The 138,056-nt window shown below is 49.4% G+C and overlaps 2 protein-coding genes across 2 annotated transcripts; both read right to left on the bottom strand.

Moving 5' to 3' along the window:
- Positions 1–17,041: 17,041 nt before the first annotated feature.
- On the bottom strand, positions 17,042–115,153 carry LOC130123491 (glypican-1-like). The gene is made up of 10 exons (XM_056292665.1): positions 114,180–115,153; positions 59,415–59,573; positions 36,491–36,718; positions 34,600–34,763; positions 26,850–27,015; positions 26,508–26,638; positions 22,723–22,851; positions 21,650–21,783; positions 20,696–20,871; positions 17,042–19,930 (listed from the first exon to the last, which is right to left on the bottom strand). Exons 1-10 carry the CDS (start codon positions 114,361–114,363, stop codon positions 19,725–19,727), a joined length of 1,677 nt encoding a protein of 558 aa, XP_056148640.1. The 5' UTR covers positions 114,364–115,153; the 3' UTR covers positions 17,042–19,724.
- Positions 64,306–65,058, bottom strand: LOC130123846 (14-3-3 protein gamma-2-like). The gene has a single exon (XM_056293154.1). It carries the CDS (start codon positions 65,056–65,058, stop codon positions 64,306–64,308), a length of 753 nt encoding a protein of 250 aa, XP_056149129.1.
- Positions 115,154–138,056: the final 22,903 nt, after the last annotated feature.

Consider the following 138,056-nt stretch of genomic DNA (forward strand, 5'->3'; position numbering starts at 1 on the left):
TCATTGCTGGGTTTATTGTATAAGGAAGCTTTCTGTTTTGTGAAAGTGGTTGGTGGGCTGAGATGTCCAGTACAGGTTCAGAGAGGCATTAGACAGGGATGTCCTATCTGTGGCCAGTTATACACTTTAGCTATTTAGCCTCTTCTGAATAGTTTAAGATCCAAACTATCAGGATTTATGCCACCAGGGTTGCCTCAACACCCCTCGCTGGTGGTGTAAGCGTATGCTGATGACATTACTGTGTTTGTCAGAAACCATAGATGTGGAGTTCCTAGGTAGTAGTTCAGATATGTATGAAAGGGCATCTTCAGTAAAAGTGAACTGGGAAAAAAATGAAGCTCTGCAGGTTGGTCAGCGGGCAGACAAGGACAGGCCAAAGTTACCAGGAAACCTCAGATGGGGAAGGCGGGGCATGGAAATTTGGGGTATTTTTCTGGGAACAGAGGAGTTTCAGAGGAAGAACTGAGAGGCTGCTATTGAGAGAGTGTGTGCTAGACTGTCTAAATGGAAATAGCTGCTACCTCAGCTTTCCTATCGGGGAAGGGTCCTGATCATTGATAACTGGGTTGCTTCAACCCTTTGGCACAAACTGATAGTCTTACCTCCACCAAGGGGCCTGATTGAAGGAATTCAGAGGGCAATTGTGGATTTCTTTTGGTCAGGGCAGCACTGGCTGAGATCGGCAATACTGCACCTGCCGGTACAGGAGGGAGGACAGGGCCTGGTAGACATCAAATCACAGCCTTCAGACTGCAGACAGCTCAGAGACTGCTTTACAGCTTTGGCCTGCCGTGGAAAGATACAGTCTGTTTGCTGCTAAGGAGGGCTGGACGCCTAGGCTATGACAAACACTTGTTCCTGCTTCAGCCCCAGTCCATCGATTTAACTGGTCTGACACCTTTTTACCAGTCTGTCTTACAGGCGTGGCAGGTTTTAATGTTCCGTCAGGAAGCTTGTGATGACACCAGGGATGTGGCTCTTTGAGGAGCCCTTGTTTGGAAACAGTTTCATCATCTCTCAGGTTTTATCTTCTGTTAGCCTGAGATCCAGACTGAGAAAGGCTGGCTGTGTTAAGATGAGTCATCTCATGAAGACATCCATAACCCATCTAGCTGAACTGCTCAACATCAGGTCCAACAGACTGCTGCTCAGGCTGGTGGAGGAGGTCTGTGCTTCCCTGCCAGAAGCCCTCAGAGCATTTGCTGAAGATTATACCCTATCTGACCAATGGGATGATGAGTACGAGTATGTCTTTCCTTCCCTGGCTGTTTCTCCTGCTGTGTGACAGTGACAAGATAAGGAGGACATCCTGCTGTCTCTAAAGACCCTAGAGTTGGGAGACTTTGAGACTCTAGGGGGGGGGGGGAAACAGCCTATTATATCAGTGTGAAGGTTTCAAATTTACATTCCCTGGCAGGGGTGAAGGTGTCAACCTGGCAAAGGGGATGGCTGTCCTTTCTGCTCACAGACAGAAACAATATACCATCTGTTTATCCAGTGTTCCAGACTGGTCAGACTAATTCAGCCTACTACAGGCATGGTTTCAGGGCTTAGGAGGAAGAGCCCTTTTGTCTTTTTATCTATGGTCCACACTACTCTACAAAGAAAAAAACTGTACACACATTAATTAAGTTTATTTCAGGACTGGCCAAATTAGCTATTTGGAAAACAAGGAAAATCCGTGTGAGGGGCGAAGGGGGGGGGGCGTGTGAGGGGCGAAGGGTCAGAAGACGTGGTTTTGATGCTGACTGGGCTGCTGGCAGCTCGGCTCAGAGTAGAGTTTGGTTTTTTACAGACTGACAAAACAGACAGAAGTTTTTGTGAACACTTGGGGCACTCAGGACGTGGAGGGTTCAGTCAGAGAGAATTCTTTGGTTCTGAATATGAGGGGTTTTTTTTTTTTGCGGTGTCTTTAAATGGATTTGTTTTGTTGTCATTTTTGATAATGAAAGACTGACTGTTTGAATCGATCTTGGTTCAACGATGGAAGGGGAACTCTTTGTGCATGTTAATCTAAAGTAGCGACTACGTGTGATGATGTCGTTATTCATTGTTAAAGTTTGTTTTCTTGTTAAATAAAGAGCTGTTGTAAATTAAAATTCTCTCTCGCTCTCTCCGTCTCTCTTGTTCTGTCTCTTTTTCTTTGTTCATATTGCTAAACAGGTGTCAAGTGTTTTTGTTAAAGAATTTTTTTTTAGATTTGTTAAATTTCTTGTTGTTATGTTATGTTACGTTAAATAAAGACTGGTTTGGCTGGACTGCAACACTAACAGTAGCAGATAATGAACTGTTAAAACGCTTTGGGAAGGTGAGGAGTTTCCAGATGAAGAAGACCCACTTCCAGATTTTGAACTGTTACCACAGTTAAGACTCTTTTTCTGGTTTATTGTTGGATGTCAAACAAACAGGGGAGACACTTAGATCTATGCACACACTATGAAGGGAAAAGTGATCTACAGATGTTGTGTGAATAAAAACAGGTCGAAGGGTAAAACAGATAAGGTTTGTGGGGGGGGGGGGGGGGACTTGGCATCAGCACCATGTCTGTGAAGCCAGCTTGGAGAGTCGTCTATAAACCGCCTTTAAACAAGCGAACGGGTGACCTACAGAGGAGAACCACAACATGGAGCCGTTGCTGTGAATTATTCTATCTCTGTAATTAATCACATTATTTCTAATGAATGCCCTTTTTTGTTTTTGGATTTTTTCCCCCTTTTTCTCCCCACTTGTACTTGGCCAATTACCCCACTCTTCCGAGCCGTCCCGGTCGCTGCTCCACCCCCTCCGCCCATCCGTGGAGGGCTGCAGACTACCACACGCCTCCTCCGATACATGTGGAGTCGCCAGCCGCTTCTTTTCACCTGACAGTGAGTTTCGCCAGGGGGACGTAGCACGTGGGAGGATCACGCTATCCCCTCCCAGCCCCCCCCCCCCAACAGGCGCCCTGACTGACCAGAGGAGGCGCTAGTGCAGCGACCAGGACACATACCCACATTCAGCTTCCCACCCGCAGACACAGCCAATTGTGCATGCAGGGATGCCCGACCAAGCCGGAGGCAACACGGGGATTCGAACCGCCGATCCCCGTGTTGGTAGGCAACGGAATAGACCGCTACGCCACCCCATGGTTGTGTTTGTACATCAGTGGCGTTATAATGATGCCATTTATGCAGTGATGGATGATGAATTAAGGTTTAGCAACGATTTTAGATAATGTTATTTCTGTGTTATGAACAGCCTGTTCTTATGACTCGTCTCAAAGCTGCTGTGAATTTCCATCCATCCATCATCCAAGCCGCTTATCCCAACCGGGGTCGTGGATGCTTAAAGTTGTTTTTTTTTTTTTAAGTCCCTCTCTCTCTCTCTCTCATTAGTGGCTTTGGTCACTCAGGTTTTTCTCCATGGGGTGGGTCCTAACGCGGGGGGGGGGGGGGGTGGGCCGCCCTTTCTGTAAAACAGCTGAAACGGTTATTCATGTTTTTGCTGAATGTGATGGTGTGGTGCGATGTGGGGCTCTACATCTGGGGCTGAGGTACTCACATGGGGGACAGGGCAAAGGTGTGTAGCGGTGAACTTTTGTTTGGCCAGGCTGAGGGTGCCACATGGCTCACCAGGAGGGAGGGGGTAAGGGGGACCGGTGTGTGGATCTATTCAGGGCACTTGGCACTGCACGCCTGAGACAGCATATGAGCATTACAGCTGGGTGAATAGTACCGTGGGCGATGAACATGTCTGGTGGGGTGGGGTGGGGTGGAGGGGCTTGACTGGGTGTTTGTAACGGTTGGTGTGATCTATATGTATGTAACCATATGTAGAACTGACAGCGTGTGGGGATGGTGGTGAGGGTCCGATGGCGGTGGTGTGTGTGTGTGTTGGTTTGGCGGCTGAGGTGTAGGTTGTATATTAGGTTTTCATCCATCCATCCATCCATTATCCAAACCGCTCATCCGAATTCGGGTTGCAGGACGCTGGAGCCTATCCCAGCAGCCACTGGGCTATTAGGTTCTTAAGTATGTAAACAGTTTGTGTCGTTTTATACGGTGACCTCATTAAAGAACATCGAAAGTCTCTCTCTCTCGCTCTCTCTTTCTCCGGCTATATTACCCCCAAATCTCACCCCGACCCAAAGCCATCACCCCTATTCCCTCTGGTCCGACCTTTTCCCATCTCCTTATCCAATCAGAAAGACCCCATTACCGCACAGTTTCCCTGTCAATGATTTCTCATTTAGACAACACTCCCCGGATCCTCTGCTTGTTGAGGGCTTGATGGATGACCCGTCAAACAGGGGTGTGTGCATGTGTGTGTTACTGTGACTTCCTGTGTGTGTGTGTGTGGAGAGCTTAACTGACCCCCCCCCCCCCGGGACACACAAAACTTGTGGAATGTTAATTTTAGGTGGGCGTAAATAGTCCACTATCCTGCCTTGGTAAAATATTAAGAGGAATTTCCCAGGAGTTAATTATCACAGCACTCGGTGGCCTTTGGAGGTGGCCACAAAGGAGACAAAAAGGAAACAACGGCAACAAGAGCATTTTGATTTAAACAAGGTTTTAAGACGAGCAAGTAGTCTGCTATTTCAATCACACCGCCATCTTTGTGATTCTAAACTTAGAATCTAGTTTAAACATTGCAATAAGACAGTTGGGGAAAATGCCGGAGCAATGCTTGCTGTTTGCGTTTCCATGGTGACGCAAACGACTACTCGGGGCCAGGCAGGAAAATAGTTAGTTTAAATATTTATTCGATGCTTTTTGAGAATAAAGTCAGAATCACAATATCAACGTTGATACTACAGTGGCCGGAGAGGGTGGTTTTCGGCAGGGAACGCCTGCTGCCTGCCGATATCGATCGCCCCCTAGAGGCCAGGAGGACCAGCACCGGGGAACGCCTGCTACCCACCGCCGCTGATCGCATCCTAGCGAAAAAGACAAGGACGACACTGCTCCATCCTCAGAGTGACAGGCTGGTGGAGCAGTTCAGCTGCACCCTGGCCACCCAGCTTATCATCCTCACCAGCCAACACCAGCAGGACAAGGACCGCCACCTGAGGCTGGTCCTGTGGTCCTGCCCAACTGCTGTCCAGGAGTCCAGCCAGTACACACCTGCTGCCCTCATGTTTGGGCAGGAGCTCTGGACACCGGTGGACTTGATGTTCGGGGCCCCGCCTGAGCCTGAGATTGCCAGGGGAAAAGAAATGGACTACCTCCAGAGACTGAGGGATCGCCTGCAGGTGGTTCACGGCTACACCAGCTGGGCCCAGGCCAAGTCCGGAGTGTGGCTGAAGAGGGCCTATGACACATGTTGTCTTGGGCAGGCCTTTGTGCGAGGGGACAAGGTATGGGTGTATTGTCCCTTTCGCAAGAAGGGGATTTCCCCCAAGCTTCGCAGCACCTGGCAGGGGCCCAGTGAGGTCATGGGCCGGCTGTCTGAGGTGGTGTACTGGGTGCGCTTGCCCGGCCAGGGGCGCATGGTGGCGCTGCACCAGAACAGACTCTCCCCATACTGCCCTGTTGTTGAGGCTGGGGGGCGACAGTAGCACCCCATGCGCTGATCAGTGTGCCTCTCCCCCGGTTGTGCTTCCTGTGAGCCCCAGGTGGCTTTTTCGCTAGCTATGGCACCCTGGACATTTGAGAGACTATGTATTGGGTGATGGGGTCATCGAGGACAACTGACCCCTCTGGTGGGGGCTATGTAGTGACCGGAGAGGGCGGTCACTCTGACTGTCGGCAGTCCTGCACTGGGGGAGTGCAAGGGATTCTGGGACTGTTAACGTTCATGTTCAAATGATTGTTTTAGTGATGTTGTGTTCACATTTCAGTTATTGTGGTTGGGTTGTTTGTTTGGGGGTTCGACTCGGACTAAGTAGATGACCATTATATAGTGACCTCGGGGTCACTATAAAATGGCCCACTATAAAATATCCAATATGTTATTTGGATAATTAAGTCAACATTTTGTTCAAAAGTTGTTTTTTTTTCCAATGCTACAGTATCAGCAGTAGCTCAGTCACGCAGGCTCAAAACTTCGCTGAAATGTGGAAATGATGTCATAACGCTGAGGGTGCTTTCAGAAATTGCCTTTGAAAATGTCAAAATGTAAGAAATTGGGAGGTTTTATGGAGACTACCTTGTATGGGGTGCCGTTTGTAAACATGAATGGGAACATTTTCACAGCAGCGCCCCATACACTACTGGACAGTTGTTTTAAGCTTAGCTAGCTTAAAATCTTCAATAGCTGTGAGGGAAACTCAGACACAACTGTACTACTCAATAGCCGGAGACAATGCAGATATATAACGAACCCGTCTACCTGCGGTTAGCGTTACGCTACCGACCTTTCCTTAACTCACAGAGATAGCTCAGACCGAGTTCACAAAACATTTGTAAACTGTAATCCTTCCAGGAGACCTGGAGATCAGCCGGCTGTTCCCGCCCATCGTGGCACACCAAGAGGAACTGGGCAGGCGGCCAAAGAGAGAAAGGACCTCCAGCACCTCCGTCTGTATCTTGTGTCACTGTCAAGTAAAAGCTATCACGGTATAAAATGGGATATGGAAATGCGTTATCCCCCCCCCCCCAGGATTTATCTCCCTCGAGATCTCGCGCGCTAAAACAAGGTTGATTTATCTCCGAGGTGATCTGAAGAATGTCGGCCTGCGTAGGGTGACCAGAGACAAACGGTCCACACGCAGGGCAAACAATAACATATTGTTTTAAGACAATGTTGGACAGAACAACAATGGCCGTTATTTCTGGGTTACCAACGCAAAAAGGTGTTAAACTGTGATGCTAAAACGTTAATTAGGCATGTTGTAGCGAGAGCGGTCTGTCTGCCTTGTTTATTTATTGTTTTTTTTTTTTGGACAAACGGTGTTAATTAACGAACTCTGCCATATAAGAAAGTGGATACTTCTGAGCCGAGCGATTGCCGGATGATAATCGAAAGTGATGATGTTTTCAACGGAGGAACATGTACTTTCTTCATCTTCCTTCAGAACGCAGGATGTCCTGTCAATATGTGGGACACGGGACAAAAGGTTAAAACTGCCGCGCAGTAGTAAGTACAACGCCAGGTTATCCTACACATACAGGATATCCCATAACAATGGCAGTATGTTCTTAACACTTTAATCACCAGCATGTTTAGTTTAGGGAGGGGAGGCTGGCCCAGCTGAACCCCCCCCCCCCCCATGACTCCTGGCCCACGTCCTCTGACGTATGGTGGAAATGTGCGCATGTCCGTCCATGCGCAGGCGCATATTGCAAATATACGAGTCTGTCACAAATTGAGAATTCAAAAAATGGTCCATAGTACCCCGGAGATCCTATGTGTAGTTTGTGTGTTTGCTTGTGCGTTTTTTAAATAATGGTCATGATCTATGACCACAGCACATCCACTCTCCACCAACAGTCCAGGCTTCTGTGCTCAAGGATGAAGGTATTAAAAACTGGTACATAGCAAGTATTTTAGGGCAATTTACTGGGCAACGTCTGAATGTGCTTTGTGGCTGTTGAATGAAACTCTCTAAATTTTAGATATACTATATATATATATATATATATATATATATATATATATATATATATATATAAACATCTGATATCATTAGCCCTAAGAAACAAAGCACAACCAACAAGCAAACAGGAAAAAAAAAACACTCAACAAAGAAAATATAATCCAATCTTCATTAATGTGCAAAATAACTTAATCAGGGGAGGCAAAAATAGTGCAATATTCACAATGTAGGATTTTTAGTCTCTAGTCCAGCAGTTTACTTCAGGACTAATGGTTTGGCTAACTGGCTCACACGCTTCTTTTCTCTTACCAGATGGACAGCAGGGCAAGTTCTGCAGACTGGCCACTCTCCAGAGCTCCAACCCCTCACAGCTCAAGTCCAGGAGCACCAAGACAGCTGAAAAGGTCAGGGGTCAATATGGATTGCTCCAAGTCACAGAAAACTGGTGAAGTCCCCTGTGTAGCTTAAATGTCAGATGCATCTTTCATTCAGTATTGTCAAGGATCATACCAAGCTGCCATCGTCACATGAGAAGTGTGTCAGTCCCAGCGCAGCTGAATTTGAACCGGGTGTGGTTATGACAGTGTAGAACGGACACCTGACTGAAGTGTCTCTTTGATTGTTTAAGCTTTTTCCCCCCCTATATATAACCAGCACGATGAGGGTATGCCCAGGTTTTTAAGAGCTTTACCAGTTCCAAGGACTCACACGTATGTTGCTGCAGCACAGCACCTCCCATGCTACTGTAGTCAGCCACGTAATGAGGGCACAGCGCCATCTAGCCAAAAAGGCACGTCACTGCAGTGTGACGTGGGCTGCAGAGAGGATTGGTGTTGGGTTTGAGAGCTAAATAAATGCAGTTTTATGTCCTACAACAACTCACTGAGGACAGAATGATGGTGGAAGTAAAAGGCCTGACACCGTGGAAACCCACTTGATGTAATGGTTACAAGGGTGTATTGGTTAAATTCACGAAGAAACAGCTTTCTTGGCCAAAACACGGAGACTGCTCACGTTCAACTTGTAAAACTTGTCACAAATATGGTGTGGCAGCTGGTGTAGGCAACTCTCTAGAGCTGTTAGCCCACTCACAATCCAGCTATCATAAAAACTTGAGAATTTATTGGACTGGACTGAAACTAAAGAGTGCATGAAACACAATTTCCTTTTGTTATCCAAACACGCTGACCTACTTTATAAGGGTTTTGTCTTGCAGCCCAGGTTACAGAGCCATGTTCCAGGACACCGTGTCATTATCTACCACGGAAGACATGGTCACAGAGTGTGTTGGTTTTGGTGCCTGTACAACTCCAAGGCCGGGCTATTAACCCTTTAACGACCCCTAACTCGGCAGGCTAAACAAAGCTATCGTAGATGTACGAAACCGAGAGTAATCCACTGAACCTTGATCACACGTCACAATTACCTGTTTGATGGCATCTGCAACACGTGACCCACGATCCATCCACCGCGCGCACCCCGCTCTCGGGGATGCCGGAGCCCATCCCAGCGGCCATTGGGCGGCAGGCGGGGAGACAGCTGACTTCCGACATTGGGGATCAGCTTCTTGAGATAACGCCTTGTCAACTAACTTTTTTTGTGTGTGTGTGCTAATGATAAACGGACCAATGGTGAATCTTTACCAGTTCTGTCCAAAAAAACGCCGGCCCGGACCCTCTACCGCCGTTTCCCAGAGTCCTCTGCCACTTTTCGGAATGGCGTCGTCGTCGCCGAACTCTGCTCCACTGCCATCTACTGGACTGGAGGTCAAATCACACCATATGGCAAAAGGCCGCGTTGTTTTTCCTCTTCTCCTTTTCCTTCCTCTTGCTCTTCTGTTACACTCTCCATTACTTTGTGACTTTTCCCTCGTCCCTGCCTCCCCCAGGTATCCGCTCATTACCCGGTACACGTAAAGCACGGGATTTAGAGTGTCTAGAGCCTGAAAAAGTCAGCTGAATTGGCAACCAGAGGGAATGACGGAGAAACAAAACATGGTAGGGCCAGTGTAATCCCTCATTTGAGTTTTCCCATCACAGCTTTAGACACATGGCTGTTCTAACCAGAGTGTGTGTGTGTGTGTGTGTGTGTGTGTGTGTGGTGTGTGTTGGTGCATCTGCTAGGGTCAAATCTGTCTCTGTTGGACAATATGTTCTGCAGTCCTTGCAGTGATGAGTCTTCCAAAAGCCAGACAGCCAGTGATCTAATAAAACCCGTTAGAAAACATAAATGCACGCACACGCACACGCACACACACACACACGTACACACAGTTCCAAATTTTGCCAGGTTTGTGTTGTCGTTCATCTCCCGTGTTTCCATCATATCGTCAGAGTTATGTAGTTGAGGATGGGTGCCAGGTCAGCGTGAGGAGCCGTCAGTCCCAAAGAATGAGCTGTCTGGATGCTGCAGCCTTGCCGCGGTCACAGAAGGTCACATCAGCTCTTTTGATGACAGCTAAAATCACGATCCACCGTCCATGCAGCAAATGTGGGACAAGATTAGAAACTAACCAAGGTGCATTTCCCCCCCCCCCCCCCGTTTATTTCCCCAACTGCAAAAGCTCCCACACCTGCAAGCAGCAAAGCCCATAGTGTGAGCACACTGTCCACTGGGTTCTCACGTTATTGATTATAATGACGACGGTATTGCTGTTTTTGTTACTAATGTTGACGATGCTGATGGTTGTGGTGTGTCTAGACTAAACACCATGGGATCAGGCAGCATCATGGAAGTCAGGGTCCGTGTTCACAGGGGGTACTCACAAACCGTCCAGGGAGGTTAGACGATGTCCCGTTCTCCGTTATCTTTTTCTCTCTTTTCTCATTCTCTGTGTTTGACACCTCCTATGATTATTCGTCCGTGCCTCTACTTTTCCAGTCCTCGGTGACACACCTTCCTATAGAATTCAAGCCAAGCGTATTTGACTTGTACGGCGACCGTCCCCTGGCAAACTACTACGGGCAGCTCCTCGACATCACATTGCCCGGGAGCTCTGGCCCTGAGGACAGATCATCAACACATTAACTCCATATCCTTTTTACTGTCGGACAGATCGAAGCATGTCGACAGCAGAACTTTGAATATTAAAGTCACTGAGGTTTTATGGTAACACCTTTCATTACAATGCACTTTTTTAGAAAGAAGAAGAAGAAGAAGAAGAAGAAGAAGAAGAAGAAAGCCACTTTGTCATTGTACAGGTTGCAATGAATGTGTTTTCTGCATGTAACCCATCCTATTGTATAGGAGCAGTGGGCAGCTGCAGCGCCCGGGGACCAACTCCAGGTCTTCTTTCCATTGCCTTGCTCAGGGGCACAGGCAGGAGTATTAACCCCTAACATGCATGTCTTTTTGATGGTGGGAGGACACCGGAGCACCACGCAGACACGGGGAGAGCATGCAGACTCCACACAGAAAGGACCTGGGACGGCCTGGGGTTCGAACCCGGGACCTTCTTGCCACGAGGCAACAGTGCTAACCACTGGGCCACCGTGCCATGCTGCACTTTCTTAACACAGTAGTGATCTTCATTACGCTGTTTTTCTGCGTATTCACTTGGGAAAGCCTGAGAAGTTACTGCATAATGTGACGGCAGTTAAGTGTAAGTCGATACACCAACACAAGGCTCTTGCACTGTCAAGAAAACAGGGTTTAAGAAATAATTGATTGTTGAATATCAAAAGTTAAATCTAATTCAATGTGTTTTTTTTAATTTTGTTGCGGTTGCAAACATTACATTGCAAGTATGACAACGCTAACATTAGTTTGGCAGCTCTCGTACGTTTCGTTAGGAGACTTCATCATGAGATCCACGATCTGAGAGAGCTGCGCGCTCGTAACACTAAGCGGTCTTTGTGTGCTTGCTCGGTCCCTCCTTGACAAGAGTTGTGTGTTTTTTTTGTCATGCCTCGGTGACGTAAACTGAACTCTTGAGCGAAGCACATGAGCGCTCTGCAGCCCCCGCGGAGGGACCCGGGGGCCACAGCGGAGCCAGGAACAACACGCGAGTCCACAGAGAAAACTGAACGAGTCGAAGAATCGGGTCCAGACACAAGACAAAAAAAATGCATGCTTTGCATATATGTACACAACCCGACACGCGTCCTCCCCACAGAACCAGACCAGCTGTCCACGGCAGTTTCTAAGATTAACATTTCCTTTGTTGCGAGGTGGATGCAGAATTTACAGGATTCCAGGAGTTCAACGAGAGGTACGTGCCACAGTTGTTGTGTGTCATCTCCAGGTTGGTTCAGAAGTCTGGGTTTGGTACAGTTCTATAACATATAGTATGTTGGTTATCAAAATGGATGTAGTCGGCCCTCTCGCCTGTGGGAAAAGGAGATTTTTTTATTTTTATTTTCTTTACATCTGATCCAAGCCAATACTGTGCCTGGAAACAGGAAGTGTCAGAAACCTAATGTGACTTGTATTACTGCTACAGACTGGATTCTGGATCTGGATTCTTACTACCGTATAGCCACTATATTTAGGACGTGTCCTCAGAAGTCGGTTGCTATGTACAATTAGAAGAGGTGACCAGGTCCCGCAAGACATCCATCTGTGTACTTGAAGCAGCTCTGTTTGGTCAGGCCTCAACATCTCTGCCCTCACACGTCCCCACCCCCCTTCAATTTAAAGAAACCTTATCCGGCCCCGGCTGCGTTCAATTTAGACTCGTGGCGCTGTAATGAAGAGCTGTCGCCACTAGATGGCGGACTGTACATCTCTACCGTCTGAAACCGACCGGTTCTGTTGGGAATTGCCTGCAGTCAGGGCCCCCTCTCGTAGCCTGACATCTGACAATTACATGTTCTGTTGGCCTTGATCTTTGGAATATAACCACTCATGTATAGTAATGTAACAACTCTTAAGTCAGCTTGATCTGAGAGGGAGAGCGAGGGAGAGGGGGAGAGAGAGAGAGAGAGAGAGAGAGAGGGTTCAGTTGCAGAACAGATCAAAAGGAATAAGGCTGAGATGCAGAGAGAATAAATGTAATAAGCCAAAAGGCGGCAGGGCACACGGTACGTATGCAGGCATGTATGTGGGGAGATTCGGCTGCAGAGAAGACCGTCTCTCCGTGTCTCCGTGTCTCCAACTCGAACCTCCAGCCTTCACGCCGCAGTTCAAAGTTGCATTTCTTCTTGTTTTATCCAACCCCCCTCGCCGGGGTGATGCGAGGGCTCGCTTAAGTCCTCGCAAACCTGTGCTCAGAGCAGATAAAACAATAAAACCCCTCGAGTGTTCTCGTTTAGTGGGCCTGGAGGAACATTTGGCCACGTTTCCCACGGCACCTCCTTCTTATGGGGCGAAACGGGGGTACCGTCCCTTGCTCATTTGTCATGCGTAGTGTATGTTGTGTGTACTGATTTTTCAACATTGATTATTGCGTTATTCAAACTCGACCAAAGTTGTTGCTCTCATACAGCCGTCTGCTGCCCTTCCCCGGTTTCGTAGGCCGCTACGACGGATACGCAGTCCTGGAAGCGTGTCAGGAGACCCCGGGAGCCAAGTCAGTTCGGCGTTGTTGAGATTTTTTTACATTTTTTTTATTGAACTGCAGTTTTGCTCTGCTGAGACGAGACGTCGGTCGGTAGGGCCGGTCAAAGCAACCTGCCCCGGGAGGAGAGAACGTGTCACGGCCAAGGGTAGATGGAGAGATAAGGAGGCCGCAAATCTCTGCAGGTATTGTGAAGTTGATCTGTTTACACCACACAACAAGCACTGCCAGGTCTGTTAAGTGTCTCCAGCCACCTCCTGCACACGTCCGCCGCCCGTGTTGTGGCATCAAACAGTGTCTGGTGTAATGAGTAAGGTCGACCTCGAAGGACGAGCCAAAAAGTCGGCCCAGGCTTGGTGCGGCGGTGAGAACGTGAACTCGGGTTTTCCTTGCTCGGACACGCCGTGACAGAAATGCTCACGGCGCAGGCCGACCCGCCCCCGGTGCCGGGCTAACAGTGGCCTTTCCTCGTGGCATTTCTTCCCCCCCATACAGATTTACAACCCGGGAAATGACGCCGCGCCGCTGCCTCCCAATTAAACTGTGTGCACATCCCCAACCGAGCGCTTTGCACGGTGACCGGGCCGCGTGTCGGGATAACGGGGGCAATCGTTTGCCGTGTGGCGCCGGAGGTTTGCGGGTTTTCCCCGCCGACCCTTCGCCGCACAGCTTCGCCTCGCCAGTTCGCCTCTTATCTTGGGTCGCAGGCGTGCAGTAATTTCCCCCGTTGTGCCGACCGACTGGAAGGAAGGAACACCTGCACTCCGCGGCGAACGGCCGCCATGTCTGATGTCGGTCACGGCGTGCTCCTCTGTTTGGACCGCAGTCAAATTCAGCCCGCTGAAACCCTCCTGGTGCGGAGGATCTCCTCAGCGTCTGCATGGGACACAGCACTCGGGGGGGGGGGTCCCTCCTGGGGGGGGGTCCCTCCTGGGGTCCCTCCTGAGCGCTGAGTCCTGACAGAAGCTGTCACATCTGACCTCACCGCTGCAGTGTTTTTGCCCTTTTCGGGGTGCCAGCGTGGCCCAGCGAGGCTCAGCGTGGCCCAGCGAGGCTCAGCGTGGCCCGGCGAGGCTCAGCGTGGCCCGGCGTGGCCCGGCGTGGCCCAGCGAGGCCCGGCGTGGCCCGGCGTGGCCCAGCGAGGCTCGGCGTGGCCCAGCGTGGCCCAGAGTGGCCCAGCGAGGCCCAGCGAGGCCCAGCGTGGCCCAGCGAGGCCTAGCGAGGCCCAGCGTGGCCCAGCGAGGCCTAGCGAGGCCCAGCGTGGCCCAGCGAGGCCCAGCGTGGTCCAGCGAGGCCCAGCGTGGTCCAGCGAGGCCCAGCGTGGCCCAGCGAGGCCCAGAGTGACCCAGCGTGGCCCAGAGTGGCCCAGCGAGGCCCAGCGTGGCCCAGCGAGGCCCAGCGAGGCCCAGAGTGACCCAGCGTGGCCCAGCGAGGCCCAGAGTGGCCCAGCGTGGCCCAGCGAGGCCCAGCGTGGTCCAGCGAGGCCCAGCAAGGCCCAGCGTGGCCCAGAGTGGCTCAGCGAGGCCCAGCGTGGTCCAGCGAGGCCCAGCGAGGCCCAGAGTGACCCAGCGTGGCCCAGCGTGGCCCAGAGTGGCCCGGCGAGGCCCAGCGTGGCCCGGTGAGGCCCGGCGTGGCCCGGTGAGGCCCAGCGTGGCCCGGTGAGGCCCAGCGTGGCCCAGAGTGGCCCGGTGAGGCCCAGCGTGGCCCGGTGAGGCCCAGCGTGGCCCAGAGTGGCCCAGCGAGGCCCGGCGTGGCCCGGCGAGGCCCAGCGTGGCCCGGTGAGGCCCAGCGTGGCCCAGCGTGGCCCAGCGAGGCCCGGCGTGGCCCGGCGAGGCCCAGCGTGGCCCGGTGAGGCCCGGCGTGGCCCGGCGTGGCCCAGCGTGGCCCAGCGTGTGCGTTCTGGGGAAGCATCTTGCCCAGGCGGCGTGCTCGGCGTGAAGCACACTAGCACTTGTGAGGTACACGAGAGACAATAAAGAGGGTTGTTGACATCCGCTCAGTCCTGTCAGGACCCTCCCCGTGTACGTACCGAGGGACGGACGGCGGGGCCGCGTCTCGAACGGCGCCCCCCCCCTCCCGCCTCCTTTTTTTTGGTTTTCACACTCTCACACGACCCGATGAAACAAACTGGACACCAAACAGTCTTGAAAATCTTACAACGTTTATAACTGACACAAGATTCCAGGAACAACAGTAAAATGACACATTTGTGTTTTCAACTTCTGTCCGGCATCGGCCTTTTACCATGAACACAGACCCTCCATCGGCTCCCACTCACAACCGGGGGGGGGGGGGGGGGGGGGGACAACAGAACAGGAGACTCCACTGGTGTTTGTTTTTTTACTCCCTGCAGGATGAAAGTCGTCTGTAACGCCGATCCGGGAATCTTTTGGTCTTCCCTACTTTATCGTGTGACGGTGGGATTGGGAAGCGCACACCGATTCCTCTGCCAGTGCCTCGGAGCAGCTCTCCTACCCTGCTCCTCCGTTTCACGTGGGGGGGGGGGCACCAGTGGTACTCGGGGGGTGGGGTGGGGGGTCACCATGCTCGAACAGGAGCCGTCTCGCTGGCCTGCACATTAACACGCATACACACATCCCCCCCCCCCCCGAAGCGGGGAGTTTCTGGAAGCCTCCGACCCGCCTCGCGTTATCTTTGTGCGGACAACGCCATTTAACCGGCCTCGTGAAAGTGCAGACTTGGAAAAAACAAAAAAAATTTAAAAAAAATAGGGTAAACTAAATGAGCTCAAAAGGTGAAGGAGGGATTAAACGGGGAACAGGGAAGGAGCTGTGGGGAGGGGCGGCGGGGGGGGGGGAGGGGGAGGGGGGAGGGTTACTGTGCAAAATCTCTGGGGCGGAGGAGGACAGTGTGAGGCGCAGCAGCCGTTGTGGAAGTTGTGTGTTTTAACGTCTCAGGTTGTCTATGAACTGGAATGTCGCCGTGACCTGCTGGGGTTCTGTACCGAGTCTCGTCTCGTTACTTCACGTTCCCACGATTCAACTGTTCTGCAGAGTCTGCACACAGAAAACAAACCCCGCCCCCCCCCACTCATTCTGCTGTTCTGTTAAGTTTTCACCTTGGATTTAATATCACTTATATCCTCTTTCTTTCTTCCTCTCCTCCTTCTTTCTGCGCTCTGAACCAGGGTGCAACAGGAAGTCTGTTCATGACTCACAAATACACACACACACACACACACACATCACGCTCTTAAAAGCATCTCTAAAATAATAAAAAAAATCAAAAGATAATCCGACAGGCACCAACACACTGTGACAGTAAAGCCGCTGCTCAGAATTAGTTTGTTATCTACTGCGACGGCCCCACAGCTCCCTACACGGGTCTACGGTCACATCGCCCTGCACGGGGCGTCGCTGCATGGACCGACATTAACGGACGTGTTGCGGACCCCCCCCCCCCCCCAGCATCCCCGTGTTAGAAACGTAAGGCCCGGCCACCTGCCCCCCCCCCCCCCCCCCCTCCCCACAACTGCCCCGTTCAACCACGACACAGACGCTCTCGAGACTCACTGGTGGTGGTGGTGACGTTTTAATCGTCCAGAGAGAAGGTGTACTTCCTCAGGTCTCCGCCATCGCTACGGGTCGGGCAGCACCGAGACGGCCGGCAGACAGTTCAATGTGACACCATTTCAATACTGTCTGCAGCACTTTCGCTCCACACAGGCTCCGTGTTTCACTCTCGCTCGTGCACGTGGACACACACCACTCTCTCACACACGCGCACAATTACAGTCCCATCCTCCTACACGCAGCATGTTGAAGATATGAGAGTCTTCCTTGATTTCGGGCGGGTGCAGGGTTCCTCGCGGCGAGCTCCTCGGCAGCCAAGCCGCCGCCGCCGCGCCGCCACATTCCCGGGAAGGTGGATGCGTAATGAAGCACTGTCACGCCGCCTCCCTCTCACGGAAAAGGAAGCGGAACACTTTGAAGGTCATCGCAACTGATGAGCAGAGAGGGGAGGGGGGGTCTGTGTGTGTGTGTGTGTGTGTGTGTGGACGGGGGAGGGGGGGCGGCACTGACGAGAAACCAAAAAATAAAACAAAATAAAAAAGATGGAGCGGGGCGTCTACCGCAGCCGGTTTAACGAGAATATGCGAGAAAGTAAAAGGATTCGAAGATATCCTGCACAGCAATCCGTGTGTCTGGTACAAAATTCTGATTCCTGTGGTTTATATATATATATATATATATATATATATATTTTCCTGTAAAACAACAGAGGAAGTTAAAAGCGTGTACACAGTCTGTAGTAGAAGAAGTGGTTATATAGTACAAGGCAGTGCTCTCCATGGTGTGGTCTATACCGTTTGCTGCGACTGGACAAAAATATATACCGATGCTGATGGCGAACATGATTCTAATCTTAGGAACACTGAGCCCTTAGCATGGCTAAGGAAATGGTACACCCATGATGGATATTATAATCATAACATTTGCTTTGCTGCACACACAAAATGCATAGGCAAAAAAAACAAAAACAAAAAAAAAAACCCGGGCACAACAGCTCTCTGTTTCTTCTCCTCTGGGGCAGGACGTTTCACTTCTCTCACACATTCCCATTGTCCTAAATGGAATTCCTTTGCTGTGGGGGGGGAGAGGAGGAGGAGGAGGAGGAGGAGGAGGGGGGGGGTCTACAACCACACCCACGTTCCCAATGCAGTGCTCTATAGCGGGGAAGGTGCTGTCGACTGAGACCTCCGCCTGGCCTAGCGTGTGTTTTGCTTACACAAGACTCCCCACCTGACTCCAGGCCCGGAGAGAACAAACAAGCTCCGCGGGGGTTTGGAGGAGTAATGTGGGGATCGGAAGGGGTTGTAGGGGGGCGGATGGGGCAGTCGAAGGGTCACGTTACTCCCACAGTAGAGGACCGTGTCGGTGTGAATCTGACCACGGCTACATACTACAGCTAACGACGGGATCAGACTACGCAATACTTTTGTCTTTCGCGACGGTGACCGTGTCAGGTTAGGCGATCGTAGCGCCATAAATTCTCGACGCGCCTTGGCCGGGAGACTGGCAGGCCATGTGGCAAAGCATGACCCCCCGACCGATCATCGGCGTACGCTAGCTTGCGCGAGGTCAAAGGTCGTCGGGGAGGAGGGTCAAGAAGTTGTCAGTCGCGGCTACAGGAACGCCATGTGTGATGCTGGCGGTATTGCGTTGCGAAAACGTATGCTTATTCATGCAGCCCCCCCCCCAAATCAACTGGGTAGCATCCAGACGCAACACGTAGCACGGGTTTCACCTCCAACCATTTAATTTCTGCAGTTCTTTCTTCTACCTGGGACAGAATGGGCTGTGCTGATCGCATCAAATGGTCCAACTGTATATCTGGAAACTAACCAACCACATGCTACCGTAGCCGCGACAGCGTCCCAAGAAGCAGGGCCTAGCTAGCGCTACTGGGGAACGATAACCTGGCGTCGCGTACTACTGCAGCTACTCGCTGAAGTGCCTCCGCGAAGTTCAGTTAATTTAAGTTTCCTTTATTAATCCCCTCGGGGGAATCCATTTACTGCAAATGAACCCATCCTAGCTGTGATCTGTGTAGCTAGGAGAGTACTAACCCTAACTTGCATGTCTTTTTGACGGTGGGGGAAACCGGAGCACCCGGGGGGAAACCCACCACAGACACGGGGAGAACATGCAAACCCTACACAGAGCACGACTTGGGATGACCCCCCCCCCCCCCCCCAAGGCTGGACAACCCCGGGGTTCAAACCAGGACCTTTTTGCTGTGAGGCGACAGCGCTAACCACTGGGCTACAAGGGGTAATGACGCCCGTTTGTCAGTCCCGACATTCTAATTCGGGCCTGACAACTGGACATTTGTCAGCGATGACAAAACCCGTGTCGCAATCTGGCTGAATTCGCGTAGTCTGATCCCGGCATTACGAGACGAAATGGCAGAAAGTGCAGGCGCAGAGCATTCTCATCCAGCCTGCGAGTGTGCACTTCATTGTGTGATACTGTGATTGTGTGTGCGTGCATGTATGTGTGTGTGTGTGGTGTGAGTGAGTGATAATGTTATGGGTATAATGCGTTAAGAAGGTTTGGAGGGTCTTGCCCGAAGTCATGCTATCCAGTTTATCCTCCTTTAAAATGCAGAAATAGTTTATTTCATTTGAGTTTGTGGTTTGTGTACTTTCTCTATAAATGTTGAGGAGTGGTGAAACCACCCTGGGGGTCTATTTGCCTTAGTTATTATCAATAAATAATCCTACCGAACAGAAATGCTATTTCAAAGGAGTGGAACAACAAATGTCTGGCTGAGAGCTACTGCAAAGCCCCCCTTCCCCCCCCCCGCCCTTGGTGTCAACACCAACCCATACTGCTCGCTCGATACTCTTACATGTCTTAGTTACACATATGATCTCAGAGAACCCAAACACCAGAAACAAAACCTTAGAAGATGCGCAAAGACCAGCTCTAATGGTGTCATAACGTAGCACAAATTAAAAGACGAGCAGAATCAAAACAGCTATGAATATCTGTCACTCCATTTTGTTCTAATCCGAGACCAAAAGGAAGTCCATCCAAGTATATGTTGTGTTTTTTTTTTCCTTATATTTGTTTAGTTTTGGCAAAGTAATTAACACCAAACCTCTTGTCCTGCCCTTTTCAGCCACACCCCCCCCACCCCCATGTCCCAAACTCAGTCCCGATTGGTGAACGCTCCTGTCAATTATCGCAGGAGCAGCAAAGTGAGCAATGAAAGCAAGGAGAGGGTAACGCGGGGGAGGTTCTCGTTGGCCACGCCTCTCACCACCTTCTTGTTGTCCGGGAGGTTGGCGTAGAGTTTGGGTCGCTCTGTGACGGGGATGGGGTGGGGACCCCTGGTACAGATTTCATCAGCGCACATGCCACTTCCTGAACCGCTTACATCATCACCTGTACGCATTCAGAGACACGGGGGTGGGGGTGGGGGGGGGCGAGAGTCAGTTGATGAAGAAAAGCAAGACTGAGTCGATTTACATTGGTGATAAAACTGATATCAGTGATACTTTATCATGCAAAAAAAAAACAACAAAAGCCCTCATACAATTGTGCATGCCCCCTGTACATCTGCTTTAAATGTAGGCAACATGTTCGGCTCACTGATACGGTGTTATATAAATCTTCATAAGCCTGACCTTGTTGCCAGCAGCCAGCACCTGCAGTATCAACTATAACTACAGCGGTGAGCATAGGTGATAGGCCAGGTGCTAGCTCTAGAAAGAAGGATTAGGTTTTCACTGAAAGCACTCACACAATGAGACTTACGTAACGTGGTGCAAATCTGACCTCAATTATTTAAAGTGGCTTTATGTTTTCAGCCCATATCCCCCCCCCCCCCAACATACCTTCCTTTAATCCTAAAAATAGCCCCGCCACTGTCATTATGATAACGTCTGAGTGGTTAAACGAGATATGAAAGTAAGACGTGTGCTCAGATGTACAGTAATAGACTTGTTTAATCCCTTCAGATGAGCGCACAAGAAAAGCTTTAGCTCATTGACAAATCCTGCGGGCATTACTTAATCTGCACTATTTAAGTTTCTCCTAACAGCGCTTTAAAAACCCAGAGCCATTATGGGCCGTTTTTGTGGTATTGAAAAGGAAACAGTTATGATGGGCCCAGATCTGTGCCAAGGTAAACCGTGTACATGTGCTCACTGGCATCCTGGAAGTCAATGTCATTGCCGTTGAGGGCGCTCTTGAGACGGTGGGTCATGATCTTCAGCTGCATGATCTGCTGGCGTATCGTCATATCGGGCTTGGTGATATCGATTTCCACCTCGGGGTTGTTGATCTGGCTGGCCAGGCCGTCGCCCATCACCTCGGGGAGATACCTGGTGCACCCATATTGAGCCAAACAAGAGATTGTCACACTTCTTCCTACCATTCTTGATATGTCACAACTGAACAGGGCAATGCACAACAGCCATCTTGGATGATGAGTCTGATTAGTTTGGAGAGCTTCTTGAAAATCCCCCCCCCCTCCCCAATTATACTTGGCCAATTACCTTATTTTTCAAGTCATCCCGCTCGCTGCTCCACCCCTTCTGCCAATCCGGGGAGGGCCGCAGACTACCACATGTCTCCTCCGATACATGCGGAGTCGCCAGCCACTTCTTTTCACCTGGCAGTGAGGAGTTTCACCAGGGGGACGTAGCGCGTGGGAGGATCACGCTATTCCCCCCAGCTCCCCTCCAGACAGGCACCCCGACCAGCCAGAGGAAGCGCTAGTGCAGCGACCAGAACACATACCCACATCCGGCTTCCCGCTCGCAGACACGGCCAATTGTGTCTGTAGGGACGCCCGACCAAGCCGGAGGTAACACGGGGATTCGAACCAGCAATGCCTATATTGGTAGGTAACGGAATAGACCGCCACGCCACCCAGACTCCCATCCTTATTATTCTAATGTCAGCCAAAAATTCGTCAGCATCCAAAAAACCCATCTGATTATATAATCATATAATGTGTCAGATAAGGTCTTAAGAAGGCTTATTTTGAGGCGGCATCATTTCAGTAATCAGTACTGTCCTGGAGTACTGTGAGTGTCCGGTTTTTCAGCTAGAAATCTCAGTCTGGTAATGGACCCTTCACGTCTTCCCTGGTCATACCTGGCACGGTTCATGCCGTTCCAGCATTTATCCTCAGCCCCTGCCCCGGTGGCCACTCGGTCGCTGCACAGAGCACCCGGAAGAGAGATCCAGTAGGGCTGCATGTCCTTCAACCTCCTGGAGACGTCAAACACCTGACAGAGAGAGGAACACAACATCTTCTGCACTGTAAAACCTGAAAAGATAACTCAACTCAGACTGCTCGAGGTAACCCGTTGCCTTGAACCATTTGAGTAATATAACTCAAATATTCAAGTGCCTGGAACTGGGCGGTTATACATATAACTGTTATCACACCTGTCAGCGACTGAGTCACTGGTGAGCGTACTAGATATCGCCAGTTACTATGAATACGAGAAAAGGGATTTTGCAAAGTCACGGCAAAAATCACTTTGTACGAATTAACCTTATGCATAAAAAATGGATCTTCTCTTAACTGAAAATTTGCCAACTGACAAATCTTACTTTAAGTCAGATCGAAATTAAAAACATCCCTTATTAACTTAATAATTTCTGTTGACAATAAAAGAACATATATAAGTAAATTTGAGAATTGAGTTTTTCTATTTTACTTTTATAAAAAGAGCTCTCCTTGTTCAGCTATTCTCAACTGTTTTTTTAATTTGCTGATACGCATGTCATCAAGCCCTCATTTACATACAACCTATCAGATCGAATCATTAAATCCCACCCACCCTTACCACCAACCCATGTACTTGTCACTCAAAGGTCAGCTCATGAATAGTAATGAGGTCTAGACGACTCCATCAAGACAACGGCGAACAGTTATAGATAAAGGTATAAAAACCCCACATTAGTCTTTAACGAATAAATAAAACTTTTTTCATATAGTCTTTGAGTTTTTAGAAAATGAAGGTTAAATCTAATAACTGATTTCCATCCAAATTTAAAATATCTCTATCCAGGCGTTCATTCCCACATCATTTATCACTGGGAAGAGACGACATGAAACGTCCAGCTAGCTCCTGTATGATCCACCATAAAAGGGTAGGACACGTTGAGTCATCGGGAAGCTATTTGGAGGTTAGAGACCGAGTCTGGTTAATACGGACCAGTTGCTCCATCTTGCCAGTGCTGGGTCCCGTTCTGTCCTCCACTGTGATTCTCCCCCTCTTCAGCACCTCCTCTAGCCCTGTGGAGCTTGTTCCTCCTTCTCTGAGATTTCCACACGCCTGGAACAACTGGGGTGGGAGAACATGAGACAAGAATGTCATAGATGGGAGACTGGGAAAACACAAGAGAGACAGTACAATTGTCAATAATGTGGGTTATCAAACGAAGAAAGATGTGTGTATAATATGCTGTTGGTCCTCAGTGCGTGTGGTGCCACAAAAGCACCAACCCACCAAGGCGTGGACCCCCAGAAGACCCCTGAAGGTGTCCTGTGGTATCTGGCAGCGAAACATTAGCAGCAGATCCTTCAAGTCCTGTAAGTTGTGAGGTGAAGCCACTGTGGATTGGACTTGTCAGTCCAGCACATCCCAGAGATGCGCAACCCGATTGAGATCTGGAGAATCTGGAGGCCAGGGTGACACCTTGAACACTTCATGCTCCTCAAACCATTCCCCAACAATGTGTGCAGTGTGGCAGGGCACATTATCCTGCTGAAAGTGGCCACTGCCACCATGGAATACCTGTACCTGGTCTGTAACGAGGTTTAGGTAGGTGGCACATGTCAAATTGATGTCCACATGAATGGCCGGACCCAGGGTTTCCCAGCAGAACATTGCCCAGAGCATCACACTCCCTCCACCTGCTTGTCTTCCCTCAGTGCATCCTTGTGCCATCACTTCCCCAGCTAAATGGCACACACGTACATGATCATCCACCTGCTCTTCCAAGAAAACAGGACTTATCAGACCAGGCAACTTTCTCCCACTGCTCCGAGGTCCAGTTCTGATGCTCGCGTGCCCCATTGTAGGCACTTTCAAAGATGGACAGGGGTCCTCATGGGCACTCTGACCAGTCTGCAGCTACACAACCCCATATGGGTGTGATGCACTGTGTGTTGTGACACATTCCTCCTGTAACCATCATTAACATTTTCTATGACTTGTGCCACAGTAGACCTTGTGTCAGTCCGAACCAGATGGGATAACCTTTGTTGCCCTTGCGCATCGATGAGCCTTGGGCGCCGAACATCCTGTTGCTAGTTTGTGGTTTGTCCCTCCTCAGACCACTGTTGGTAGGTACTCACCACTGCTGACCAGGAGCGCGCTCCACAAGCCTTGCCGATTCGTGGATGCTCTGACCCGGTCATCTAGCCAGGCCAATTTGGCCCTTGTCAAAATTGCTCGGGTCTTTACTCCTGCCCATCTCTCCTGCATCCAACACGTTGACTACGAGAACTGACTGTTCGCTTACCATCTAATCTACCCAGACCCTCAGCCTTCAGTTCACCTGTGAGTGGTCATAATGTTTTGGCTCATCGGTGTGTGCGTCTGTGTATTATGTATGTATATATATATATATATATATATATATATATATATACATACATACACACACACACACACACACACACACACACACACACACACTGCTGACAGAGAGACGAAGGGCCAGGGTGGAGTCAGACGGGATTTTGCTCCGACGAAAGCTTTAATGTCCCAGCTGAAGTTTACCCTTTGCTCTCTAAACACTGCGAGGCAAAGATAGATGCTTATGCTTTATCATCATATTTAACGATGTCCACGGCTAGCCTTGACGAAACCCGAGTCACAACATTTCAGACTTGTCCTGTAAACTTTACTGCCCCACCATTTGTAGATCAGACGCCACACTGTATATAAAGCTTATTGGCGGTGGTGTTGACAGGACTGAAATCCAGTAACCCTGAAACCGTCTCCCTGAATAGAACCCTATAAACCCACACTTACTGTATGTACTGTTGTTGCAACTATGATATTTTGCTCCGTTTTGCAAGTTTGAAAGGGAACCTTATCCTCCACCTGCACAGAGAGCCTTTGTGCGTATTACTGCACCTACAGGTCTCCTCCTTTGAAGAGCCCCGGATAATGAGCGTTACCTGTATTTTACATTACCGCAGGACTAAATTACCAAATTGCTATGGCAGATGGATTTACTGTGACAACACTATCCGTCCCCACTGGGCATTGAAATTTGTATGGGAAAGCATGGGGGAGCAATAACGCTAAAGTGAAACCCTCTCTCCGCCCGCCTGCCCTGTTAAATTCGGCTCCGAGCCTTTCTTCCTCAACATATCATTATGACATACTGTACACCAGTCTCATGCCTCCAGTCACATCTGTCACCCCAACTAGCTGGTGCTTTGTGGCTCATAATGTGTTGAATAACAAGTCTAAAATGTGCTGTTTTAAAGTCTCTGGTAGAACCTAGCACGGGGGACATGCATCACATATGCAATCCCAATACAGTTAAATACATCTGCATCAAAATAGGTTAGAAGGTTACAGCCACACTGTGACTGATGCATCCCGCTTCTCCGCTATCAGCATGGCCTGATGGGAAGATAAAATAAGTGCCATATGGGTTTGGGGTTGGACGTCAATTATGTAAAAAGGGGATAATCTGTGCTACACTTGCGCATACTTACTTTAATGCTAGACTATGGTAAGCAATTGACTTCTATGGCATCAGCTCAGGACTTTCCCCTGGTGATGAAGATTAGAAATGGGAGCTGGAAAATGATCCCCGTGCTGAACCAATATAACCAGGGAGGGGGCAGTCTGCCAGGCTCTGGCTCAACCCAAGCCAGGCTCTTAAACAGCAAAACAGCACAGAGGCTGCTTTGTTTTTGTTCCTCTCGCTATCTACCCTGTTTTCCACCTTCACCAAACAACACAGCCAGATTTTCACAGCTGCCATCGCTTTTAAGAGACAAATTAAAATGTTGCTCAAACACCATTAAATCCAGAAGTGAATGGCTGGCGCACACTCTCCGTCATGAGTCACATCTCTCTATTTAAAACCAGGTATGTGGAGCATTGCAATAGGATGAATACAGCAGCAGCACGGATGTTTTAAAGGTACAGAGTGATGACTGCAGAGCTGGAAGGGGAGAGACGGCCTTTGCAACCATAGGACCTTGGTTTCAGGCCTCGATTTTCACAAAAAGTTCACCCTGCTGAGGCATCTTTGAGGAAGATGTTGAGTGTCTAAGAGCTCCTAAGGACCTATTCTGTGACCGAGAGGAAACTGCCATCTCCCTGCGCAAGAAGCAAGGGAGGATGGACGGAATAGTACATGTGTGATGTGTGAGATAATTACGTCCTAATGAGAATTAGCAACTGGTAAGCATTTGAAGATTGCTACTATATATCAGTGGCATCATGATAGCCTTGGTGGTCCCACATGCCACGGTGCCTTTCAAGTCTGGCTTACGACCAAAGCTATCCCCTCTATATTTCTTTTTTTATTTTAATTTTGATATACTATATTAATCCCCATGGGGAAATGCCTCTCTGTATTCAACTCGTCCTAGCTGTGTAGCTAGGAGCAGTGGGCAGCCAACTCCAGTTTGTCTTGCCATGCTCTGGTCAGGGGCACAGACAGGAGTATTAGCCCCCCAACATGCATGTCTTCTTGATGGTGGTGGAAACTGCAGCACCCGGAGAAAACCCACCACAGACACGGGGAGAACATGCAAACTCCACACAGACGACGACCCAGGATGACCCCCAAGGTTGGACAACCCCGGGGTTCGAATCCAGGACCTTGCCCGGTGGGCCACCGTGCCCCTCAATTCTCATGTGTTTTCTGCACAAAAATATGGAAATGCTGTGATGATTAATCCAATACTGCCCTATCAGGCGTCATCCAGCAGAGGTGTTTATACATGCACATGTGTCCTCACCTTGCTGTTGACAGTGTCTATATTCTCCATCATAGCAGAGATGGCTTCGGATATGCGATTGGGGAGCGTGAGGATCACGATGTCCACACCAGATGTGCCATCAAAGCGATTCGCCACCTGTATCATGGTGTCTAACAGAACAGGAGGGGTAGTTAGCATGGAAGAGGTGCGAAGTCACAATGCTAAACATGTAGTACATACTGTGGGCAGAATACGAGGTTGGTGATATTAGTGAACCAGTTCAGACAATGCAGCGGGGTAACTACCCCACTGCATGTCGGACTCCTGTGCAAGGATTTGTCCGCCTGTGTTGGTGTGAGTGTGTTTTTGTTGTTCCCCCACCTGCCAGATGCCTCCACTCGGTGTTCAGGTCGGCCTGGTTGGCCAGGCAGCCCTTCATCACATTGCTGCAGTAGTTGGCACAGGGTCTGGCAGAGGCCATGCCACGACAGTGGGGACAGTAAGTCATCCTCATCATGGCACGCATGCACTCCTGGCTGAGTTGCACCTGAAGTGGGACACAGACAGAAATAAACCTACGTAAACCACCCAGAAGAAAAGTGACGACTCAGTTTTGCATTTCAAGCACATAAGATTGAAGAGTGCAACTGTTGCAAGCCTGTAAAATACATTTTGTCCATTATCCCTTTTTTTTTTTAAACCGGATCCTTGTATAACTGAAGATTTAAGCTTTTGAAAAAATGTGAGACGAGAGTCTCTTTGGCTGGTGAATGACGGCCGCAATGCTGTGGGAGGTCACCTCCCGTGGTGACCTCTTTTTTGCTGGCATCGTACTTTCAATGGCCACAGCACATCTCTGGATACTTTTTTTTTTTTTTTTTGGGTGACATTCGTTCAAACAGACTCAGTCGCTCACTACATCCTGTCCAACCCCTCCATCTCTCTATCCCACAAGACCACTCCCCCAGGAAAGGGCCTCCGTGCGTAAAAACTGAAACTGGGTTAATACCAGTAAGCTCTGTTCACAGGAGAGCAGAATGTGCATACGAAAACCACAGGAACAGTGTGTGACCGAGAGGCAGAGAAAAGGAAGTGTGTGTGTGTGTATGTGAGAGAGAGAGAGAGAGAGAGAGAGAGAGAGAGAGAGAGAGAGAGAGAGAGAGAGAGAGAGAGAGAGAGAGAGAGAGAGAGAGAAATGGGGCGAGCCCAGCTACGCATACAAAACTCTTCTAAGCTGACATCTGGGCTGGCCTGATGCTTTTCCTGGAAACTGCTCCCCACCCGATGGCGAAGTCACAGTCAAAACCAGTTCTCAACAAATATACAGTCTTCAGTGGGAGATAAGAAAAGAGGATAGGCTGGGAAAACAAAAAATAAGCGGCTCTGGATTCTTCAGATTTCTGTCCGTACCTTGCACTTAGTACTCATTCTGATCTATGGGACATTTTTTCCCCCCACCCGCATTATCACTTCAGAACAAGTAGTTTGTTTTCACACTGGAAGTGTTATTCTCAGGACCATGGACAGCAGTTCTCACCCACCTCCTCAAATTCACTAGGCTGACATGAGCAAAACCGCCGCTTTTCCTGCGTTCTCTTGTACTCTGCAGTCTGCAGTGTACCGTACATCAAAACGAGCCATTACGCCGTGATTGCGACACTTTTTTAAGTCCTTATTGCGCCACTTTTTTCAAGTCCTTATACGATCCCCGAACCACGGCGGAGGCTTGACATTCTGAAAGTGAGCTAACGAAGCCCGTCTCTGGCCCACACTGCTGCGAAGGAGACGAGCGGCTTGTTAATGAATATCAGTCCGACGAGAACATGGGAGTGATAGAGGGAGAAAGATGAGAAATGGCTGCATTCCTGGACTTAATCTCAAGTCATATGAAACATGAGTCACAGCCCCACCGCCCCTCCTCCTCCCTCTCCTCCTCTTCCTCAGCCCCTGCTCCCCATACTGCTTGTTAGCTGGGATGAGTCAGACGAATGCTTCTTTGGTGTGAGAGAGAGAGAGACAGAGAGAGAGAGAGAGAGAGAGAGAGAGAGAGAGAGAGAGAGAGAGAGAGAGAGAGAGAGAGAGAGAGAGAGAGAGAGAGAGAGAGAGAGAGAGAGAGAGAGAGAGAGAGAGAGAGAAGAGAGAGAGAGAAGAGGGAAGGATGTGGGCAAAGACAAAAAAGAGAAATGGACTGAAATGTAGCAGGATGCAGAAGAGAGTAAAAAAAACAACAAAAGTTGTGAGAGAGCGAGAGAGAGAGATCAGGGGATCAGTGGTGGGGATCAAGTGGGGGGGGGGTAGGGGTGGGGGTTGCTGTTCTAATGAAACACTGATGTTGATGAAGAAACGGCGGTTCAGCCATTAACGGCGTTGGCGTTACATCATCTACGCGGTCTTCTTAAAGCCGGGAATCCCGGGCACAAAACAACACAGACTTGAAACAGCACGCAGCTGTTCTCCCATAGCATTAATTGCTGGAAGTGGATGTGGACAACTTCCCTAGTGGCCTTGGGGATGGGGTGCGCCAAAGACCACCTAATTATAGGCAATGATAAGACTGACACACACACACACACACAAACACAGTGCTTGAACTCACTTTGACCTCCTCTTTATCATCATGATGTTGGCTTATGAGGGGTGCCAAGAGAAGGACACACATTTGAATATCCGTCTTGTGATATGTGTACACAGGTGTGATTCTACTACGTGATTGTAGCCTTTGAATAATCATATTATTAATATCATATGTCCTTGCTTCACCTTTCGCAACTTACCTGTCAGTAGTTTCTACACTGCCTGCAGCTTCTGAGACAGGAGCATGAATCTCTTCTCTCTTTCTTTTTACCTCTCTCCTTCTCTCCCCCCTCCTCCTTTTGTTCTCCACCTTTCCTCCTCGTGTAATTATTAGGGATGTGTGAGTGACCTCCCCTCTCTCCCTCCATGTTACAAAGTGGACCGTTCTAGACTGCCTGCTTCCAAATTGAGCCTGGCCTACTTCTCCCCACCCCCCCACCCCGCCTTTGGGATTGGAATGGTCCGGAAAAACTTAAGGACACAGCAACTGGTGCAGCCTGGAGAAAAGCAGGGTAGGAAGGAATGCCTTGGGGAGAGAGAGAGACTTTATCTTAATGTTGGGCTCGCTCTGTGTCTCCCATATACCTATTTCCACTGGTTTGATTTATACTTCCCTCCCTTCCCACCCATATTGCTCTCTCTCTCTCTCTCTCTCTCTCTCTCTCTCTCTCTCTCTCTCTCTCTCTCTCTGTCTCTCGCACTCTTTCTCTCTCACTATCTATCTATCTGTCTGTCTGTCTGCTTCTCTCTGTCTGTCTATCTCTCTCTCCGGCTGTCTGTTTGTCTGTCTCTCTCTCTGTCTGTCTGTCTCTACCTCTGTCTGCCTGGCTGTCTGTCTCGCTCTGTCTGTCTCTCTCCTGTTTCTCTGTCTGTCAGTCTGTCTCTCTGTCTGTCTGCCTGGCTGTCTTTGTCTCTGTCTGCCTGTCTGTCTGTCCGCCTCTCTCTCCCCGTCATTCTCTCTCCCTGTCTCTCTCTCTCTCCGTCAGTCTCTCTCCCTGTCTGTCTGTCTGTCTGTCTCTCGCCCTGTCTGTCTCTCTCTCTCTCCGTCAGTCTCTCTCCCTGTCAGTCTGTCTGTCTGTCTGTCTCTCTCTCTCTCTCTCTGTTCAGGTCTCAACCTCCTTCCTTGCAGCTTGTGACCAACACGGACATTTGCTCATGCCATACTCAGCATACACTCACAAAATTAAGTCTATTATTTTCTCCTGTCTTGCAGTCCATCGGTGTGGGCGAGTGCCTCCCCAAGCAGCGTGTGGTAAACATCTTCAGTCATGGGTCCACTTACTGGCTATAAATAGCTCTAAATAGGAGTGGTTGTCTCATTACGACCCAATCAATTGATGATAGAATTACAGGGGAGAGGATGGAACGCTAACTTCCAAAGTGGTACACCAGGCCATTTACACACAGCGACAGGGCACAACTCTGGACAAGGTCAAAAGAGATGTAAAATTTTACGGGTAGGGAGGGAAACCGAGGGTACGACAGGAAGGAAAAAGAAGGAGAGAGAGCACAGAGCCGGAGGTGGGAGCAAAAGGATGAATGGTGAAGGAGAGCTAAAGGGGGGAAGAGGATGGAAGCGGGGAGGAGATCACAAAGACCAAAGGAAAAATTGATCGAGGACAAAGTGAATGTGGCCCATGCCGTATTTTGTCCAGTGTTAAGCTGACCGAACTGGAAATCCTAGCGAGCGAGAGCGAGAGAGAGAGAGAGAGAGAGAGAGAGAGAGAGAGAGAGAGAGAGAGAGAGAGAGAGAGAGAGAGAGAGAGAGAGAGAGAGGGAGAGGGAGAGAGGGAGGAAGAGAGAGGAGGCTGAGACCCAAAGTTTATGAGTTGGGGAAGAGACGACAAAGATAATAATAATAATAATAATAATAATAATACAGTGGATACACTTATGAAGACAGTCGACCAAGCCCTAAAACATTAAGTAAGCACATGCCACATTTGGCTATCTGGTCATTTTGAAGGCAGATTTTCATCACGTTGTGTGGATGTGTGTGTGTGTGTGTGTGTGGATGTGTGTGTGCGTGTGCATGTGTCAGCAGTGTCAGCAAAGCGGGCAGGAAGGCAGCGCACGCCCTCGTGGAGAGTGACAGTGCGTCCCAGTGCCCTGGCATTAGCGCTGGGGTGACATTTTGTAATTGTGTAAAAAGCTGCACTAATTACGTGGACTTTTCCCCAAGTCAACCTTATTTAACGAGCACATCGGTCAACGTCCTTCAGCGCCAAGAACACGGCACAAGTCAGGAAATATGTAATAAGATCAATCCTCTCCGGGGGAAACGGGAAGGTGGTGCTGCAGGGGAATTATAGAATGATGAGGTGTGTTTGTGCGAGTGCATTTATATCTGTAAGACAGAGAGCGAGAGAGAGAGTGTGTGTGTGGGAGTCTTTTTCTGCCCGTGCATGTGTGTTTGCATATATCAGTGTGACCTGCTTGTGTCTGTGAGCTGCAGGAGCATGTGCCAGCAACTTCATGCATGCTAACTGCACATACATTTGTATGCATGTGTTTGCACATGTGTGTGTACCTTATGTGCACGAGTGCTGTATGTACGTATACGAGTGACACAGCCTGAGCGAGGAAGACGACGAGACAGAGAGATGTAGTGTATGTGACATAAGATGAGACTCCTTACTGGGGTTGTCAGCCACTCGGGAGGGTGGAGGGTGCACCCATGGGCACGGATCACAATTAAAGACACCTGTTTAGCATGTCTCCCCATGCTAATACTGCTTCTCGCCCCCCCCCCCCCCTGTTGCTGACACAGTAGCGCGCAGCTACGCTACTCTGGCAACTGTGCCTTCACATTATCTCATTTCGGCGGCCATGCTTCACTAGTCGCAATCATGCTAATGCCGTTCGCACCTGCGCCAACCCCCTTGTCAGACTGTTTAACTGTCACCGCAACGCCTCTCCTTCCTCCCACCGCGGGTACGCTGACTCCAACACTAACTACGCACACATTATTCCCGGTGTTATTCCCTCGTGCCTGCGACTCGGCTTTGCTGTGTGTACTTAATTGAGACATCCTCGGGTCCCTTTGTGCAGGCAGTGAGGCCGATCATCAATATTGTAGGATGAAGAGGAACAGAGGGAGGGGTGCGGGCTGCCTCACTCGCTCACTTAACATATATGTGGCCGGTAATGCGGGGTAGGATATTTACATTACCAGGGAGAGGATAAGGATTATATAAATGCTCGCCTTGACACACATTTACAGTGGATGTGAGGTCCTGCGGTTAGCCAATTGCACTCGCTGAACTACAACCCCCCCCCCCGCCGCCGCCGCCGCAAGAAACTTTTATTAAAGTACGTTTCGTTTCTCTTTCTCCCCAGCTTCTCATGCTTACATAAACCTCTGGCCTTCCCATATTTCTGCAGGGAAGGAAGGGGAATATTCCCTCAGGTGCAGTATTATCAACCGTCTCTTCTATGGAGGGACGGGTATATTTCTCACCGGGGCACTACTCTCAATACTCCCCTCGCCCGGTGCATGACAAGGGACATTTTTCAGCAATGTGCGAATACTGACCCCTCTCAGAAACACACACACACACACACACACACGCACACACACACGCATGCACCCGCACACAAAACACACATAAATCCACCAACCACCCACCTCACCGATTCGGGAAGTGAGGGCCAAATTTCTCAGTACTGCTATAATCTTAACCTTACTCTTGTCTTATACGCGGAGGGGGCCATTTCTCTTGGATGTGCTGACAATAACCCTCCCCACAGCCCGGAGAGACATTTTTCAGCATGGCAGTGACATTAACTGCTGTTGCAAGGGCTGATTGCCTGAGCCCCGGGCCATGCTTTATGGAGCCTCTCGTTTCCAAGAGCATCGATCTGCTATCGCCTTTTACTGTGCCTGCAGATGGGTTAAAAAGTGTGTGCACGTATGAGCGTGTGCATGTGTGTGTTACTGTGTTCAACTGGCGGGTGGAAGGGTGTGCACTCGGGACGAAGTGGAAGGCTGACCCGTGAGCTAAAACCCTGCACGGGCCAAAAACTCCAGCCCTAACCTGGCCCTGGCTCATGGTGTTCAAGCCCTATCCCGGCCCCAGCCAGACAAAATCTGCAATTCTTCAGCCCGGCCCCGACCCAAGACCGACACTGATATCACTTTAAACTCTCTGATGTGCGTTCTCGCTGATACACACAAACACACACACACACACACGGCATGGTCCACTGTCACGTGTGATGCATATGTATAATATTTATAGTATAATCAATATCACAATCGTTCACACAGTGGCCTATGCGTGCTCTGCACTTACAGGGAAAATTAAATGAGCACAAGTCCGACCCAAGCCCGATCCATTAAAAAAAAAAAAAAAGGCCCGTCAGATTCCGACGGGCTGGCAGACCTCTACCATGAACACCTGAATGCTAAAGTACATGCACGGAGCGGAGGGGAGAAAACTGGAGAGGAGAGGAGAGGAGATGTGACAACAGATCACGACCATCAGCAGTAAGATGAAGGGTGTACCATGGAAAACACATGACCAGTAAATAATGTCCCCTACCAGAGGAGGCAAACCTGTGGTTCCTCCCCATGGCGTGGTTACCCTCATCAACCCCCCGCACCTCAACGACAAAGACTCTCCAAGACACACGCCACTTTTGTGCAGAAACATAATTCAATACAGAATATGCAATGAACATTAAATTTCATACTATATTTCCCCCCCCGTCTTTTTCTCCCCAATTGTACCTGGCCAATTATCCCACTCTTCCGAGCCATCCTGGTCACTGCTCCACCCCCTCTGCTGATCCGGGGAGGGCTGCAGACTACCACATGCTTCCTTCGATACATGTGGCGTCGCCAGCTTCACCTGACAGTGAGGAGTTTCACCAGGGGGACATAGAGGAGGCGCTAGTGCAGCCACCAGGACACATACCCACATCCGGCTTCACGCCGATCAGGCCGGAGGTAACACGGGGATTCGAGCCGGCGATCCCTGTGTTGGTAGGCAACGGAATAGACCGCTACACTACCCGGATGCCCCAATTCCATACTATTTGATGTAGTCCAGAACCTCTTCCCCCCTCATAACAGGCTCCGATATCAAGGTGCTTTTGTCCCTGTCACATTTCAAATGATATTCTAATAACTTCAGCTTTCCATTAAGTCCTGAACAGACCAACCCCTCAGACTGCATACACTTCCCACCAAGGTATATGTGACTTTGTCCAACAGTCCTTCCACCAAAATGCAAATGAAGTAAGCCTCAGGGAGACGAGGGGGAGAGCAGAGGACGCGGGTTGCTTCTGGAGACATATGAGACTAGTAAATGAACATGATATGTGTAGGAGGCGCCAGCGGCTCGGATCAAGAAGAACAAAACCGAAACAGAAGCATGTTAACAGAGAGAGAATAATCACCATCGTGACTGTAATGAAGCGGACATGAGAGTCTGAACACTGCCAACAGCGCAAATAACAAGACAAAGTACTGCTACACAGGATACGGCCAAAGAGGAGGAGCAGGCAAGAGAAGGACGAGAACAACACAAATAAAAAGAGAAAGAGGTCTTACTTGGGACACCTTGCGCACCACCTCTCCACTGACCACCAGTCCCTGGATGAAGGAACGTGCAGCCACCAACGTATGCGTGACCTTCAGCTTGAGGTCTCGGGGGGTGTCTCCAAAAGGCCGCAGGGTCTCCGTCTGCTTCGACACACACTCCAGGTAGTCTTCCCCTGCGGGCATTCAAGTTCATCGTGAAACTAAGGTTGTTTTTTTTTTACCACCCCCCCCCCCTTCTTCCTAATTGTACCCTGGTCAATTACCCCACTCTTCCGAGCCGTCCCGATCTCTGCTCCGACCCCTCTGCTGATCCGGGGAGGGCTGCAGACCACCACATGCCTCCTCCGATACATGCGGAGTCGCCAGCCGCTTCTTTTCACCTGACAGTGAGGAGTTTCGCCAGGGGGACGTAGCACGTGAGAGGATCTCGCTATTCCCCCCAGGACACATACCCACATCCGGCTCACAACCGCAGACACGGCCAATTGTGTCTGTAGGGATGCCCGACCAAGCCGGAGGTAACAAGGGGGTTTCCAACCGGCGAGCCCTGTGTTGGTAGGCAACAGAATAGACCGCTACGCTACCCGGACGCCCAAACTAAGTTTAAATAAACACCATATTGGAAATACTGGAGGCTAATTCCTTTTTTCATTGTCCAATAATGTTAAAGACTTGCAATGGGGTCAACGAACAACGGGGGAAGAAAATCTCTGCACCATATCCACAAACGCCACTTATCTGTGAGGGGAATCGTGTGAATACTCCTTTTCTTTTTTATTCCCTTTTTTTTTTCCACAGCAGCAGCGGTTGGTATTAGGTGCTATGCTGACCTATGTGGTAACCGAAGAACTTTGTTGTTTTCTCCTCTCATTACTGTGTTAATTTAACCCAGCTCCGCTTTTTTCTCTCTTATTTCAGACACGACATATGTAAGGCATTGTCTGAAAGTCGTAAAACCTGCAAGTGCATTATCATCCGCAACCGCGGCTCTAATAACACCATTCAGCTTCGCCATTGCATCACCGTTGTGCCCACAATTACTGCAAATGGTTATTATCGCTATGCTACCGAAATAGGGGTGGGGTGAGGGGGGGGTTCCCTATCACCATCCAGTGTTAAATCGTGGTACTAAGCCATGGCGGCTTTAATATCGCGGCATCTCCCCTGATCCGCGGTGCTGGATTATGTGCAATCGATGCTACGAAGAGGTTCGACGTGGTGATTTCTCTGAGTGTTTGGGCGTTTACTCAGGAAAGCAGACTCGCATTTTCAGCTCTTCTGACACAGGGGACTTTGTGTTGCATATTTTCTTTGGATTATTGCAGTTTCCACTGAACGAGTAAAAGAGGATTGAGCCATAAAAATTAAAATATATACAATATCGCGATATTTTGACAACCGTTTTAAAGTATTGAACTGGCACTTTAGTATTGTTGTTTTTTTAAACCCCCCCCCCCTTTTCTCCCCAATTGTACTTGGCCAATTACCTTATTTTCTGAGCCGTCCCGGTTGCTTCTCCACCCCCTCTGCTGATCCGAGGAGGGCTTCAGACTACCACATGCCTCCTCCGATACATGTGGAGTTGCCAGCCGCTTCTTTTCACCTGACAGTGAGGAGTTTCACCAGGGGGACGTAGCGCGTGGGAGGATCACACTATTCCCCCTCCCCCCTGAACAGGCGCCCCGACCGACCAGAGGAAGGGCTAGTGCAGTGACCAAGACACATACCCACATCCGGCTTCCCACCCGCAGACACAGCCAATTGTGTCTGTAGGGATGCCCGACCAAGCCAGAGGTAACACGGGGATTCGAACCGGCGATCCCCGTGCTGGTAGGCAACAGAAGCACTAAAACATTGTAATATCAACAGGGAACCCCTCAATTAAAGATATGTGATGTACCTATGATGTGCTGCTTGTTTGCCTGGTTGAATAGCTTCTCAAGCAGCCTGGACCAGAAGTCGTTCAGCACCTCTTCCAGGTTGACGTTGGCGCCTCTGCAGTAGCGCCTCAGCTCCACGTACAGGTCAGAGAAGACCTGGGCGTTCTGGGAGTACAGCGCACCCCAGGCCAGGGCGAAGGTCTCCTGCAGGGCCACCTCCGAACGATTCAGCAACTCCAGAAAGTAACCTGTAAACACACACAGAGAATCAAACGTTTTACTGGAAGGGGGGAACAACAAAACAGCGGACAGTCCTAAATCAACCCCCTGATGATGTTAAAGGGAAATAATCACGACTTGCCACATTATCTCAATATGTATGTTGCAGCAATAGCACTCTTAGCAGCCATAACACTGTGCAGTCCTCTATGGGGGGGCCATGTAGGCCATAATTCAAACCCAACCTCTCATACAAACCATTGAAAACCTTTTACCTCTCACAAACACTACAGAAATACAGTCACATTCACTACCATAGTCTTCTACGCGTCTCTGAAACGCTGCCGAAATTGTCCCGAAAGTGTCCGTCAGTGACATCACTGGCAAACAATCTGTGAATGTGAAAACGTACTTCTTGGTTTGCTGATTGACTGCACTGTTTAAGAAAATGGCCACATTACAGAGCTGTATATAGTGTTTACTTTGAGAGAGAGAGAGAGAGAGAGAGAGAGAGAGAGAGAGAGAGAGAGAGCGAGAGATTGTGATTGTTTCCTTTTTAAGATACATATTTTTTCCCTTAAATGGTGTAGTAGTCTGCCGTTATTCCTGTTATTAGATCCATTGGAGTTGAGCGTATGAAAACCAAACACCTGCAGTACGGCTCACAGACTCAGGATGGATGCAGAACTTCATTTTGTGTAGCTTTGCCGAGCGATTTAGGTCACTCGAGGAGTGACAGCCGCGCGTGAGGTTGTTTCTCTCTTCGCATCCTCACATCTAAGCCGAAGGCAGTGTAGAGCGTTGAACTACGCTCCATGAATGTGAATGATGGATTTGGAACAGACTGCACCAGAAATCAAAGTGCAGGTGTGTCTTCCATCTGCAGTTATTAAAACGCCAAGACACCTCAGCCTCAAAGAGCCATATAACCCATCTTTAGCTGCGTTCCCAGTTACACCAGTTTGAGCACCGAGGACTCTCTGTGCTCTCGTTCTTTCAACACCCTCCGCAAACTCCCAACGAGTTTTTGCTTCGTACTTTCTATGAACCGGAATTGAAAATATTTCAGCCTGTCCCTCTGGGGGGGGGGTTGACAGTGCTTCGGGGCGCAGCACATTCTGCTGGAACGGATGATCTACAGATATAAAAGCAGGCAATCAAGTAGATGAACGGATAGGCGAGCTGGCAGTCTTGGAAAAACCAAGCAAGGCTGAGGGCCATCTGAGACAAGCGCAAACAATAGCGGCAGACAGGAGCAGAGGAAGCGGCATACAAACCCCAACCCTATAGGAACGGGAGGCTGTGGCCTGCCCGGATCGTGGCAGCTGAAGACATTAACAACGTGCTCAACACACAGCAGCGCTCCAAGCCTTCCTATGAGCCAGCCAGACATTTTCTCTTCATCTCCATGTGCACGATTGTCTTTGTGTAGAAGCATAACCGTTTGCCTGGCTGCGTCTGGTTGTTTGGCCGTGCATGTGTGAAGGGATGTTTGTGGCGCAGGCAGAGGAGAGAGTTTGGCCGTGGCAGTGTTTATATAGTAGTGGTCTTATCTCTGCCAGACACCACCCCCAGACAGGAAGGGGGGAAAAAAACTACACAGGTGGTTGGAGCTCCAGCAGGGACCCCCTCCAATCTGGCTGTTCCCACTCCGTGTAGTTATGCTTCAGTACATCACAAACACAGAAACGTACATAAAAACGGCCATGTATGAACAGATGCGATCAAACCCAAATGGCCGCAGTTCGTAAATGCGACAGGAAGTCACATAAACACTATTTTTTTATAGGAACGCAAAAACACATGCAAACGCCGCACACTCCTACACACACACTATGCAAACACGCCCAAAGCCACACAAACGAAACCCCATATTCCAACCAGCGAGGGCGGTCTGACAGGACGCGGGTGCGGGAGAGGCTAAGCTAACTGCTAGCCCACGCAGACAGGCAATTCCTAGTCTTCCTGGCATTCGCTCTCTTGGACAGTGGAAAAATTTTTTTTTTTGATGTGTTGGATATATGTGTTTTTGTAGTTTTTTTTTAGTTTGGATGTGTGTGTCCAAACCACAAAAAAACCCCCAAAAAAACAACAACTACAAAAACACACATATCCAACGTGTCCAAAAAAACAAAGTTTGATTTTGCAGTTTTTGTAGTTGGATATATTATATAATTTGTAGTTTGGATATATGTGTGGCAGCACGGTGGCGCAGTGGTTAGCACCGTCGCCTCACAGCAAGAAGATCCTGGGTTCGAGCCCCGGGGTAGTCCGACCTTGGGGGTCGTCCCGGGCCGTCCTCTGTGTGGAGTTTGCACGTTCTCTCTGTGTGGGTTTCCTCTGGTTGCTCCGGTTTCCTCCCACAGCCCAAAGACATGTAGGTCAGGTGAATCGGCCGTACTAAATTGTCCCTAGGTATGAATGTGTGTGTGTGTGATGGCCCGGTGGTCTGTCCAGGGTCTGTCCCCACCTGCCGCCCAATGACTGCTGGGATAGGCTCCAGCATCCCCGTGACCCTGAGAGCAGGATAAGCGGTTCAGATAATGGATGGCTGGAGGGCTATATGTGTTCTTGTAGTGTGTTTTTTGTCTTTGTGTTGCACTGCCGTGGGCTGGGGGGGGGGGGAAACGAAATCTCGTTTCACTTCGCGTACGCAAGTGCATGCAATGAAATGACAAACAAATGTTCCCGATCTCCCCTGTGCAGCTCAACTTCCCGGTCACATCCTGCAAAAATCACAGTAACGGACGGTTTATGCAGCATAAGTTTGCAAACCAACCAACACCCACATGCGCAGCGCCTGAAGAAAACCGTAATGCTCCGAGTTACATAACATGTTAATATGCTAAGCTCATCCTCAACCCATCTGCCGTTACCTAACCGCTGGCCCTGTCTGGCACAGTGCCTCTGTTCCGCTGCTCTCATTAATAAACACCATCGTTATCCCGCGCCACCGTCACCGGCGACCATCTCCTGCCATATTTATCAGGCTTGCCCCCCCCTGGTGAACATCAGCCGTTCTTGTCGGGGAGTCGTCGTTATGAAAAATGCAACGGATGGCAATTACGCAGCATTAGATGTTAACAGAGACGTGTTGCGGAGCGTGCCGGAAGTCACTACCGATTTCACCAGTCAAACCTAACAAACCACCACCTCCGGACGCCGCTCCCTCACATCCCCGCCGTCGCCGATGTTCGATAAGGTTTTGAACCGAACCCTTCCTACAGTACGTAGGCACGCCGCATAAATAACCACAAAAAACAAAAACAAAAACTAAACAAGGCCGGGCTGGTAAATAAAGCTTTCTAACAGCAGCCTCTGTGCAAATTATGCAGCTTTCACAAATGTTTACAAAATGATGGCGAGCCAAGTCCCGAGAGTAAGACGAAGATAAACAGAGGAATAATCCCCGTATCGCTCCGTGTGCCTTGTGCGTCTGTGTCTGTGTGTGTTCCTAATTGTGGCGTGAACGGAACTTAATCCAGAACAAAAAAAGGAGGTAACGAAGGCGCTGGAGATGCAGCGAGCGGGTGTGTTTGTTCGACAGGAAGAGAGTTCTGGCTGACTGACGTGTCACTTCCCCTGTTCCCTGACCTGCTGTCACTCAAACCCCCTGCACACGCAGCTCTGGGCCCCGAGCCCGCAGGGGCCGGGAGGCTCGTTCATCTGTCAATCACACGAACACGCACACGCACACTTCTCTGCATGCACACAAAAGGACATGCATATGAGCAAGGAGACCCCACAGGGGTTATTACTATTTATTTATATCAGTAGTAGTATTATTAGCATTATTAATAACAATAATAAGTATCAATTATTAATTAATTATCATTATCGGGATTATTAATGAAAAATTATGAATCACTACTAATTAATTATTAATTGTTATTATTATTAATAATAATAATTGTAATGTACAATGTATATGTACACATAAACATCAAAGCAAATACAAACGAGCATATTACTGACATGTACATGCTAATCTTCCACATGCTTCCAGAAAAGAATCGGAAACATGGGAGTGTCTCTCACACACACACACACACACACACACACACACACACACACTGACAAGCGCACAAACAATCTGGGAGCTGGTTGACAGGTGCAGTTTTGCTTTTAATCCCTATTAGAATTCACTGCTGACGTGTATTATCTGCAAAGCTGTTTAAAGAAAGTAAATAAAAAGAGCAGACTCCTGGCTGGAGGAAACGATTTCAGCGGGGGAAAAAAATGAGCGACAGTTTTTGCACTTTTCAAAATGGAGTTACAAAGTGCTGTTCATAAAACAGAATAAAAAGACATGGGGAAAAATGAGAAACTGTCAGTCAGCATGAGCAAGAACTACAGGGGAGGAGGGCGTCCGGGTGGCGTGGCGGTCTACTCCGCTGCCTACCAACACGGGGATCGCCGGTTCGAACCCCCGTGTTCCCTCCGGCTCGGTCGGGCGTCCCTACAGACACAATTGGCCTTGCCTGTGGGTGGGAAGCCGGATGTGGGCGTGTGTCCTGGTCACTGCACTAGCGCCTCCTCTGGTCGGTCGGGGCGCCTGTTCGGGGGGTGGGGGGTGAACTGGGGGGGGGAATAGCGTGATCCTCCCACGTGCTACGTCCCCCTGGCGAAACTCCTCACTGTCAGGTGAAGAGAAGCGGCTGGTGACTCCACATGTATGGGAGGAGGCATGTGGTAGTCTGCAGCCCTCCCCGGCTCGGCAGAGGGGGGTGGAGCAGCGACCGGGACGGCTCGGAAGAGTGGGGTCATTGGACGGGTACAATTGGGGGAGAAAAAGGGTGGGCGGTGAATTACAGGGGCAATGACAAACATGAACATAAAACGAATAAAACAAATAAACAAAAGATAAATAAGCAAAACCCAAAATAAAAACAATGACCACCAAATGAGAGAGAGAGGGAGGGAGAGACGATAACGGTGATTTCCCCTCCACGGTCGGCTGGTTCACACCTTCTGAAACCACTCAGACCAGCGCTCCACCTTGCTGATTGGTGCCAGCGTGAAATTCATTCTTAAATGAGGCCGAAACGCTATGTGAATATGTAAAACGGCCGTCGCCTGTTTGCAACTGACCTGCACCGCGGGCCGCCCCGCCCTTCCTCTGCCCCCCACCCCCAAGTAATGACTCCCATTAGCATGGCACGCGGCATATGCAGTACGAGCAGGCGTGCACGCACACACACACACACACACACACACACACACACTCACACACTCCTACACGTGCACGCCTTTGTGTGTGAGGACGACCTTTCTCTTCCTCTCTGTGCCCGTGTCTCCACGGCACAGGGATCTCAGAAGGGACCTCAAACCTCGTCTTCAACCCCTCCCACAACCCCCCCATCCTACTTGTTCCTCTTTTACCTCTATCGCCCCGACCCACCCTCAACCTTTAAGCCTAACCGCTACCTTCGCTCCTCCGGCTCATCACCTCCTCATTCTCGGGGGCGGGGGGGGGGGGGGGGGTAGGGGTTTGGAGTTTGGACGGGCTGAGGTGCTCGTTACCCAGGTCATCCAGCTGCCCGGGAGTGGGAAAAGGAAGGGGGCGACGGCTGGTAAATAAAACAACATGAGGGGGGAAAATCTGTGCTGCAGAGAAATCTCTCTGTTTCACTCTGTCCCTCACGTTCTCCTGGGTTCTTGCACACACATACACACACACACACACACACACACACACACACACACACAAACACACACACACAAACGCACACACATGCATGCACGCACACACACAGCGAGATTGAGATAAGGCGAGTGGTGTGTGTGTGTGTGTGTGTGTGTGTTAATGACTCTCTTCCTGCTGTGAGAAGGGAATTAATGATTTCATTTGTAATCGCTTGGAGTTTCACATCCAGGCCACCTTGGTATGTGAGTCTAACTCTCTTCCAACTTTCTCCAATCTCCCCTGGTTCTATACCTGAAATAAGACACACACACACACACACACACACACACACACACACACACACACACACACACACACACACACACACACACACACACGTACGCGGAGCACAAAGTGGCTCTAAGGTAATCCACTTCCTACTTTCCAGGTCTTCAATAAATCAGCAGTGTGAAACACTGGCAAGCAAAAAAACCGTTCTCCCTCCTTCATCTGCTCTCTCTCTCTCTCTCTCTCTCTCTCTCTCTCTCTCTCCCCCTCCCCCCCCTCTCTCAGTCAAGGTGTTTGTTGAGAAGGGATTCCCTGTCACAGAGGTGCTATTGATCCTCCCCCAGCTGCCAATCACCCTCACCGAAGGCGTCCGCTGATCCTGAGTCAGTTTCTCACAGAGAGGGATTAACTGACCCCAGGTTGAGCTACTCATTCTGAGCTAATCCAGAATCAGGTTCTCACACAGAGGGCTTAGCGGAGCCGACTTCCTCTGTTGCTGTGCGGTTAAGGGTTGGAAAATCCAGCCCTCGTACGGCAGCAGACCGAGGGCTGGTCGGTTATTACCACCACCTCAGGCTGACAGGAAGTCACTGATTTTTTTCTCACTGTATTGCCTCCACTACGCCCACGTGAGGGTGCGATCACATCGGATTCCCAAGGTGCTCCCTACTGCCCCCCCCCCCCCGACAGCTCTGATCCTGAACAAATTGGATGTTTTTGACAGTGAGAGGATTTTGCCATTGCAAGGCAGCCACAGCATCAGCTGTCAATCACTTGTGTGCTGGCGTGAGCGATAGCTACAATGGAGAAATTAAAAAAAAAAAAACCTAAACAACAACCCACCTATATAACAAAGTAAACCAAATACTGATAATGTAAACAGAACGGATCAAGCATAGCTTTCCCCTGGCTTTCATCCTGACCATGGGCTGTAGCTCGTCGCCACCCTCATTGCCGATCACAACAAAGGTCCCCACTACAGGACCTGGACTCCCCAACAGGTCCCTGTAGTTGGCCTGCTGAATATCTGGGATGCGACTGCGATACGTCAGCGAGCCCCTCAGCCCACGTCTGAACAGTTCACACACGGCGCTCGAGCGCCGATTTGCGAGCGTCGAGCCAACGCCGATTTACCTCTGATCTTGGGCTTTTGTCGGGGAGCTCCAGAAACTGCCTGGGAGTGGAAAATCTGGGCTAATGTCATGTAGTCTGGAGTAGGTATTACTTGGCATTGCTAGGGATCCTTGATTTGCAATTAGAGCGGCCCGGATTATTATGAAACGGATTCAAATGCAGCAGATGTGTCAGCCAAACGGTCATCCTGTGAGCTCTACTCCATCAGAGTATAACAAAAATAGGTTTGAAGATTAGTTGGGGCGGGGGGGGGGGGCTGTGATGGCCTGGCAGCCTGTCCAGGGTGTCTCCTCGCCTGCCGCCCAATGACTGCTGGGATAGGCTCCAGCACCCCCGCGAGCCTGAGAGCAGGATAAAGCGGTTTGGAAGATGGATGGATTAGTTGGGGTGTAAATCACAAGTTTCATCAAGACAGGATATTATATCGATTCTTTGGACAATGATATGATACCACCCGGCGGCACCGTGGCCCAGTGGTTAGTGCTGTCGCCTCACAGCAAGATGGTCCTGGGTTCGACCCTTGGGGTAGACCAACCTTGGGGGTCAGCCCAGGTCGTCCACTTTTTGGAGTTTGTATGTTCTCCCCGTGTCTGCGGTGGGTTTTCTCCGGGTGCTCCGGTTTCCCCCACCATCAAAAAGACATGCGTGTTAAGGTTGATACTCCTGCCTGTGCCCCTGACCGGAGGCATGACAAGACGAACTGGCGTTGGTCCCCGGGTGCTGCACGCCGGCTGCCCACTGCTCCTAGCTACACAGCTAGGATGGGTAGGATGCAGAGCATCATTTCCCCACAAGGATCAATAAAGTCAAAATCCCCCCAAATTTTTTTTTTGTTTTTTTGCTGATATCAGAAAGTCTGCCACGATACAATTTCGGTTCAATTCAGGGGTCTGTGATCAATATGAGACGATATCATATGCCCCATTTAACACAGCCAGGTACATTTATATCAACTCACAAAAAGCGACTAAAATATTATTTGACAATTTCATTACCGAGCTCTTCCAGACAGTTAAATGGAAAACAATCTACTCGTCTTAATAAAAAGAAGAATAGAGATGCTGTCTTCCACTATAAAGTGCCATATTTCTCATGTTTTAGTGCAATTTTTTTTATCGGTTAACTTAAAGAGCCCCCAAGGACCTTTCAATTATGAACATGAACCATGCACATCTTTACTTCCTCACCTTGGATGTACAAGGTTCTGTCTGTGTGCTCAGCGGTTTAGCGATATCGAGCTTTAAATCTCGTTTTCACATCTTTGGCGATGATGATATGGATCAATGTTTTCACATAACATCGACGTTATTGAATCATTGATCATTGAATCGATACATCATTCTGATCGATGGATCATGCTATTTTGTTTTGGGACCCCCCCCCCTTGTTGTCCCCAATTGTATTCGGCCAATTACCCCACTCCCATAGCACGTGGGAAGATCATGCTACCCCCCCCCCCAGTTCCCAGACCGACCAGAAGAGGCGCTAGTGCAGCGACCAGGACACATACCCACATCCGGCTTCCCACCCGCAGACACGGCCAATTGTGTCTGTTGGAACGCCCGACCAAGCCGGAGGTAACACAGGGATTCGAACCGGGATCCCGGTGTTGGTAGCCAACGGAATAGACCGCTACACTACCCCGATGCTCCCCCGCATCATGCTGTTTATTCCAAAATTCCTACCCAACTCATGGTATGTAACAAGAAGAGTAACAGCAGGAAATTTTAGCATCTTTTTAGGTGGCAGGAGTGAAAAGTAGTCTTCCTCCACCTTTGTTGTGTTATGGTTTCAGAATGATGACGACAGTTGCCGAATAATTAAATACGAAATAGGATGTAGGCTCTACAGGATTTTTTTTTTTCCTAGGCAAATATCATGTTTTCCCCAAATGATGTACAGATTTTTAGGAATTCTATTAACTGTCCTGAAAAATAGTGCATATAGAAAGAAAAAAAAAATCTTCCCGAGGCAAAATTCCCCCAGCCCCCCCCCTAGGTTTGGTCTAAGGCCCGAATGTTTACAATGTCCGGCTCCGCCCCTGTTCCTCTTCATCTTCTTGTATCTCTTTGTGTATCGTTCTCTGTGGTTGATGACATTCCTCACCAAGTGCGACACAACAGACATCTGACGAAACTGTATCATTGAAAACAAATTAAAAAATACCAAATCTAATGAGGAATATTGAAAATAAAGTGGTGATTTCCAGAGATACAAGGCCTCAGCCACTGACGGTATTCAAACAAATGGACTTCCAAGAATTAGAGCAGATACCTCTGTCATCACACAGGCATGTTTGCCTTGAAAGCACTGTCTGGACAAGTGCTCGCACAACCACACACAAACACGGCAACGAACAAGAAGTGCACTAAGAGCAAAACAAGAGACAATTCAATGGTGGCGGTCCAGCACAGCAAAGGGAGGACCGGGTGGAGGAAGAGGAGTAGCAGTGAAAAACTGGAAGGGAGGAATAAAACGGAGGGGAGTGTGAATGGCCTTAATTCTATTTGTTCGCTTTGACAAGTTGATTAGCTCTTCCTTGGCAGAGTAGAAAGGAAAGAGAGAGAGAGAGAGAGAGAGAGCGAGCGAGAGAGACAGTACGCTAACAAAAGAGGGGAAGCCAGGGGCAAATGTTTCGGGTGCAAAAAAATCACCTAAGCAGAAGATCACAAAAAAAAAAGATGTTTAAGGGAAGAAAGAGGAAGTGTAAGTAAAAGATGAGAGCCGATGCTAGCTAAGCTGATGTGGTGTTGCAGGCCTTCGTAGCCTGTCACGCCTGGTCACCGAGGCCATCCCACAGCCTGCTTGGCAGGCCACAGATGGCCGTTTGATCTCAACCTTTCCCCATCAGACCCCGACCACCTAATATGCTCCCTTCAACAGCCCCTGTCCACATGTCCTCGGGATCCCCTCCCTTTGTGTGTTCTGACCTGTGCAAGGACAAAAGCAAACAAAACTAACGGGAACAAACAAACAACAACATCCTGGCTGCACTGAAGGCGCAAACTGGGAGGATCTGGGAGCCATTAGACTGTTTATGAGTCAGACTGACTATCAATAAGAGCATTTATCACATGCACATTGTGCCCCTGGAGCAGCACAGCCCCCTTAGCAAGCATTTAGATGCCATTAAAATCTCCCTCATATTCAACAAGGCGACACACCACATAGCACCAGCCATTTATCAAAGGACTGGTTTGAAGAAGTCCTCATCCCTCCCTCTCCCTCCCTCCCTCCCCCTCGCTCTCCCTCCCTCCCTGACTCCTGTCTGGCTTTCTGTGTGTGGCACTAGTGCACTGTTTACCCAGGTCTGCTGCTCTTTCTGTTAGTTCTTGTTTTTCCTCTCTCTTTTTAGCTCTCGTTTTCTCTCCTCTTATTTCCTACCTCCATCCGTTCCACTTCCCGCCCGATAGTTTTGGTAACTCGGCTAACTTTCCATTCCTCCGTCCTCTTTTTTTCTTACACTATACTTGTCAACTATTCATGCCATCACTCTCCCTCTCTCCCTCTCCCTCGCTCTCCCTTTCATTGTAAATTTCCAAGGCGCCATCGCTCCTGGTGAGTAATGCGTTTGGCATAATTAGGCCAGTGTACTCTAGGTCCCGACCGATGTGATTTGCATGCAGATAAGATGAGCCAATCGGGTAGCACAATGGGAGCAGATGTCCTTGTCACTTGTGACATCATCAGCGGTGACCCTGAAAGGAGGAAATTCGAGGGGTGGGGAACTGGATCCAATCTGTCGTCTTGAGTGGAGAAATATATCAACACAAAATGCGGGATGTCTTGTTGGGAGTCTAATTAGAGACGTTTGCCTTGTATCAGTGGTCCCGATGTGCTGTCAGCGACTGCATTTGTTTTACTTTTTTTTTTGCACTAAAAGGGAATCGTAGCAGGCAGCTGTCGCGGTTGGTGTGAGGGATTTTCTCCCTTGGCGAGCATGCACGCTCTCTGCACCAAATGCTGTTGAAAACATTTGATGTCATCATGACGGGCCGCCCAAGACACCCTCCTACATGTTTCCTTGGCGCTCCTGCAGAAATGCCGAAACGGAATTAGTTGACAGTCCAGCTGGGGGACGCTTAGCGTTTTTACGTAATAATCTAAACACAAATGTCCCATCGGGTCATCTAGAAATGAGTGCGCCCATAAGCCAGCCAACCAGCCGGCGGGCCAGCACTCTTCAAATCAGATTAAACTCTAGAACAACCGATCTTGCCTTTGACAGAAAAAGGGGGCGGAGCTTGCCGTTCCTGCCGACGGGTGTGGATTACCAGAATCAGTGGAACGACGGCTGTTGTTTTGATGCGCACGACTTTCTGTCCCCGATAGTCTGTAGACTACCAAGGAAAACGCGCTGGCACACTGCAGTGCGCTACTTCTTGACCGCCGCTGTCCTAGTTGAGTGGTAATTTAGGATGGACGATTTGTTTGGTGGGACATGAAATTAGTGACCCACTAATTCAAAGTCAGGGAATTACATGAAACCAACATTTTCATTAGCTTATTATGTCCATCTGTTAGTGTGTGTGTTTTCTTAATTTACTGAAAAACTTAGCAAACACATGCTACAGCACGTGCGGGACGCAGCCATGATCATCAAGTGCCAAGTGCAAATAACTGAACTGTGGATATAGGGTGAAGGTAAAGAAAAGTAAAAAAAAGTCATAGAACAGATTTAATTTCCCCTCCATCCATCACCCAAGCCACTTATCCCAATTGGGGTCGCGGGACACTGGACCAATCCCAGTAGTCATTGGGCAGCAGGTGGGGAGACACCCTGGACAGGCCACCAGTCCATCACAGGGCCGACACATTCACACCTAGGGACAATTTAGTACGGCCGATTCACCTGACCTACATGTCTTTGGACTGTGGGAGGAAACCCACGCAGACACGGGAAGAGAATGCCAACTCCACACAGAGGACGACCCGGGACGACTCCCAAGGTTGGACTACCCCGGGGTTCGAACCCAGAACCTTCTTGCTGTGAGGCGACCATGCTAAACACTGCACCACTGTGCCGCCAGATTTAATTTTCCACATATTAGTTGCAACAATATCAACCTGTCAAATTGACATTTCATTGCTGCAAACCTGCAGACCACTTTATCCAAATCGATGTTTGCAGTTAACTCACTTTCAATAAAAAGTAATGGACGTTGTGAGAGGTACTCCTCGGCCGTGGTGGCACGCAAGTACGTTTTTAACAGTTTAAAGCGACTGAGGGAACGGTCTGCCTGTGCGCTACTCCCAGGAATTATGAATTGTGAGATCTGTTTTGTAAAGGGTAGTCAGATTTGGGAACGCTCGATTCATGTCACTGGCTATAAGAAAGGCAAAAACCTGGCCAGTGGAGCGCTCAGCCATCTCCAGACTTCTGCACATTTCACAAAAGGAGGAGTATTCATCAGGAACATTGGAATCGGAAACAACACTACTGTAATATATTGCCAACTCGTGTACACTTTGGACCAACTCGGAATTAAACAAGTGTTTCGAGTTAAGCGCCTGATATTTCTTGGCCACAGATCATGTGTCTGAATATCTCTCTGCAAACTGTGTTGTGAATACGTCTAGCACAGTGAGATATGTTTCCGCCTTAAGTCAGGACTGCTTACAGACGGTCTCGTCAGGTGCCTCGCCAAAAGCCCTCTTTCTTTTTCTCTCTCGCACCTCTGCATACTCAGTTTTTGTCCCGGCCTTCTCAGCCAGTTCAGAGGTCACTTTTTCAGTGCTGAGGAACTCACCAACTGATGGCAAACCCCTCAATTCTTAATCACAGCTGTCCACAACATAAACTGCTGTGGTCAAATCAATTGATTCTTTCTGGAGATAGCTGGGCGGCACATGAGTTTTATGAAGAACAGTATTCCAGAAAACAAGCAGAAACACAAATCCGAAGCGCTCCACTGAGGCCAGTAAGCCTTCGGTGTCGGCCACAACTTTATGGGCACTACTGCAACTCTGAAATCTTGCACAAGGCATTGCAGCCATGCTAAGATCGACAGCTTGGGTCGCATCCTTCCTAGATGCCCATCTTATATCAGAGAGGCATTTGAGTGTAACTACTGCCGCGTCCAGTTGTTCTTGCTCCTCTTGCGGTGACCTATACCAGGGGAGCCTCGAGGTTAAAAAGCAATACAGAGACTTGAAAATGGCAATAAAACGCTTTGCGGGCCGACAAGAGGAAGCAGCATCTAGGGGAATGAGGTTTAAACTGTGGGCGCAACGGGGGCATCTGGGTGGCATAGTGGTCTATTTCGTTGCCTACCAACACGTGACTTGCCAGTCCGAATCCCCGTGTTACCTCCGGCTTGGTCGGGCGTCCCTACAGACACAATTGGCCGTGTCTGCGGGTGGGAAGCCGGATGTGGGTATGTGTCCTGGTCGCTGCACTAGCGCCTCCACTGGTCGGTCGGGGCACATGCTCGGGGGGAGGGGGAACTGGGCAGAATAGCGTGATCCTCCCATGCGCTATGTCCCCCTGGAGAAACTCCTCACTGTCGGGTGAAAAGAAGCGGCTGGCCACTCCACATGTATCAGAGGAGGCATGTGGTGGTCTGCAGCCCTCCCCGGATCGTTAGAGGGGATGATAGCAGCGACCGGGACGGCTCGGTAGAGCGAGGTAATTGATACATTGGGGAGAAAAAGATCCATCCATCCATCGATTATCTGATCCGCTTATCCTGCTCTCAGGGTTGCGGGGATGCTGGAGCCTATCCAAACAGTCATTGGGTGGCAGGTGAGGAGACACCCTGGACAGGCCGCCAGGCCATAACAGGACGGGGGACGGGGGATGGGGGGGTATTGTGGGTGCAACAATACACATACACAGCTTTATCTGTGCACGGCTCCTTTACGCATTGCTGTAGTCCTGCCCCATCGCATGCCTGGCCCCGCTAGAATGTCAAACTGCGCCGCGGTTCTTCAAGGGGATTTACAAGTATGTCACGAAATGCCTGCCCATCAGCACTGGGTAACTCCTGAAACTTAATAAACCTCCCTACGCTGTTGCCCGTTTTCTTAACATATCTTAGGGATCAGGGGAACTGGTCCATGTTTTAAATGTCAGTTGTAGTGTCCAAGATAACGGAACAAAATCCTGCACATCTTATCTCGTTTTTAAAGGACTGAAGTTATTCATTGGCAAGGGCAGCAGTCATTTTGTGACTGATGTGAAATATATTTTGGGCCGTCGGTGCGGCTGAGATGGCCGGCCGCGACAAAGTCATACTTAGCAATTAATTAAAGCAATTCCAGAAAATTCCCTTAATTAATGTTTGGCGTCCCTAAACCCCTGAAAGGGGAGCTCCTGCTGCCCCAAGTACAGGCAGCAGTCAACTGACCTTTTTTTTCCTTCTCACACACACACAGATGTTCGGTGCCAGTATATCTTGATGTGACCTGGCAGGTTTAAGTCGTCCGTCTGTGCACCACACCTGGCTGCCATCTAAAACGCTGCTCCCTCCGGTGCCACCGTTCCCTCGGCATCCTCTCCAACATCTTTCTCAGTCTTCACAGTGCCATTCCCTAACCCGTCTTTCTCTCTGCCTTGGCATCACTTTGTCCCACTGTCATTTGCCACGTCTCAGAATCAGAATCAGAATCAGAATACTTTATTTATCCCCGAGGGGAAATCGAGTCAACATGTCCATCAACATGTTATCATCTATCCATCCATCCATTATCTGAACCGCTTATCCTGCTCTCAGGATCGCGGGGATGCTGGAGCCTATTTCCAGCAGTCATTGGGCGGTAGGCAGGCAGACACCTTGGACAGGCTGCCAGGCCATGCAAATTTTTAATCTCGCGAATGGGAAATTCTTCATAGAAACAGCAAATTTTGATAAAAAAGTCCTAAAACCTAGCAAAAAAAAAGAAAAAAAGTTTGTACATTCGCTTGAGGTGAAAAAGCTAGCATGTCCATGAAAAGAAGATGTGATAAAAATTGATGGATATGGAGTTTTTCTAATAAATAATGATGGAGGGTATACTTCAAAAGTTATTACCCATTGTTTTTCTTCATCTTCATCCTTGGACAACATGGAAAACTGTCTGAATTGTGCAGCTTTCTGTGACAGAAGCTTACAGTGACGGCTATGTGTTGTGTGTGTGTGTGCAGGCATGATTTAACCTGGTCCAGACCAGTTAAGTGGACACAGAAAAAGGTGTGTCCAACAACAAGCAAGTTTTGAAAACTGTCCATTTTTCTCCCCTTGGTGTGAACGCTGTTAGCCGTTGTGCTAGCTGTTGTTGCTGAGCAAACTTTATTAGCACGCTAGTTGATGTAGTGGACATTTTATTTTGCCTTCTTTTCAAACATTTGCAAAGAAGGCAACTGAAACAGCTATTCTGTGTCTTGTTCTGTCTATGTGTCATTAAGAAATGCTTACTTTCTTTAACAAACAAAACAGCCTCTCTATCTATGTCTTGTTCGATCTTGTTTCTCCAGTTCTTTGTCTTTCCCACGCTATTGATTTTTTTTTCTAATTTTGCTCTGATTATTCAGTTTCTCCCCTCACTGTATACTCAGATATAAGGTCTATATACACCTACTTTCAATTTGCCTCAAGGCACGGTCCTACACAAGGCATCTCGATTCATTTTCTACGAGCGTGAACAATTCTGGAGACAGTCTGGGGTTCCCCCGGTTTCCATCCATCCATTATCTGAACCGCTTATTCTGCTCTCAGGGTCACAGGGATGCTGGAGCCTATCCCAGCGGTCATTGGGCGGCAGGCAGGGGGGAGACACCCTGGACAGGCCTCCAGGCCATTACACAGAGCCCCCCCCCCCCACACACACACACACACACTCATACCTAGAGACAATTTAGTATGGCCGATTCACCTGACCTACATGTCTTTGGACTGTGGGAGGAAACCGGAGCCCCCGGAGGAAACCCACGCCGACACGGGAGAACATGCAAACTCCCCACAGAGGACGACCCGGGGATGACCCACCAAGGTTAGACTACCCCGGGGCTCGAACCCAGGACCTTCTTGCTGTGAGGCAACCGCGCTAACCACTGCGCCACGGTGCCACCCTCCCTCGATTTCCCCCACCATCAAAAAGACATGCATGTTAGGGCTGATACTCCTGTCTGTGCCCCTGACCCGAGGCAATGGAAGAGAACTTGAGTTGGTCCCCGGGTGCTGCACGGCGGCTGCCCACAGCTCCTAGCTACACAGCTAGGACGGGTTAAATGCAGAGCATCATTTCCCCGCAGGGATTAATAGAGCATGAGTCCGAAATCTCATGCTAGCATGCTATTTAGCAAACCAAAATCGTATGCGAGTCTTTCTAGTATGTCTGAAACCACAGTATGCATCAAACAGTATGCGAAAAATACCAGGATGCCATACTACATCCAGAGAAACTTTGGAGTATGCCAACACTGGATACTATGCTGAGATGAATAACCCACAATGCATTGCGATACTTCACAACAATGACCAACAATGGCGAAGGGCGATACAAAACCCAACCCGCAGAATTATGTAACGCTTTAAATTCTAAGTATTACGTTTTCAAAAATGATGTGGGTCACTACACCAGCAGAAGTTTGTCACAGCGGGTCGTCATTAAGCCGCAGAGTTGAAAGGAAGTGACACAGCTGTATGATGGAAGTAGTATGTCCAAAGTACTTTTTTTTTTTTTCCTCTCTCAATTTTCTCCCTTTTCCTCCCCAGTTGTATCTGGCCAATTACCCCACTCTTTGTGAGCCGCCCCGGTCGCTGCTCCACCCCCTCTCTGCCAATCTGGGGGGCGCCCTGGCTGACCAGAGGAGGAGCTAGTGCAGCAACCAGGACAAATACCCACATCCGACTTCACACCCACCGACACGGCCAATTGTGTCTGTAGGGATGCCCGACCAAGCCGGAGGTAACATGGGGATTCGACCCGGCGATCCTGTGTTGCTAGGCAACGGAATAGACCGCTACGCTACCTGGACGCCTCGAAGTACTTTTTACTCACGTACGCTGGAAGATGGTACACATATGTAGCATGTAGTAAGTATTGTGTAGTTTCGTACACTACCAGGGGACATCTCTGCATTATGGCAACCCGTAAAAAGCTGACAAATGCTGAAATTTGGGGTAATTTGGGCAACATATCGTTGTCAATAGCCAATCAGATTAAAGCGTTTCACTTTTTACCTACCACACTGGAACAATAAATCAAACTCTTGTTTCCACCAGTTCCTGAGCAAACTACATGGGTGATTTCCAGTTTTTACAAAGCATTCAGCTAGAGGACAATTACAACAAGAAAGAGCAACAGTTGGAAGTCTTTTGCCGAAATTGATGAGTTATTATGTTAACATTTTGTAAGCACAGCAGAGCTACTTGGAGGAACAAAACACACAGGGGGATACGCCCACAAGCTGTCAACACCAGTAACCTCAGCAATGTCGCCGCATGTCTGAACACCGCTTGATGTTACTTTGTCTGGTATACACACTAGAATCCTCAATAGTTTCAAATATAAAAAGCCCTTTAACCTAAAAAGCAAAACTGTAGATAAATAAAATATCCCCGTCACACACACAAAAAAAAAAACGTTCACACACATGCTGAAAATACAAACACACACACACACACACACACACACACACACACACAGTAACACACACTCACGGACCAGCAGCCAGATGTATGTGAGCAGGCTGGTCCTCTAATCTGTGGCTTGGTTGGGGCTTCTTCCAGACTTTCTAGACCCAAAAAGGCCTCGTCTGCCTGGGCTGGAACAGTAACACCCTACACTTAGCCACATGGCGCTAGCTAGCCCACACCCTGCTAAACACAGCCAGATGTGAGGGGACTGGTTGTTGGGTATACTGTTATGCTCTCTTCTCTCTAGATACCCGATGAAAAAAAAAAAAAAAAAAAGATTTACGGCCACTTTTACTCCTCACCAGGCTGACCGGGGATCAAAACAGAAATATCAACACCGGAAATATTCGCTAAACAACATCATCAGCCCTTCAACACGGTGAAGAAAAGGTAAACTTTTGCAGAGGCTTATCTCAGCAGCGGCTGTTTATCAAGGTCTGAAACAGAATGGAGGTCTGTGAGGATCACAAAAAGCCCGGTTCAACAGTTTTATAATGTGATTACGCCCAAACCCGAAAACTATGACTGCAAACAGCGTGACTTCAGCATGAAATGCGTGGCTCCAGACAAAAACGCAGATTCTGTGGCATAAAGATGTGCCATTTCACGTCCCAATAAACCCCGGTCTCCTTCGCTCGGCATTCCCCGTCTTCTCCCGACAACAGATGGTTTAGAAACCTTGAGGTCCCACTCCTCCCTTTCCATTTCCTCTCCTCTGCTTACCCCGTCTGATGCTCCATAGGGTGAGTTGAGGTGAGGCGAGGAGGTGGAGGGGGTGGATTTGAACGTGCCGGTGACACGAGGAGCAGAGGGAGCCAGGAGGCCGCTTTGCAGAAGATCAGAAAGGGTTAAAATTTACTCATCCATATCGTAACTCCCTGACAGTGAGAGGGGGGGGGGGGAGGACCTGAGAACAGACAAAGGCAGAAGAGGATAGGAGAGAGGCAAGGAAGGTGGAGGGGAGCAGGGAAGGTGGATGGGGGAATTGGTAGGAACAGAGCAGGGTGAGACAGGGCGAGGTGCAAGTCTGGCTGGACCGGAGACCCAGTAAAAAAACCGCATGAACACGGTTTTGTGTTACGAAACGACAGCAGTAAGTTAAAGTCGAAAAGAACGTTGACGGGTAAACAGAGAAAACAGCCTTGCCATGACCTCGCGCTCTGATTACAGAAGTTGCTGCCCGCATGTGTTCTCATGTGTGTATTTGTATGTGACTGATACACATCATTAGGCTGTTTGGATTGGTAAGTGCTGCTTGATTGTCTGTAATCTGTGTTGTTTTCTGGCTATTCTGCGCTAAGTGAAGTGTTTTCCTTAAAGACTGGAAAATCTCCGAGACTGGAAGCTGAAATAAACTGACTTGGAGAGGTTTTGTGTGTCTTGGACAGGTTCTTCCACTTGTGTGGTTGCGCTTGTGTGTCTGTGTCCTTCACTGTGCTTTGGCAGGATGAAATGAGCCGAGTATCCATTTGGCATAGAAACAAGCACACCGAGTTAAAAAAAAAAAGGGGGGGGTGGGGGCGGGTGGGCATGAGAAAGCGAGCGGGAGATAGAGATACAGAAAGACAGAAGAAGAGTAAACAAACGTCACTCAAACACTAATCACTGTGATCCGAAAAGGTCAAACTCACTAGCCAAACCCAGATCCCGGACAGATCTGTTGTCACGGACTGACCGAGGGGAACAAGTGGAGCACAGACATCCTTCCATTAATGGCAACAGGTCATTAATTACACCCAAATAGCTGCCTCGGTGCTCTGACGATCCAACATTACAAATATGTCACTCTCTCTTGACCTTTCTCTCTCCCGCCGTCTCTCACTAAACGTTATAATCAGGAGTGAAAGTAAGTGTTGAGCTGTTAGAAGTGATTGGGGTTATATTTGCCTTTTTCCCTCTTCCTTTTCTTACATACTTGGGCTGGTTTTCATTGAGAAATGATTGGGAGGCGTGGTGTAGCAGCGTTTATAAGAGGACGTCACTCTGAGGTACGCCGGCGCGTCCCCCGGAGTTAGTCAACGGTGGCAGTTTGCATACATACGTCTCAGGATACGCCATTTTGACCACGCTGTTCAGGACACTACAAGTTCACACCTTTCCAGCTCAACACCATCAACCTAAACTGAACTGACCTACCAAGGGAGGCCGCCGCTTCTGGGAGCTGAGACCCATATGGCCGAGGCCTTGTCGGAGGGACCTGCTAACTGCTAGCCTGCTACCTCGGTAAGCTAGCCCACCTCCCGGCTATTTCGCAGTCTTGGAAACCAGTCCTTCTTTCCGTTTCTTCCCTCGTTTATCATCTTTTCTACACACACCGGGTTAGGACTAGTATTGCATGCTTAACCCTTAAACCCCTAGACCCGACTAGTCCGTAACAGTGTTATGATGCAGAGTGTTTTTTTTAAAATTTATTTATTTATTTAAAGTTTACGTACGGAGTCAATGGGACACTTGTGAGAACAAATATCATCTTTATTCAACTTTGGATTTGCAGTGACATTGGTCGTGTATGAACCTGAAATTTCAGTGCTTTCTTGGAAACCCAGAACTGAAGAGACTTTTAAAAAAACGCCCTTAGTGGAAATGAATTCAAACCCAATGTAAAGGAAACATGTTTTAGCATAGCTAGCATCTAATATCAGTATGTGGCAGTGTCCATTACCACCATTACAGACCAGGCAGAGAACTGCAATGCTAGATTTGAGAAACACTACTACTACTACTACTACTACTACTACTAGGCTCGGTAATATCGATTTCCTCCTCAGGGTTGTTAATCCGGCTGGCCAGGCTGTCGCCCATCACCTGAGAGAGATACCCGGTGCATGCATATTGAGTGAAACAGAGATTCTCACACTTCTCGCTGCCATTCATGAAATGTCACAAGTGAACAGGGCAATGTGCAACATCCATCCATCCATTATCCAAACTGCTTATACAAGGAAGGATCGCAGTAAGCTGGAGCCTATCCCAGCAGTCATAGGGTGGCAGGCGGGGAGATACCCCGGACAAGCCGCCAGTCCATCACAGAGCCAACACATTCACACCTAGGGACAATTTAGTACGGCCGATTCACTTGACCTACACGTCTTTGTGCTGTGGGAGGAAACTGGAGCACCCGGAAGAAACCCACGCAGACACGGGGAGAACACGCCAACTCCACACAGAGGACGACCCGGGTCGACTCCCAAGGTTGGACAACCTCGGGGCTCGAACCCAGGACCTTCTTGCTGCGAGGCGACCGCGCTAACCACTGCGCCACCCACAATGTACAGCAGCCATCTTGAATGATGAGCCTGATCAAGTTGGAGAGCTTCATTTTGAAAATCCTTATTTTTTTAATGCCAGCCAAAAATTCGTCAGTAAAACTTTCCAAAAACATATCTACTACTACTATCACTACTACTTTTGGCTGCTCCCTTTAGGGGTCGCCACAGCGGATCGTCTGTTTCCTGTCCTCTGCGTCTTCCTCCGTCACACCAGCCACCTGCATGTCCTCCCTCACCACATCCATAAACCTCCTCTTTGGCCTTCCTCTTTTCCTCTCCCCTGGCAGCTCCATATTCAGCATCCTTCTCCCAATATACCCAGCATCTCTCCTCCACACATGTCCAAGCCATCTCAATCTTGTCTCTCTTGCTTTGTCTCCAAACCGTCCAGCCTGAGCTGTCCCTCTAATATACTCGTTCCTAATCCTGTCTTTCTTTGTCACTCCCAATGGAAATCTTAGCATCTTCAACTCTGCCACCTCCAGCGCCACTTCCTGTCTTTTTGCCATTTGAGAAACACAACTACTGCACCATAAAAAAGACAAGCGTATGTGCTTCATGATTATAAGACTTGTTATATAAGGAACTTCCGCTAAAATGCAAAGGAAATTTTAAAACAAGAAACTTCATTTCAGATAATCTTTCTGTTTTAGTGTAGATGTCTTACTTACTTTACACAAGTCTTATTATCACGAAACAAGTACACTTTCTTGAAAGAAGCAATATCATCTGCCAGTGGGATAGGAAGCTTTACTTGCAATATCTTCAAGTAAGCATTAAAAGACTTGAAACAAGTGAAAACTCCGTGGCAAGCTTGTCTATTTTTGCAGTGTGTCTGGTTTTTTCAAAACTCGTACCGAATATGGCCACATTTGCAAGAAATTTGGACTCCGAGTTAATGGAAACTTGTTTGTTGACACAGACATTGTTTACCTCACGTTTTACCAGAAAATCTCTTTTCTGGATAACTTGAGACCATCAAGTTATCCATTCATACATACTGTTTGGCTCTTTTGTTGATAGGGTACAAGAGCAAAATGAGTGGAAATGCACCGGATACACATTTTGCAAATACTCTACCTAAAAATCACTGCACTTCAAATAGTTTTTAAGTCTAATAGCATGTGGGTGTGTCTGGGGGGGGGGCTAGAGGTGACTGGAGTTTCACAGCAGAGTGAGAAGAAGGAAGAGAAAGAAAGCCACTTTATTTTGTCATTGTACAGGTTATGATCAAATTTGTTCTCTGCATGTAACCCATCCTATTGTATAGGAGCAGTTGTCCACTTCTTTCCAATTCTTCTTTCCATTGCCTTGCTCCGGGGCACAGACAGGAGTATTAACCCTAACATGCATGTCCTTTTGATGGTGGGAGGAAACCTGAGCACCCGGAGGAAACCCACGCAGACATGGGGAGAACATGCAAACTCCACACTGAAGGGACCTGGGATGGCCTGGGGGTTCGAACCTAGGGCCTTCTTGCTGTGAGGCAACTGTGCTAAGCACTGGGCCACCGCGCCATGCTGCCAAGAAGCAGTGAAAATGGCCAGAATGCTTCTGAAACAACTTATATACATGCTTTCCTGACCATGTTTGCAACAGAAAAACCTACTCCGAACCACTTAAATCTTCTTTTACATGTGGTTCTCCATCAAAACAATCATGTGACCTACTGACATACTGATGTCCAACTGCTTGTGCTTGGAGCCATTTTGCTCGCTCTCTCTCTCTCTCTCTCTCTCTCTCTCGCTCTCATATTACATAGTATGTACACACACATACATGCACTCACCATCAAAGGCCTTGTACTGTCCAGTGAGCGAGGCCTGCAGGGCTCGTCCAGCATCTTTGAGCAGCCCCTCCACTTCCCTGCGGCTCTGGGTCGCCAGGTTGTCCTCCATGTCACTGGTACAACAGGTGTAGCCCTGGGGACAAATGCGCAGATGCTCCCCTGCACGGCAGAATGAGTGGAGAAAAAAGAAGGGGGAGGATGGGGAGTTGGAAAAGGACAGAAGCCAAAAGAGAAGAGGGGTGAAATAGGAGATAATGTGATGAAGAAAGGGTATATAGGCAGATGGAAAGAGGTGAGAAGGGAGGGCGGGGGGTGGATTGGAAATAACAGGATGGAAAGAGAGGGATGAAGAGACGTAGAAAATAAAAGAGGATAAAAGAGACAAAAAAAATGTGACAGGTTAGCTTCAGGGTGTGTCATTAATACAGTCAATACATAGTCAAATCAGACGGACAATAGAAATTAATATATGTTGTCGTTTAGAGTGCAGAATGTAACTGTCAGTGTGAAAATTAATGAGACGCGCCGCAATAGTTGCAGTGGCTGTGTTGTCTTTATGGCCTTGAACTCAGCCACACTAGTAGGACAGTGTAAATGTTTTCTGCCAGCCTGCCTGACAGGAAGCAGAGCACTCTTTGATACTGGGAGCGCGCGCGCACACACATACACATACATACACACACACACACACACACACACACACACACACACACACACACATAGAATACCATAAGAGCTCAATTAAACAAGTGCAGTTGCGACTGAAAACAGAAGCAGCAAATACAAAGAAATTAAAATAAAAAAAAAATCATAATGAATTGTAAGTTATTATCCACCATGGGCAGGATAAGCAGGGCAGGAAATATTATTTCACCAGCAAAGGCTGAAGATGGGATGCGTAGCTGTAAGCTGCAGCCAAAAGAAATAATGCTGAATAGATTCTTCTTTATCCTGTGGCATCAATCTGATCTTGTTTTTGTCTGGTTTGATTTGTTGCTGTTGTTGTTGTTGTTATTTGTGAAGCACTTTCTGGCATTGTTTTAGAAAAGTGCTATATAAATAAAATTATTATTATTACCATCCTATTGCCCCCCTATTCATCTACACAAGCACACACACGGCATACATTACGGAAACAGTAACCATCCTCAGATGCAGTAAGTATTACATCGTTGTATTACGGACTAGCTCTCTAAAAAATAAAGCGGTTTTCGATCCAGTCCTCGGGGACCCACATTACTGCTGTTTTGTTTTTGGTTTCTTTTTTCCTGGTCTTACAGGTAGTTAGTTAATTGTGTTCCCCTTCCCTGCCAGGTCTAAAACTTCCCCAGATTTGATGGCTTGACTACCTCACACAAGAGGTGAGTGTAATTAACTACGTGGCATAAGAGAAAACCAGCGGGGCCGTGGGTCTCAGAGGACCAGGTTGAGAGGCAACATTCTCAAACTCACATTGTCTTTTCTTTTCCATTGCACACAGAACACACAAACGTATTTCCGTTGTATTACTGCTTTACTTTTTGCAAATGAGTTTCGTAGAAAGATCTCCGTCTCTAGCAGCCACGGCCATTTTGCAGCAAACTAAAGACGGGCAGCGCAGAGGACTGAATGTTAACTGTACGTCCAACCTCAGCAGCCATTTCCTTTACATTCTCTTCTTCTCTTTTTTTAGGTGTCGGAAAACAGTTGATTTATCAGCACATAAGAGGGACAAGCTGCACGAGGATACTCCATGAAATCTGTATTTTAGTGTCTTTGTCCGCGTCTAGGTGTTGTCTTCGTTTGGTGACTGGGAGAGCTGGCGCTGGACCGGCTGGGAGCCCGGTCTGCTGCGTGCTGTGCACGGCCTTGCCCGGAGCTGCGTCCGAGGAGGTAACACCGAGGGCGGTCTGACGGGACGCGGAAGCCGGGCAGGCTAAGCTAACTGCTAGCCCAAGCAGACCGGCCGGCAGTTCCGTTAACACCGAGGGCGGTCTGGCGGCGGCCTCACCTGGCGCTGGATCGGCTGGGAGAGCGTGGTCTGCTGCATCCGGTGGGCCCCAAGACCGCGGCCCCTGCTTGGAGCTGCACACGAAGAGGAAACACCGAGGGCGGTCTGACAGGACGCGGAGGCGGGGCGGGCTAAGCTAGCTGCAGCTAGCCCATGCAGACTGGCAGTTCCAACAGTCACCCTGGCTGTCGTTCGGTCCCTTGGACTGATTTTTTTTTTTAATTTGGATGGATGCGTTGGTTTGGATGTGTTCTTGTAGTTTTTGTATATGTGTTTTTGTCCTGATTTTAGTTACAAAATGACTGTGATTGAGCTGCACACGTTCCGGACAAAAAGCAAACAAAATGTTTTAATATTTTATACATGTTCAATAACAGACAACGTGCCCCCCCCCCACATACTCTCTCAAATGGGCCATAGTGTGGTGCACCTTCATTCCATATTGACCCATCTGCTGTTCCTTGATAAAGATCACCACTGGGGTGGGCAAGCTTATCCAGTTCCAACCAAGCAATTACACACCTGTGTCTCCTAATCAAGTGCCTCAGCAGAGACACTGCTGATTGATTAGTGGGATCAGGTGTGTACCTTGCCTGGTTGAAACAAAAACATTCACCCACCCTGGCCCTTTCTGGATAAGATTGCCCACCCCCAGAGCCGGCCCAAGGCATAAGCGAACTCAGCGGTCGCTTAGGGCCCCCGCACCAGCATGGGGCACCCAAGAGCGCTTGAAATGTCAAACACGACAGGTTGATAAATATATCACATTACCAACAGTTTTAGCATCTTTACACTGGCGTCCTGTAGCATTGAGGATTGATTTTAAATTTATTTTACTTGTGTTTAAAGCTCTACATGGTTTAGCACCCTCATACCTATCTGACCGCTTATCTGATGATGTTCCGAGCCACTCTCTCAGATCCTCTGGTGCTGGCCCGCTCAATGTGCCTAGAATGAACTACAAGAAGTATGACGAAGCAGCATTTGGTTTTTATGCACCGACGGCTTGGAATAGACTCCCCCCAACAAATAAGAGAAGCAACGTCCACAGATAGTTTCAAGAATCGGCTCAAGACCCATTTTTATACTCTTGCTTTTAAATAATTCAATTTTATTTCTTTCAGTCTTATTTTTTTTAATCTTGTACTGTGGTTTTATTTCTTGCCTTGTTTTATGTTTTTTGCCTAGGTCTGTGTTTTATGACTTTTAACTTATCTGTATTGTTGCTGAATTTTACTGTTACCTTGTTTTTTATGTAAAGCACTTTGAGCTGCATTTTATGTATGAAAGGTGCTACACAAATGAAGTTTTTTATATATATTTGTGTGTGCTATATCAGTAGTAATCACCGAAAACAAAAACTAAATATTTTGATATCATGTTGTTAACAGACTGACAAATTAATGCTACTGGTTTAACCATTTCCGCTGCCTATGTCAGAGCTGGGGTCAGGCTCACGCGCATTATAACTGTAAGCAAGTATATGGCGACAGTATGTCACCTAAAAGGGTTTATCCGTCTGGCGCAGAGAAGCAAAAGAGGCGGACAAAAAAACTGCAGGATAAAGGTATGTTTCCACGACCAATTACAGCATGTTATCATGAACATTCACTAACAACAGCGTTAGTTAAATAGATGCCTCAAACGAGCCAAGGTATGGTGAGCTAACGTCAGCTAGCACAGTTAGCTAGCTGGATGGCTAGTGCTTTACTAACATTAGCTAACAAAATATGCCAGTAGCGACAGTTACCGGGTGAGGCGGGGCAAATCAAATTCTGCTTAGGGCCCCATAAAGCCTTGGGCCGGCTCTGCCCACCCCTGGTTTAATCCCAGCAGTCACTGGGCGGCAGGCGGGGAGAGACCTGGACAGGCCGCCAAGGTTGCTTTAAATGTTCTTGTGGCTCAAGTGTAAAAGCCCAATTTCCGAATGTCCAAAGGAGTTGGATCAAGTGCAATTGGACTTGGTGTATATCCGTGAAGACGTTTCGCCTCTCATCCAAGAGGCTTCCTCAGTTCGCGCCTTTCTGACTAGACCAAGCTAGTCTGACTGGCTGGTGATGAAACTCAGAATTTATCCTCTAGGAGTCGTTGTCAGCTCTTGACAACGACTCCTAGAGGATAAATTCATGCTCTTGACAACGACTCCTAGAGGATAACTTCAGCTCTTGACAACGACTCCTAGAGGATAAATTCAGCTCTTGACAACGACTCCTAGAGGATAAATTCAGCTCTTGACAACGACTCCTAGAAGATAAATTCTGAGTTTCATCACCAGCCAGTCAGACTAGCTTGGTCTAGTCAGAAAGGCACGAACTGAGGAAGCCTCTTGGATGAGAGGCGAAACGTCTACACGGATATACACCAAGTCCAGTTGCACTTGATCCAACTCCTTTGGCTAACCATGGCCTGGATGAACGAGAACATTCACAGACAATTTCCGAATTCTCCCCCCTTACTGAATACAAGACGGCTCAGCTTTCATTTGCGCGATCACATGCCAGTGTGAAAGTAACTTTAATTGTACAAAACATGTACATAACATTACATACACAAAACAAGACGATATACACCCCCGCGACCCCAAGAGCAGGATAAGCCAACCGCTCATCCCGATGCCTAACGGTCGCACTGTGATGACGTACCTCTTGCTTCTACCTTGGCACATGTTGCCGAGGCAATCAAGGAGGGGTTTCATTAATTTTTTTTCTTCTTTTAATCATCAGTAATTTCACAAACAAACTTGTCTGATCTCCTATTTTATTTTTTGCACTTTGAATTTGGAAAAATAAAGAACATATATAGTGTCATCGGCGAAAAGTGGCTACTGATGTTACATCGACACCCTTTTAAACTGACCTTAATAGTGAACTTATTACATTAATGTTTGGCGTCGCTGCAAAACTAAATTTCGGGACTGTTCAACTGTTGCCCCCCTGCCCCCTCGTCGTCTTGCGGGACTCCCGTCCACCGCGCCGCGTTGCCTCGTAGCAGGCTTACGAAGAGAGAGGACTCGCCGTTGAGGGCGACGCGCTCGGCCAAGGCGTCGTTGACGGCGGCCTTGGCCAGGTGGCAGGCCTGCTTGGGGGCGTTCTTCGTGTCGAAGCAGAAGACGGAGTAGCTGAGAGCCAGCGCCAGGCGGACGGGGTGAGTGGGCTGCATGTGCTCCACGCTGATGTCGTGGGCCTCGCTGTAGGACTTTTCGGAGGCCTCCATAACGGTGGCCCGCTTCTCCCCCGTGGCCACCTCGGCCAGGTAACGGTAGTAGTCGCCCCTCATCTTAAGGTAGAACACCTTGCTCTCGTGCTGCGTCTCGTTGCAGTTCCGGATGAGGAAGTTGTCGAGGAGGTGGAGGACGTCCTGGCAAACGGCCTCCAGCTCCTTCTCGATCTGTTCCCGGTAGGCCCGCACCATGTGGATCTTCTTCTCGTTGCCGCCGCCGGTCCTGGTTCTCGGCTTGATGCTGGAGACGAAGCGCCAGGATGAGCGCCTCTTCCTCGCTACATGCTGGTAGGCCACTGAGAGCAGGACTCTCTCCTGTTTGGACAGCGCCTCGTTCAGCTCAGTCACCGATTTCATGGCAGCTGCCATGTCATCGTATCTCTCCGCATGTTCGGCGAGCTTTGCTTTCTGTACGAGCTCCTTGCGGTCCACCATTTTGACGTTCTCGCTCCGGGGTGTCGACGCGCGTGCGTCTTCTTCTTCTCCTCCTTCGGGTCCTTCTTTTCTTGTATTTAATGGCGGGTGGTAACTAGCGTTTAAGGCGCATTACCGCCACCTACTGTGCTGGAGTGTGAGCCAGAGTATTACAGCTCCTTGCGGTCCACCATTTTGACGTTCTCGCTGCGGGGGTGTCGACGTCGCGTTCGTCTTCTTCTCCTCCTCCTCTTTCGGGTCCTTCTTTTTCTTGTATTTAATGGCGGGTGGCAACTAGCGTTTAAGGTGCATTATCGCCACCTACTGTGCTGGAGTGTGAGCCAGAGTATTACAGCTCCTTGCGGTCCACCATTTTGACGTTCTCGCTGCGGGGTGTCGACGTCGCGTGCGTCTTCTTCTTCTCCTCCTCCTTCGGGTCCTTCTTTTTCTTTTATTTAATGGCGGGTGGTAACTAGCGTTTAAGGTGCATTACCGCCACCTACTGTGGTGGAGTGTGAGCCAGCGTATTACAGCTCCTTGCGGTCCACCATTTTGATGTTCTCGCTGCGGGGTGTCGACGTTGCGTTCGTCTTCTTCTCCTCCTCCTTCGGGTCCTCTTCTTTTTCTTGTATTTAATGGCGGGTGGCAACTAGCGTTTAAGGTGCATTACCGCCACCTACTGTGCTGGAGTGTGAGCCAGAGTATTACAGGATGAAAGGCAAGAGAGGAAGAAGAAAAAAAACCCTCCTTCCTCCTCCTACGTTTAAATAGTTACAGGCTCCCAAGTTTAATAAGACTTGTTAAGTCTTATTAATGTTATGTTTGTGTTCTACTTAACTGTTGCATACTTCATCGTCTGTGATCACAACTAGCTTTGAAAAAGGAGCTTTATAAAGGAACTTGATTCGAACATCTTATTTGATATTTAACGAAGCAAAACGCAACTATATGATCGACGTTCAGGGTTCGTATCCAACTGGGGTCAACTGCAACTCTAGCCCCTCCCCCTGCCCATCTGCAAACTTGCATACACCCATGCATGCATGCATGCATGCAACGAAGACTCGTTGAAGAAGGGGATGTTATTCACCCTTGATTATATGTGTGTATATATATGTGTGTGCATACATATATATATATATATCCCCCCGGAAACCGTCAATGGTGTTGATAAAAGTGCTCAACTAATGAGGAGTGGAATATATATATATCTATCAACACGGATAGAGGAAAAAAAGATTTTAATACATTGCAGTACAGGCCTGTTTCGTGCGTCTCGCACTCATACTAACACATTAGCAACTGCTGAGTGAATAAATACTAACTAAATACTAACACATTAGCAGCTGATGAGTGCAAGACACACGAAACAGGCCTGTACTGCAAAGTATTAAAATCTTTTTTCCTGTATTCGTGTTGATATTCCTCTCCTCATTAGTTGAGCACTCACAACACCATTGACGGTTTTGGGAACAAAACGCGAAATGTGTGTGTGTGTGTGTGTGTGTATATATATATATATATATATATATATATATATATATATATATATATATATATATATATATATAAATCCAGGGAGTCAAGTAAATTCTTTGAGACAGCACAAGCCTGATTGCTTATGGCATGAAACAGGCTTGTACTGCCTCATTAAGAATTAACTCAACTCACTGGATTATTTTGCTCCTTATTTGTTGAGCACTTTCCCGACCGTTGAGTGTTTCTTTTAACAAAGTTATACACACACACACACACATACACACACACACATGTATATATATATGTATATATATATACACACATACATACACACACATATACATATATACATACATACATACATATATATATGTGTATGTGTGTGTGTGTGTGTGTGTGTGTGTGTATATATATATATATATATATATATATATATATATAAGCAAAGAAAGAATTGGACTGTGGATAAATAACGATACATTTGATACATATCCACCTTGTGAAGAATAAACTCAATATGTGCATGACAAGATACCCCAACAACCTGATATGAGGATGTCTGTGAGGAGGATGTACAGTAACCTGGGAATCGGCCTGCGTCTCTCTCTGACCCTGTCTCAGACTGGCTTTTTCAAATGAAAAAAAAAAGCTTGAATACTTACAGAGGAAAGTATACGGCTTTTACCAATGACATAACAAACACAGTAAACACACTTAAGCACAGAATTAGCATTAAAGCCATATAATACAGTCATTACAGTGTAAGTGGTGGAGCTTGAAGCTTAAGGCAATGTGTTCATTATTACGGACCCCATGCCGACTGGTAACCACCACTGTATTTTCCAATTCAAAGTGTGTGTGCATGTGTACACTGTGTGTGTGTGTGTGCCTACATCAGTGTGTGGTAAGTGCATATCACCACATTTCTCTGATTACATGTCATCTAAATGTCTGTAATTGTCATCGGAGTGCCTCTTCCAAACCAACTCTGAAGTGGTATAATTACAAGCCAGTCCTCCCTTAACACGCTGGGGTGGAGGAAAGGCAGCCTCGCCTGCAGAGGAAGGTGACATTGAGCATCCCGCTTCCCAGTCATGGTGTTGGCGCGCACACACACATACACCACACACACACGCATGTGCGCACACACACACACACACACACGCACACTCCTGCCTCCAAGATTATCTACTCCCCTGCACCCAACCTCTCAGACATGACCAACAGAGCCATCACACACCTTGCACTCACAATAGTGACTGACACCGATCACCCCCTCAGTTTTCACACTGCTGCCGTCAGGCCGCAGACACGGGGCTCCTGGGTGGAGAAGAGCTCGCTTTGGCAGAGTTTTTGTCCCTTCTGCCATAGCAGCACTAAACAAATTACCTCGCTGACCTTGCATACAGCAAGCTGTATCTGTGTGTGTGAGTGAATGTTATGTGTTTATGAATGTTATGTGTTTATGTATGTTATGTATTTATGTGTTCATGAATGTTGTGTTTATGAATGTTATGTATTTATGTGTTTATGAATGTTATGTGTTTATGAATGTTATGTATTTATGTGTTCATGAATGTTATGTGTTTATGAATGTTATGTATTTATGTGTTCATGAATGTTATGTGTTTATGAATGTCATGTGTTTATGAATGTTGTGTGTTTATGTACCTGTATGTATATCTGTACATTGCGGTGTGGTTATCTGTATGTTTCTGTGCATGTACTGGCTGTGAAAACAAATTTCCTGCAGGACAATAAAGACTATCTATTCTCACACACACACACAAAGGTGAGAATTTGGGCACAGGCAGTGGTATTTGTGCATTTGGCCTCATATGTGCTTGCAAAGGCAGAAGAATAAAAAAAAGGGGGGGGAAACGAGGAGAGCAGCTGAGAAGGAGAGAAGAAAGGAGGGGGAGAAAGAGAGTAGCACAGGGCAAAAGAGATAAAAAAAAATCAGAGGAGAAAAATGGAGAAAGAGAGAGGAAGATTGATGAAGGAATGGGGGGCTTTGGTGCCACCAGGGGTCAGCTTCAATCTGCAAGCCACTGGGACACTGATTTATATGCCTGGGCCAGTGCCCATCATACTCTGGGCTCTGTGTGTGTGTGTGTGTGTGTGTGTGTGTGTGTAAAGTGATGTGCTCGTGTCCATCTCCTTCAGTTCGACCTGCCTGATGCCTGCCATTTGGAGCACATCTGTGCAGAGTACAACAATACACACACACATGCACACGCACAAGTTCAAGTTCATGTTTATTGTCATGTGTATTAGAAGGTAATGAAATTGCTCTGTTTCTCCCTGCCATAACACAAAGAACACAAGGACACACCATCCCTAAAAAACAACAACAATACTACAGACCTACACTGACTATGTACATTATATACACAATATACTACAGTACACGATAGCGCAACACTGTAAGGTGCATACGGGTGCGTCAGCTGCTCAGCAACCTGACTGCCTGTGGAAAGAAACTATGACTGAGACGGGTGGTGTGTGATTTGATGCTCCGGTCAAGTTGTTTTAGATGGAAGGAGCGAGAGCAGAACACGAGCAGGGTGGCTGGTGTCCTTAATGATGTTTTGGGCTTTCTGTTTGCAGCGAGTGGTGTAAATATCATGAAGCTGTGGTAGTTCCATACCAATGGTTTTTGCTGCCATCTTCACAGTCCTTTGCAGCAGTCTGCAGTCCTGAGCAGCCAGGTTGCCAAACCACACTGTGATACAGCCTGTCAAGAGGTTGGAGGTACTGCCCCTTTTATCGCAGTGCCTCCACGGTACTGCCATCAAAGTTCATAAGAGTTTTGGTACTCATACCAAATGTATTAAGACACCTCGGAAAATACAGTCTCTGCTGTGCCTTCCTGATGATGCAATTGGTGTTGTGAGACCGCGTGAGGGCATCTGTCATGTGCAAACCGAGGAATCTAAAACGGTCCACAATTTCATCAGATGACCCACTGATGGAAATAGGAATTTGATTTTCTCTTATCTTTCTAAAGTCAACAAGGATTTCTTTTTTCTCTTATTGACATTTAGAGAGAGGTTGTGTTGTTATCATCGCACTATATGGAAAAATCTTCCACTTCCCTCGTATAGGCCCTCTCATCACTGTCACGTATTAGTCCAATCACTGTGGTGTCATCTGCAAATGTAAGGATGCTGGTGTTGTCATATTTGGCAACACAGTGGTGTGTAAGCAGACTGTACTATAGGGGTCTGAGACAGCAGCCCTGAGGTACGCCGCTCCTAAGAACTAATGTAGATGAGTATGTTTTAATGACCTATTCTCACAGTCTGGGGCCTACCTGTCAGGAAATCAAATAGCCAATCACAGATAGAGCTGTCCAGACCAAGACCTTTCAGTTTCAACACCAGTTTGGATGGTACACTTGTATTAAAAGCAGAGCTGTAATCAATAAACAACTTTTTTTTCTTCTTTTTTTGGATTCCACCGCCCCCCCCTTTCCCCAATTATATCTGGCCAATTACCCCACTCTTCCGAGCCATCCCGGTCGCTGCTCCACCTCTTCTGCCGATCTGGGGAGGAGTGCAGACTACCACATGCCGCTTCTTTTCACCTGACAGGGAGGAGTTTTGCCAGCGGGACGTAGCGCATGGGAGGATCACGCTATTCCCCCCAGTTCCTCCTCCCCCCCTTCACAGGCGCCCCGACCAGGACAAATAACCACGTCCGGCTTCCCACCCGCAGACACGGCCAATTGTGTCTGGAGGGTCGCCCGATCAAGCCAGAGGTAACACAAGGATTCGAACCAGCGATCCCCGTGTTGGCAGGCAACGGAATAGACCGCCACGCTACCCGGACGCCCCCTAAACAACTTTCTGACCTGGGTATTTTTCTTTTCAAGGTGTACTAAAGCAGTTTGCACAGCAAGTGAGTTAGTGTCATCTACTACATATCTGTTGGGGTAACAGTAGGGAAACTGTGACATGTCAGGGCTAACAGTAGGCAAACTGTGACGTGTCAGGGGTAACAGTAGGCAAACTGTGACGTGTCAGGGGTAACAGTAGGCAAACTGTGACATGTCAGGGGTAACAGTAGGGAAACTGTGACATGTCAGGGGTAACAGTAGGCAAACTGTGACATGTCAGGGGTAACAGTAGGGAAACTGTGACATGTCAGGGGTAACAGTAGGGAAACTGTGACGTGTCAGGGGTAACAGGGATGTTACCCCTGTCACATCACTTATGGAAGGATTACTAGGTGGGACCAAAAGAGCTAACTCAAAGCATCCACTCATAATTGAACATGTGAGGAATGAAATTCTGTATTAAAATGGCCGCAACAAGATAGACACCCCCCCCCCCACACACACACACACACACAGTCTCTCTGCAGCTAGCATAGCAAGCAGAGCGGTCACTTCAGTTTGACACAATACTAAAAATGTGCTCTAAAGGGTGTAAAGACCCAACACTTAACAGGCTTGTCTCTTCTCTCCTTACTGCACCCTTCTATCCATCCCAACACACCGTATACTCACACGCACACACACACACACACACACACACACACACACACACACACACACACACACACACACACACACACACACTAAAAAATCATTCAGTCCCATAGCCAGAGGACACTAGAGTAATCAGGAGAGGAGGACAGCTCAATCCAAAGGAGGACTGTGACGGTGGGAGGTTCCAAGAGCCGTCTTCTAAAGGGGGCCATATCACAGAGGGCACTGAGCTCTAATGCAGGAGCGATCCCATTTTCGGCGTTTTGAATTCCAGAGACATCCGATTTTCTGTGCTTAAGAGATTGTGCAGCAGTTAAAAACCTGTCTTTGCCGCTAAGGCCACATGTCCCCCTCGGTTATATCAACGCACTTTCTGACTGCTCCCATCTTACTCCCTGCATCTCCCCCCGGAAAGTGTCCACGCTGTCTGAATAAGCTTGAATAGCTGCAAAAAACCAGTCCTTAAGAAAACGTCACAGGTTGTTATGGAAATGGTGGATGGTCTGATGCTGAGTTAAAGTGAACCCCACACACACACACACACACACACACACACACAATTGGATTTTTCCTCTAAATTCTTGTCAAAAAATATTATAAGAGCCAGTGTGTGTCCACGTATGTGTGTGAACGTGCACATGTGTGTGTGGTTTTTTTTAAAACGTGTGAATGCAAGTAAGCCTGGATGCAAACGCGATAGCCCTCCCCTGATGTGCATATATGCAAGGACAAAGTTAGAAGTGCTCACGGCTCATATTTAGCCCCTCAAAACCTCCTTCTCTTTTTTTTTCCTTCCCTGTGACAGACAGGGCTGCTAAATGGGGAGCAATTCCCCGACCATTAGCTTATCGCTGTTCACCAGGGAGGAAGGCTCCTATTAAATAGCAATCTGGGGAGGCAGAATAAGGTCGCGCACACTGTGATAAACCCTGGGAGAAACTGACAGACAGAGGCTTCAAGAGATGGAAGGATGTGGGAAACAGGGAGAGGAGGCGAGCAATTAGAAACTGAGAATGACTCCGAGCCAGGCTCTCACCATTATTTGTCTGGGAGTACGAGACGAAATCAGGAGGAGTCCAAATTTCTGCTTCCACGGTTTCTTCGCCGCCGATTTGCAGCTAAAGCGAGATACGGCAACGCGCTCGGAGGCTCCGCGGCTCTCAATTAGTGCTTGAAGCAGGAAAAAACATCACTGCGAGCACTGTCCTTCATGGCATTGTGTGTGCACATCAGGCTCGGTATTCCTACAGTGAATACAAAACTGATATTGTGGATGAACACAACGTGTGTGTTCACGATGAAACGGACAAAAGTTCCACTCATCCATCCTTCCATTACCCGAACTGCTTATCCTGCTCTCAGGGTCGCGGGGATGCTGGAGCCTATCCCAGCAGTCACTGGGGGGGCAGGCGGAGAGACACCCTGAACAGGCCGCCAGGCCATCACAGGGCCCACACACACCACACATTCACACCTAGGGACAATCTAGTATGGCCGATTCACCTGACCTACATGTCTTTAGACTGTGGGAGGAAACCGGAGCACCCGGACGAAACCCACACAGACACGGGGAGAACATGCAAACTCCACACAGAGGACGACCCGGGACGACCCCCACCCCCAAGGTTGGACTACCCCGGGGCTCGAACCCAGGACCTTCTTGCTGTGAGGCGACCGCGCTAACCACTGTGCCACCCGTGGACATATTTCAACTGAAAAAAAAGTTTCAACTGAAAAATTAATTGCAGTTCACAAGTTTCAGGTAACGACCACAGTATACAGTTTCTCAGATGTGAACATGCGTGCATGTCTCATGCTTCTTCCAAAAAGTGATCTTTATTACCCTCATTACATTAAAGTATAACAAGTCAAAATGACATTTTCTCATGCTATTCTCATTCGTTGCTATGCAAGCGCCAGTGAACTGAGTGAGGATCCGAGTCGTGCCGGTGACACGGCACCTGCCATCAGAGCATCCTCAGAAATAGCACAACACATTAGCTGGGCCAACCAAGTCCTCCTCAGAACGGCAGGGGAGCCGCATGTGTGCAGCATGGTGTGGTCCGGGGTAATGAAGTCCTACGCTTTCTCATTTAGCACGAGCTCATTGAAATTAATCGCTCTTGACTTTTTTTGGGGGGGGGGGGGGGGAGTCAACGGGAGAAGCTGGCGGGAGTACAAACATTATGGCTACCCGGTGTTTATGAGAAGTGGTGGTACGCAACGAAAAATAAATTTACAGTACTGCTCGGAGAGAAAAACGTAGAAAAGCAGTAGTAGTGGTGCGTGTTGGCCCACTTCGAGCACCAGCCTGAGTGAGCTTATGACACTCGGAAAATACAAAAAACAGCCTCCAACAACTCACACACACACACACACTGCTGCAACTGCAAGGGACTTCTCTTAAACTACACATAAATGGGCTGTGTGTGTGTGTGTGTGCGTTTGCATGTGTGTATCAAATGGGAACTGAGGGATTAAGCGTCCTAATCCAGTCGTTTATGAGACTGTGAGTGACACAGCTGGGTGGACTGACTTGACCGCATAGGGAAACAACCCAACACCAGGTCTCACACACGTGCACACACACTCCCTCTCACACACACACACACACACACACTCACACTCACATGCATTGTTGAGCCGTGGATTAGGGTCAGACAGGTGAACGAGAAGTGGGCTAAGTGACAGCAGAGGTCGACGTGTCTGCCCCCGGCTGCTGCAAGTCATGGTCTGACACGGTGACCGGACAAAATGTCCCAAGTCCTTCTCTGAGTCATTCTCTGTCCTTTACTCTGTCTGCCTCCTCGTGTGTCGAGCCTTTTACCTGCTCGCCGGCCTTATCGGTCTGCCTGCTATCATATCTGCGCGCCCGCCTCTCTCAGCGGGGCCTCGGTGTCTTTCGCTCTCGACGTCCTTCCCCTTAATTCTCTCACATGGAAAGAGCCGCTGGCCCACCCAGGCTATTACCTCCCACACGAGAGGTTCATCAGGGTGGTAATGTGAGCCAGGGTCACATAAATAGCTTCCTTGACGCAGACAAGACGGCGGCTATACAACACATTAATAACACATTTCCACTGCGGCAGGCTTGTGGACCGCCGGTCTTGTCTTGCTCCTCTTTGCCGGCATGTGCAGGCTAATTGTCCTGCAGTCGGGACAAGGCCGGCTAAGAGCTGTGCAATGCAGCCATGCAGTTCGGGGGGGGGGGGGGGGGGGCGGGGTTGCATCAAATAGTCTTAAAGTAGGAATTAAACAAAAGCGCAGCTTCAATTATACACGGGGTCGTTATCAACCTCTTACATTTCCCTTGATACGTCGTCATAGCAACACAAATTAAGGACAAATGTAAATATATCATAATTAAGGGTTTGGTTTGCAAAAGGAGGGGGGACATTCAGTAGTTTCTGTCCTCAATACCGAGAGACAGGCACCCTTCCGACAACTGTTTGAATTCGGTCTTGGAGACGCCGAATAACAACTTCTAAAATCTGAGATTTTGTTTGATTCTGCACGACGGAGAGAGCGACACGACGGAGAGGTGGGAGGATGTCGTCACACAGTACCGACGTGGTGGGTTAAAGTTATTTGGCCGGAATCCTCCGGCTCTGGCTGCAACCGAGCAAAAATATCAGTCGGCCAATACAAAAAAAAAAGGACCAGAGGTCAGTGGGGCAAAATAACGGCGACAACACAAAACGAAGCGAAACAGAACCGAACACACACACACACACACACAAAACCCCACATATGCATGCCCCCCCCCCCCCCACACACATCATGTATACACAACCAGTGGAGCCACGTATGAGTGATAGAGAGACACACACAGTGTGATGCATCAGGCAGGCGACAGGAGCTGTGAATTATAAGGAACATGATGGATTACAACAGGTTTTGTAATTAAGTTGCTGTAGCCCTCAGAAACATGCATGGCTGCCTTCCATGATAGGCCAGGCATAGGATGACTCACACACACACACAAACGCACACACACACATACAATTGTTCTCTCCCTCTCTCTCACTCTGCTGCCATCTTCCTCTCTGCTGTCTCCCTATCTCTCTCTCTCTCTCTCTCTCTCTCTCTCTCTCTCTCTCTCTCTCTCTCTCTCTCTCTCTCACTCTGCTGCCATCTTCCTCTCTGCTGTCTCCCTATCTCTCTCTCTCTCTCTCTCTCTCTCTCTCTCTCTCTCTCTCTCTCTCTCTCTCTCTCTCTCTCTCTCTCTCTCTCTCTCTCTCTCTCTCTCACACTCTGCTGCCATCTTCCTCTCTGTTGTCTCCTATCTCACACACACACACACACACACACACACACACACACACACGCACACACACACACCCGTATGCAGATCCCAGTGGCAATGTCGCCCAATGAATAACCAATGAGTGTGTGAGTTGGCCGCTTTGAACAGTGGCAGCACAATGTCCCGGTCCCTCAGCAGGTGCAGTCGCTGTTGTGTCAGATAGGCTGATGTGGCGGTCTGGCTCCCCACCAAGCCCCCAGCCTGCACCGCCTGCTCCACCGCGTCCTGCCCTCCCCGCGGTCCTCTGCACGCTCGCTGCGCTCCCACGCCTCCCCGTCCGCGTTCGATCCCGCCGCTTTTCGCTCCCCGTGCCGAAACCGGATTGAATTGAACCGAACTGGAATGCGGGGGGGGGGGGGGAGGGGGGGGACGTATTTTTCCGAACATCTGTGTCAGCCTAAGACAACACAAACAAGCACGTAACAGCCACACACTGCCCTAGTTACAACATGTATGCACCTCCGGTCATAGACGTGCCCCAACTTGAGCGTCGTGTTTGACTCGACTCGCTGCCTCTCGCTTGCCCGTGAGCCGGTGTAAGAGATGTACAGAAGAGAGAGAGAGAGAGAGAGAGAGAGAAAAAAACCGATGTCCAGAGGAAGAGTCTGAAGTATTTCTCTTAAGGCGGGGTGGCAACGGGCTTCAGGCGGTTCTGAAAGTAGGGCTGCACGCGCGTGCATGCCGGCATCCGTTGCTGTGGGGGTTACGTGCAGGTTCGTGGACATTTGATGAATTCTCCCCAAACGGCCGTCGTCCGAACAGGAAGTACGGCCCAGTTATATGCACGAGCTCGAACGCAGCATCCGAGCCGTCCGCCGCGCCACGCGACACGGCAAGAGGAGGGAAGTCTGCCGCCACGCCGCACTCGCAACCCGCGCGCAGGTCTAAGACCCGCTTGATGAAAACGAGCACGGCGTGAGGGAGCGAGCTGGGAGGAAAGCAAAGGAATGACGAGTCAGACGGTATGAGTCAGACAGACAGGTAGACACAGACGCACTGTGTTATGCACATCTGCGAGTCCCACCCCCCACCCCCTCCCACCCCCCCTCTGTGGCAGGTCCTCCTTTCAAAGAGAGAACAAACAAACACGCCGGCTCCCCTCCGCCGGGTGCTCCTCGGAGATGGAGAGGATGACAGACGGATCAGGAGAGGAAGCAACCTTGTTTGTCAGGGTCTGTCAAAGCAACAAGGCCTAGCCCCCCCCCCCCACCCCCGCTTACATCTTCAACTAGGCCAGCGGAAGGTGTGGCTGGAAGAAGCGGCGAGGTCTATCTGGGGCTGAAACCTGTACCGAAATAAATAAAGAAATACATAATTTGTAGGCGCTAACAAACAAGACAGAATGAGGACGGTGGGAAGGACTTGGGGGACGGCGTGGTGGACTATACAGTTGGTGCAGTCTGATCACACGAGCCGGCGCCATCCGAGTACCTGAAACTCAAACGTTTGCTTCCATTGGAAATAAGACCTGTGCTGTCAGCACCGTGTTAGCTATATTTGCAAACCGTTAACGCGGCTTCCGCAAAACGCCACTTCTGTCGTCTGCACGCACGGGCCGTCACATTGGCGGCACTGGCAAACGTCCTTCACGCTCCCTCGTTACATAGGAACGAACAGCAACGAGTTATCCGAAGAACGCCAATTAGTCGCGACGGAAGTCAAGAGCGCGACACCTCCTTTGCTTTTTATTCACTTGGTAAGGTATAAAAGTAAATGTCGTGCTTATTAATGATCATACGAAAGGGCATTAACGACGGTTCCACCCGGTTTCCAGATACATTCCGGTGAATAACTGAATGGCCCTGTGATGGTGTGGCGGCCTGTCCAGGGTGTCTCCCCGCCCGCCGCCCAATGACTGCCGGGGTAGGCTCCAGCATCCCTGCAACCCTGACAGCGGGATAAGTGGTTCGGATAATGGATAATGGATGGATGGATAATTGAATGTTGCAAAAAAAAAATAAAAAAATCATGCAACTCAAAGTGGGTTCGCATCAATTTAAACGGTGAATAAAAACCCTCGGCGTAAGCAGACATGTCCAGCATCATGTGTCCACACTTGGACAAGAAAGACGGATGGATGGATCGAGAGCCGATTCATGTCGGAGAAGTTTGCATTACTCTTTGGGTTGAGCCGACAGCCACGTTTCATGCTGTCCAAGACGAAGGCGAACTGCAACGGCCAACGCTATAGCGCTGGATAAATCACCATCAACCACTTGAGGAGTCTTGATAAATAGCTGCAGTGTGCCGCCGTTTCCCCATCTGATACCGCTGTTGTTGTTCTTGGCTGCATCCCAGGCAAAGTGAGGTTTCTATTTCCGACTCCGTCCACCTGCATCCGTTACAGCTCATTGTGTGATTAAATCCTATTTGCATTTTTTTTTTAATTGGGGGGAATGCATTTCCATCATGCTTTCTAAATTCTTTTTACCAAATAAAAACTTTATCCACCTCAAGCAAGTAATTTCTTACGTGAATTTTATGGATATTATTCGAAATCTGCAATTATTCACAATCTTTCTTTGAGTTCCCCACTCGGCATGATGCTAGCGCTGGTGAATATGGAAAACATCATTATTACCATAACTACTGAGAATTTCACATGACAGTGATATATATAAAACCCAATATCTGCTTACATTTGTAAAAATAGCATATCTAAGAATCCAGCTGAGGTTCATCACATGGGACTCTGGATATTTCAGGCCCTCAGCTTGTATCCCTCAAATACTTCAGACCTCATTTTGTGCAATCTCAGAACCCAGAGGCTAAATCTGGAGGACAACGGCCAGCATGTCGCGGCTCCCGGTGTAGCCGCGCTTCCCGTTTCCCAGGAAGACTTTCTCTTCCATGTAGCTCGTCGTTGTTTACAGTCGGGGTAGCAACTTGAGACGTGAGAATGGAGCTGGAGTCGAGAGACGACGTCCGCGACCGGATCGGTTCACAAGTAGTCGACAAGAGTCGAGCGTTTCTCCGCACAATACACAAACGTCGACACTTTTTGTAGGCGTTTTAGCGTCGCGCCTCGTTCGCTCCCCACATGGACTGTTACCAGCATGCAACCAGATGGCAGTCCTGTAGAAATCGCTGCCTACTCAAACGTGACTGGTCAATACTACTCGGACTAAAACAGAAATACGGAAACCAGAACGCTTCCGATACTAAAATCTCGTCCCGTGCCCATGACAGCATCCAACTTGCATCCTACAGTACCATTTAGACATGCCCAAGCCCCCAGAACCTGGCGTAGAGACTGGCCTTCAAAGCCCCTGCAACCCCACTTCAACAGGCTCACGGTGGGCCTCCCACCCATTCTCAGCTACCAGATCTGCATACTCAGCTCTCCTCCTTTCTTGCGCCTCCTCCACAAATAGTTTTCGCTTGAGTGTATTTCACAAGTGTGGATTGTAGTTTTGGCGGCACGGTGGCGTAGTGGTTAGCGCGGTCGCCTCACAGCAAGTATCATTTAAAAACAATAAACGATAATATTGAATTATTGCCCAGCGCTACGTGATACTACCTTATTCAAACTGGAAATGAAGGTCACTGACCACTGGATCCAGCATCAGATTTTCTTTAGTCACCACCGATGAGTCAGATATTTAAGGCTGACCGACCTGATTGTTCATCAGGATGAAGAGCATTCAGCCAGCTCGCTTCCTCTTCCAACACACAAGCCATCAGATCAACGCACAGACAAGATTTTTATTCCCTCATCTGCTTCCTCGTCCCTAGCTGGTACCTCCAAACCCCCCCCATCCACCCACCCTGCATCTCTAAATTGCCTCATTGTGAATTTGACCAGGAAATCTCGGCTTCGAAGGAGCAGCTCCTCACTTGCCCTCATCCACACACTGCTATGTTTTATTTATGGCTGCGGCAGGGGGAAAATATTTACCTAGAGGGAAGTTCTCTTATCTCGTAACTTTTTTTTTTAATATGTCATTTGTCTACATTCGATATAAATCAAGATGAATGACATCGTTTCCTGTCATTTGGTGACATTATCTGTTTGATGGGAATTAAAGTGCACAGCTTAATCTTCGGTAACATCAATACTGGGAAAACTCCGGAGAGAGATCGCTCTAAACGTAGAGTGCCTTAAACCATTTCCATCACAAAAACAATCACAGGTCTTGATCAGTCCGCAAAAGCCGTGTGTCATCCATCGCGTTTGTGTTTTCTACCTTACAGGACACTGCATGTAACACCATGTTCTTTACATCCACCACGCGGGAGCACGGCGTGCGTGCCAAGCCGTCTATTTTGAAGTCAGGTCATGACAGGCTTGCACCCCGGGCCTCCTTTAGTCACTGTGACTCACACCAAAATGGCTTGACACGCCGAGAGTTGGAAGGGCCAACTGACAAACAGGCTGAGAGACTGACAGACAGATAGACAGACAGACACAAACACACCTGAAAGATGTAAGATGTGCCTCAGTAACAGCGGGAGAAAGAGAGAAAAGAAAAACGAGCAGACACAGGCCTGGTTATGAATTGATAGATGGATGGGCAGGCAGGCAGGCAGGCAGGCAGACAAACATGAATTGGAAAAAAAAAAAGAAGAAAAAAAAGAAGATGTCTAGGAAGGCACCATGAACAGAAAGACCCGGGAGATGTGGACCTATGGGCCGAGCAATGGAAAGCAAGGGAACATGTCTTGACAAAGAAGACAAGGATGTTGAGAGAGTATGTCAGAGCCATTAAGTCTGTAGTCTCTGTTTTCCTCCATCCAGCACATTCTCTCACTAGACCGCAATGGCATACCAAAAGAACAGCGCGGAACCATCCACCACAGTAGCTTATTTCAAAATCCAGACTAGTCCTCTCATTGTTCAATGTAGGCCACAAGGTATGATGTCATGTGCCCTTCCTGCCCGATGCCGAGCAGTAGCACGGGCCGTTACCAGCGGGAAGTAATGGCCATGGAAACATGGTTCCCAGAAACCTGGCTCTCGACTTTTATCCGCTGAGAAAAACTGAAGCACCGTGGATAGTCCGGTCACCTGACCTTTAACGGTGTTTCTGACAAAGCCGTGCAAAACTAATTAAGCTTCGCAAAAGCGGTCTCTGTGGGTTTCAGTGATGCATTATTGCACACAAACCCCCCCCCTTCTTTGAGAAAAACTTCAAGTGTTAGGAAAAATCTCGTGCACCCTTGAGTTATGCGAACCCTGCACTACTAGCTGCAGGATTTGCACGTTAGCTTTGTGTTTATCCGTGTGCCGTTTTGGACGGCCTTTACGGCTTCCCTTCAAAAGTTTCGGAGGTGGTGTAATCATATTCGATTGGAACCCAGTATAAAGACCTTTCCTGGAGGTAAAACCGTTTGGACAGGGTCAAACGTTGGACGGCTCGAGCTCTTTCGGACTCCACCAGACCCTAAACGGCCTTGGAAAAAAGACTTTCACACATTCCACCGATGGAAAAAAAAAATACCCCAAACTCCAACCTCCATGAGTGTTGTCATGGGCTAGTGCCTGCGAGCGTAGCGCGATAATGCGAGGCTGACTGGCAACACAATGACCCCTGGAAGCGGTGGAACAATCTAACTGATGTAAAATAAAGAAATGAAGAAGAAGAAGAAGAAAAAAAATCATTAGCCTCTCTGCTTTTGGCCGGGACAGCGGACAGCTAATGTGCGGCTTGAGAGTTTTGCGCAGCGCGGTCCAAGTTCTGCATTTTTCACACACACACACACAGACCTTAGAACAACAGAATCTATTTTTTGATTTAGCTGAAAGGGGAATACCAGAGTTGATTGGCTCAGACGCAAGGAGAGACAGACGTGACTCATTCACATTCTCACCAGGAAAACGGCAAAAGATAGGGAAACGGGGAACAATTTCCCAGAGTTTTACTCTTTTTTTTTTGCGCGTCTGCAAAGTGTTTCAAACGGAACCTGTACGCTATGCAAAAAAAACCAAAAAAACTAAAAACTATGAGGGGTGTAAACACTCAAGAGCATGCAGGGTGTACCATCATGCAGGGTGTACCATCATGCAGGGTGTACCATCAGGGTGTACCATCATGCAGGGTATACCATCATGCAGGGTGTACCATCATGCAGGGTGTACCATCATGCAGGGTGTACCATCATGCCGGGTATACCATCATGCAGGGTGTACCATCATGCAGGGTATACCATCATGCAGGGTATACCATCATGCAGGGTGTACCATCATGCAGGGTATACCATCATGCAGGGTGTACCATCATGCAGGGTGTACCATCATGCAGGGTATACCATCATGCAGGGTATGCCATCATGCAGGGTATACCATCATGCAGGGTGTGCCATCATGCAGGGTGTGCCATCATGCAGGGTGTACCATCATGCAGGGTATGCCATCATGCAGGGTATACCATCATGCAGGGTGTACCATCATGCAGGGTATACCATCATGCAGGGTATACCATCATGCAGGGTGTACCATCATGCAGGGTGTACCATCATGCAGGGTATGCCATTATCATGCAATGGTTTTTAGTTGGAGGGTTTCTGAGGATAACCCTGCTGACCCTATCGCCGACGTGCTCGGGGACGGCTCGTAGTTCTCTAAAGAACCGGAGCGGGCCGATTTCTCGGGGCGCAGTCTCGGGACTTCTATACACGGCGGACTTTGAGGTCTTTTGAATTCGAAAGCATGGCGTGATGCCCGTGTCTGAGCTGCCGCGCCGCGGCGCTCTGACAGGTAAATGCACAAGATGTGTAAAGGAATGTTTGTGTCTTTCATTTGGCATGCCTCCGTCTAATCCCCCCTTTTAGCTCGGGCCTGAAAGGGAGCTTTTCATAGATTCTCTTTGGGGGAAAAAAAGAAAGGGGAAAAAAGAAAAAAGAAAACCTAAATGCTTGTCAAATTCGCGCCCCCTCTAAACTTGGAAGTGCAGTGTAGCTCTTTAACGCTACCTTGGTCTCATTCTCTTCGCCTCCTTTGTGTCGGCCTCCGTTGTTCACCGCTCTCTCTCTCTCTCTCTCTCTCTCTCTCTCTCTCTCTCTCTCTCTCTCTCTCTCTCTCTCTCTCTCTCGCTCTCTCTTCACTTCGCTCGGTCTGTCACCCCCTCTTCTTCTTCTTCTTCTCCTGCTCCGGTCCCCTTGTGCCCGTTCAAACTTCAAAAGATTCGGATGATTTCCACCCTCTTATTATTTTTGCATGTTGGCTTCCTGCACTCTTGGAACGTTGCGCGCTGAAACTTCCTCGCTTCCTTTCTCCTTTTCCTACGCGTCACACAAACCCCCTGTCGTTCTGCGTGCCTCTTCCAACCTTCTCGTCAGATCATATTTTCTCTGGCGTGGCTGTTTTCTTTTTATGTTTCGTCATGCTCTGACGCCACGTCTCTCTTGCCCCCTCTCCCCCCCCCCCTTAGCCGTGGAAGCTTTCACGCCTGCACATGTGACATTCGGTTAATAATTAGATTTAAAAAGAAAAAAAGTCAATAGCTAAGACGCTCTTTCAGACTGGGGGTGCATCGATCGGGGTGCCACCGTGCATCTGCGTTGCATAAACTCGGCCGTTATGCTGCCGGGAGAGAGCAAAACGCTGTGCTTATTTTATATCATAATGACTCACGCGTCTAGTCATTAACATGCCGGGGACACAGTTTGGCGTTAAATCCGGTTTACTGCTTGTGGCTCGTGATCGGTGAACTGCTGTAAAGTGGCCCCCGATTAAGCGCCGCAGAACTTGGGTCACACAGGCAAACGTGGTTAGCCGTGTCACGTGAGTCACGTTGCCGTGTTAAGTGGCATATGACTTTAGCGAGAACTGTCCTCAAGCCGATGAGAGACCTTCCCATCTAGCCAACACATTTAATTAGACTGCCTTATCTGTGCTGCTGTCCAAATATTAACCATAGGAAGACCTCCTCTTTCCTGAGCTGGTCAAATAGACCGCTGTGATGCAGACAAAGGCTCCTCACTGTCCCTCCTGTGCTGGAAACACTCAATAGAAGGAAGAGACCCCTGCTGAAAGGCTAGATGGTTATCCTCTCAGACTGATATAAAGGCAGAGAGAGGGAGGGGGGGGGGAGGGAGGCGAGAGGGAGGGCAGGGGGGGATAGATAGAGCCCTGGCTTTTGCTGAAAGGGTAGATGGTTATCCCTTTACCCACAGGGAGGGTGTGAGAGATGAGGTGGAGAGGAGAGAGAAAGACACCGAGAATTAGGGAGAAACGAAGAGGGGGTGGAGAAAGAGAGAGAACAAGCGAGAAAGAGAGACTGAAGAGCTCTGCATGCTTATCTATTTCTCCCCTCTGCGATTCGGTCTTATCGGCAGTCCGGATGCCAGTCAAACAAAAAAAGAAGCCCACCAAATGACATGCTACTGGAGTCAGCAGCATCCCGGCAGCACCACCCAGACTAATGTTGGAGGAAGACGCAAACTACTGCACTCATAGAGGCATCATGTCATCATCATCATCACCATCATCATCATCATCACAGTTCACCCATCACAGTTGCAAAAAAAATTGTCTCTTCCTGTACGCTGCAGCACACGTGCATGGATTTTCCAGTCACATCATCACGGTCATCACCATAGCCATCACTATCATCATCATCATCTTCATCATGGCAGTTCCCCCATCACAGTTCAAACGAAATGTGTCCCTCCCCGTACGTTGCAGCACACATGGACTTTCCAATCACATATCCTCACTGTCATCATCATAGCTATCACCACCATCATCATCATCCCCATCCTCATCACAGGACCATCAACAGCATCACAGTGGTCATGTATGGATCCACTCTGAAAGCAGCTGCCATGTACACGACAGCCTTAGCCCTTCCAACCGTTACTGAAGCCTATTAACAGACACCCGAGAGTGTTCACCCAATGCAACCCAACCCATTCGATATCCCCCCCCCCATCCCACCTGTTACTCCTCTCCAGCCAGCTGTGAGAAGGTGCTCTACATGCCCTTCTAATGGCTGTGGGACTTGGACGCATCTGGATTTGAAGCTGCTGAAGTGTTCCTCTGACATCACAGTACCCTTTCCCCCTGCACCACAGTCACCTACAAAGCCCGCCATTGTTTGGCCCGCCCACCCCCTCCTTGCTGCCTGCACCAGTCGCGCCCCCCTGATCCTGCCACACTGGTATCAGTCAATGGACAAAGGCGCACTTTTAATTAACTTCAAATCTGTCAGCTACCACTGAGCCTTGCCAAAGGGAACATGTCAGATCAGGCCCCATTTGATCTTTATGGGGATTTTTCTCCGATGTGGAAGAGTGACAGGACAGAACCGAGGCTCAAAACCAAACACGGGGGGGGGGGGGGGTGTTTGTTTTTGGGGTTTTTTTGGGACATGGTTAATTAACAGAGGTAAGCCAGTTCTATCCGTCACGTATACACCTTCTCTTTTATCAAGTTATGGTACATCATCCCTCCACCCAATTAAAAACTACTTAAAATCATTATCATTCAACTAGCTGTTGAATAATACCTCGAGGCTAGTTGGCTTTGCTGATGCTTGAACTTAAAGTTCGACTGAAAGGGAAACGCCAATATTTTGTAATATCAATTTTTAAATAATCATCATGCCTCTTGCGCTGTTTCATTCTGCTGGGGGGAAAAAATACAGCTTTTCAAGGCAGAATTCAGTTTTTCTCCTTTTAAAAGAGCCCCACCTAGTTCAGCTTCTCTCAGCCAAACTATTTTTCTGATACTCATGACGTCATCGGACACGCTCATTAACATACAACCAATTAAATCATATCAAGTTCAGAAACCCCACCCACCCTCACCCTCAACCCTTGCTTGTACTTGTCACTCAGATGTTAGCTCATGAATATTAATGAAGACTAGACCACTCCCTCGCAGTGCTCAAGATAATTGCGAACCATTACTGGTAAAGCTATAAAAAACACAATATTAGTCATTTAGGTACCACTTTACAATAACACTACCCTTACCACGGGTTTATGAATGGTTTATAATTAGTTTACTAATTAGGTTGTGAACACTATATATCATTAATAAGCCATTTTAACACATTGGAAAAAAGAGGACCAGTGACCTGTTGCTTGCCAAATAGTGAGCCTACATAATATCTGATGAAGGTGACAGTTTAACACGGTGACTGATAAAGGGCCAAGACGAAGTTAGCTAAGCAACTAGTAAGAACTGAGATTTAACAAGATGAGACAGATGAAAAGTGCAGCAGTAACCTGATCTTGCCAAATAGTGAGCCTGCATCGAAGTATGAAAACTGTGTTATAACTTGTTTATAATTGTTCATTACTGATCTCTTAAGTGTGTACAACCTAATTATGATCAGTTTACAAATCCTTTATAAGGGGAGTCTTACTGTAAAGCGGTGCCACCGTTTACAAGTTTAAAAAAGAAAATAAGTTGCTCAATGTCTTATTACGGTGCATTCAAGGTTTCCAGACGTGAAAAGCTCAACCTGATTACGGAGCTGGGTCCGACTTTCGAGGGTTTTATTTGTGAGTCTGCTGCTGCACCGTCTACCTCGCCCGCTCGCTCGCTCGGAAAGGTTTTTATTTTTCCCGTTCAAGGCTAGAGGGTGCTGTCCATTGTCATTCACTGTGCCTGTTTGTTCACTGTGTAAATGTGTTGCAACTGTGATCTGGGGCTATACAAATTTGATTTGACTTGTCTTGACTAGACGTTAACGCACATGAAAAAACAAACAAAGTGTGAACGCAAACACACTAAGTAAATATATACACACTCCCAACAGACACAGAAGCTTGTTCACACGCTCCTGTCACACCCCAGTTGACAGGTGTTTGCATGTGTGTGTTTGTGTATGTGTGTGTTTGTGTGTTTGCTGAGTTCCTGAGGTGACATGTGTACATGAGGGAATGTCCCGGCTGGAAAGGCACAGGTCAAAGAATTCTATTCTTCTCTATTTAGAAGAAAAAAAACATGTTTACAGCTACAACTCCTGGGAACGATTCCTTGCCAGATATGCCGGATCAGGTGCTATCAGGCGCCACGAAAGAATTTGACTGGATTGTTTATGGGAAGGGCGGCACGGTGGCGCAGCGGTTAGCGCGGTCGCCTCACAGCAAGAAGGCCCTGGGTTCGAACCCCGGGGTAGTCCAACCTGAGGGGTCGTCCCGGGTCGTCCTCTGTGTGGAGTTCTCCCCGTGTCTGCGTGGGTTTCCTCCGGGTGCTCCGGTTTCCTCCCACAGTCCGAAGACATGAAGGTCAGGTGAATTGGCCGAACTGAAATAGTCCCTAGGTATAAATGTGTTTGGCTGTGTGTGTATGTCGGCCCTGGCGGCCTGTCCAGGGTGTCTCCCCGCCTGCCGCCCAATGCTGGGATAGGCTCCAGCATCCACGGAGAGCAGGATAAGCAGTTCGGATAATGGACGGATGGATGTTTAGAGGAAAGCAGTGCAATGGGATATGAAAAGTAACATGGCTCCAACATGTGATATAAGTTTAGGTTAGCATACTGGACCATACAGGTGCAAAAAAAAAAAAAAAAAAAAAGAGGAGCTCTTGGATCTCACTAATCTGACATACGTTTCTAAGTCCTCCCTGGAAGTTTAACATAATCTTTATTCGAGCATGACTGAAAGTGACAGTGAATATTTAAGTTGGCTCAGCCGCCTGGAAAAATCTGAGTCTTATTAGACTAAAAGTCAAATATAATTCCTATTTCTCCTGTCAACAGAATGAGAATGTAAGCAAAAGTGACCTTGGACGTGACCTTTTTCCTCCCATCACCCGTCTGTCCCACTTCTCTACTGTGAACCGTGCATGTTAAAAAGCCAAGCCCACCACAAAGGAGAACTTCAAACTCCCACAGACTGGCTGGAAACTGCAGTATCATGGCGAACTGTTATTAAGAAAACACAGCCATGCACGACGGGCATGTACAGACAGCAAAGACACCCAGTAGGTAGGTTTCCAGCCATTTTTTTTTGAAGAAATTTCAAGCTAATTATTACATTTCACACAAAAATTCATGTCAATTAAGATGCCTTTTCCATCACATCTGTTTAAATGGGCAAAAGCTGGCAGTAGGCCGACATGTCCCACGGCATGTATGTCCAACCACAAGTGAGACGGGCCGGTTGAGCTTTAAGAAACAGCCAAACTTAAATTCGATTTGCGTTACATTTTTGTTTTGGCGAATGCCTTCCCATCACAACGTGTTGCATTTCTTTTTATCAAACACAAAATGTAACTACCTCAAGCCAGCGTAAAAACTCCGGTGCGATTTCTGCCGTTTCCATCGAGCTCTCTTAATTCGAGACGACAGAATGGATGGAAATGCGATTAGTGTCATGGATGCAAAGCACTACTGTTACTGAGTCCTCGTTTACCGTAAAAAAAAAAAAGGACTTGGTTGAATATGTGTTGAGCAGATTTGGGCTTGTGGAGGATGACAGAAAGGAGACTCACAATCCCCTTCTGCTGACCCCTGAACCCACTGTCTTGAAGGGACGGTGTCTGGAAAACATGGCGAATGGCCAACCTGGTTTACAGCCATACCACCCTGATAACGTCCAATCTCGGAAGCTAAGCAGTGTCAGGCCTGGTTAGTACTTGGATGGAAGACCGCCTAGGGAACACCAAGTACTGTGAGCAAAAGGGTGTCTCCCCGCCTGCCGCCCAATGACTGCTAGGATAGGCTCTGGCATCCCCGAGAAGAGTATAAGCGGTTTGGATAATGGATGGAAGGTGAATGTCTAATCAGCTTAAAGTAGGTCACTACAGGCAGTGTATTCCCCTTTACAAAAAAGTGCACCCTGTATATTTGTATTGTTTTCTTTGGAAAAGTTGAGCTTTGAGCGCTCTCCACCTACTGCAGAGACTTGACCTCTTTTATAGAGCTGATTGCCGTGAGCGCCTCATGACTTTTCAAAGTTGGAACAATTTCGACTTTTGTTGAAGCACACAGCTCATCAGTGTCACTTCAGGTTCCACCGACCAATAAGACTGAAGGGAAAAGTTTCACACAGAAACAGGAACAAACAATCGAAAAAAGAATCAATAAATAGTGTTATAACAGAAAAACCCTGTTTGTTTATGTTTATATATAAAAAGCTTCCTCTCGGCCTTTTTCGGGTGGTGTGTGTCTTCCTCAAGCTCAGATGTTGTTCCTGGAATCTGCTGGAGCCCCTCTCCCAGTTTGGGGGTCACAGCCCCTAGTGCTCCTATTACCACTGGGACTACTGTGGATTTCACCTTCCATATCGGATCTGGTTCTTCTCTCAGCCCTTGGTATTTCTCTAGCTTCTCGTGCTCTTCTCACTGCTGCTGTCTTCTGTTCCTTGTCGACCACCGCGGTGTCTGGTTGGTTAGCCAGCACCTGCTTGTCAGTCTGGAACTTGAAGTCCCACAGGATCTTAGCTCTGCCATTCTCAACCACCTTTGGCGGTGTCTCCTATTTGGACTTGGAGACTTCCAGTCTGTATTCATTACAGATGTTGCTGTACACTGTCCCAGCCACTTGGTTGGGCCTTTCAGTGTACACTTCCCCAGCTAGCGTTTTACACCCTGCTACTAAGTGCTGGGCTGTCTCAGGGGCGTCTTTGCACAGCCTGCACCTTGGGTCTTGTCTGGCGGGGGAGATCCCTGCCTCAACCGGAGGGGTGGGGGGGTCTAGGCAGAGGTCTACCACACCAGACAAGACCCTGTATATACACATATATCCATCCATCCATCCATTATCTGAACCGCTTATCCTGTTCTCAAGTACACGGGGATGCTGGAGCCTATCCCAGCAGTCATTGGGCGGCAGGCGAGGAGAGACCCTGGACAGACCGCCAGGCCATCACAGGACCGACACACACACACACACACCCATTCATACCTAGGGACAATTTAGTTTAATTTTACGTTTCTGATGCATTAAAAAAAATGAACGCAGCTGCCTTTTGTTTACTTCCTGTGGCGGCCGTGCGAGGCTGTTTCACCGGTATATCAAGGGATTCGGCTGTGTATGGTGCTAATACGGTCTCATATCAATTCATAACTTGTAAACCTGAGCTGTGTCCGTGCCTCTAATTCGCAACTCGTGATGCAGAGGGAGAGCTGTCTTTTTCCCCTCGTTGGACTGTTACAGTGCGTAGCCTCCATCTGGGCCTTCTCACAGCAGTGGGCTTTATTTGTCCCCAGCCCTCATCCCTATTAGATATTCTGCTATGCCATGCTGCTGGGGAGCATATGGGGTTCTGTGACGCATCATTATGAACACGTCACGAATTCACGACACTTTAAATTCAACGGGCACGTGAGCATGGAGCACATTTTGTGTTGTTATTTATCATTTATAGTGGTGCTTACGAGTAGTTGTTGCCTTCTTAGCTGATAATTAATTTTAATGGCCTTGATGGTTTTGAAACTCAACCGGCACTTTAAGAAACGCGAGAAGAAGAAAGCCACTTTATTTTGTCATTGTATTGGTACGATGAATGTGTTCTCTGCATTTAACCCATCCTCTTGTATAGGAGCAGGGGGCAGCTGCAGCACCCCGGGGACCAACTCCAGTTCTTCTTTCCACTGCCTTGCTCAGGGGCACGGACAGGAGTATTAACCCTAACTTGCATGTCTTTTTGATGGTGGGAGGAAACCGGAGCGCCCGGAGGAAACCCACGCAGACACGGGGAGAACATCCAAACTCCACACAGAAAGGACCTGGGACGGCCTGGGGTTCGAACCCAGGGCCTTCTTGCCGTGGGGCAGCAGTGCTGACCACTGGGCCACCGTGCCATAACAGTTTAGAGCTGGATTTTGTTATTATTTCTGGTGCATATAGAAATAATTTCAAGGTTGAAAACACGTTACTAAACTATAGTATTTGAATTTACATGCATTTCCTTTGTGTTAATTCAACATTAATATTCTTGCAGCCGTGAAACTCACTGAACAACAACTACCCTCGCCATAGAGATGGACTAGTTAACTACCAGTCTGTGAACGAGTGAGCGGGTTCCTTCACACGTCCGTGGGTTGCTTTGCATCTAAAAGAAGGGAGCGGGTGGGGAGGGCAGAAAGAAGGGAGCGGGTGGGGAGGGCAGAAAGAAGGGAGCGGGTGGGGAGGGCAGAAAGAAGGGAGCGAGCGGGGAGGACAGAAGGAAGGGCGTGAGAGGGGAGGGCAGAAAGAAGGGAGCAAGCGGGGAGGACAGAAAGAAGGGAGAGAGCGGGGAGGGCAGAAAGAAGGGAGCGAGCGGGGAGGGCAGAAAGAAGGGAGAGAGCGGGGAGGGCAGAAAGAAGGGAGCAAGCGGGGAGGGCAGAAAGAAGGGAGAGAGCGGGGAGGGCAGAAAGAAGGGAGAGAGCGGGGAGGGCAGAAAGAAGGGAGAGAGCGGGGAGGGCAGAAAGAAGGGAGAGAGCGGGGAGGGCAGAAAGAAGGGAGCGAGTGGGGAGGGCAGAAAGAAGGGAGAGAGCGGGGAGGGCAGAAAGGAGGGAGAGAGCGGGGAGGGCAGAAAGAAGGGGAGAGCGGGGAGGGCAGAAAGAAGGGAGAGAGTGGGGAGGGCAGAAAGGAGGGAGAGAGCGGGGAGGGCAGAAAGGAGGGAGAGAGCGGGGAGGGCAGAAAGGAGGGAGAGAGCGGGGAGGGCAGAAAGAAGGGGAGAGCGGGGAGGGCAGAAAGGAGGGGAGTTTTTATGGAAGTGTTACAGCAGTGATCAGAAAGTAAAGAGAGTGAACATCAAAGCCTAGCTTGGGGGAGATATGGGTGGGGGGGGGGGAGCGAAGAGGAGTGGAAAGCAGAAGAGCGGAGAGCCTCTCCACCGAAAGACACAGAATGAAGAAGAAGAAGAAGAAAAAAATACGGGGGGGGGGGGGGGGGACAGTGAGAAGGAAAATGAAAAAGAGAAATGGGAGGTATATGAAGATAAATGAAAAAGAGCCCTTTTACATCGGCGGAAAGAACATGTTCTTGGCAAAGTCTTATTAAGCACCGCCATCTCCAGACAGCATAATGGGTTTCTTTACAGACTGCCGTGGTAACTACAGGGGTAGTCCTCAACTAACTGCCAGGGCAGATATCTATTTCACCCAATACCCCCGTGCTACTGCTGCACACGCGTCTCCCCGCCCTGCTTAACAGCAAGGGCAGCTTGGCCATGAAGAGGATATCTTCTCCTTGTAGTCTTTTGGGCAAGCGTACAACACTGCACGCACACACACACACACACACACACACAGACACACACACACACACACACACACACCGAGAGGTAAAATTAAAAACCTCTAAACCAGGACGGATTCTGTTTGCTAAACAAGGCAGAGACGCCGTAGCTGCGATGAGCCGACAGATGTGATTCAAAACTATCTTGGCCATAACAAGCACAGAGGCACATCACATGGCCCTGGGTCACATCCTTCCATTTCCTGTCTCCCAACCATGGGGATTTTCTTATTAAAACCTCATTACAGCAACTAAAAAACAATTCACTTTGGGTAACGGGGGTGGTGGTGGTGGTGGTGGGGGTGGTGGTGGGGGCCACTGGACCAGTTAAGGCGAAACTTGGCCTTCTGTGCCCGCTGCCATCGATACAGTATGTTTCGGTCGGCACCGGACGACCCGGAGAGCCAGGGGTCGACGGAGGAGACTCGCTCTGTGGGAAAGCCGGCGTGACGTTTGAGGAGGACAGCTTATGACCGAGACATTCCTCACAAACTCAATTAAAACAAGAACGGCTGCTAATCCGTGGGTAAACACTGAAGACAGTTGCCTTTTCTCTTGTTTTTTATTGTTTTGTAAAGGGGGGGGGGGGGGGGTTTGTGTGTGTGGTGTGTTTACTTGTCTTCAGTCACCTCAGCCGCCGAGGATGGGAACGGCTCGAGCATGAGAACGCTTCCTCTTCCTGCCCACAACACATAAAACGCCACCTCCCCGGCTCGGCCCGACGCGGAATCAAAGCATCGCAGAAGGCCAAACTCGCCGAATATCTGGTAGCTTAAGGTCATCGAAAAAAATCAAGTTACGGCTCAATTTTAGCTGAAAATCCGAGACAACTGCCAAAACAAGAAACGCACAAACAAGGTTTGTCACTAATAGCCAAGAAGTCATGTAGGAATTTTAAACAATAAACACGGCATAAAACACAATGAACACCATGGAGGAAGCGCCTCACAACTATAAATACAGAAGCCATCTTTGTCTTCCCTCCAAAAACAGTCCGCTCTCCAACAAGAACACAGAGTTAATACACTTATTAATTACACTTATTTATTCTTTATTACGTTTCCTTATGCCGCAGCCAAACATGCTGGAGGAGAAATACTTTGGTATTAAGGTCTTTTTTTTCCCACCCGAACGGCTTTGTCTTAGCCCAGTTGCTTTACTGAAAAGCCAGCACAAGTTTTTTAGCGAGCGAGATAAACATCTCTCACTTTGTCAGAGGATAGATGGGATAGCGGTTTCACATGAGCCCTTTTCACTTTGCTCCCCACCCGCTGACAAATCTGTGTTAAAAATCTAATTTTAACTCTTTTATCAACGCGTTTCATCATTTCCAAGGATCTGGTACAAACAAGCATGTCGCATGGCAACAGTGAACTGCTATAAAAAAAAAAACCCAGAGAAAACATAAACCTGAATATAAATGTTTAAAGTGTATGGCTACAAAAACCAGTGTCCGAAAATGATATCTTCCAAAGGCCAAAGTGGTTTCTTATTTCAAATTGCTCTATTATGGATGTTGAAAATATGACAAGAAATTACATATTCACACAGACTGGTAGGAGCCAGGGACTGGATATATGCTTATGCACAGCCTCGCTGCAACTCATTCTGTGGCCAAATGAAACATAATTTTATGATAACACAGTATTGAAGGCATCATTTTCCACCCCATTTGCTATCAACAATTCTTTGAAATACTCTCCGCTTACTCTTAAAGTAGAGCCATGTTTATGGTATATGGTAGATTAGCGTGTTCATGATGTTCATGACTGTTTACACAGTAAGAAACCACCTTCTACCCTGGGAACAATTACCAAATAATACTTGGGGCAACCATATATAAATGCTAAATGAACTGTAAAGAGGCCCCTATAATCTATTAGTATTCTATCTAACTCAAAAAATGGAAGAAGTCAGCCAGTCAGTATGTCTGTCTGTCTGTCTGTCTCTGTCGCGACCGGACGAACAGCGCCACGCTGCCATTGCAACCCACATTGTGGTCGGAGGAGGGATTACACCCGAAAGGGCACTGCACTAGCTTTGTTAAAACACATGGGGTGAAACAATAGTGGTAACTTTAAAATGCAAGCGTTCTACCTTGCAAGATGTCTCCTCTATCGTGTGTCTTTCTTTTGAAATGACGGATATTAAAGCTGCGGTAGGCAGTTTTTTTATATCGTCGTCAAAGTTATTATTGGACAAAAATCCCATCATGAGCTTTCGGCATATCCAAGTGGTCTGAGAGAAAACTTGACTGCTGCGCCTCCTCTTGGCTCTGTATTCAGGGTTTTGAAGAAAAAAAAACATCTGGCCCGGGACGGAAGATTTTAGCCAATCACGGGTCAGTTGAGAGAGAGGGCGTTCCTATTGGCTGTACCACAAACGCAGATATATTGGCGTCCGCCCTATCCCGCCGATCGCTTGTAGTTGTAACGTAACCCTAACCCCAAAAAGTCAACCAGACCGACTCAAAACGGTTGCGTCACATGAACAATATTAACCCCCCCCTTTTTCCTCCCCAATTGTGCTTGGCCAATTACCCTCCTCCTCACATTCAGCTTCCCACCCGCAGACACGACCAGCTACCAGTCTGTAGAGACGCCCGACCAAGCCCGGAAGTAACGCGGGGACTCGAACCGCCGACCCCCCGGAATAGACCGCTACGCTACCCGGGCACATGAACAATATTGCAGCGAATTCGGGGGGGCAGTCCGAGATACCGTCGCCACAGCCGGGACGCGAACCCGTGTCTCCTGCGGCGCAAGCGACAACGTTAACCAGTCGACTAAAGGGTCCGACCTGTTAGTCAAGGACCAACGTGTGTACTCATCCATGCACGTTACAATATTAGTGTAATTAACAGATTCGCTGAAAAATAAAACATTTTTTTACATGAATAGATTATCAACTACGATACAAAGTCCACGAGTCTCGCTTTGACATTTCCTGGTTGTGCACGAACAGCGAAGCGGGGGGGTCTCACCTGGTGGGCGGGGCTTAGCGGAGTGATACGGGGCAGCGGGGGAGAGCGATGCGGAAGGATTTGCGTTGGAACGTTCAACGTTACCTGCAGCTTTAATGGCCTGCACCTCAGGGCCACGACGGTGGTGAGGAATAAAATAATAATCACGGCAATGAAAGTGTGAGCGCGGTTTCGGGAGGAAGGTATTTATAGTGGTGTAACGGTGCATTAGACTATGTCAGTCTCAAGAGAGAGAGAGAGAGAGAGAGAGAGAGAGAGAGAGAGAGAGAGAGAGAGAGAGAGAGAGAGAGAGAGAGAGAGGGGCCTAGCTCTGATGTGTGGGATTGGGAATTTGACCACCGTTCCAGACTCCCATCTCCTAACAGCCGTTGCGTGTTGCTTCGCCAGGGAAGACCGCGCCCGTCACATAGAATAACTGCAAACGTCTCTTCAAGAAGGCAAGGAAGCAAAGAGCTCTTAAAAAAGGTATGGTTATGGTGAATGAAGGGGGGGGGGGGCTCAAATTTGGCAATGAACTGTAGTTCATCATACCGGCATGCTCGGTGCAGCAATGTCCTTGGTGTAGTATATTCTTGAAGTTATATCCAGAGCCCCGTCCCAAAAAACTGTGGGAAGTATTAATATTAACCTTGTTACTTTCTTACCTACTCATTATAATGTTCCCAAGGCAAAGAAGTATTCTCTCCCCGTCCTGTTCTTGCAGTTGTAATGACAACTTTTTTCAGCACCACATTTCGACTAATTGTGTGCTGCAGGGTTTGATCTTCGCATGCGGAAATCAAATGTGATACTTGATAGGAGCTATTCAACCCATAGTGGCCACACAAAGTTTCCACGTCCATACAGCAAGGAGGGGAGGGGGGGGGGGACTACTGTCAAGTAATCATAACTTACCATGACTCGCTCATGGAAATGCATTTCCTAAATCCATGAAGGATGGATTTTTTGAAAGCACATGATCAACAGTGTGTACAAAGCAGAGGGACAATGTGCCTATGTGTATATATTTCACTGTGTGTGTGTGTGTGTGTGTGTGTGTGTGTGTGTGTGTTTCAGCCTACTGTCCCTCTTTGGAGGTCATCCCAATCTCGGATTCTCCTCGGGCCCAGCCTGTGCCCGATAAATATCACAGACAACAGCAGATGATTTAAGCTCCTTTCACCTCAATGTCAAAGCGCAGACTGCCATGCTCACGCCGCCTTGGCACCCTATGGGCACACAACTCTGCCTGACTGGAAACAATTTAGAGAAGCAAAACGCTGCAACGGCACCAGCCAACTCTGTCTCCCTCCTCTCCAGCCCCTAAAAGGCATCCTCTTATGCACATCTGATTTTATCGGCCTGCCAGAATATGAACAATAATCATCAAATGAGGGACACGGTGTTGTGTTTGGGGATGCAAATTCTGATCGACTGCACAATTTTGTCTTGCTGGTAAATCTCGAACAAATACAAATGGACACAGACACACAAGACACAAAGGAACCCACACACACAAATGCACAAAGGTGCACACAAACAAATGAATGCGGGTCGAACGGTCTGAGTAAGAGCAGTCAGTGTTGAGAATGACAATCAGCCCGGTGTCCGAGGCTGTTGATGTTATCCAAAATCATCAGGGGTAAAGGCGTGAGAAAGAAAGGCAGCCATTTTATATAACAAGGCAGAAAAAGAAGGAGAAAAAAAAACAAGGACTCTGCAATGGCGATGACAGCTGAGCTAAATCAGGGAAGCTAAGCCAAGAGAGATGTGAGTAGGAAGAGACGGCGGACAGAGTGGGACTGCAGGACGAGGAAAGGCAAAGATGGCAAAACAGAGAGACGACAGAGAAAAGAAAAGAAGAGGAGCATGCATGTGGAGGAGGAGGAGCGCTAGAACAAGTACTTTGCTTGAAATGGGCTCGCTTCAAAATGCAGAGAGTGCCCAAAGAGGGAATGTAAGATTGCAGAAGAGGATGGCTGGCAGAGCTGGAGGAAGCGGCATCATCCTGTAAGCAGCACACATCTCTCCTGACTCCAAACCCCCCCGATGTGGAGCATCAAAGACTGGACGCTTCTCTTTTTTCTTTTTTTGCATCATCACCAAATTGTGTGCAGGGATAGATCTGCCAAGCCCTAGATAGGAAAAGTAGCTCATTGTTTCCCTCTCCAGCTTACTGTAACAGAACAACGGCACAGTTTACTTCCAGCCTCCCTGTTGGGGATATTCAAACACTGAATATCACCATCACGCCCTTCTGAAGAAAAAGCTATAATCTACTGGCCTGTTTTTCAGTGAATAAGAACCCCCCCACACACACACACACACACACAGACTGGGTTGCTGACACTGTACAATAGATTTTAAATGATTCTTGAGGAAACTTGAAATTGACCCAAACTTCAAACGGGAAATTACATATTTTTCAACGCCACAGCAGCGCCGTATTTCACAACACAACACTCATACACTTGATTCTCTGATGAATTCCAGCCCCCTTTTTTTCCCAAATCACCTCGGTCAAGTCCATTCATCCCGGCCCGCGGTGGCGGCAGCCTTCAGACCCTGGATATTCGTCAGCAAACATCACGGGACCGACCGGTGCCGTTCATCTTCGGCCCCCGCTGTCTGTCCTCTACCCAATGCAGGATTTGTGATTCAATTTGGCTGAGTGATGCTTTGGACCCACGGGGCTGAGGCCGAAGCTGCTAAGATATGCCTGGAATGCAGGGTGCCGCACACCGGCGCACCCGGGGCCGTGTGGAGATGGATTGGGCTTGTCTTTTTTCACAGCCGGACAAGGATATTTACACACAAATTGATAAACCCCGTACGCGCATAAGCTGACTACATGCGTGCGAGTCCGTCGAGTCCCACAGGACGGTGTGCAGAACCACGGACACGGACACACACATGCACGCACGTATGCAAATTGCAATAGCTGACACAGGTACAGTATGGCTGGAGCATATTTTCAAGCAGCGGGGGAGTCGTGCTGAAGGCTAAACACGCCTTCTGGGTATGGAGAATGACTGAGGAGACGTCGAACAGCAGAAATAATACCAAGGGGAAAGAGATATGACGAAGGGGGGGGGGGGATCAGAAAAACAGAATGACAGGGAAATGGAGAGTCAGAAGGACCGCGACTACTTCTCCACAAGCCCCGTTCTTCTCCGTCCCTTGCCCCATCTCAAGAGAAAGAGCAAGACAGGAGGAGCATCAAAGATTTACAGAGCAAGCTTTTAGTAAGAACCAGGGGGGGGGCCCAAAGATACACTCGCACACAGAAAAGAGAGTATAGACAAAAAAAACAAACAAAAAAAAACAAACCCGCCAATCGACAAACACTGGCTGCCATGACCGTGAGTAAACTCGCTGGGTAAGAAAAACATCTGACACCCAGAAATGAAACACAACTACCACCACACACACACACACACAAATATGCATGAACACATGCACGCATGCACACACATGCACGTGCACACACATAAACACACACAGGTGCACACATGCACGAACACGCACATGTACACACATGCATGCATGCACGCACGCACACACACATAAACACACATGCACGCACGCACGCATATAGTACACCCCTGCATGAACACACCCATGCATGCACGCACACACCCATGCACGAACACACACACGTGCATGCATACACACACATGAACACTGACACAAACACACAAACAAACACACACTAGCGGGCCCCTCCCATCTCTCGGGCCAAACACATCTTTCTGTTGTGACACTTCACATCAGGGAGTCCATGGAAAATACATTCATGGTGAGATCGATGCTTGCTACATACCGTCTACACACACCTGATCAGCTTGGCCATAGGAAAACACTCCCCGAGGTGTTACGCGTGCACGCTTACACGACACACTCGAGCTGCTGAAGAAACACCGCCAGAGTCATGTAGGACTTAGCAGCATCGTCAGGATGATGTGCGGAGGATGGCCAGTCTCGGAGCCCACACGGGCCAGAAAGAGCTGTCATAGAGTTGAAACATCTGACCATCTCACGTTGCAATGGAGATGCCCAGCGTAACGGCACATGTTGTGTTTGTTGGAGTTGTGCGTGACAGTGCCCGGGCGCAACTCTGTGTGTGTGTCCTGTGTAATCCTGCTCTCCCCAGCAACACCCTCACAAGGCTAGCGCTGTATTTGTTCTTATGCATGTTCTTGCTGTATTTGTTGCACGCAGCCAGCCACACACACAAACACACACACACCCAGCTCAACACACTCACATATGCAAACTGGCACACACGCGTTTAACACATTTGAAACACACAGGACGAAGTTGCAAGGCAAACAGCCACACGCTCGGCTTGGGTTGACAGAGTTCATTTGGAAGATGTAAAATATTTATGAGGGAAGACTCTGCAGGGAAGGAAGAAGAGATGAAAATAGAGAGGGAGAGAAGGCGAGAGAGAGAGAGAGAGAGAGAGAGAGAGAGAGAGCATTAGCAAGAGAAAGAAAGAGAGGGGGAAAAAAATAATGAGAGATGAGCAAAACGATGGCGAGTGTATCCAACTCGAATGCCCTCCGTCACAGCCGAGCGGAGGAGGCGCAAGGTGAGCAAGTCATTGTCATTTCAAGTTCATTAGCTCGCCGCTCGTCATCCTCTCCTGGGAGGAAGGAGGAGAGAGGGGGGGGAGGCGCTGCACCCTTTTAACACCTCAGAGGGCAGGAGATTGACCTTTCCTCTCCTCCATCACCTCCGTCTTCCTCTTCTCCCCTCGGACAGAGATAAAGCGGACGCGTCCTTGCGCCGTGCTAAAGGCCGGTCGAGGGGCCGGTCAAGCTTCGCAAAACGTGTGCGCCGCGGTTAGTTGTGCGTTGATAGCAGCAGAGATACCGCCTAACAAGAGTGACACACTGAGAAACACACAGGAACACCAGCGTGTGTGTGTGTCTGTGTGTGTCTGTGTGCGTATAAAACCCCATTCGCTCACGCAGCCTAATCCGTAAATCATGTGGCAGTTTAATGCGCTGCGGGGTCAGACGAGGCGGAGTAGATATTTCGGTAAAAGTTGTGTCAGCGATTCGCCGACGACTCAAGACCCGGGGAATATTTATAGAAACGCTTCGAATCAACGATAGTTTTGAATAAAAGCGGCGAGGTTGGCCCCCCCCCCCCGTCAATCTCGCGCGAGGCGCTTCTACAGGAGCGAGTGAGCAAATTACCAGGGGCGCGTCCGCAACTCGCTCTCGGCAGGCCCCTTATTTGTTGTCGTTTGGCTTTTTTTTTTATACCTTTATCAGACAAGCTACAGTGTAGAGGCAGACAGGAAATGGGGAGAGAGAGAGAGAGAGAGACGGGTATGACGTGCAACAAAGGTCACCGGCTGGCTCTGAACCGCCGACGGTTGCAACCACGTGGCCAATGTGGCCAGAGCGCAGTTAAGACGCGTCCGGGAACTGGGCTGACCTAGAAAATAAGAGCTCCTTTCAGTCGGCGCGGATGATGAGCTCAGTAGTCAGCTGTGCGGCACAGTCAGAGACGCCGTGGTTTGCGACACAAAAGGCGTCCTACATGAGCGGGCCGCGGCGGGACAGAAGGCACCGTTATGTCATGTGTGAACAAATGCCACCGGTAAATCTCGCAGTCAGAGGCCGTCTGTGTGCGCGGGGGAAACCACCAGCTGTGCCTGGAAAGTCATCATGGCAGTGTTATGAAATGTGTTTTGTTTTTTTTTGAAGGCGGCTGAGAGCGCATGTGTGTTTTGCACATTCTAGCGGGAGAGGTGGTGGTGGGGGGGGGGGGGGGAGGGTAAAGAGGAGGCCTCGGGGTCTTTTCCGAAGGTCGTCCTCGTAAACCTCCCCAAAACTGCCTGTAATAACATACCGCCTTCTTCAGTTAGTCACGGAGAGCTGAATCGGTTCATCCGGACACGACCTTTTATCGGGAGAGAGTCGTTTCATCGCTCGTCCAGGTGACCCCGTCAGTCCCAGCTGACTGCAGGTACACCCCCACCCTTATAAACAATACAGCCGGTCGTCCGCGGTGGCGTAGCGGTCTAAGCATCGGCTTGGTGTCGATGCAGTTGCCCACTGGGGACTGGGGTTCGCGCCCCGGTCTCGTCAGATCCGACTATGGCCGGACTCGAGGAAGCAGCAATCATTGGCAACGCTGTCTTCGGGAGGGGGGCGGAGTCGGCTTGTGTTCGTCATGTGAATGCGTCTCTGTGTGTGTCGGAAAAACAGTGGTTCGGCCTGGATTCGCCTTGTCACGAAAGTGGGGAGGCGGTCTCCTTCGAGACTGCCGGCCGGAGAGATGCAGTTGGCGAACGCATGCAATACGAGGGTGGGTGTTTGAATTAAAATAGGGATCAATTGGCCACTAAATTGGGAAAAAAAGGGAAAAATCAGAAATACATTTATAAAAAAAAATATTAAAAAAAATAAACAATACAGCCGCATAACGACCCGGGCCAACCATCGGAGTCATACGCAAATATGGGCGTGACCATTAACTGGAGTTACAATGGCCGTGTGTACTGTTCACAGAGGACTGGGGAATAGCTGCAATCACGGCATTGTAAGATGGTAACAGATGTACTCTTACCCCACCCCCCCACCTCCCCCTACCCCACCCAGTTCAGAGACGGTCGTTCCATTCATCCATCCGTCCATTGTCTGAACCGCTTATCCTGCTCTCAGGGTCGCGGGGATGCTGGAGCCTATCCCAGCAGTCATTGGGCAGCGGGCGGGGAGACACCCTGGACAGGGCCAACACACACACACACACACACATTCATACCCAGGGACAATTTAGTATGGCCGATTCACCTGACCTACGTGTCTTTGGACTCTGGGAGGAAACCCACGCAGACACGGGGAGAACATGCAAACTCCACACAGAGGACGATCCGGGACAACCCCCAAGGTTGGAGGACCCCGGGGCTCGAACCCAGGACCTTCTCGCTGTGAGGCGACCAGGCTAACCACTGTGCCACCGTGCCGCCCTATGTGAAATCCTTTCACATAACTTGACACAATCAAGTTCGTTTACCTACTCTTCCTAAGGTAGTCGGTTTCCTGATTTACTGTGAATTGGCCGTGTGTGTGGGCGGGCAGCCGGATGTGGGTGTGTGTCCAGGTCGCTGCACTAGCGCCTCCTCTGGTCGGTCGGGGCGCCTGTTCAGGGGGGAGGGAGAACTGGGTGGAATAGCGTGATCCTCCCACGCGCTACGTCCCCCTGGTGAAGACTCCTCACCGTCAGGTGAAAAGAAGCGGCTGGTGACTCCACATGTATGGGAGGAGGCATGTGGTAGTCTGCAGCCCTCCCCGGATCGGCAGAGGGGGCGGAGCAGTGACCGGGACGGCTCGGTAAAGTTGGGGTAATTGGCCAAGTAGAATTTGGGGAGAAAAAGAGGGGGGGGGGGGGGAGTGCAAGTCAGCTGAGACTGAAGAGGCCACTTAGCCGAGTGAGGAAACGTTCCTCCTAACAAAGGTCGTGTCCAGATGAACTGATTCAACTTCCTGTGACTTCCTTCCCTGGATTATTGAGCATCAAGGCATTTCTTCATTTAGGTTCTGAGTATCGTGGGCCTTTTTTTTTCTTCCTGTGCGCCCTTCTTTTCCCTTTAATCATCTTCTGTTGGCTGGCTGTTCATCTCGTCATCCACCCTGCCTGCCTCCAGAACTAAAAACCAAGGCGTCTCATCCAAGCCAGACGGACAGTCCACCACGATATACAACGGGGGTTCTGGTAGGCAACAAATCACTCAAAGAGACCATGTCCACATAAAACCCGACCCCTATTATCGCATCACTGAAAAACGCCCTTTGGACGCAAGAGCTCAGAAGAAGAGGGCGTGGAGCGGCCTCGACTGAGGCCGAGCGGCCCGGAGAGAGAGCGAGAGAGAGAGAACCAACGGGCGCCGCTTCAGCCGTGAGCGAGGGGCATAAAGAGCCTTAATTGCGCCGTTACAAAGGCTGCTTTTGGTGCTCTCGTCACCGGAGGAGCCACGAGAGAGCGTCTCTCTGCACTTTAGGTCTGTTTTCTAATGACAGCCGGTCCCCCCGGCCGTGCCCGAGGAGAGGGAGTCACGGTAGGAACACACGGCGCTAAAACCCAAGCCCGGCCGTGACGGCACAGCCCCGAGGCCAGCGCCGAGGAAACACAGACTCCGCTTTAATCACATTCAAACCCTAGGCAAGGGGAAGGTGGGAGAGGGTGAAAAGTGAGCACGAGAAAACGGGATAAACGAACACCCACGTGGGGGGGGGGGGGGGTTATAAGAAGGCCGGAATGATGCGCATCCATATCAGGTGGCGTTTATAGGTCGGCATAAATCACCTCGCGTTGGCTTTGAAGGGAAGCGCCGTTGCTGCGTTACAGGAAAACCCTTTCAACATTTACAATCAAGGGGGGGGGGGGGGAAATATGCGTATCCGAAGCCAAAAACCAAAGCATTAAGAGTCTGGTCAGAGATGTCGGTACATGTAGGTAGGAAGTCTGGAGTTGCACCGCTGCATAAATTGGAAAAGATGGTTAAGGTGAATGAAGAGCCAAAAAAATTGGGAGGAATGAAACGACGCGCTATGAATGAACAACGCGATAACTCATTACTCGTATCCTGATGACACGTCTGACATTTTGCTTCCTCATTACTAGTAGCTCTGGAAGTGAGGTATTTGTCTTCGCCCATATTAACTGGATTCAACCGATCAAACCTCATTTATAACATGTTGCCTACCAACACGGGGATCGCCGGTTCAAATCCCCGTGTTACCTCTGGCTTGCTCGGGCGTCCCTACAGACGCAACTGGCTGTGTGTGTGGATGGGAAGCCGGATGTGGGTATGTGTCCTGGTCGCTGCACTAAGCGCCTCCTCTGGTTGGTCGGGGCACCTGTTCCGGAGGGGGGGACTGGAAGGAATAGTGTGATCCTCCCACGCGCTACGTCCCCCTGGTGAAACTCCTCACTGTCAGGTGAAAAGAAGCGGCTGGCGACTCCACATGTATGGGAGGAGGCATGTGGTAGTCTGCAGCCCTCCCCGGATCGGCAGAGGGGGCGGAGCAGCGACCGAGACGGCTCGGAAAATAGGGTCATTGGTCAAGTACAACTGGGGAGAATGGGAAGGAGGGAGGGAGCGCACAAAGAAGATAATAATAACTGTCCTCTGTCAAGATATAGGTTCCTAAATCGAGCAGAGCCTCCTTTGCGATCATGAAATATTGACATGCATAACATTTCTGAAATTGATAACACAAGATGAGAGCACGTGTAGGTCAGAGATTATGCTGTCAGTAAATATCAACAGCGAACTGACCACACAAACGTCAAAATTCTCAAAAACACAAGTATATAATATACCCGCAAGCAGCAGTGAACAGGGACTAACCATCATGAGAACCTCCTGAGCTTCGAAGCTTATTGGGGGGGTTTATGAATTCTGAAATTTGCGATCGTAAGCTTCGGTGGAGAAACAAAGCCTAGGAACTCTCCGAATTTCACATCACGGTTTCAGCCCACGCGTGGGATGCTTGAAAAGCTTGAAAAGCAAGCGAGATAAACCCGACGGTGTTCACAAGGAGGACTCGAACCCAGGACGCTTACAACAGTCAAGATGTTGGTGATAAAATTCTGAAAAAGAAAAATCAAACACCATTCCTGCTCGTTTCGGGTGTACCATCAAATACTTTGGTGACGTTTGATCAAACATTTGGCGTAAATAGAAAATGTCATGCGTACAGTGCTAATTATAGTAAGACACTGAATGTCACTTCGTTTGAATGAAGACTCGTGGAGATATACACCCATCAGCCAAGACATTAAAATCACTGACAGGTAAGTGAATATCATTGATTATCTCGTTACGATGGCACCTGTCAGGCGGTAGGATATATTGGGACAGTCAGTTCTTGAATTTGATGTGTTAGCAGCAGGAAAAACAGGCAAGGGTAAGGATCCGAGTGACTTTGAGAAGGGCCAAATTGTGATGGTAGTGGCCTCTTTCAGCAGGATAATGCGCCCTGCCACACTGCAAAAATTGTTCAGGAATGGATTTACAAGGAGTTCAAGGTGTTGCCTTGGCCTCCATATTCCCCAGACTCCCTGTCTCTGGGATGTGCTGGAAAAACAAGTCCAATCCATGGAGGCCCCACCTCGCAACTTACAGGACTTAAAGGGTCAGAGCTGTTTTAGCAGCATGAGGGGGACCTACACAATATTAGGCAGGTGGTTTTAATATTTTGGCTGATATATGTCAATGTTAATTGATTTTGCATGTTTTGAAATATACAGCGTGATGGCCTTCTGAATTGACCACAAATTGCGGTGAGGCAAACTTTTGTTACACATCAGTGGATGTGCGGAATGTGAAATGTCTAGATATTTAGCTTTGTTATAATAACCCATGCCCACTTTAATCAATCATTACCAAATTTTACGACCCTAGACCGTGCAAACCTAATTTAGTAGAAATCGATGCAGCCGGTTACGAGATAAAAACATTTCGCAGTTGTGGCGCCCCCTAGAGGTGACGCACAGTGCGCTTTAATACGTAGGCTTAGTGAAAACTTCTTAACACGTCTCAAATTTCAGGTTGATATCTCAACGCTGCCCTGTGCTGGCCTGGCGGCCTGTCCAGGGTGTCTCCCCGGGGTGTCTCCCCGCCTGCCGTCCAATGACTGCTGGGATAGGCTCCAGCATCCCCGCGACCCTGAGAGCAGGATAAGCCGTTTGGATAATGGATGGATGGATGGGTGGGTGGATATCTCAACACGTTCATGAGTTATTGCAATTTTTCAAAACTAGCTAGTTTGATAAGAATTGAGTGCCTTGTATAATCAAAACAGATTGACATATTGAAATTTCTTTAACAACTTATGATTGGTAAAGTAGGTAGGTGGTCCTGACTAAGTTTTGGGACGACTGGCCAAGCGGTTTTGGACCATATGTCGACAATGGAATTTTGCGAAGACTGAGGAATAGGTCGCCAAATTTGACATTTTTAGAGCAGTAAAAACATTTGAGCAGATATGCAGATGACTTGACAGATTAACATGATGAAAGAATGTTGACGCTAGGCCATTGAAATCAATGGGTTTCATTTTATCTGCCTGAGTAGTGAGTGGAATTTACAACCCATCTGCCAATTTTTGTACTCTTCAGTCTTACGGGTTTTGCTGCCCAAACACTTTTTTTTTTTGCAGAGAAAATCATAAGAAGAAGAAAGAAGAAAGAAAACAAAAAAGAAATAATGAGAACTAAAACAATAGGGATCCACCAGCTTGGCTTCTTGGACCCCTTAAAATCAACCTTTTGGTAAAGGATAAATGGAGAAAGAGACAGGGGAACAGAACGAGGGAATAGATTAATGGGGATAAAGGAAAATTATATAATGGGCCTTGATGAGAGAGAATCTGGAGAATTTATGAAAGCCAAGCAATAATGCAGCAAAATGATGGCACTGAGTGCAGCCTTTTGCCTAAAGCATATAATGAAATGCGGATTTATGAGCCCCCCCCCCCCAAAATTCAGCAAATTAAAAAGTCAAACTGTGCACTGTCAGACAGTGAAATGACTGATTCATCCAGAGAGATTGTGGCAGAGTACGCTTTTCCATTACTTCAGTGTGCCGGCACACCTCTATTTGAAAGTATTACGGAGGATAACCTGAGAGAATAACGTGAGAATGACTAATGAACGGCGTTGTAGCTGGAGACAAAGGAGAAATTAGTTTCAAAATACCTGAAATATCACCCTCACACACACACACACGCACACGGCAAACTTAAAGGTCTAAAACAGACTTTCTAGAACTACCTCCACAGCCACACGGTTTTTCAAGGACATCAACAATAGTATTTTTGATATGAAGCTCGGCCAAAAAAAGGGGGGGCTCCTGTTGAGCAGAACAGAACACAACAGAAATGATTATTTATCAAAGGGAAGTGTGTGGTTGCGGGACACGGTGGTGTGTGGTGACTGAGAGTGTGTGTCCTATCTTTATTAAATCAGCATGGCGCGTGCCAGGCACTGGTGCATTGAAGTTGTAGACACATTTCAGAGATCCAACACGGAGACGACACCCCTTCTGATTCTTATCACACATCACTTTCTTTTCATAAGACCCAATCTGTCCCATCACCTCACTTCCTACTTTCTCTTCCAACTCGGGTGTCTTTTTTATCTTTCGGATGATGGGAGGCAGAAGGCTGTCTCTATCAGAAGATAGCCATCTAACTTGGCAATTGTGTGTGTGTGTGTGTGTGGGTGGGGGATCCTTCCTTTGTGGGCTTGTTGGAGACGTTGCCATGTTGTCACAGCCAAAAGGATTTCCTGTATAGAGGTGTGTTAGTTCAAGAGCAGAAGTCTCCGAAGTTACTTACTCCACCCACAGCGGCGTGGATGTGAGTTAACAGCATGCACGTGTATACAGACGTCCATGTGTGCGTAAGTGCTGGCACAGGGTGGTGCTGGGAGATATGGAATATATTACTATCACTATATATATATATATATATATATATATATATATATATATATATATATATCCATCCACCCACCTATACCTCCATCCATTATCCAAGCCACTTATCCCAATCGGGGTCGCGGGGATGCTGGAGCCTATCCCAGCAGTCATTGGGCGGCAGGCGCCCACGCCCCCACCACCACCACCACACACACACACACATCCACACCTAGGGACAATTTAGTACAGCCAATTCACCTGACCTACATGTCTTTGGACTGTGGGAGGAAATCGGAGCCCCCAGAGGAAACCCACGCAGACACGGGGAGAACATGCAAACTCCACAGAGGACGACCCCCCCCAAGGTTGACTACCCCGGGGCTCGAACCCAGGGCCTTCTTGCTATGAGGCGACTGCGCTAACCACTGCACCACCGTGCTGCCCCTGCTTAGTAATGTAAAGCATATCAAGCCAAAATTTCAAATAACACTCCCTCAAATATTTCAGATCTAATTTTGCAGAAAATGTTCTATTTAGACAACAACATTTTGCATCGCCATATGACAATACTCAAATTTCATCCTGATAATACCACTGAAAGACAAAAAAAACCCCAAAACAAACCAGCCATCTTGAATTAATGCCAAGCCCCTGCCTAGGGTGTGTCTCTCTGCAAAACCAACACTGCATGCTTGCAGTTAATATGGCACTGGGCATCTTGGCCTGGCTCTGTACCACCAGTCCAGCAGCATGAGGGATAAGGGAAGGTAGCTGAAGAAGTGGTGTATAATGCAGGAGTACTGCCACATAGAGAGCTAATACTGATTCCTTGTCACTTCCGATACTCACTCAGTGTACGGGAAGCCTGGCTGGTCCCGGGGACATGACCCGTAACAGCTTACTAGCCTGGCTGGCTGGCACACACAAACACACTTGCATACCAGCTGACAATGGGGCACAACGTAAAGTGGCCCTGACAAAGTCACAAGCAACCAAGCATACACTCACAAACACACTCACAAACACACACGGATGAGCCTGTCGCCGGTTTGTGGTTTGTTCCTCCTCGGTAGTTACTCGCCACTGCTGACCGTGAGCGCCCCACAGGCCTTGCCGTTTCAGGAATGCTCTGACCCAGTGGTCTGGTCATGACAATCTGGCCCTTGTCAAAGTCACCCAGGTCTTCACTCCTGCCCATTTCGCCTGCATCCAACGCGTGGACTGCGAGAACTGATTGTTCGCTTACCATCTGACCTACCCAGACCTTGACATGTGCCCTTGTTTGGGGATAATCAACATTATTTGGTTTACCTGTGAGTGGTCATAATGTTTTGGCTCATCAGTGTATATAAAATGGACACATATACATACACACACACACACACACACACACACACACACACACACACATAGACCAGCGACGGGGGGGGGGGGGGTCCTGCTGTGAGAGTTGAATAATTCTCAGTATGACAAAGCCAATTTCTCTGGACAAAAGACGAGACACACTGCAGTCCCGAAAGGCACACAATTCACACACACGCACACATGTACACACACATGCACAGTCACATGCACACAGTTATGCTGCATTGATAATTCAACCCCAGGTGGTGACCAAAAGGACCGGCAAATGTCAGAATGTGTGTGTGGGTGGGTGGGGGGGGGGGCACAAAGGGGGGGGCAGCATGTGTGAGCTCCGACTCTTACATCGGAGGAGCAAAAGAAAAGAGGAGAGCAGGAAGGCCGAATAAAGGAGGGAGAAGAGCCCTGGTGTATGAAGACGAGGGAGGGCAGATCTGCTGACGGCTGTTCAAATAGCGCCGCCCGTTAGTCGGTGAGTTAGTTAGTTCATCTTTCTGCAAAAACCAATCTGTTTCACTTCTCCATTCCCCGCTTTGAGGCCAGTAAACCTACTTTTACGAACCAATGTCATTTTATGAAATCGCTCATAGGAAATGGGGGGGTGGGCGTTAATCAGACTTTCCGTTCTCTTGCCAAAAATAAGTCAGTTCTTGTACTTGATTGCTTTGATGTCTTGTGCTTTGGAAGGCAATAATGCTATCCTATTTGTGCACGGCTTTTCTTCCCTTGTTTGCGCTCCTGCTGAAAGAAGGAGCGACTGCTCGTGCTATGACTGACTGCCCTCTGGATAACCATATTTCCAAGCCATACTGCATATATATATATATATATATATATATATATATAAAAATGATTAAACACTGGAGGTTTAAGCTATTTTGAAATGAAACTATTTCTTCCTGCCATTTCCCCCCCACTTTTCCATGTTTTCTCACTGCCCCCCCCCCATCTATAGCTAATCAAAGTGCCTTGCAGGGTTTGGCAGGACCGAGCAGACCAGGGCAGCCCAAGGCGCAGTCCACAGTCCATCAACCCTCCTCTCTCTCTCTCTCCCTCTCTCTCTCTCTCCCTCTCTCTGGTAAACATCAAACACACTGTGGTCTGTTTCATGCTCCCTGCAGCCCATTATGGCTTAATGCTCCAAGAAGCTTCTCACTGACTTCAGCATTTTAACAACTCCAGCACATCCAGTTAGTGGGCAAACACACATACACAACCCCTGCAACCACACGTACACACACACACACACACACATGCATACACACATGCACGCACATGCACACATGCACACACACATACAGACACATGCATGCACCGAGGCACAGACGCAGGCATGTGCAAACACAAGCTGTGTTCACTGGCTCCCTACTGCAGGAGAACGATGAGCTGGTAGACAGTGAGACAGGAACAACTGTTGCTTTAATCTGCCTATATGGGGGACACCAACAGATGCGGCGGGCCTTACGGTGGCCCGCTGACATTAACATTTAAATGAGACCCCTTATCTCCAAACGAATTAACCAGCTCCATTCACACCGCAGAGCTCCGTGGAAATCTGTTTCTATGGGATCAAGCCACACAGGACACAAGCAGCGTTACTGATATTAAAATTAGCTACTGTCCAAAACAGCCACCACAAGGACTTGGGGGGGCACAGCTTTTACCGTCGGCGTTTTACTGTGCACGGCCGCCGGGTTCATCTGTATGGATATCGCGTCCGGGGTGAAAGAAAAGGGTAAATATAATATCGACTCCTTGGGTTTATATTTGGACCATTTCTGCCGTGCTGTTGCAGGTTTTTAAGCCTCGGCCCATCTGGCCTGTGCTATTTGTTGGCAGTGGTCTCCTGTCTGCGTTTAACCTCTGGCTAGGAAGCAATGCAGGGGGCAGCAAACACACAAGCAGCCATTATCTTTTCATTAGCCTCAGTCAGAGGTGAGACGGAGACACGGATAGACGTCCTACTGTGTGTGTGTGTGTGGGTGTGTGTGAGCGGGTGTGTGTGTTCGTCACATCCCACCCAATATACAAATGCACTCATACTTAAGACACACGGCCACACCTCGGTGTGCGTCTAGGAAACACTGCTCTTAGGAAACGAACTCGACAACAACCTCAACACACACCCGCCCTCGAACCGTCGGGCTTTAAAACGTTCCCATATTTTTTCTTTTTCTCCCTGCTGTGGGGGGGCCACTCGTCTCATCGACCCATGTTTCCAGCCACAAGCCAGCCTTTAGTCACCGGCACTTCTTAGCAGGCACGGTTAGCAGGCATGTAGGTCCCAGCCATTAGCCAAACAGTGGTTAGAGATGACACTCCACAGCACAGAGGGACTCGAAGCTAGCCTAGCAACCAGGCCGGCAACCAGCATCCCACCCACCCCCCAACCCCCGGCCTCCCACAAAAAAAAACAAAAAAAAAACAACATGAAAACAGCCGATGGAAAGTCGATGTCACACTTAAGTATAGCCAGCCTCCATAATGGTGTTTCCTGTGTGCTGGTCTTGTTATACAGCAATATGGCACAGAGTATCTATGGGGCCTTGCATCCTCTCTCTCTCTCTCTGTCTCTCTGTCTCTCTCTCTCTCTCTCGCGTTGATCAGAGAGATAGATGAAGAATGTCCGCCCGTCAAAGACAAACAGATCGTTAAGTCATCATGGCCGTGATGATGGGGTGGGATAGGGTGGGGGACGTGCAGGGAGGAGACAGATTGGCCACAAAAAAAAAAAAAAAAAAAGAAAATCCATCATCTACTTTTAGTGAACACCGACGAGGTCCTGTTGCCAAAGACACGTTTCGCCGAGCTAAACCAAGTGCACGACAATTATTTCAAAGTGCACAAGCTCCGGCGCGATGACATCAAATTATTCCTCCTCGAGCCCAACAGCCCTCTTCCCTCGTGGCCTTTTCCTCCGGAGTAAATGATCCAAGAAAAGATGACAATCCGAGCTGCCACGAGGCCCATCCATATGAAAGCTTTATTGTGTAGATGTTCTTTTCATGCCTCGCTGAGAAGCATCAAGTTAAGATAAGATTATATGGGTCGGTGGTTCTCAATCACGGGGGGGGGGGGGGGGGGGAGTTCGGTTGACTTGCGTAAACTGCAACTTCGGAGCAGCCCCCTGACGTGCCCTCCCTGCAGATGCACGAGGCGGAGGACAAACAAAACCGCTGGGTCATCTTCTGGATCTTCGCTGGCACACCAACAATACCTGCTGGGGGCAAGTTTAGGCGTGACGGCCCTTACCCACAACTCATTTGGAGCACGTCCGCCGAGGCACAGTTTTTTTTTAGAAATGAAATTCAGTTACGAATCACATCTCCACCGGAGAGTCGGTCGAGGCGATGGACTCGGCGTGCAGGCCCGGTGTCGAGCCCGGCCGAAACACCGGGTTCGCATCGGTTCCTGGCATCACGGCCGAAAATACTGGTCCACACGCCGGTCGCAGCCTCACCCTTATCATCCGGGTCGATCGTGATTAGCAGGCATGAATTAACGCCTCCGTAATTTACTGAGCTGTTTAATTTGTCAGACCGGAGCACGTGGGGGGGGGGGTGTGGGGGGGGTGAGGGGGTTACTTATGTTCGATAACCGAGAGGCCGGTACACAAGAAATACTACCAACACACAGACGGCCTTGCGGCCCCCTTCTCGGTCTCACGTCCCTCTTTGGCTTTTTCTCATTCCTCTGTTTTTTCCCCCCCTCCTCTTATCTCCGTCCATCTGTATACAGTATGTCTGCCTCTGCCGTCACTGGTGTTTTTTTCTCCTTCTTCTTCTTCTTCTTCTTCTTCTAACGGAGCAAGCAAATGACCTGGGACGTGTATGCTCCAGGTCATTAACCGAAACAAGCGATGTAGGTGGTGCAGTGACAAGACAGATTACCTAACTCGGCATTTTATGGATTGCAGACATTTGGAAGGGGGGAAAAAAGGGCTGTCAAAGGGCCCGGCGCTGGCGTTAATTTTGACAACTGATTTATACAGCGCGGTCAATCACTTTGATTAGGAGCGTCCCATTACCGCGAGGCCCCTGCCGACCATATGATGTAGCACGGCTCGGTGACGCTAAGGTAGGTTAGGTTTTCGTCACACCACTGCCCCCCCCCCGCCTAGCTCTTTTTCTATCGCTATAATCGCTCAAGAGGGATCCATGTCTCTGCAGTTGACTTTTTTTTGGGGGGGGGAGGGGGTTGCTGTTAAGGTTTTATAAGCGGCTAAAAACTGCTCCGGCTAGCGTGTTGCACAAGTTGCATCAGCGTGCATTACTTCATGGGGCACACCTACGATCTGAGACCAGACATGACTCCACAACACACCATAAGGATATATCTAACACAACACAGCCCCCGCCACCCCCCCGCCCGAAACACAATTTCTTAAATGCATTCCTCTTCTGTGCCAGAGATGACATGCACTCTGCAAAACGAAGAACAGCGTGATTTCCACCAAGTTATCACGCGTCTCATAAACCAGACTTCATATGCATTTTAAAAGATGCACTTTCACCAACATGCATGTTTATGGGGGGGGGGTCCCCACTAGGGAATTTTGGAACAACCTATATATATAATGTATGTATATGCATATATATAATGCATGTATGGCTGTAAAATTGTGTGCTAATGTCAAACTTTTATGGTTTTGAACAGTCTGGCTTACATGCATGGCCTCTTGATCTCTGAAGGGCCAAATAAAGCACGGCCTGAACCCAAAACCACCGAGAACGAAGTGGTAAAAAAGAACAAGGTGACTCGGATGGTGCCTTGGGGGATTTTCTAGGGAGTAGGTTACGTTTTAAAATCGAGAGCCGACAGTCCCATTATAATCTAACAACCGTTTCGGTTTGCCAGGTTTGAAGCGCTTGTGTGGGTCCTCGTGTGACCTCATAAATACATGTCTGTTACTTTGATCTAAAGTTTTGTGAAATAGCTTTTGGGTTTTTTTTTTCTTTCTCCCTTTCACATCTACATAGCCCAAAGTTTTGCTAATTGGCTTTTTTCGAGGTTAAGGAGAACACCGCATGTGAAGTTGATTTTCATTGTTTTTCCCCTTTTAGTGTTTGAACAGTGGTTGTATAAGCACGCATGGTCTTGCTTCTTATTCATGCATGTACTGCCGCGGCTGTGCGTGCGTGCGCGTGCGTGCGCGTTGTGCGTGCCCGGGCGGTGCACAGAATTCCAGGGAAGGCGCACATGTTTCTTCTATCCGAGCAGCCGAGTGGCTTGTGACCGCGTCTATGAAAAGAGCCCTCTGACATCAAACCGTGACACAGTGTGTCACATCACACTTGTACGGTTCCAGCATGCGGTCAAGTGACCCGTTAATTTCCAAGGGAGAAAGAACCACTACCCAAGCACAGAGGGGAGACATTTAGAGAGAGTATAGCCGGGCATATAAGGGGCTTGGGGGAAACGAGGGAACTAACAAAGCAGGAGTAAGAGACTTCCCTTTTTCTCCCGGCTTTCGGCTCCCCCCCCCCCCCCGAGTTGCGCAGCGTTTCTGATCAGGCGCAGGACGCTAATAAGCTCGGCGGCGCGTCCGCAGACTTGCCCGTATCCGTTCAAAGCAGCCTTTCATTTGCGCGGATACTTTGTAGCCGGCCTCTCCCTTTTAAACGGGGGGATAAAAGGAGTAGGGAGGCCGCCTTCAAAGAGGCGCAGGCTTTATACCGACGTTAGAAACAATGTTCCCGAGTGGTCAACGCCGCGCAAGCCGCAGGGCGCCGGAGCAGCGAGGTCGCGGAGCGTCTTCGCCGTCCCCGACCTCGTACACGTTTTCCCGCAAGAGACGCGACAACTACAGCCGGGGGGACGCACAACCAGAAAGCGAAGCCGAGAGGTGGCGGCGGCGGCGGCGGCGCAGGTGCACGTCTGAGCAAGGCGGCGAGACGGAGCGCGCACCGGGGTGGGGGTGGGTGGGGGGACGGCGGGACTTTCGAGGGGACTATTTCAGACTCATTTACCTGATATCTCCGACTGGGGGACGTCGTCCAGAGCGAAGCCCTTCCCGCTGTAAAACTGTCTGATGTCCGAGCAACTCCGGGCTTTGCCGCCGCCGCCTCCGCCGCTGCTGCTGCCGCCCTTGTCCCCGTCCGCAGGTGCGGCCAGTAAGCACAGCGCCAGAGCCGCCAAGGTGAAGGCGTCCATCCCGGTCCGGTGGCCGAGCGCAAATCCCGGGGGGGGGGGGGAGAGAAGGAGATGGACGCGGAGCGCCGAAGTCCACGACGAGCGGGCACTTTCCCAGTGCCGGGGTCCAAACCAAAAAACGAGCGGCGGCAGAGGGGCTGTTGCCGCGCGTTCGGTTATTCAACACTTCCCCGTCAACCTCTGCCTTCCTTCTTCCTCTCTCGCTTTCTTTCTCTCTTCTTCGTGTTCTTCTTCTTCTTCTTCTTCTTCTTCTTCTTTGTGTGTGTGTGTGCTCGTTATTGTCACACGGCACCGGCGGCCGGATCCTTCGCCGCGCGGAGTTGTCCTGCCTTCCAAGTGCAACACCGGCGCCTTCGGACTCGGGGTCCCCAATATCCTCTCCCCCAAACTCACCGGGGTATCAAGTCACCGAATCCAGCCACTCCGACGTGGCTGCGGTGGTGGTGGGGGAAACAAATGTTTTAAAAAAAACAAAAGAAGATAAAAAAAATAAAAAGATACGCGCGCGCGTGTGTGTGTGTGTCTGCACGCGGCAGCTCACCTTAGACGAAGAAGAAGAAAACAAACCCGAACGAAACTGTCGCGTCCCGAGCGCTCGGCGGCTAATCACTCGGCTCGCGAGGGGCAGAGCGGCGCGCGCAGCTGACGCAATGTAGTTGGCGTGCGGCGTCTCCGAGCCGTGGTCGTGTGTCGCATGCCCGCCGGCAGAGACCGAGCCTGGTGGGGATCCGCGGAGCGCAGAGAGACTGCGGCTGTAACCCCGCTTCAGCTACCCCGCAACGACGCTGAGCCGGCGCTGCCGCTTGGCGGAATGAAGAGCAACTCGGGAGAGGGGGGGAGAGAGGGAGAGGGGGGGAGAGAGAGAGAGGAGGAGAGAGGGAGAACGGCAGCAGGAATGTCCTGTGTCCTGTGTTGCCCTGAGGTAATCGAATAAGGATCCGCAGACCCAACACAGGGCAACGTCTTCCTCTGCGTTTTCCCGTGCAGACGCACTTGTGCGCGGTCCTTCACCCTGATGGCGGCACCGCGAACCCCCCAAGGGTAACGTCGGTGCCAGTGCTGCGGGTACTTTTGTCTCTTGTGACGTCAGTTTTTGACCCTGAATTTCTTTTTTTTAGGGAGTTATTCCTTATGCCAGGGTCTGAGGACAGGAGGTCGTGTTGCCCACTGAGGCAAATTTGTAATTTGTGTTAATTGGCTGTACAAATAAAACTGACTTGACTGACTCTGCAACATAAGTCCCATTAGGAACAATACAGCAATTGATTGATTGATTGATTGATTGATTGATTGATTGATTGGCTGATTGACTGATGGATTAACTGATTGGTTGGTTGGCTGGCTGATTGACTGACTGATTGGTCGGTCGATTGATTGATTGATTTATCCATTGATTGGTCTGTCGATTGATTGATTGATTGATTGATTGATTGGTCGGTCGATTGATTGCTCGATTGGCTGTTTGATTGATTGATTGATTGATTTATTGATTGATTGATTGATTGATTGATTGATAGTCATACAGACAAGCAGACAGACCGACTCCCTCCAGAAGTAAAAGGGAGTCTCTGCTCTACCTGAGGTTACATGTTCGTCATGACAGTAATGCTTTCATCTTCAGAAGTATTTGACAAAAGCGTTTGTCTGACCTTGATCACCAACTTGCCAGATGTCACTGATGGACAGGAGGCGTTTCCTCGACCCCAGTTACCCACCAGCCAGTACAGGTCCAGTTTAAGTACCTCTTGCCCAATCACCAGTAAGTGTCCTCTTGCATGCACCGTCACTCCTCAAGGTGCGGTCACACATGCAACAAGCTGGTGCCTGCCTCGCGCTGCTCCCGCTTTACCTGCCCCGCGCTGCTCCCGCTTTACCTGCCTCGCGCTGCTCCCGCTTTACCTGCCCCGTGTGTTTGCTTCCCAGGTTTGTCAGTTCTTCTCTATCATGTTAGTCATGCAAACATGGAAATACACACACACACACACACACACACACACACACCATCATCATCGTCATCATCATCATCACATACACCACCATCATCATCATCATCAACACACACACACACACACATTTTGTCTTACGTTGTTCGTCTCCGGGCAAGAAAAGAAACGATGACGTAAATGTAAACTATTTCACCGTGTCTGTTTCTTTTCAACAGAAAAGTCGAATTTGATGTTCTTTGCTTTCATCACTTTACACGCTTGTCTCGAACACAGAATTATTGATGGAAATGATTCTGCAGTTCCATCTGTATTTTCATTCGGTCCTCTCTCTCATCTCATCACCATTTTTTTGTTGCTCTTTTTGCAAGAAAAACAAAAAACCCATATCTCCCAAAAAATGGGTGAGGCCTTTCAAAAGCTAAAACCTGAAATTCAGCTGGCAGTTTATGTCGTCTGCAAAATCGCACAGCGGATTCAGAATTCCTATCCTTATTAATTTGGTCTTTACCAGCCCACAGAGGACCAGGTATGTAGGTTTAACCTGATATCATCTCCCACGGTGATTATCTCCTGCATGTCACAATACAGGGACACGGTATCGCAAAACAAAACACGTCTTTTATCATGTCAGCCGGGGGAAAAAAATTAAGCCGGAGAGGTATGCGATGTTGTAACTCCCGCGGGAGACGGGCAGTCGCTTTTAGACGTGTTTTTGGGGGGAAGAAGTTGCCGGCAAAACATCGTTGCAGTGACAAATGGAGTAGCTCCGATGCACCGGCCTTCGTCAGACAAAGTGAGGAAGAAGAGAAGGAAGAGGAATAAGATAAAACAAGAGAGATAGCCGCAGTCAAGGATATGCAGAATGTTCATTTCCTGTCTCCGAATCATCCTATTTATGAGGGCAGACGTTGTCTATTAATACGTTAGGCGGCGGTACGCTATAATTAGTCCGTCCCTCGTGATTGCGTGAGTCCAAACATAGCAGACAGTATCTCACGTATCCCAAACTGACAAATACCTGCCCAGGGTTCCAGCTCTGAAATGGTCCAAATGACCGGACGTTAATCCCAGACAGCATCCGGATGTGGGCCACTTCAGGCGACGACGCGGCACTGACGGCCTCCTTCTGGCCCTGACAAAACGGATGTGAGCCTGAAGTGGCCCACATGTATAATAGCAAATATGGCCCCAAATACGCCAAACCAAATGTGGGCCTTTTTTTGGCAAAGATGCGGTGCTCTGGGCAACATGTCATCTGGATGTGACCCTGAAGTGGCCCCGTGTGGTGAATGGTGAATATGGCCCAAATATCACAACACAAATATGGGTACACAACTGGCAAATATGTGGCACATGCGGCACGGCTATGGCTCGGTTCTGGCAAACAGGAGCGGACCGCCCAAGTGCCGTCCTTCCACGCGGTATGTGGGCCGGATGAAAGTGTCGGGTGTGGGACGGGTCCGGGGGCCACAGCAATTTTGTTTTGCTACCCGGGACTGCCCTTTCTGTGCGCGGCGTCACGTGGCTCGCCTGTAGTTATTTACTTGGGCAACTTTTACACCCCGATGAAGATGTTGTGCTGTGGGTGGTGACTGAGAAACTGTGGCACGCCGTGGACACAAATCACACTTCTTTTTTATTTCTCTCTCTCTTTTGCTAATACTTCATTTTCCCCTCTGGCTCCCGGGGACTACTGTGCCAGACTCGAGCACATGTGGCCGAAGGTTAGTTAACTGGGCTAAGTGGCCCCGGTGTGTGTGTGTGCCGATGTGTGTGCAACCGCGTGCATGTATGTGCGTGTGAATGGCGTATGTTTGAACGTGTGCACGTGTGTTTATGTGTCTGAGAGTGTCCCACATGTGGCCATAGGTCGGCGGTTCTTTTGATGAAGCTGATTGGCCCTCCACTGTCTGGTATAGGGATCATGTAATTAACACGCACTCAAGCCAGAGCACAGTCATGTTTTCTTCAGGCTGCCTCCCATTGAAGTTTTATTGGCTATGACCATGAAAAGCTTTTTAATGAGGACCAGGAAGCAGGGCGGGGGGGGGGGAGAAAAAGGAGGAGGGGGGGGGCATGGCGATAGCAAGTTCAGAGAAGAAGTGAAGAGAAGCTGGTGATGGGAGTGGATGGTGGGGGAGGATGCTGAGCTATTAGTGTATACATCCAGTAATTATGTGGCGGGCATTTTTCGTCGTGTAATGAGGTTTTCGGGTGAGAATTGCATTTCTACTTAACAGAAGTACGGCAGCCGTTCGACCACACCTTCCGGACGCGCACACACACAAAAAAAAAAAACTCTCACTTGAGTTTCACCACAGATGGCTGGAAAGACTCGCGGTGCATATGCATGCACAGATGCCAAAGATCCCCATGCATTACAGAGACGGCCTCTTATCGCTGCTGGAGGTCAGGCCACTCTCGCAAGAAATTGGAAGACGGTGGGGGACGAGATGAAGGGGTTAATTTTTTTGTCACACTGTGGTACTGGTTTGCGCAACCATCTGGCGCTCACGTAGACGCTCGCCCCGTTCTTAAATAGAAACACATAGAAAACATAGAAAAACATGTAGAGACTCAAACATGAATGTGCAAAACCACACGTGAATGCAGACACACACACGCACACACACTTGCTGGTTGTCCATCGTATCCAATGATGGCCATCTTCTCCTATTTGTGAGTCCTTTGGTGGCTGAATAGTCCAATCCTGGATGCACAGTTGCGGTTGCAGAGTGGGCATGAAAAAGTCGTGCGGGGTGGGTGGGGGAGGGGGGGCGGGGGTAGCTTTGCGAGCATGCCTCTTCACATGCTTTGCTACACGGTGTTGTGTGCGCCGGTTTTCCATGTACTTCACTCCCTGTGAGACGCGAGAGCGCCAGATGGTGCGGCAGGAAGCAAGTTCCTCCAAAAGAAGAAGGGTTGATCCGGCATCTTTTCGGTGTGGTCTTCATTTGGTCTTTGAACCGCTTCTTCTGCCCAGCAGCAGTGCGTTGACCAAGGTGTAGTTGGCCATAGAGGACTTTACATGGGAGTCGTTGGCTGGACGTGCCCAAGCCACCGGAGTTGATGGTGGTTTAGGGTAGACTCCACGCTGCAACTGCCCGCCTGCTCCAACACCTCTGGGTGTGGCACTCTGCCCTCCCTAGTAATGCCGAGGACCCTCTGGAGACCTCTCACATGGAAGGCCTCCAGGCTTCTGAGATGGTGGCTGTAGATGGTCCATGCCTCACATCCATAGAGTAGCGTGGGGATGCACACTCTTCTGTAAACAAGCACTTCGGTGTGGAGACTGAGGCTGCTGTTCTGGAAAACCCTTCTCCTTAGACGACCAAAAGATGTTGAGGCTTGTTTGAGGCGGTGCTGGATCTCATCGTCCATTGTGCAGGTGTCAGATAGTATGCCTCCCAGATATTTGAAGGCAGGAACGATGGCCAGCTGTTGCCCTTCTGCCGAGAAGGTTGTTGGGTGGCTTGGGAGGCCGCCACTCATCTGACGGATTACCCCAGTCTTTTGGGTGTTGATGATCAGTCCCATTCTCCTGTATGCAGTTACAACTGCGGACAGAGTGTTTTGTAGGGCTTCTGGTGTGTGGGCTACCAGGGCACAATCGTCGGCATACTGTAGCTCAATAATGTTCTCAGAGGTCGACTTGGTGGTTGCCTGAAACCTCCTGATGTTGACTAGGTTTCCATCGAGCCTGAAGTCGACGGTGACTCCAGCCTGCGTCTCCACCCTCCTTCGTAACAGTGATGTAACACAGACTAAGAAGATAGTGAACAGGACTGGGGCTAGCACACAGCCTTGTCTGACTCCAGTCTGCACACCAACGGGCTCAGAACTGTGGTTGCCCACTACCTCTCGGGCCATCATTCCTGAGGGGAACTGTCCAAGGATGGCGAGAAACTTGGGTGAAAACATCCAGATTTCTTCAGGACTTGCCACAGCTGGTCCCGGTTGACTGTATCAAACGCCTTTGAGAGGTCTATGAATGTTATGTATCAATCCTTGTGCTGTTCCCGGCATTTCTCCTGGAGCTGACGTGTGACATAGATCATGTCAACTGTCCCTCCCTATCCTTTCGGAAACCGCATTGTGACTCTGGTACACACACACACACACACACACACACACACACACACACACACACACACACACACACACACACACACACACACACACACACACACAAACACGGAAGACCAGAGTTTATCCTTAAGGTCAAGATGAAATGAAAAATGCCTTTCTAATCCTTTTATATCACATCCCCAGTCATACTGTGCACCTATTTAACAATATGTGTCAAAACATTTTCAATTTCTTTGTATTTTTTATGTCAAAATCAAATCATGTTTTCTTCTTTTTAAATGAAAATACGACGCGTGCTTACGTAGGCTCGAACCAACCGATTTCAACCGATATCCTGACATCCATCCATCAAGCGATCTTCAGCTTTTAGCGGCACAGAGCTAAGACTCACCAGCTAGCTAGCTGGCTAGCAACACGCCCATTTCTCATGGTTCAAATCAAATCCCTGCCGGTGTAATGGCCGCCTGTCTAGCCTGTTTCACTCGGAAATGAGTCACCATGCGGAAATCAGATACTCTCCGAATGCCATTTCTGCTGGACTGCGAGGACAAACTGATGCAATCGGAGAGCAGCGGGTCCGGCCAGTTTACCAGGCCGTGCTGCTGAGGCCCAGCGGGCCCTCTATGCAAATACCAGAGCCCTGCCTCGGTAGATGTAATCGGTCTTCCGCGAGATAGCAGTGTGTCCACCCTCCCCGCTACTCAGTCTCATCCTGGGCGCTTACAGATAGCATTGATTCTCTCCCTTCACCGGGTTTTATGTCGGCCATTATCCCGAGTTCAGCACATTCAGCAGGGCGTTAGAGTGTGTACACATCACTCTCCGGGTTTATCTCTGGCCTTTCTCCTCTCCTTTTCTCCACTCCCTTTTGTTTCTAACTCTTTTTTTTTTGTCTTTCCGCCTCCTCCTCCTCTTTTCTTTTTTTTTTTTTGCTCGCCATCTACATCTCAGGGAAAGATAACCACGCCAACGCCACTTGCATGCCCAAAGACACAGATGCCGTGTATTTTCACTGCCTACCTTGTCCCCGGGCCGGTCCCTCCGCCACGTCCTTCCTTGATCGTATTTGCCCGGTGTCTCCCTGTGCAAACATGGCTTCTGCAAACAGCAGGCCTGCATCCGGAGCCTTTCCCCCCCTGGACAAAAACAGGAGACAACATAAAGAGGAGGGCACGTGTGATGGTGGTGGTGGTGGGGGGGGGGTAAGAGAGGTGGAGAAAAATTAGAACTGGGCCGGAGGGTAAGAAAATGCTGGAACGTGAGGAAAGGTAAGGATGAAGAGAAAATAGTGCTTCAGAGGACTGGAAGGATGACGGTGTTGCGGGGGGTAAATGCGGAGAGAGAGGACATATGCAAGGGGGGCAAAATGTTACGGGGAGGCGGACCGTTCAAAGAAAGCAGCCAGCAGCTGACGTGCTCCATTCCTCGAATTCCCGAAGTTGTTCTCGTAGGCTGGCATTGTTGTGGATAAGAAATGCCCGCCGTGGGGATGCTTTGTGGTGCCTGTGTTGCTCCCTGCGGCCATACTGGCACCACGCATGCGCGCCCAGCAATTAAAAACTCTGGCTGCATTAGCTTAGCGTGGGTGATACAATGGTTCCCTTCCCCACCTTCATCCAATTACTCTGTTCTTTTGGCTTTTCCCCCCTTTTTCTCCTCAACTGTACCCGGCCACTTACCCCACTCCGTCCCGGTCGTTGCTTCACCCCCTCTGCCGACCCGGGGAGGGCTGCGGACTACCGCATGCCTCCTCCGATACATGCGGAATCGCCAGCTTCTTCTTTTCTTCTGACAGTGAGGAGTTTCCCCAGGGGGGGGGGGCGTAGCGCGTGGGAGGATCACGCTATTCCCCCCAGTTTCCCCGAACGGGCGCCCCGAGCGACCAGAGGAGGCGCTAGTGCAGCGACCAGGGCACATACCCATCCCACCCGCAGACACCGTTGGTGTCTGTAGGGACGCCCGACTAAGCCGGGGGTAACACGGGGATTCGAACCGGCGATCCCCGTGATGGTAGGCGACGGAATAGACCGCCTCGCTACCCGGACGCCCCCGGGTGATACAATGTTGGGAAAGCAGTGTAGACCTACAATCACACAGCTGATGGCCGTCGCCCATTACATCGCAATGACATGGTGTGAAGCAGGGGCGATTCTAGGATCAGAGCTTTAGGGGTGCTGAGCAGGCAGAGTGCTGGCCGGCCAGGCAAGATAAATTTGGGGGGGGGGGGATCAAACCATTTTCGAAGCATGGGGGGTGCTGTATTTTTGTTGTTAAAATATTACGTTTAAACCATATACTGGATATGGTTTTGACATTTCTTCAGCTTATTAAACATGGACATACAGCAAAAAATAACAAATAAAAAATCTCTTCAATTTTAGGGGTGCTGGGGTTCAATTTAGGGGTGCTGCAGCACCCCCAAAAATGGGCTAGAAACGCCTATGGTGTGAAGTCTCATTGAAATGCCACTCTCGGTCCCCCACGTCCATTTAATGGCATTCAGATACAGCACTTTAGTATTCGTGCCTGTGACGCGTCATCTTGTGTTTGTACTCTTTACCAAGATAGAGACGACATTTCACGTCTCGGTTATAAAGAGGTTGATTGTGGGATGAGAGGAGCGCGTTAGACGGGATTCTCACTTCCGTTCTCCAGCATCTTGCCATTCATCTCTCTCTCTCATTCCACTAAGACCCGGTGGAGGCGTCACATCATACTCATCTGGCGCTTTCATCCTCCGTTCCCTTCGCCACCTTCATCCAATTACTCTGTTCTTTTGCCCTCGTGCAGTTCCCATATAAATATTTCAGCTCTCCTATTTGTCATGTGTCTGAGGGGGCAAATGAACCACTCTCCTCAACTGGCTCTCGCCGAGAGAAGTCATAAAACTCACAAGGAGAGCGAGATCATGACAGCAGAGGAGGATGTTGGCCTACTCAACATCCTATAGCCCTGTCATAAACTGCCAATTGCTCTGTAATGTAGGGCGACACCGATGTTCGACAAATAACCTTTTCTCTTCTTCTGCACGACGCAGGAAAAATGGTTACGTTGAAATCAGTGTCACTTTAACTTTGACGGTCCTTTTTGGTTCGAACGAAGGACGCAAAATCAACTCGATAACTCCAAAATCCGAAATATACCAAGTGAATTCCACCCCACCCCCCCATTTTCTCCCCAATTGTATCCGGCCAACCAATGCGCTCTTTGCACAATCATTTCCGCGTTCTACCTAATACTGCTTGTGTGTTTCCGGTCTATCGGTGGCGCCGTTTTACACCCGTTCTTTGCAGGAGCTCCCAAAGCTCAAAGTGACAGATGTCCACAGAATTTGCCAGCAAACTACACCAACACCAACACCCACCAGCAGATTGGGCTTTAGGTTGCATGCTGCATCCTACATTTACAATTACGAAGGTAAGAAAACAACTATTAATGAGTGAGTAACCTCTGCCTGTGTGACCACTTCATTCATCTTGGCAGCTGATTTGGCTCTTGAGACCCGGGCCATTTTATAAATGGAAGGCTCAATCAAAAAACCAAAACGCCATCAGGTGGTCATAGCCTGCAAGTCTATTCACAAAAGACATACATCAGGCCATTAATTAACATGTTAAATCATGTTAATTGTAACAAGAATCCTGCCATCTCGTATGTTACCCAAATCAACATTCGGATAGGGTGTTTGTATGTCCAGACTATTTTAACCACCAATGCATCATCGTTAAATATATAGAAACACTGTCAGCGGTCCCCCAGCATAACTCGAGGATGGAGCACAGGGTTCCCAATGACAAACGTAAACAAACATTAGGCTACAATGACGACAGGATTTTTATAATTTCATTTATGTCCAATGTTAATGGTTGATGTACAGCAGTTAGCTAACGGTAGACTAACAGTTATGTACAACTTGGACCTCAAGTTACCTGGTGCAGAATCGGATGTCGGCGTCGGAGCCTGCAAACCGCTGCAACCCAAACTCTCGCAGGACACGCACCTCCTGCAACCCCTTTCTCAGGTCTTCAACTTCTTTGTCTTCTACAGATGACAAGGACATGTCCAGTGCAGACGGTTCAGGGACAGAGCAGTAGTCCTGACCCCTTGGGTTATCGTGTTGCTCCTCAGGAGGGACTGGATCAACGGACCGTTTTGCTCTCTCCCACGCACTGCGCCATGGTGTCTCAGCAGTATAGCCACTCCATTCAAAGAGCGTCGGTTCAGCACCTTTGACAAGCCGTCTTCGACCATCAAGGGCTGTTGGCTCTATGAGCTGATCAGTGGAGAAGTGTCTGATACAGACCTTAGTGTGAGAGGTGATGGGGAAATGATCCCGGCGTATGCTTACCAGCCAGTCTTCTCAGGTCAGGATGGATTGCAAAGCCATGGAAACTTAGTGCCGTTAAACTTGGAGCTAGCCGAACAACGTGGCAATGCTCAGAGTATTTATTTTGTTGTTTTTGAAAATGTTCGGTCTTGAACTTTTTTCTGGGTAGACTCATGATGATGAGCAAACTGTCGTGCTAGCTAGCTGGCTCGGCGCCAGCGCGATGTAAACAAAGAGAGCGGAAACAGACTAGCTGTACTACGTCACATAGCCTAGTGCATGTAGCGCAGGTCGATGCTCCACCCCCCTCTGCCGATCTGGGGAGGGCTGCAGACTACCACATGCCATACATGTGGAGTCACCAGCCGCTACTTTTCACCTGACAGTGAGGAGTTTCGCCGTAGCGCGTGAGAGCTATAGGATCACACTGTAACCGAGCTACTTTCTCGCCCGGTGCGGGATTCGATCCGAGGGATTCGATCCGCACCACAAGGCGACATCGCTAACCGCTCGAGTAAAGGGGCCGACCCCCAGTGAGTCTTTTGTAGTTTACCATACTATTCCCCCAGTTCCCCCTCCCCCCTGAACAGGCGCCCCGACCGACCAGAGGAGGCGCTAGTGCAGCGATCAGGACAAACACCCACATCCGGCTTCCCACCCGCAGACACAGCCAATTGTGTCTGTAGGGACGTCCGATCAAGCCGGAGGTAACAGGGGGATTCGAACGGGCGATCCCCGTGTTGGTAGGCAACGGAATAGACCGCTACGCCACCCGGGCGCGCGCACCACCCCACCCCCCCAAAAAAATCCAAAATCTATCAAGTGAATTCTATTCATGCATTGAAATGCCCCCGGGCCTGTGTCCAGGAACCCCGACTCTTCTAGTGTTTCCCGTAGGTCTAAGTGAAAATCTCCGAATCTCATGCAGTTCGTCCAGATTGGCAGCATACCATGTGTGCCCCTGGACACAGTGGGAGGCCGCGTCTCTATGTGGTTCCCAGCCCCCTATGAGGAGCCCTTAATTATTTTCCCACTGCCACTCCAGAACATCCAAACATTCTTTCGGCATTCCTCTATCCTCCCCAGTGCAGAGGCACTGCATCACGTTACTCCTTCTCACATCTCCCCCTTTCTTTTTTGTTTGTTTTTTAGTGGGCTCGGTCGCAGGGAGAAGGAACCGATATCGATACCGTTCTCGTGTTCTGCACATGGCTCTGAAAACAACTGCTGAGGGAATACCCACAGCGAGCTCTCCCTCAGCCATTTGTGTGTTTTGCAAGTGGCCCACTTCGGGAGGCGTCAAGCCACGGCGGCAGGGTATTGTCAGAAGCCCACTCCCCCGGCCCTCTGATCAGAGGGAGGCCGCTAATGGGAAATTGCCGGTTAGACGGATAGTTCCCTCAGCACCCTCCTCGCATGGCGCTGTAAACGGGACTGTAAAACAAATCTGGCTTGTAAATGTGTTGGCTCGGAAACGGCCCCGTCTTCGGCCGAGTTTTTAAATGAAGCTGTTATGCGGCGGCCGTGTACATTTCCTGCAGCCTAAAGTGGGGAAGTGGGAAAGTGCTCGTGCGTCATTGATTTACAGGTCCCCTTTTGACAGGGCCGTCATTTGTACCAGTAAATATAACAAAGCACGCGCACTTGGGACGTGGAATTACACGAGATGTTTTATGCCCGTCGCAATCTGTCATGCATATATGCATGTTTTATTGGCTGTCTGGAATGCGCGGCTTGTTACGGCAACCCTGCAGGGACAGTAGAAGGACAGCGCTCATTATATCACGGGAGCATCGACATTATGGAGCCTATTGTAAAAAAACAGTTGCTACCCCGTCAGAATTGTGCCAATTGTCCTGCTTTACCCATCAGGCACTGCGTGCAGATTATCAGTTGTTATTAAATGTTTTGTAAGTGTTTTACGCGGTTTTATGTGTTTATGTGATTACTGTTTGTTGCGGTGTAATTGTAGTTGTCATTCTGTTGTGTTGTGTAACCTCGGAACTAAAACCCTGAACAACTCTGTTGTTCGAGTAGATGACCACCATGTGTTGCGTCACATTTCTGTAACTTCTTGTTTCTGTGTGAGCTCAACAAAGGGGCTGCAAAGTTACCTTTGTCGTTGCTTCTCCTTTCGCCACACTGGTGTCAGAAGTGGGATGGAGCGACCGTGAGGCCGTCGGAAGCGCATGCGCCCTGAGGCGTGAAGGCGCTGATATGCTTATAAGCGCGGGGACGCGCTTCCCGACGGAGGGGGGGGTAGTGTAACGTGCATGGATAAGAAGATACGTTGGCCGCTGGCTCGCGGGCCTGACCCTTTAGTCGAGCGGTTAGCGATGTCTCCTGCGATGCGGGCGATGCGGGTTCGCGTCCCGGCCGCGGCAGTTCCTGCGGTTGCGTTGTCCCCCGAATTCGCTACAGGTCGTTGTTTCTTTCTTCCGACGCTGTAAAGGAGAATACAAAACCCCAACCGATGATCGAGAAGAAGATCTCAAGCGGTACAAAAAACTGGGCTGTAAAGCCGCGGTTAGGGATCAGAACGAGCGCCCGTTGGGACTCGTCAGTTAGAGTCCCCCCTCTCGGCATTCACCCAGGCAGCCAGCCTCGCGTCCTCCGTCCTTCAAAGTCTCCCAGCCGTTGGCTTTTATCAAGACCTCTTGAAGCCCCGGCTCTTCTGCTCGCAGGCTTAGCCCGCATGTCTAGACTGCACACTTTAACGAACGGACTCGATATATAAACTCAACTTAGGGGTGGATTATCTTTCTAATAATAATTAAAAAAAAGAGAAAACTTTATAAGTCTGGGTAATGTCACCGTTGTTAGCAACGCCGTAAATTCCTGACGTGGAATTAGCTCGCGCAGCTCGCACCAGCGGCGCGGGACGGGGCCGTAAATCATGTCAGCGCATAAAAACGTTCCTCAGGTGACGTTTTGCAGGGTGTCCTCATTATTCCTGCACACTTGCTGCTCTAATAAATGGAAATGTGTCCTTTATTTATCATCCACTTTGCTTGCCTGCGCAACTTTCCCACAAGTCTGGAACAGAAGCGCAGGACCGGGGTTTCTGCCCGGCGCAGTAACGATGACGTATCTGGGTTTGCTTTGTATGTGCGTTGGCCTGCGAGCCCTGCAGCTTCCATCCCCTCGCCCCCCCCCAGCCCTGCAGCGTCCATCCCCTCGCCCCCCCAGCCCTGCAGCATCCATCCCCTCGCCCCCAGCCCTGTAGCGTCCATCCCCTCGCCCCCCCCAGCCCTGCAGCGTCCATCCCCTCGCCCCCCCCAGCCCTGCAGCGTCCATCCCCTCGCCCCCCCAGCCCTGCAGCGTCCATCCCCTCGCCCCCCAGCCCTGCAGCGTCCATCCCCTCGCCCCCCCCCCAGCCCTGCAGAATAATTCAATGCCATTCGCACCTATGCAAACGTGTGACTCCCCCGCATACACACACAAATGAAGTCAGGCTAACCCAAGCTAAAGGCGGATGCAGACATTGGCACGTGCGCGCAAGCGCACGAGCACATGCATCGACCCACACGCACACTTTCTGCACACCAACTAGAAGACCTGCATCCACATGTGTGCTCTCGCGCCTTATTAAAGTGACAAGGTGAGGTCACGGTGACGTCAGCGCGTCCACCGAGTAAAATGCACGAGGAAGAAAGAAAAAAAAGAGTGTGGGAGAACAGAGGAAGGCAGACGTTGAAAGAATGAGACAATTTAATAGATAAACCTCCCCGGGGAAATGTACGTATTCATTGAAAAGCACACCCCATTGGTCCAGCCTGAGAGAGCGCGCTCTCACAGGGAGAGATCAGGGGTGACAGAGAGATAATACGAAGAAGAGAGAGACGGAGCGAGGGGAAGGAGAGGCGGCGAGAGAGAGGCGGCAGAGAAAACAGAGCAAGTGTTTGAGGAGCTGGGATGGCGCCCTGGGGATCCATGCAGGAACATTAACTTCAGCACTCATCCATCTCCGCAACACAAAGGTGGAGGTGGCTCGCAGCATGCCAAGCAGTGCGTGGCTAACCAGCAGCCTTGCGCGGGACGGTGGTCAGCCCGGAACACGTGTCACAGGTTCAAGGCCAGCCAGCATGTTGTGTACAGACGAGCGTACGTGCACGTGTAAAGACAGGACACGTGAGCACGCGCACACACACACACACACACACACACACACACACACACACACACACACACACTCTCTCTCTCTCTCTCTCTCGCCCCCCCCCCCCAACTACTGCGCCAAAGTGTTATTGAAAGGAGGGGCTCGCGCTGGAGGGGTGACACATCTCCGCGCGAGCTATCATCATTTAGCAAGGCTGCTAATCTGTTCTCCAAATGGCCCGTCCTTCACGGAGACGGATGTCTCGGCCCCCCCCCCCCCCACGCTGCCTTGTTAAGACGCGATACATTTTAATGACAACTCTTCCTCACCTGGCACGCTCACCTCCGCGGGTCAGGATGAAGCCTTAATTGTTACAGATGCCTGCACGTGGGCGCTGGCGTGCACCGCGCCTTGCATGCCGAAAGGTAAACTGACTCGTGCGCAAGAGAGGCGGTAATGGAGATTGATGCCACGCCGCCGCGAGTCACACACGGCGTGCTAAGCACGGCTGCCGTCACGCGCGCGCGCACGCATACATTCGCATATATTATATTTGAGGACGTGGCCCGGCCGAGGAGGCGAGGGGCAGGAGCAGCTCGGTGGCAAGTCTGAAGAGGAGAAAGGGTTTCCGGAGCAGCAACCTCACCTCACGGTCTCCACACCGCGGTGCTTGTCTACAGAGCAGTCTGCATCCCCACACTACGATATGGAGCTGAGCTAGACCACCTAGAGCCACCATCTCAGGAGCCTGGAGGTCTTCCATGTGAGAGGTCTGCAGAGGGTCCTCGGCATTACTTGGGGGGGGGGGGACAGAGCGCCACACACAGAGGTGTTGTAGCGTGCAGCCTACCCTACACCACCACCATCAGCTCAGGGGGCTTGGGCAAGTCCAGCCACGTGAAGTCCTCTACAGCCAACTACACCTTGGTCAACTACACCTTCTTCTGCCCACTGGTGGTGGGCAGAAGAAGCGGTTCATAGACCAGATGAAGGCCACACTTTAAAAGGTGCCGGATCAGCCCCTTCTTCTTCGGAGGAACTTGCCCCCGCTGCACCACCCGGCGCTCCTCCGTCCCACAGGGAGTGAAGCATATGGAAAACCAGCGCACACAACACCGTGTAGCAAAGCATGCAAAGACCCCCCCCCACCCCCCCCAGCACCCCCAGCACCCCCTCTTACATGCCCGGTCTGCAACCGCAAGCGTGCATCCAGGAGCCACCGGAGGCCTCACAAATAGGAGAAGATGGTCATCGTCGGATACGACGGACAACCAGCAAGTGTGTGTGTGTGTGTGTGTGTGTGTGAGGTGTCTTGTTTGAATGTGTGCCTGGTGGCATCGTGTTGACTCAGTGTGTGTGTGTGTGTGTGTGTGTGTGTGTGTGTGCGTGTGTGTGTGTGCTTTGGAGAGACTGAAACAGTGAAGGATTCAACACCAGACACCCTGGACCCTGGCCCGCGGTGCTACGAATATCTGCGTGTATTTAGCTTTAATAACAAGCAGAATATGTGTGGATTCCCGGGGGGATCCCGAGTTATTGCTCAGCAGAGTGGTCAGTCTGCACGACCCCGCTCATAGTCCTCTTCCAATCTTTCCTTTTCGGCGCTGAGGACTCGCCCGAGGGGGCGGCGGCGAGGGGAGGCGGGGGGAGGGGGCGGACCGTTGACTCCTGGCAAGGTGTGTTTTTGAAAAACCTTTGGCGTGAACGATAGCCGGGGAGGAAGCGCTGTGGGTCGCCCCTGGGACGAGGATATGTGTACACGCATACATTTAGTCGCCCGGCCATGTGCGACTAGACTCCGTCAGCCGCCGCCCGTGTGACCAGGAGGAGCGGGTGCTGGGCCTTACTGGCTCCCGAACCGTTTCCCACAGTGGTGCAGACAGCGAGACAAACAGCAACACTACGCTGGCTGGCTGGCTGGCTGGCTGGCTGGCAGGAGGAAAGCCCCCCCCCTCCCCCCCCTCCAGACACTGTTTACCTGCCCTCTGCCAGCGGCCCGCTGCATGAGGGGAACCAGAACTGACAAGTGAAGCCAATCGGCGGATGGGAGGAATCAAGCAACAGTTATCCGTGTCCCTGTTGCTGATTTGATCTCCGCCGGCGCTGCCCGGGCCCTTCCTTCCCCCGATGGTGCTGTCATGTCGGGGAAATTTGCTTAACCGGGGCCTCAATTTTGCAGCTCGAGAGCTCATCGAGCACGGTGCTAATTGGCCGGGGCTCGGTGACCCCCACGGGGAGGGGGGGGGTAATTGGCAGCGGCGGCCTTTGTTAGCGATTTGTTCGGGACGGACCTCTGAGTAGAAGGTGACGGGACCGCGGTAGACGGCTGAAACTCAAGAAGGAGCGACGCGGTTGAATAGCGGCCGCGGGTCCTCCTTCATTACACCTCCACCTCGCACGCTCCCCCTCCCCCTCCCCCTCCCCCCCCCGCCGGCTCTTTGAAAATCTATTTCCAGAGCCTCCCTCCCTCCCCTTTCCCCCGGTCCCCAGTTTGTCTCTCTGATCACCAGCCTGACAAGGTAAGACAATCTGGGGGGTGGGTGGGGGGGTGGGGGGGGTGGGGGTTACTGCTGTCGTACTAATGCTGCAGAATCACAGGGACTTCAGGGGGAAGGAGGAGCAGATATAATGCGGCGATGCATCTGGAGTCCGGAGGCCCGGTTCCTCCGCCGCGTGTGCGGTGCAGCAGATGTCTGTGGGGAGTCTTGTGACTGGTTCTTACCTCCTCCACTCTTGGCTGGAGCAGGTAACCTTTCGTGTGTGTGTGTGTGTGTGTGTGTGTGTGTGTGTGTGTGTGTGTGTGTGTGTGGGCAGCTTGCTGCTGGATGGGCCAAGCTAGCAGGACAGAAGCGCTGATGTGTGCTAGTGTTTAAAATAGACCAGACAGAGAGCTGAGCAGCTGTGACCCCGGGTCCCCCTCTCACTGTCACTTTCACTGACCACTGTCCCTTGCAGAGTGTGTGTGTGTGTGTGTGTGGGGGGGGGGGATTGAGGAGGAGGAGGAGGAGGAGGAGGAGGGGGGTGCTAACTATGCATCATATTCATCTTTCATCCTCATTTTTTTCCCCGCCTCCTCAACCCTTGCCCGCGCAGACGTCCTACATGAAAGGAGACGTTCAGACTCATGGAAACTCCTCCTGGTGTCTCGGTTCGCTCCCCTTTTTTTCTGTCCGCGCAGCCACGTTTTAAAGTCATTTACAGCTCTCTGTCAGACAGGCGAGGTTACGAGAGGATGGCGGACAGCTTTGTTTTTGTCGAGCAGGCACGCGGCAGTCCAATTACAGCAGAGCCAAAGAGGAGGCAAGATGGCCTTGGACTGGATGCGCTCCTCCTTCTGCCAGTCGGCCCGACTCCGTTTCACAAGACTCCAAGGCTCAAATATGCTTTATGTGTGAGATATTGTGTAGACGGCGGATGTGTGTGTGTGTTGGGCCGCTGGGGATACATCGTGTGAGTGTGCGTGTGTGTGTGCATGTGTGTGATGGTGTGCATTTGTGTGTCTGTGTATGACGGACGCATAAAGCTAGCGGACGTGGTGTGCTTATCCAGGAAAGTGCCATCACAGACCGTCTCGGTCTGATGGCTTTAACAGGGCGAGGTGTGGAAACACTTGAAAGAGTGGCCTCGTCTACGATCCTTCCGCCCAACGCTTTTGCACACTTCGAGGAGGAACCCAGACGGGTACCTGACCACAAGAACCCACTGTGACCGTAGCGTCCAATGCACGTGTTGGAGCTACCTGTATTTTTTTAAGCATTGCATGCACAAGTCAACACAACTACACAATAGGCCAGTCGCAGGAGGCGGTGCTGTTGCAACTGATGCAGAGCAAAATAATAATGTTGACAAATACAGAAGCTGTAGTGATGACACAAGGTCCAAGCACAAGCCCAGAGTCTTGATTTGGACAGTAGGCCGGTGCAGCAGCGAATAGCCAGGTGCAGCAGCAAATAGGCCGGTGCAGCAGCAAATAGGCTGGTGCAGCAACAAATAGCCAGGTGCAGCAGCGAATAGGCCGGTGCAGCAGCAAATAGGCTGGTGCAGCAGCAAATAGGCTGGTGCAGCAACAAATAGCCAGGTGCAGCAGCAAATAGGCCGGTGCAGCAGCAAATAGGCCGGTGCACCAGCAAATAGGCCGGTGCAGGAGCAAATAGGCCGGTGCAGCAGCAAATAGGCCGGTGCAGCAGCAAATAGGCCGGTGCAGCAGCAAATAGGCGGTGCAGCAGCAAATAGCCAGGTGCAGCAGCAAATAGGCCGGTGCAGGAGCAAATAGGCCGGTGCAGCAGCAAATAGGCCGGTGCTGCAGCAAATAGGCCGGTGCAGGAGCAAATAGGCCGGTGCAGGAGCAAATAGGCCGGTGCTGCAGCAAATAGGCTGGTGCAGGAGCAAATAGGCTGGTGCAGCAGCAAATAGGCTGGTGCAGCAGCAAATAGGCCGGTGCAGGAGCAAATAGGCCGGTGCAGCAGCAAATAGGCCGGTGCAGCAGCAAATAGGCCGGTGCAGGAGCAAATAGGCCGGTGCAGGAGCAAATAGGCCGGTGCTGCACCAAATAGGCCGGTGCTGCAGCAAATAGGCCGGTGCAGCAGCAAATAGGCCGGTGCAGCAGCAAATAGGCTGGTGCAGCAAGTGACCGGTGCAGCAAGCGCTGCAAATCATTTACAGGACTCATAATGTACCTCTGCTCGGGCTGCCAATGTTTGCCCAGTGTTTATGCAGAGCCCACTCTCGTAGCTAAGCTAGGCTAACAGTAATGCTAACATTGGAACTGACAGCGCCGGCTAATTTGGGTAAATTATAGCCCGTAAATAGCCCAAGTTTCCCTGCAGAGGCAGCCAACGGGTCGGCCACACATCAGCTGAGCGAGCAAACTGTCAGCGTCGACGCCGCTGTCATCGCGGCCGGCTGTCTGCCACTGTCCTTTCTAGCACCAAGCATATTCATGTCCTCCTCCTCATCTCTCACAGACTCACCCCCCCCCTCTCTCCCCCTCTATTCCTGGTGCAGACCTGGCACAGGCTAGGGGTGGGGGGGGGCGTGTAGTCAGACAGACGGATATGTTTAGCAAGAGGCTTCCTGGATGCAAATAGAGAAGGTCAGACCGTGAAGTCCTGCCCCGCTCGCCCTCACACAAGATTAAGTTTGTCTGCTCGGTTTAGTCTAGTTGAGTAATGAAGCCGGAGAAAGGACTCAAAGTACGAAGCCAGCGAGATAAAATCGAAGTTAATTTGTCTCTGGTTAGAAAGAATATAAATCTGCGCCGAGAAGAGTTTGGTGTACTTAAAGCAACTACTTCACAGCGTGAGATTCCCTCTCAAGACGAGAGGCAGGGCGCAAGGGTGCACATACCACTTTAATACATTCTCTCTGAAATTTTGCACATTTCTCGTTCAAAGTAAATCGCCGCTGATCGCCGATTCCTGCCATGTGTTATTGAAGGGGAGGTTATCGAGCCCACGGGCAAAGGAGAGCGCCTTCCCGAGCGACACCGCACACCCAAGGCGAGGGAACAAAACACAACACAAACTGGTGGGTGACTTTAAATATATACATTTATACACATGCTACTGTAAGGGACGGTAAAGTAAGGTGTATGTGTGCACTGGAGGCCAGGCAGGAACAGAACATACGTGAAGGAAACGACAGGAGTAGGCTGGCAGGAAGTGGGCCGACATGGCTACAGTACATACAATACTTACAAGCGCTTAGCAAAATCTCGCGCGGCCTCCGAATTCTCGGAGGCCGCGGGATTTTACATAGTTGGTTTAATTGTATATATTTGCATATAATCAAACGAGACAGATCACCCTGTTTACTTCGGCGGGGGGGGGGGGCGCTCCCCCCCCTTCCCCTTCAGTCGACCTGTCAATCTCAGATGACAGACACCTGTCCTCGATGTGTCGCTAATGACATCGGTAAGGCGTGGAAAAGTTTCCCGACAAAAGTTATCTAAAATGGAGATGTCACACATCCCCCTCCCCCCCCTTAAATGTACGTTAACCCGTGGCTTTGTTGGCCTGTTCAGCTTAATTACTGTTGAATGTATACATAGTTGCATATTCGTCTTGAATACTGTGTAACTTGGTTACTCGTAAATACAGTGTCATCTGCGTAACTTCTGACCCCAACAGTCAATCAATCTCCCTCATGCACATACTCTTTACTGTACCGCTAAGCAAAACCTCCCATATTGTACACAAGGACAACACAAAAAAAAAACAACACACAAAAAAACAAAAAAAAAACAAAAAAACAGACATACATATGTAGCCATTGAAGAAGTCCCGCTGTATGCTGCATGCTTACTGCACTACTGGTGCACCTTTGCTTCATTTTTGTTTGGGGGGAAAAATAATCAGGAATCAAATTTAATTTCTCTCTAGGAATATATACATATACATATATATATACATATATATACACACACATATACATATACATACATATATATGTGCACATATGCATATATATACATATATATACACATATATGTGCACATATGCATATATATATATATATATATACATATATATGTGCATATATATATATATATATATATATATGCATATATACACACACACACATATATATATTACTACTGTTATTGATCCCTATGGGGCAATTCTTCCTCTGCATTTAACCCATCCTAGCTGTGTAGCTAGGAGCTAACATGCATGTCTTTTTTTGATGGTGGGAGGAAACCGGAGCACCCGGAGAAAACCCACCGCGGACACGGACGGGGAGAACATGCAAACTCCACACAGAGGACGACCCCCCGCCCCCCCCCCCACGTTGGACAACCCCGGGGTTCGAACCCAGGACCTTCTCGCTGTGAGGCGGCAGCGCTAACCGCCGCGGCAGCAGCGGGTGGTCTGCTAGGAAATGGATTGGTGGGCTAGGAATGGTCGGCTGGTTTGTGCTACGTTGACGCAGCTCTGCAGAAACCAGTTGCGGAGAAGTGTGTGCAGCACGGTGCACCAGGTAGAAACAACACAGATGCATGCAGGGAACTTTTACAGCAGCTACCAACGTATCGGCTCCAAGAGGAGGTGTACGCAAACTTATAAAAGTGTTCTACTCTTTTTTTTTTCCAGATATCTGAAGGCTTAACCTGTTTGTAGTCAGTACTTTAAGTCATGGGGTGTGTGGTCTGAGCGGCCTCCTGTCCTCCCGCATCAGACCACCGTTTGGTTTGAGAGGGGTGAAGAATAAGCTGTTGTCCCCTCCTCAGCAGCAGGTGAGGACGAAGGACACAAAACACAAGGTTCTCCCGCTTTACTGAAAGGACCGCACGTCCCTACCGTAACACAACTTCTGGTAGCTATTCGGGTTACATGGATTAATGTGCAATTAAAAGAGCAAAAACAAACAAAAACTGGATGAACAATACACATTAGTAAAATCAATAATGTACAGACGCCGACGAGAAGGTTACAGTCGAAAAAAGACGACCCAAATGTGTTGGTATATGTCACTGGCTGGTGTAGGATAAGGATGTACATTCTTGGGTTTATTTTTCATACAAAATAGTTTTGTTGTTGTTTTTTTTTTTGTTGTTTTTTTTTCTTCTTCAAGCTGGACAGTTTCCTGATTCTGTATTTGGGGTATTTACCCCCCACCAAACGCTCTCATAGGGATGCACATAGAGATGCTTCTTCCCCCGTGTGTGCCCTTTCCAGGGTATTTTATTGTTTGGGGATGGGACCTCATGCACGGTCTCGCTATGGACTGCAAAAAAAAAACCCCCAAAAAACACCGCATTCCCGCCAACGGAGCGACCACGCAAGTTCGAAACCGCCACGGGAGGTGGGGAAGCGTCGGCGACAACGCTTCTCAACGCGGCCTCAACCAGGCGGCTGCATCTGGCTTCACACATCACCTGGTAATTTACTCCCAGACTGGAGGAAACAAAGAAATGCATATTAAAGTTGATATTGGATGCATTGATATAAAAAAAAACAAACGCCTCAGGCCTCCATTATCGTAGCGCCACCCTGTGGCAGAGTGAACACCGATGCTGGTGGTGAATTACAGTATTCTAGATGCTTGGTAAGGTCTGGGGGGAAGCTGGACGGATGCAGGCTACGTCAGTTAGCCGGGGAGCAGCGATGCTCCACACGGTGGGACCAGACTGGAGGCTTTCTGCATGCTGGTTTCGTCGGTCCTCATTCTAGTGCTCAGAACGCTCAAGTTCACCTACAGTTGGGTTATGAGAGACCCCGGCGACTGATAATTAGCTGTGCGGTGCAGCCTGTTACGGGTCTTGGGGGCAGCCCGGATGTTGCAGTCCATAGAGAGCATGTTGCTTTAAAAAAGAAAAAGAAGAAAAGGTTAAACAGCAAGAGGACAAAATATCTTCTCTTTCGCTGCAAGTGAATCCCCGTGTCTCGCTCCGCCCGCTATCTGGCGGCGCGACCTGCACCGCGGCTCCATTTACCGGCATATCGCTTCATTTGCTAAAGCGATCCTTCGCCAGCAGGCCCGGCGAGGTAGCCCCCCCGCGTGGTATCGTCATCCATTAAACCACGACGCGCATCCTCCGCATCGCCACGATGCACCCGCTGTTGCTAGGCAACGCCGGGGCTCGTTCAAAAGAGCAGACGAGCACAGTTCATTCAAAGCCACTAAGAGAAAGAGGGACAACTCATCTCCGCTCCGTCAGTAATGAGCTCTGTGTCGGGTGGGGTTTAAGGTCCGATAGCTGAATAAACGCCGTCAAGTCACGCCATCTATATACATACTATACACGCCTGCTCCGACCCGACCAGCCTCACGCGGGCGCCCGTCCTCCTGCAAGTCGGGTCGGTACGTTCTTCTCTCCGCCGTCTGAGACGCGCACTCTGAGGAGCGGGTCGGGTCCACGCGGGGGCCGGGCAGATCGCGCAAGCTAGCACGCGTTCCTTCATCCTGGGAGAGAAAACGAACAAGCCGACAGGAATCAGATGAGCCGGACCGCCGCCCGACGGGCAACACGTGCAAGAACAAGGACAGAGGGGGGGTTTAGCCAAAGAGGTTAAGTAAGAACCAACAGTGACAACTGAGTTTTTTTTACATTTAAAATATATTGTGTGTGTGTGTGTGTGTGTGTGCGTGCATCTGTATAGCCAACCAGAAAAAAAAATAATAAAAAAAATAAAGGCAGTTCTGCCTTGCACCGCTCTTAAATGAGGGCAGGAGCGTTAAGTGTGTGTGTGTGAAGCGAAGGATGACAGGGCGGCGGTTCTGTCTCTGGACT

This window comes from Lampris incognitus, chromosome 14 (assembly GCF_029633865.1).
Source record: "Lampris incognitus isolate fLamInc1 chromosome 14, fLamInc1.hap2, whole genome shotgun sequence".
Classification (NCBI taxonomy): Eukaryota; Metazoa; Chordata; class Actinopteri; order Lampriformes; family Lampridae; genus Lampris; species Lampris incognitus.

Excerpts from the sequence above, each read along its gene's own strand:
- LOC130123491 (XM_056292665.1), bottom strand. The coding sequence starts at position 114,363 with ATGGACGCCTTCACCTTGGCGGCTCTGGCGCTGTGCTTACTGGCCGCA. Across the intron at positions 36,719-59,414 it reads ACAGTACAAGGCCTTTGATG|GTTACTTTCTGGAGTTGCTG; the intron begins GTGAGTGCATGT and ends GTGTGTTTACAG. Across the intron at positions 27,016-34,599 it reads TGGTGCGCAAGGTGTCCCAA|GTGCAACTCAGCCAGGAGTG; the intron begins GTAAGACCTCTT and ends GTCCCACTTCAG.
- LOC130123846 (XM_056293154.1), bottom strand. The coding sequence starts at position 65,058 with ATGGTGGACCGCAAGGAGCTCGTACAGAAAGCAAAGCTCGCCGAACAT.